The sequence below is a fragment of the Bufo bufo genome, chromosome 3, assembly GCF_905171765.1.
Source record: "Bufo bufo chromosome 3, aBufBuf1.1, whole genome shotgun sequence".
In the NCBI taxonomy this organism is placed as follows: Eukaryota; Metazoa; Chordata; class Amphibia; order Anura; family Bufonidae; genus Bufo; species Bufo bufo.
The window spans coordinates 44,450,124-44,579,128 of record NC_053391.1 but is presented as its reverse complement, the minus strand read 5'-3'; the positions used below and the strand labels follow the sequence as shown (position 1 = coordinate 44,579,128).

General features: G+C 47.8%; 2 protein-coding genes across 5 annotated transcripts; one reads left to right on the top strand and one right to left on the bottom strand.

Annotated features, from left to right (window-relative positions):
- Nucleotides 1-33,860: 33,860 nt before the first annotated feature.
- On the bottom strand, nt 33,861-73,525 carry USP16 (ubiquitin specific peptidase 16). Of its 2 annotated transcripts, XM_040423169.1 has the most exons (18): nt 73,316-73,525; nt 71,926-71,988; nt 71,654-71,826; nt 70,014-70,117; nt 62,819-62,928; nt 62,197-62,384; nt 60,699-60,791; nt 59,609-59,742; nt 58,227-58,314; nt 57,569-57,650; nt 55,532-55,623; nt 49,990-50,046; nt 49,491-49,649; nt 44,990-45,749; nt 44,194-44,288; nt 43,179-43,265; nt 36,080-36,236; nt 33,861-34,278 (listed from the first exon to the last, which is right to left on the bottom strand). In XM_040423169.1, exons 2-18 carry the CDS (start codon nt 71,975-71,977, stop codon nt 34,154-34,156), a joined length of 2,556 nt encoding a protein of 851 aa, XP_040279103.1. In that variant the 5' UTR covers nt 71,978-71,988; nt 73,316-73,525; the 3' UTR covers nt 33,861-34,153. The 2 variants fall into 2 exon arrangements, with proteins under 2 accessions (XP_040279103.1, XP_040279104.1); XM_040423170.1 differs by lacking the exons at nt 70,014-70,117; nt 71,654-71,826; nt 71,926-71,988; nt 73,316-73,525 and adding an exon at nt 66,595-66,991.
- Nucleotides 73,526-73,863: 338 nt separating this feature from the next.
- On the top strand, nt 73,864-94,063 carry RWDD2B (RWD domain containing 2B). Of its 3 annotated transcripts, XM_040423166.1 has the most exons (6): nt 73,864-74,220; nt 77,634-77,735; nt 84,166-84,375; nt 85,403-85,470; nt 91,987-92,346; nt 93,736-94,063. In XM_040423166.1, exons 2-6 carry the CDS (start codon nt 77,643-77,645, stop codon nt 93,980-93,982), a joined length of 978 nt encoding a protein of 325 aa, XP_040279100.1. In that variant the 5' UTR covers nt 73,864-74,220; nt 77,634-77,642; the 3' UTR covers nt 93,983-94,063. The 3 variants fall into 3 exon arrangements, with proteins under 3 accessions (XP_040279100.1, XP_040279102.1, XP_040279101.1); XM_040423168.1 differs by lacking the exon at nt 77,634-77,735 and having other exon boundaries at nt 93,736-94,052; XM_040423167.1 differs by lacking the exon at nt 77,634-77,735 and having other exon boundaries at nt 73,866-74,214; nt 84,165-84,375; nt 93,736-94,052.
- The last annotated feature ends 34,942 nt before the right edge of the window (nt 94,064-129,005 follow it).

Genomic DNA, 129,005 nt, shown 5'->3' with positions numbered 1-129,005 from the left:
TCGGACGAAGTCACGGAGCGGGAACCCCTGCCTAAGCTTTCCACCATGGTAACCGAGTTGGTGGCAGCTGTCCGTGACACTTTTAATATACAAGGGGATTCTCCTCCCTCCACTAGTCGGGAGTTCTCCCTTTTTCCACCCAAGAAACAGGAGTCCGCCGTGTTCCCTATTCACGAGGAATTCACTGCGGTCCTATCAAAAGCTTGGGATCGACCTAATCAAAAATTTTCGGCCACCAAGCGTATGGATACGCTTTATCCTTTTCCAGCTGACACAGTGGAAAAGTGGACTTCTTCCCCTAAGGTAGATCCTCCGGTGGCCAGGTTAGCCAAGAACACGGCCCTTCCCGTCCTAGACGGTTCCTCTCTGCAGGATGCGGTGGACAGACGTTTGGATTCACTTTCCAAGTCCATCTTCTCGCTGGCGGGCGCTTCCCTGCGACCGGCCTTTGCGTCGGCTTGGGTCGCCAGAGCCCTTACAACGTGGTTGCAGCGCCACCACCAGGATCTGTCAGAGCAGGACGCCTCTGCAGATACTCTGGATTTTATCATCCAGATGTCTCAAGCGTCTAAATATCTCTGTGAGGCTTCAATGGACATCGGCTCCCTCTTTGCCCGTATTTCGGCCCTCTCTGTCATTCAGCGCAGGGAGGTCTGGCTGAAGGTGTGGGATGCTGATGCCTCATCCAAGCGATCCCTCGCTAACCTTCCCTTTGAAGGGTCCAGGCTCTTTGGGGCTCAACTAGATGAATTCATTTCTGCCGCAACAGGGGGCAAGAGCACTCATCTACCCCAGCCCAGGACCAAGCGTCCCTTTCGGTCTCGGCCTTCAGGTTTCCGGGGCCAGTCCTTTCGTCGCTTCTCCACTGCCAGGACGCCGTCATCCTCATCGGCAGGGGGGTCCCAGGACTCCCGCAAGAAGCCTTTCTTCAAGCCCCAGCCTTCTTGGCGGCCTCGGGCGCAGTCAGCCCGTCCTCCTGCTCCCAAGCAACCCTCCGCATGAAGGGGTGCCCCCACCCCTCGTGGTGGGGGGCCGTCTGCTCTCCTTTCAACAGGTCTGGAGGGCTCACGTTCAGGACGCCTGGGCTCTGGAAGTGGTGACGTCCGGCTACAAGTTGGAGTTCGCGTCCAGCCCGCCGGAACGTTTTTTCCCTTCTCGCGTTCCGGGGGATCCAGCCAGGGCCTCGGACCTCTTTTTTGCGGTCTCCTCTCTTCTGGACCGTGGTGTCATTTCCCCCGTTCCCCCAGAAGAGCAAGGGACAGGTTTTTACTCAAACCTGTTCGTTGTTCCAAAGAAAGAGGGGTCAGTACGTCCAATCTTGGATCTAAAACTTCTCAACAAGTTTCTACGGGTGCGGAAGTTTTGCATGGAGTCCCTTCGCTCCGTTATTGCTTCTCTGAGTCCAGGAGAATTTCTCGCGTCTGTGGACATTCAAGACGCCTACTTGCACGTCCCTATTGCAGAGTCCCACCATCGCTTTCTGCGCTTTGCCATAGGGGGGCGTCATTACCAGTTCGTCGCCCTACCTTTTGGGTTGGCAACCGCCCCTCGAGTTTTTACGAAGATTCTGGCGCCTCTCATGGCGCTTCTTCGCACCAGGGGCATCTCTTTGTTACCATACCTAGACGACATCTTGATAAAAGCTCCGTCTCTTCCACAGGCCGAGGACAGCATCCGAATCACGGTTCAATCCCTGGAACGGTTCGGATGGCTGATCAATCTCCCCAAGTCCTCTCTGCACCCCTCCCAGAGACTTTCGTTCCTGGGGATGATCTTGGACACCTCGATTTCTCGGGTGTTTCTTCCAGATTCCAAGGCTTCCCAGATTCGTCTGGCAATGGTGCTCCTTCTACGCTCTCCACGTCCCACCATTCGGGAGTGCATGCGGGTGCTGGGCCTTATGGTCTCCTCTTTCGAGGCGATTCCGTACGCCCAATTTCACACTCGTCCGCTACAACAGATGATCCTTGCCCTCTGGAACAAGAACCCTCGGGGTCTAGACACTCCTGTTCGTCTGTCCCGGCAAGTTCGAGCGTCTCTCCCTTGGTGGCAGTCTCCCCTGAACCTATCGTCAGGAAAGTCCTTCCTTCCGTTCTCCTGGACGATAGTCACCACCGACGCCAGCCTCATCGGTTGGGGAGGTGTTCTCCGGAACCTCACAGTTCAGGGTGTCTGGTCGACGGAGGAATCCCGTCTCCCGATAAACGTTTTGGAATTGAGGGCGATTTTCCACTCCCTCTCCCATTGGACTCCTCTCCTGGCGACTCGCCCGGTGCGGGTTCAGTCGGACAATGCCACGGCTGTGGCTTATGTCAACCATCAGGGCGGGACTCGCAGTCGGGCAGTAATGCGGGAAGTAGCGAGGATCCTCTTATGGGCGGAGTCTCATGTTCCAGTATTGTCGGCAGTGTACATCCCGGGAGTCGACAATTGGACGGCGGATTTTCTGAGTCGCACCAAGGTGGATCCGGGAGAGTGGTCTCTCCATCCGGAGGTGTTCGAGGACATCTGCCACCGATGGGGCCGTCCGGACGTAGATTTGATGGCTTCCCGGCTCAACCACAAGGTGCCGGTGTATCTTGCCCGCGCTCGAGACCCACGGGCGGACGGGGTGGACGCGCTGGTATTTCCATGGCAGCGGTTCAGCCTCCTTTACGTCTTCCCTCCGATTCCTCTGTTGCCGAAGGTGCTGCGCAAGATCGAGGCGGAGGGGATACCAACCATTCTCGTCGCTCCGGATTGGCCTCGTCGCGCCTGGTTCTCCAGCGTCGCTCGTATGTTGGCGGACGTCCCGTGGCCTCTGCCCGACAGAGAGGATCTCTTGTCTCAGGGGCCGCTCTTCCACCAGAATTCACGGCAGCTGCGTTTAACGGCGTGGCTGTTGAGACCGCCATCCTGAGGAAGAGAGGCTTCTCTGATGCGGTGGTAAGAACCATGATCAGGGCTCGAAAGCCGGCTTCTTCACGAATCTATTATCGCACCTGGAAAGCCTTCCTGGTGTTTTGTGAGAAATCGGGCTACTCGCCCCTACGTTTCTCTGTCCCAGTGGTGCTGTCTTTTCTCCAGTCCGGCCTCGACATGGGTCTGTCGCTCAGTTCTTTAAAGGGTCAGGTTTCTGCTTTGGCTATCTTTTTTCAGAGGTCCATTGCCTTTTTGAGACCTGTAAAAACCTTCCTGCAGGGGGTGGCGCATTCGGTTCCTCCGTATGTGCCTCCCTTGCCCCCCTGGGATCTCAACTTGGTTCTGCGCGCCCTTCAGGCGGCGCCTTTTGAACCTCTGAGGGAGATCTCTCTGGTTTTACTCACCTGGAAGGTAGTTTTTCTGGTGGCCATAACCTCCATCAGGCGAGTTTCGGAGCTGGCCGCACTTTCCTGCCGGGAACCTTTTCTGGTCTTTCACCAGGATAAGGTGGTGCTCAGGCCGGTGCCTTCTTTTTTGCCCAAGGTGGTTTCTCCCTTCCACCTTAACGAGGATCTTGTCCTGCCCTCTTTTTGTCCTTCTCCGGTGAACCCCAAGGAATGTGCTCTCCACTCCCTGGACGTCGTCAGGGCCCTGAAGGTGTACCTGGGGGCTACCGCTTCCTTCCGGCGTTCAGACTCTCTCTTTGTGATTCCTGAAGGGTCCCGTAAGGGCCTGGCGGCTTCCAAGGTCACCGTGGCGCGGTGGATCCGTTCCGCTATTGCTGCGGCATATCGCGCTCGCGGCCACGTTCCGCCGTCGCGGATTACCGCTCACTCCACAAGGGCAGTGGGTGCTTCCTGGGCTAGACGCAATCGCGCATCCGTTTCCCAGTTGTGTAAGGCGGCCACTTGGTCGTCCTTACATACTTTCACAAAGTTTTATCAGTTACACTCTCTGGCCTCGGCTGATGCTGCTCTTGGGCGCAGGGTATTGCAGGCTGTGGTTCCGGTTTGACTACTGGACGTTTATTCCTGGCGGTGTTGGATTTGTTCTTTTTTCCCACCCCATGGACTGCTTTGGGACGTCCCATGGTCTGTGTCCCCCAATGGAATGAACGAGAAAAGGAGATTTTTGTGAAACTCACCTGTAAAATCTTTTTCTCGTAATTTCCATTGGGGGACACAGCTCCCGCCCCCTTTTTTGGTTTACGCCTTAGGGTGTGCTGTGTGATGGTTTCCATAATGTTTTGTTTCCGTTCTCCTTCTCCTACTGCTTTTGCAACGACTGAAGTTCTCCTGGAGGTGCCTGGGGGTATAGCCTGAGGAGGAGGAGCTTCTTTTTTTGCATAGTGTCCCTCCTAGTAATATCTCTAAGCTATACCATGGTCTGTGTCCCCCAATGGAAATTACGAGAAAAAGATTTTACAGGTGAGTTTCACAAAAATCTCCTTTTTCCGGGTTCATGAAATCGATGACCCGTCCTCAGGAAAGGTCATCAATATCACCTTGGAGAGCTGTCCTCCGACAAATCCAACACACGTTCCTTCTTTTCTCGCCCAGTTTCCTTGGGGGACACAGAAGACCTTGGGTATAGCTCATCTCCCTAGGAGGCGTGACACTAAGTGAAGACTGTTAAGCCCCTCCTCCACAGCTATACCCTCAGCCTGGAGAGAGAGAGACTGCCAGTTTTTGCTTAGTGTCCAAGGAGGCAAGACACTCCCTGCTCTGCAGGGCTGGTTTCTCCTTGTTTAAATTTTAGATTTTTACTTTTTTCTTTTCTTTTTGTTCCAGATCATCAGGGACAACAGAGACGCACTAGACCTCTCTGTTTCTCCCGGGGTTGAGCTGCGCCAGTGCCGGTCACCCGCACGGCTGCCTCCCCCACAGAAGGCAAGGTGGATCAGGGCAGCCCAGCTCCCCTGCATCCCGCCAGTGCAAGGGTCGCCCGCACGCCAAGTCCCCCTTCCAGCGTCCTGCCACTACGGTGCCAGTAGCTGAAGGGGCGACCCTGCTGGAACGGACCGAGGGTGAAGACGTCTATGGTGAGAGATTGGCTTCTCCAGCCCAACGTCCCCGTCCCCCCCGGTCTCCTGCGTGCCTGACCCTATACTGGGCCTATGGACCCTTCTGTCCCTGCTAGACCTAGGCTGGCCCCTGGGCTGCCGCAGGGCGACATTCTGCTCCCTCTCTCCTGGCCTCCATAGGTCATTGGCACCCTTCTCCCTACAAGAAGAATGCCTGGGGAGCTGCAGAGGTCCGCAACTAGCTGCCCCTGACGGAGGGGTTATGCAGGCGTCCCACCCTCACAGGCACCCGGTCTCAGGGTCCCCCTCCCTCTTACCGGCTACTGCTTCAGGGCCAGAGCCTTGCTGCTCCTGACCCTCCTCTGCCCTCACGGGCACCGGCCCAAGGGCAAGGTGGTTGTGGCTGTTGGCCACATGGTGCGCTGTTATAAGCCAGGGCCCGCTCCATGGGTAAAATGGCTGCCGAGCGCAGGGTCCTCGCTTCTGGGCAGCGGGGTGGGCACCCGCGGCCTGCAATATGAGCGCTATGCTTCAACAGCCCCAGGCCGACCGTCGGAACATTCCGGTCGGCCGGGCACCGCAGGCTTTACGGCCGCGATCCCGGCGCTCTATCCGGGTCCCCGGCTCTTCCGGCCCGCGGGGTGGGCACCCGCGGCCGGCATGTGCATGCGCCGCTTCGTTCCCCGGCCGGTACTTGAATACTGTGCGGCCCCGGTCAGCCGGGCGCCGCTAATAATTTAGGCCCCGGCTTCACGGCCTACAATTACTAGGCCGCAAAATTCCGGCCTCTGTTGGAGGGGGCTGGAACTTCTCCAGGCGGGAATTCTTCCCGCCGGGAGGTTCCCCCGCCCCCAGGGGATCGCAGCGCCACCCTCCAGGCCGGATCCCTGTTAACCCTTTGGGTACAGGCCGGCTTCAGATGGCCTGTATGGGTGCCCCCAGGGGATCGCAGCGCCGCGGTACAGGCCGGCTTCAGATGGGCCTGTATGGCTGCCCCCAGGGGATCGCAGCGCCGCCCTCCAGGCCGGATCCCTGTTTAACCCTTTGGGTACAGGCCGGCTTCAGATGGGCCTGTATGGCTGCCAACCCCCCAGTGCTCCTGTAGGTGTATATATATATATATATATATTAAAAAAAAAAAAAAAAAAAAAATTTATATATATAACTTGTGGGCTGCGCAGGACGCTGCAGCCTCATGTCAGTACATGCCCCCCTTCCCTAGGCGGCATGTCGCACTCCCCGGCTGCGGCGCTGCCAGGGTCATTTTACCCTCCTAGCCCTCTCTCACGATACGGCGCTGGTCAAGTGCATGCGGCCCTTTCTGTAGGCGGCATTCGTCACCCTCTTCAGTTATGGTACTGCCATGTGCGGGACCCCCCTCCTGGGCGGGATACTGTACTCTCCCTGGCTACGGTTTGGCCTTGTGCATGATCCCCCTTTCATTGGCGGACTACTGCAGTTTCACCGGATACGGTGCTGGCCATGTGCACGACCTCCTTCCATAGGCGGAACGCTACACTCTCACTAGATTCGTTGCGATCTGTGCATGACCCCTTTTTTCTTAGGCGGAATACTGCACTCTCACCAGATACGGTGCTGGCCATGTGCACGATCCCTTTCCATTGGTGGAACGCTGCACTCTCACTGGATTCGTTGCCGATCATGTGCGTGACCCCCTTCCATAGGCGGAATGCTGCACTCTCTGAATTCGCTGACGCCCATAGGCATGACTCCCTTCCGTGGACGGCATTCGGCACTCTCACTGGATTCACTGCCAGCCATGTGCATGACCACTTTCCATAGGTGGTATGATGCACTCTCATTGGATTTTCCCTGTGGCGGCATACATACACTCCCTCGGTCGGTGATGTTCTCTCGCCGGTACGTTGTTGGCCATGTGCATGAACCCCATACATGGCGGGGTGCTTGCACTCTCACTGGATCCGCTGCCGGCCATATGCATGACCCCTCTTCCGTGGGCAGTGTACGCACTCTCACTGGATTCGCTGCCGGCCATGGGCACGCCTCCTTCAGGTGACATGCACACATTCTCACCGACTGATCGCACTCTCCCTGGATGCGATGCTGACCGTGTGCATGACCCCCCCCCCCCCTCTTTTCTGGGCGGCATACTACACTCTCACCGGATACGTTGCTGGCCTTGAGCATGGCCCTCTAACATGGGTGGAACGCTTGCGCTCCCATTGGATACCGTGCTGGCCTTGTGCGTGACCACCCCTCATTCCATGGGCGGAATTTTGCACGCTCACGAGATCCAAGGCTGTCCTTGTATGTGCCGTATTGGACTTGCACATGTTCCCCTTCATTGGGAGTAGTTACACTCTCACGAAGTTTCGGTGTTGGGTGAGTTGTTGCACACTCACTTAATGCTAGGATAGCCCTGTGCATGTGCCCCTTTCACTAGGTGGACCTCCTGCATTCCTGCTGGATACTGTGTGGCTATGTGCATGGCGCCCTTCGGGGCGAAGTATGGTATGCCCTACTTCTCTGACGTAGGTACGGCCTTGGGCATTCCCCCCTTTTTTTTTTTTGGGGCGGGCTTTTGCACCCTTGCCGACTGCAATTTGCCAGGTACATTTCCCCCCTTTCGGGGCGGTCAGTTTTGCGTTCCATCGCATACCATACTAGTCTTGTGCATAACTCCTTTTCAGTTTGCACTTTGCACTTCCGTAGATACTGTGGCACTCTGGCTGGCCTTCGCTGAGTGATATTTTTGCAGTGAGTGGACGTTTTTGTGCGTTGTTTGGGCCGTGTATACCTTCTCGTCCCGTAGGTGGGTTGGCCTTCTCACTGCTTACGGGGCTACTCGTACGTATCCCTCCTTTCCTCCTGCGACATATTTTTTTTTTTCTCTTGGGAGACAGTGTTTGCAGCAAGCCTTGCACTATTCTCTAAAGAGATCATTCTGTCCACCTGTGTAAGCCTAAGGTGTTGTCCAACAAACAATAAATGAATGCCTTATATATAAGTAGACGGCCTCTACCTGCTCGCTACTGCTCCGAGCTGGGCGGTGCTCATTCATTTCGTTGGCCCTTCCGCCGGGGAGTGTTCGTGGTTCCTAGACACGTACCCATTCGTCTTCCCGCAGCATTGTTTCCCTGCGCTAGTGGTCACATGGTCGAGAGTGCTGTCTGCAGCGCCCTTCGCATTCTATGTTGGCTCTGGCGGGACTACGGTGCCCTCGCCTACTACTATTTCCTTCTACCAGGTTCGGGCCGCTCTTCTTGGGAAGGTCACCCAACTTCTCTTGGGTGCTCGCTTACCCAGGTCCGGAGGACATCCACCTTGAGTTCTTCAGGATATTCGCCTTCTGCGAAGCGGTGAACCGGGCGTCTCAGTGTAGCGGGGTTCTGCTTTTGAGCTGTCCTATGGCTTCTCTATGCCCACTCCTCCTTTCTTTTGGAGGGTGTTATCCCGGCCTCTGTCTCGACTGCCTTTTCTCGCCGGTTCTGTTTGGCTCCCACTCGGTACGGATCTCTCCGATGTGGCTTCTGTTCCGGCCACGCTTCAGAGGATGTTCCTTCTCTGCCCTCCCCTCTGGGAAGAGCATGGTTGTTCAGGTGGATGGTTCTGGTGTCTTGTCCACACTGACTGTACTAGCTGTGTACCTATCTAACGGGTCTACCGCGTTCTGTCCTCCCGCTGGGTGCAGATTGCGTTTTTTCCATTCTAGGCAATGTTTCTGCTATGGATTTACCTTCTCGGTAACTTGGGAGGACTACCATTTAGTCCGTCTTCCTGTGGTGGCTACATCGGCTTGGGCTTTAGCCTGTCTTGTCCTGGCATCGGGCGGTTGCTGGGCGGACCCTTCGGTTCCTGTCCGTCTGCTCCCCCACTCCGGGAGGATACGGGACAACATTGTTCGGGGCCGACGGGACCAGTTCTACCGACCGTTCTGCCCGTGTTACTGATCATTGGGTTTTCGCTCGCTTGCCCAGGCGACTCTAGTGAGCTCGCTAGTGTTCGCTTCTAGCCGAGTTTTCATCCAGGATCTGTGGTAGGACTTAGGGCTTTACCTGGGGTTCTGTGGGAAGCTGGGCGTTCCCCCACTCTGCCTTTCTCTCTCCATGGTTCTGTCTTTCTCCAGCCCGGCCTGGACCTGGGGCTGGGACTCCGTTGCTTGAGGTATCAAGTGTCGTTCCTGTCCTTCCTCTTTCAGCGTTCCCCGACCCTCTGGGCCTGTCAGGAACTTCTTCCATGGAGCGGCTCTTGGGTTCCTTTGTACTGCCCTCCGTTACCGTCCTGGGAACTACATACTGGGCTCTTGGCGCTCCAATTTTTCCTTGGAGCCGTTACAGAAGTCCTCTCTACTCCTTCTGTCCTGTACGGTTGGGTTTCTGTAGCCATCGTGTCTCTGACTGGTGCCTGAGTGGCGGCCCTTCTTGTTCCGAGCCTTCTGTCTTCCCCCAGGACAGGGCTGTTCTCCATTCCGTCTCTTCCTTCCTTCTGAAGGTGGTGTTTGTCCTTCATTTCATTGAGGCAGTCGTCCTCCCCTTCCCACCCCCGGGAACGGACACTTCACCGATTTGGACGTTGTTTGGGCCTTGCAGTTTTTTACTTGGAGATCTCCGACTCTTGTCGACGTTCGGTCTCTTGTGTTCCCAGGAGGTCCGCGCAAAGGGTTGAGGGCCTCCAGGGTGGCTTTCCTCCGCTTTCTCAGTGTGGCTCTTGCTGTGGTTGTCGCACCAAGGGCAGGGTTCTGCTTTTGGTGTCACCATTCATTTTGCCAGAGCTGTCGGTTTTTCCTGGGCCGGAGGCATTAGGCTTCGGCCATGCATTTGTAAGGTGGTCACTGGTCTTCCTTGCACACCTTACCGAGTTCTACAGGGTGCATACTCGGCCTTTGGCGTATGCTGCCTTGGGCCGCCTGGTCTGCAGGCGGCGGTTTTTTGTTGCCTTCGGGTGCTTCGCCTTGGTGCTGTGGTCCCTCCCCCTTTGGACTGCTTTTGAACGTCCCAAGGTCTTCTGTGTCCCCCAAGGAAACTGGGCGAGAAAACGAGATTTTTGTATAACTTACCAGTAAAATCTCTTTCTCGCTCTTTCCTTGGGGGACACAGCACCCACCCATTCTTTGTTCTTCTCTGACTGTTTCCGAGTTTGTTTTACCCTTTGGGTAGTTGGCTTGTTGGTTCCACTTTTTGGACTTTGCCTTTTCTCACTACTTGGACACGCAACTGGCAGTCTCTCTCTCCAGGCTGAGGGTATAGCTGTGGAGGAGGGGCTTAACAGTCTTCACTTAGTGTCACGCCTCCTAGGGAGATGAGCTATACCCAAGGTCTTCTGTGTCCCCCAAGGAAAGAGCGAGAAAGAGATTTTACTGGTAAGTTATACAAAAATCTCGTTTTTCCTTACATCGTTGGATTGTCAGGACACCCCATACACATTAGGGTACATTCACATGAGCCTATGTACTTAACGGTCTGTAAAATGCAGATGAAGTCCATGTAAGATTTTTTGCAGACCCATTGACTTGGATCCATGGTCTGCATTTGCGGTCCAGAATAGGACACATTCTATCTTTTGCAGAACAGACACGTGGATGCGGAATTCCACAAGTTCCATGTCTGTTCCACAAAAGGCAGAACATGTGTTTGTTTGTTTTTTGTTTTTTTCCCCTCAACATAATATATTAGAAAAAGAGACAAATACAAATTACCATACAAAAATTCATTAACATTATTACTTTTCCTTTTTTACCCAATTAACCCTTACCCCCCAACCCTCCCTCCCCATTGCGATGCGGCTAATATCCCCTCCATCAACAGACTGAGAAGGAATCTGGGTGAGGAGGAGGCAGGGAAGCTAAAAAATTCCAATTCCCCCATATCCTATTTCTCCTAAGCATTTCTTTGCTGATATACAAACCGGATTCCAAAAAAGTTGGGACACTTTACAAATCGTGAATAAAAACTGAATGCAATGATGTGGAGGTGCCAACTTCTAATATTTTATTCAGAATAGAACATAAATCACGGAACAAAAGTTTAAACTGAGAAAATGTACCATTTTAAGGGAAAAATATGTTGAATCAGAATTTCATGGTGTCAACAAATCCCCAAAAAGTTGGGACAAGGCCATTTTCACCACTGTGTGGCATCTCCCCTTCTTCTTACAACACTCAACAGACGTCTGGGGACCGAGGAGACCAGTTTCTCAAGTTTAGAAATAGGAATGCTCTCCCATTCTTGTCTAATACAGGCCTCTAACTGTTCAATCGTCTTGGGCCTTCTTTGTTGCACCTTCCTCTTTATGATGCGCCAAATGTTCTCTATAGGTGAAAGATCTGGACTGCAGACTGGCCATTTCAGTACCCGGATCCTTCTCCTACGCAGCCATGATGTTGTGATTGATGCAGAATGTGTTCTGGCATTATCTTGTTGAAAAATGCAGGGTCTTCCCTGAAAGAGATGACGTCTGGATGGGAGCATATGTTGTTCTAGAACCTGAATATATTTTTCTGCATTGATGGTGCCTTTCCAGACATGCAAGCTGCCCATGCCACACGCACTCATGCAACCCCATACCATCAGAGATGCAGGCTTCTGAACTGAGCGTTGATAACAACTTGGGTTGTCCTTGTCCTCTTTGGTCCGGATGACATGGCGTCCCAGATTTCCAAAAGGAACTTCGAATCGTAACTCGTCTGACCACAGAACAGTCTTCCATTTTGCCACACTCCATTTTAAATGATCCCTGGCCCAGTGAAAACGCCTGAGCTTGTGGATCTTGCTTAGAAATGGCTTCTTCTTTGCACTGTAGAGTTTCAGCTGGCAACGGCGGATGGCACGGTGGATTGTGTTCACTGACAATGGTTTCTGGAAGTATTCCTGAGCCCATTCTGTGATTTCCTTTACAGTAGCATTCCTGTTTGTGGTGCAGTGTCGTTTAAGGGCCCGGAGATCACGGGCATCCAGTATGGTTTTACGGCCTTGACCCTTACGCACAGAGATTGTTCCAGATTCTCTGAATCTTCGGATGATGCTATGCACAGTTGATGATGATAGATGCAAAGTCTTTGCAATTTTTCGCTGGGTAACACCTTTCTGATATTGCTCCACTATCTTTCTGCGCAACATTGTGGGAATTGGTGATCCTCTACCCATCTTGGCTTCTGAGAGACACTGCCACTCTGAGAAGCTCTTTTTATACCCAATCATGTTGCCAATTGACCTAATTAGTGTTAATTGGTCTTCCAGCTCTTCGTTATGCTCAAATTTACTTTTTCCAGCCTCTTATTGCTACTTGTCCCAACTTTTTGGGGATTTGTTGACACCGTGAAAATTGGAATCAACGTATTTTTCCTTTAAAATGATACATTTACTCGGATTAAACGTTTGATCTGTCATCTACGTTCTATTACAAATAAAATATTGACATTTGCCATCTCCACATCATTGCATTCAGTTTTTATTCACAATTTGTTTAGTGTCCCAACTTTTTTGGAATCCGGTTTGTAGAATATTTTCATATCTCTTGATTTTATTAACCAGATTTAACCATGCGTATATACTATGTGTATTTCGTGAAAAACAGACACTTGCAATCAGGATTTTATTTTAATTAAGAGTCTTTTTATACTTATGGCAATTAACCTGGGAAAGATCGCCGCGTATCCAACATTGTATCGTAAACGGAAGCACTACTTTCAGTTTTTGGGCAATATAGTTAATTGCCCTCCAGAATTCTATCAGTTCTCTACAGGACCAGAACATATGTACACAATCCGCTCCAGGTGAATCACACCGTGGATAATTAGAAGTACTTATTAACCCTTTAAGGACCCATGACATAGCTGTACATCATGGGTGCGATCCCTAAACACACCGCCCGCTCGCACGTGCAGCGGGTGCCTAAGCCGAGGGGTTTCTGCTATATTAAATAGAGACCCGCGGCACATGTATGCGATCAGCCATAAAGCTGATCGCATACATCTTACCCTTCAGATGCCTTGGTCAAATGTGACCACAGCAGCTGCACAGAGATCGGGGAATCGGTTACCTTGTGCTAATTGACCGAAGCCTCAAGCAGGCTTCAGAGTCATTTAGATGTATATATCAATACAGGCCACTAGGTGGCAGCCTTGTATTGATATAGTGCAAATAAAGTCTTCATTGATAGTTATTTAGCCATCACTGAATACTATGGGCAATCGAATGAGTGCCAGTTATTGTCACCCAAGGTGACTTAAAAAAAGGGAAAAAAAGTTTTTAACAAATATAAAAAAAAATATAAAAACATAAAAGTTCAAATCACCCCACTTTCCTTAAAATAAAAATACTTAACCAATAAAAAAAAATAAACATCATTGGCATCGCCGTGTGTGAAAATGTCCATACTATTAAAATATAACAATATTAATGGCAAATGGCGTAGAGAGAAAAATACTAAAAACAGCCAATTTGCAATTTTTTTGTCACTTCAACTACCCAATAATTTTTTAATAAAAAGTGATCAAAAAGTCGCACACACTTGAAATTGGTATCACTGAAAAGACCAGATCGTCCCGCAAAAAAATGAGCCCTCACACAGCCCCGTACACAACTACAAAAAGTTATAGGGGTCAGAATATGGTTATGAGAAAAAAGAAAAAGTTTTTCCTCAAAGGTTAAATTCTTTTTTTTTCAGTATTAAAACACAAGAAAAATTATACAAGTGTGGTATTGTTGTAACCGTACTGACCTGGAGAATGAAGATAACAGGTCAATTTTACCGCATAGTGTACAGTGTAAAAAAAATTAAAACCTTTCTCAGAATTGCGTTTTTTCCCAATTCTACCCAATTTGGAAAAAAAAAATTCCGCTCCCTACTACATGGTATGCAACCGGAAATGGTGCCATTAGAAAGTACAACTTGTCCAGCAAAAAATAAGGCTATGTGAAAGGAAAAATAAAAAAGTTAGCACTATGGGAAGGAGGGGAGTGAAAAACGCAAAAATGGAAAATCCCAGGGTCCTTAAGGGGTTAAACCACATTTGTTGAGCCCTACTGGCGTGACATATATTCTGTGTAAAATATTAAATTGAACCACCACGTGATTGAAATTGTGAGACACTAATCTTAAATTGCCCAATATATTTTCCCAATCGCCTAATTGAATCGTTGAACAATCCACTCCCCAAGCCCTTTGTCCGGAGGAGCATATATTATTTAGTGCTTCCAATAACAATTTAGAAGTTGGGAAATCTTGACCTTCCGACCCAAGTTTCCCATTAAATCATTTATTGTTGAATCTCTTTTTATTGTAAAGAAGGGCAAAGCAATTGAACAGAGCGTTAAAGACAATATAAACAGTAAGTGCCCCCTATTTCCATGCCCAAAAAGAAGTTTCAGTGATTAGACGGATATACATTACAACATAACCCTTTAGACCAGATACAATGAGGAATAAAGTAATCAAGAGACGACACCTAAGGCATCTGGGCTTGTAAGACTAAACCTCCTGTGCCCAGTGGATATACGAATAGGGTGAACCCTGACTTTGCGAACAAGAAGAAGTGAGTCATCTCAAGTACGACTTAGCACACTCACTCCGAGTGGCTTAGCAATAAGGGGAACATAGAGTGCAATTTATAGAGCCAAGTATGTGGAAGGAAAATGTAACAAGCACTCAGGTCAGGTTCCTAAAATGCACACTAATAGTAAGGCAAAAATAGAGCTACTAATATGCGGCTCATGGTAAGAAATACCAAAACGACAACTAACATAGACAGGGAAACAAACAAGGACACGACATAGACAGACAAAAGGCCAGGGAAGGAAAGGGAGGAGGGAGGGGGATGACTAGAAAACATATCAAGAAGTCTCAGGTGCATTCACCTGTACCAAGCCAGGTTTGGAAGCGAGGGGAGCTCCTAAACTGTAGCCAGGGCTCCCAGGTCAGCGCATACATTTGGGTTCGGTTATAGGCCTCGGCCTCTAGTTCCTCCATCCTGACTAAGGCGTCTAGGGCACGTACCCACGTGATTCTCTGTAAATCATCTGGAGATCTCCATTGGCGTGGAATAATCTGCCTCATAGACTGAACAAACGTTCTAAGCGCTCCTTTTTTGACATGTTGGAATCTGCCTGAGTAGATAGAGAGCAAAGCAATCAAAGGGGACGGAGGTATAGTAGACCGGTACAGAGCATTATACAGAGCAAAAACATCCTGCCATAGGGGGGCAACCCCAGGGCAGTCCCACCAAATGTGGAGCATAGATCCAACCGCTGTTTGGCAACGCCAGCAGCTATTGGGGACCGATGGGTAAAAATGGAGCAACTTGACCGGAGTCCTATACCAACGTGTAAGAATCTTATAATTCAACTCTTGCAGGCGACATGACGTAGAAGATTCATGAGTAAATAAGAGGGAACGACTCCATTGTTCGGCGGACAAGGAAAACGTCAGTTCGTTTTCCTATCCAGAGGCAAATCCAACACTCCTCATCTGTTCAATTAGAGACAAGTCCCCCATCCTAACGGCACCAAGCAGGCCATAAATCAGAGAGATACCATGATCTGGACCTGTGCTGGCAACACAAAGCTTTTCAAAATTTGTCAGAGGAGCAGACAATTGTGATCCGGGAGCCAGGGACCTCAAAAAGCTACGGAGTTGAAGGTAGTGAAACCAGCGACTCTGGGAATTTAGAAAGATATGTGATAGATCATTAAGGGGTAAAAGACCCGAACTTTGAAAAATATCTCTTATTAGAATCCGGGGAGGGGGGAAGGTCTGAAGTGATGGCAAGTTCCTAATCTGGGAAGGAAGGCCAGGGTGAGCCGCAATAAATGTCAAAGGACCTGGAGCGGAAATTAGATTTATTTTGGAGGCAAATCTACCCCACGATTTAGTCAGAGTTTGAAGTAGAGGAGAGCGAAGAGCATGGAGGAGGCTATTTTGTGCGGCCACAGGGAGCCAGAATATCCCTGGCACCAGATGTGGGTCAAGGGTATGTTCAATGTCTACCCATAGTTTCAGAGAATGCTTGTGGACAAGATCCAAAACACAATTTGAGATGGAGGCCCTATAGTATGCCTGAAAGTCAGGAAGGCCTGCTCCCCCCAAACTCTTCGCTCTAGACAATACCTTATAGCTCACTCTGGCCCTTGCGCCATTCCAGATAAACCTAGAGACTAATGACCGCAGTTGAACAAAGAATCTATTAGGTATATTACAGGGAGCGGTCTGGAACAGGTAAAGGAGTTTGGGTAAAATGTCCATCTTTAGGGCATTAATTCTACCGAACCAAGATATCTGAAGGGGAGACCATTTCTGGAGGGAGGCTTCCACCATCCTAATTAGTGGTTTGTAGTTCAACGGGAAGAGGTTTACAGGAAGGTTAATGCCTAGGTGGCGTATAGAGTCAGAGGCCACTTTAAACGAGAACGTTTCTTTGATGTGGGTGATTTCTCTATGTGCCAATGAGACATTCAGAATTTCAGATTTATGAATATTTACTTTGAAATTACTGAGTCTACCAAACCTCTCAAATTCCCGGAGGACCGAAGGTAAGCCTATTCTGGGTCTGAAAGGTAGAGAAGCAAGTCATCTGCAAAAAGGGACAATTTATGTTCACTTGTTCCAATTTCCACCCCTTTTATAGATTGGTTGCTACGCAATGCATTAGCCAATGATTCCATGGTCAGGATATATAAAAAAGGGGATAGGGGGCAACCCTGGCACATTCCGTTATTTATAGTAAAAAGGCGTAGAGAGGAGGCCATTGACTCGGACCTGGGCTGAGGGAGAAGAGTATAATGCCATAATGGGCTTAATCATCTTAGAGCCAAGGCCTAGGCATTCTAGAGTTTGGGCCAGGAAGCTCCAGTTGACTCTGTCGAAGGCCTTCTCTGCGTCTACTGAGAGCAGACACAGAGGAGACCTAGTAGATCTAGCTCTGGCTATAATGCCCAAGGTCTTCAGGGTACTGTCGCACGCTTCTCTGCCTGGGACAAAACCCACCTGTTCCTGATGTATACACTTCGGGATGAGGGGATGTAACCCCAGAGCTAATAATTTAGCATAGATTTTGAGGTCCACATTTAAAAGGGAAATAGGCCTATAATTGGCACAATAGGAGGGATCCTTATCAGGTTTGGGTATGACCGTTATGTGGGCCTGTAGAGCTTGGGGAGGGAAAGGGGTTTCCGACGCAATGGAGTTAAAAGACCTGAGTAGAAAGGGGGATAATTCCTCCATGAGGAGCTTATAAAAGCGCGGGGTAAGGCCATCAGGGCCTGGACTTTTCCCATTTTTGAGCTCTTTTATAACTCCTACGAGCTCTGGAGGTGAAAAATCATCCTCCAGTGCCAGGGAATCTTCGCTGGGTATCCGTTTGGGGCCGAATTGGTTTAAATAATCTTTAGTATCCTGTGTAAAGGAATCCGACGTTGGGTCTCTTTCTGTACTCAAGTCATAAAGTGAGTTATAATAAGTTCGGAATTCTGATGAAATTTCGGAAGGGGCATGTATTCCCTTATTTGGTGTATTAAGCGAGGTAATCTGGGTCTGTGGGAGCCTAGGGTGCAGGGCCCTAGCAAGCCATTTTTGGGAACCGAGGCATGCTTAAAGTGGGTCTCCTGGAACATGACAAGCATGACCCGCTTCCGGTGAAAGCGATATAAAATCTGGCTACGTTTTTCTGGTTTGTTTAGGCCCCTGGCATTATATGTGCAAAAAGAGAGGGGAGTCATCTCATCCACCACTGAAGAACAGGATAGACTTAAAGGGGAAGATGACAAGGGGACGGAAACAGGAGGAACGCGACAAGGACAGACAAAGAACAATCAGACAGAACAACAAAGAAAAATAAAAATAAAACCCTCCTATTGAAGAGAGCCAAAAACTGTGTCTCAGAGGTAAGCTATTATGTGACTGTAGTCACGTTCGACACTAGGTGCCGATATCCCTAGCGAGGGGAGGAGAGGTCAAGGGCAAGACAGCAGCCCTACTGGCCCCCGGCATGTAAATAAGAATATCAATAATGAAGAACACATAGCAAGTAACATTAGAACATGAACATTATACACTGAGCAAGCGTATAGGAATATGTGAAGTCCCGCGGTTGCCTATCAGGCTCAAACAGGCGGTCTGGGATGGCGTCTGGAGTGCCTCTGGGGCTTCGGTGTCGCCTCTTGCCATTCTTCTCGGTCGCTGACGGGTGGCACCAGGAGAGGTCTGGGCCATTCTGGGAGCTCCACCGAGGAAACTTGTAGCCAGGAATTTGGGCAGGTCAGCAAGAGATTTGAAGGTAGCAGACTTCCCATCTTTTCTAGCAGAAAGTTGAAAGGGGTAACCCCATCTATACAGGATCTCATTGTCCCTGAGCATGGATAGGAGAGGCTTCAGAGCTTTCCTAATTTGCAAGGTGTGACGCGCAAGATCTGGAAGAATCTGGATGGCGTTTGGGTCCGAGTTAGAGCCAGCTGTAGCCCGGGCTGCTTTTCCCATTAAATCATTTAAAGGTGTAGAAGTGTTTATCTCCAGCATAGACTTGCCCTTTACACTAAAAAGTGCCGAAAGTAACTGAAAATACCTAAACCAAGATAGAAAATTTGAACTTTTTTTTTTTTTTTTACTTTACCGGCAAGTCACCTTGGGTGATAATAACTGATTTCCCATTGTGTTCATTGATGGCTATATAGCCATCATTGAACACTTCATTTGGAATATAACAATACAATGCTGCCACCTAGTGGCCTATATTGGTATATTCCTGAAATAGACTCCGAAGCCTGCTTGAGGCTTCAGACTATTTCAGCAATGTAACAGGTTCCCTGATCTCAGTCGGGGGAACGCTGTTACCGGAGCGGAAGTGCGCGACTTCTGCTTTCGGACTTATCAGATGCTGTGGTCACATTTGACCACGGCATCTGAAGGGTAAAATGTATTATGGCTGATCCGCATACATGTGCTGCGGGTCTCTGCTATTTAAAATAGCAGAAACCCAGTGGCTACGGCACCCGCTGCACGTGGAAGCAGGCGCCATGTTTAGATACCGGACTTTAGGTCCTTAAGGGGTTAACCTTACCCGCTTTCTTCCCCAAAATAAATCATTGATAAGTTCTTCAAATTAATTGAGAGAATTATCCTCAATCCATATTGGAGAATTCTTAAGAATATAGAGGAGTTGGGGTAATATCACCATCTTCACCAGGGATATTCTGTCAGCTCTAGATAAAGGAAGTCGAAGCCATACCATAATTTTAGACCTTAATTTACTAGTCAAGGGAATCTAATTGAGCTGTATGAAATCTCCAATCCTGGGCGATATCATCATACCCAAGTATTCAAATGAATCTGCAACCTTTAACATACTCATAGGACCATTAATCAAATATTTAGGTCTATACAGGCATAAGAGTTGTCTTTGATCAGTTAATATCTAGGCCCAAGACTGCACCAAACGGGTTAACTATTCGGATAAGTTCTGTAAATACAGTATTAGGGTCCAGTCACACGTCCGTATGTGTTTTGCGGATCCGCAAAACACGGACACCGGCAATGTGCGTATCGCATTTTGCGGACCGCACATCGCCGGCACTCTCATAGAAAATAACTTTTCTTGTCCGTAATTGCAGACAAGAATAGGACATTTTCTATCTTTTTGCAGATCCAGAAGTGCGGATCCACAAATGCGGATAGCACAATCTGGCCCCAAAATTGCGGAAAGGATGGGGACCCATTTTGCGGATGTGTGAATGGACCCTTAGTATGATTTATGGTTCAATAAGATTTTATTATCTTTTATAATCATAAAAGAAACATCACAAATTGCAGTATAGAAACCACACATACTATTACAATGTGTCATACAATCGCAAACAGCAGTATAGTGTCAGATAGTGCATAACTACATCAAGGACATGGTATAAGCATGTAACTGTACTGCAAACAACCAACTGTCATGTAGACAGAGAAATCAAAACCCAGGAGGGCTTAATAAGGCCTCAAACATATGCTATATAGGCCAATAATTCTAGACAGTGACATAAAAAGGGGGGAGACAAGACGACACACACGAGGAGGGGAAGGGGGAGGGGAGAAAATCATAGGACATAGCAAGTGAGTAACTAGGCACTCTTATGGAGGGCAATCAGGGAGAACCCCAGAAGCCACCCAAACCGAGAACGAGGGAGAGGCTCTAAACCTGGACCATGGCTCCCAACCTTTAAGAAACGCCGGAATCTTGTTATGGTCAGAATCCTTCTCAAACACTCGGTCGACTTCCAATTGCGCAGTATAATTTGTCTAATGGCCAACATAAAAAGCCGCAATGAACCCTTTTTAATATGCGAGATCCGTCCTGGAAAAATTGATAGGAGAGCGATGGAAGGGGAGGCTGCTATGGTGGCCCGGAATAGAAAATGATAAAGCTTGAAGACATCTACCCACAGCGGGTTAAGCCTCGGGCATTCCCACCATATATGAGTCATGGTCCCCTTAGCTCCTAGGCACCGCCAACATAGCTCAGAAACCGAGGGATAGAAACGATGCAATTTCTCCGGTGTCCGATACCATCTGGTAAGTATTTTATAATTGAGTTCTTGCAAATTACACGATATATAAATCTTATGAGAAAGAAGCATGGATCGCCTCCATTGATCCCCAGTAAAGGTCTCACCCAATTCCGTCTCCCAATCCAACATAAACTTGAGTTTGGGGTAGGAATCTCCAGATTGGCTGTCCCCAGTCACCTCGGTGTTCAGCATGGCATAAAGTAGAGAAATTGCATGGCCGGGGGCCACCTGAGCAACACATAACTTTTCAAACTCTGTTAGAGATGTGCGGGACTGCAAACCAGGCATCAGAGAACTAACAAACCCCCTGAGCTGAAAATAGAGGAGCCATCTTCCGGGAGATGGCGGGAGTATGTGTGATAGGTCCTCGAGAGGGCGTATCCCAGTTGAAGAACAGACGTCTCTCAGTCTGACAGTAGATGTGTGAGTAACTCGAAAGGCGGGCACCTGTTTAAGTCCCACAGGTAAATCTGGATGGTCAGTAAGCATTGAGAGGGGACCTGGAATCTTGGCTAAATTTAATTTAGGTGCAAACTTAAATCGATGAGACGGCTAAAGTAGGGAGGAGCATATCAGATTGGGCATGCAAGAGATTACATAAGGAATTAGGGGGCAGCCAAAATATGCCTGTTACCCTTAGTATGATTTATAAAAAACAAGAAATCATCTGCATATAGGGAAATACGGTCCTCCACTCCTGATATCCCAAACCCTTCAATCCTAGAATCCTGCCTAACCCTAGCAGCTAGAGGTTCAATATAAATATCAAATAATAGTGGAGAAAGTGAACATCCTTGACGGGTTCCTCTAGTCAAGGAAAAATCAGTATTCAATAGGGAGATTGGCCTATATGACCCCATATCTAAGGGGTCCTTCCCCTTTTTCAATATTAATATTATTATAGCCTCTGTGATTGATTCTGGAAGACTATCCTCCTCCAGTGATCCGATGAACACTTTCAAAAGATGAGGAAAAATAACCTCTCTATATTTACGATAAAATTCATATGGGAATCAATCGGACCCAGGGGAGGAGTTTCCCGAACATGCCTTCAATTCTGACTTAAACTCCTCTAAGGAAAGATCTGCTTCGAGGAATTCTCTTTGGGTATCTGTTAGAGCTGGAAGAGAGATGGAATCAAATAAGAGTCTATCTCTTCATCTAGGATAACCCTATCTGAATTATATAATTCCGAAGAATGCTTAAAAAACATTTCCTTAATACAGTCTTGATCTTCAATGATTATCTTCTCTGGTGAACGAATACTGACAGTTTTTTTTTATTTTTTGCTCCTGATTCGATATCACTCATGCCAGGAGTTTCCCTGGTCTACCCGATTCCGATAAGTATTTTTGTCCCTTAGGGCTCTTTCACACCTGCGTTCTTTTCTTCCGGCATAGAGTTCCGTCGTCGGGGCTCTATGCCAGAAGAATCCTAATCAGTTTTATCCTAATGCATTCTGAATGGAGTGAAATCCGTTCAGGATGCATCAGGATGTCTTCAGTTCCGGAACGGAACGTTTTTTGGCCGGAGAAAATACCGCAGCATGCTGCGCTTTTTGCTCCGGCCAAAAATCCTGAAGACTTGCCGCAAGGCCGGATCCGGAATTAATGCCCATTGAAAGGCATTGATCTGGATCCGGCCTTAAGCTAAACGTCATTTCGGCGCATTGCCGGATCCGACGTTTAGCTTTTTCTGAATGGTTACCATGGCTGCCGGGACGCTAAAGTCCTGGCAGCCATGGTAAAGTGTAGTGGGGAGTGGGGGAGCAGTATACTTACCGTCCGTGCGGCTCCCGGGGCGCTCCAGAATGACGTCAGGGCGCCCCACGCGCATGGATGACGTGATCGCATGGCACGTCATCCATGCGCATGGGGCGCTCTGACGTCATTCTGGAGCGCCCCGGGAGCCGCGCGGACTGTTAGTATACCGCTCCCCCGCTCCCCGCTCCTACTATGGCAACCAGGACTTTAATAGCGTCCTGGCTGCCATAGTAACACTGAAAGCATTTTGAAGACGGATCCGTCTTCAAATGCTTTCAGTACACTTGCGTTTTTCCGGATCCGGCGTGTAATTCCGGCAAGTGGAGTACACGCCGGATCCGGACAACGCAAGTGTGAAAGAGGCCTTAAAGAAAAGTTTCTGCTGGGCCTTTTCCAGAAGAAAATCAGAATACTCCTGACTTGCGTTCTGCTTAATATCCCTATTTGCGGTTGTTTTATTCCTGGAAAATTCATTCATACCAACTAAAGCTGCTTCTTTTAAATCTCTCTCTTTCCTACCGTACCCCCTTCTTAAATAACAATATTACTAAAAAATACTCCTCATATAGGCCTTTAATGCATCCCATACCAGTTGGATTTTCACAGAGCTGTAATTGTTATCCCAGAAGCACACCATCTCCTGTTTCACCAATTCGTGATTATCCATTATAGAGATCCAATGGGGGTTTAACCTAAATGGGGCTCTTACCCTGTAGTTGTTATCCCTCATAATTAATTCTAGAGAAAAGGGTACATGGTCCGATAGAGACCTGGCCTCATATTTCATCCGTGTTATACCTGTATATTTCAAATAGTTTTTATTTATCAGGGCCAAGTCTATCCTGGACATGGAGTTTGCAGACTTACTTATACAAGAATATACGCTTTCCCCCCCGATTCCTGACAGAAACGTGCTAAAGGGGACCCTTGGGTGGGCGTATGTATATCTCCACCCATGGAGATCCTATCCATCTCTAGATTAATAATGCTGTTAAAGGAATATCAATAAAAGCCAAAATACATAGTCTTCCAAGAAGCTTTCCATAAAGAAAAACAAATCTCCCATGCTTATCGAAAGAGGATTCCTCGCAGACAAAATAAATCCCTTTATGGATTAGAACTGTAACTGTAACTAGTAAAGGTGGAGTGATAAGTCTGTGCAGCCCATCCCCTGCCGACTCCTCGGTGAAGTGAGTCTCCACCAAGCAAACAATCGCTGGTAAATATCTTATCACCAAGGCCCCGAACATTCCAAGTAAAAATTCTAGTTGTCATTCAACCGGCCAACGAGTTCCCATAATAAAGAGATCCTCACAATCCCAAACCCCCACCCCCCGTCCTAGGAGACGCATCACAGCCCATCCTACAAACCCTCCCCCCAAACTTCCTGATTTGCCACATTCCTGTAACAAATCTCTCAACTAAGACCAACCCTCCCCCTATCTCCCCCTCCACCAATATCGCCAGAAAAAAAAAGAAGCATGCGAAAAAGCTTATCAAATATTATTCTGATAAAGCCAGCCTGTCACAGACTGTGGAGTGTCAAAAAAATAATTTTCACCATTAAATATAATCCGCAGTTGTGCTGGATAGACAAACGAGTACTTAATGTCCTTTTCTTGCAACCGTTTTTTAACCATCCTTTCCTGGATCTCTTTAGAAAAGTCTAGAAAAAAGGACAATTTACTCCCATTATATAGAATGGGAGACACTCTCTCGCCCTCCTCAAAATCATGTCTCTGTCTCGTGAAGCAAGAATCTTGGCCAGAAGTATCTGTGGTTGCCTTCCAGGAATTGGTTTGCCCCCGGAACCCGGTGCGTCCTTTCCACCAAAAATAATGAAGAAAAATGTTCTTTTCCAAACTTCTCCAAAATTAAAGTCTGTATTATTTCCGCTGCATTTTTTTCCTCAGCGCCTTCAGGTAAGCCCAAAATTCTTACATTGCATCTCCTCGACCTGTCCTCCAAATCCACCACCTTTTAAAAAATTTTTTTTTACATCCATCTTCAACGTGGAGATTTCAGCTTTGGACGTTTTAGCTTCATTCTCCAGGGCCCCCACAGATTTTTCCCCTCACCCATGACGGCACCCATGCGACCAGGACCTCCCATCCAGGACAGGAAACCCTACCATAAAGGGACCCATCCCTGGCGGCATCAGTCTTCCTAGGGAGCTGCTGCCTGAGCCTGTTTCTTCCTCCTGCATCCCCCCTAGCCTCCCGGGGAGCCGATGTTGCCGTGTTCAGGCGGCTCCCGGTCCACTGCTGCGGGATGCCCGGCGTCCCGCTTCCAAGATGGCGGCGTGTTTTCCTCAGCGTTCTGCGCATGCGTGCGGGGACGGCCCCTTCCGGTGCTTAGATGTCATATCCGGGCGCCTGCCGTGTTCAGGCGGCTCCCGGTCCGTTGCTGCGGGATGCCCGGCGTCCCGCTTCCAAGATGGCGGAGCGTTTTCCTCAGCGTTCTGCGCATGCGTGCGGGGACGGCCTTTTCCGGCGCTTAGATGTCATATCCGGGCGCCTGCCGGAGAAGGTATGGGCATCCTTAAACGTGGATTAGGTGTTCTCTGGGAACCTATGGTTTTAAAGGAGCTAAGGCGCGGTATATAAGTCGGCAGCAGGAGAAGACAGCCAGCCTTGGATGCACACAGTGCTCTGCAGGATCTGGGTTTTCACCAGCATGTCGAAACCAGGTGATACAGGACGCGCCGACCCCCTGGAACCCTTGAGGCCCGCAAGCCCGGTATTGGTCCTGATGAGTGGGGAAACTTGACTCTGCTTTTGGTGAGATTTATCCTCTCCTAATTAATTTGGGTGTTGTTTTTGCTTTATTGTTATAGGCAGCAAAAACGCCTAGAAAATTGTATGGAAAGACTAAACTTAAAGAGTGTGGAGCATGTATAAGCCACTATGTCAAGCATGTATAGATAAGTTTATTATGGAAGAGTCTCTTAGCTTATCTAGAAATATGAGGGCTTTGATACGCTCAGAAGTTAAAGCGTCTATTAAATCACTTGGTCGGGGTAGTCCAGGGTCTCCAGACAAGTCTGCTTATATTAAGGACCCTGATTCAGATTTTTCTGATGAAGAAGAGGATAGAGAATCCGGCCAGGCCCTATCAGAGGATTCTTTCTCTTCAGAAGAGGACTCAGCGGGGAGGTCTTTTTTTCCACCGGCAGATACCGAGCCTTTATTGAAAGCCGTTAAAGCCATCATGCAATTAGAGGACATAAAACAACATAAATTTATTGCTGACCAAGTTTTCGAAGGTCTCGACCCTAAAAAGCATAGAGCTTTCCCCGTTCATAAAAATATGGAAGCCCTTATCAAAAAGGAATGGAAAAATCCTGACAGGAAATTTTTCATTCCTAATTCAGTAAAAAGGAAATATCTATTTGAAGAATCTGTAGCAGGAATATGGGATAAAGCTCCCACCATAGATGCTCCAGTAGCAAAAATAGCTAAAAGATTGGCTCTATCTTTTGATGATTTGGGCTGTTTAGCGGACCCTTTAGATAAGAAAGCAGACGTCTATCTTAGACGTGCTTGGGAGTCTGCTTCAACTTGTCTTAGGCCGGCAATTGCCGCCTCTTGGGTCTAGAGGTGCTTAAGACTATGGTTAGATCAACTCAGCCTCAGATAGGAAGAAGGGGTTTCCGGTTCCTCAAAAAATTTCTTTTTTTCGTAAACCCCAAGCCAAGAGGGGTAGACAGAGTGACAGGAGAGATAAGGATAGATTTCCTAAAAGATCTTTTTTTTTTTTGTTCAAGCCCCAGGACAGTCGTCCAAAGGACAAACAACAATGACGCCAGGTCTCAGGTGGGGGGAAGGCTGTCCCTTTTCCTCCCAGCCTGGAAAGCAGTCTCTCAAAACAAATGGGTCCTAGGTGTGATAGAAAATAGATTCCCACAACTTTTTTTTGATCAGACAGCCTGTCCCAAAAACCCGGACAAGAGAAAAGCCTTGGAATTGGAAGTGTTCTCCCTCTTAGACAAAGGGGTTGTCTGCCCGGTCCCCAAGACAGAAAGGGGCAAGGGGTTCTACTCCCCACTATTTTTGGTAAAAAAAAAACAAATGGGACATTCAGAGTGATTTTGAATCTAAAGAAACTAAACAGATCCCTGATTTACAAAAAGTTTCAGGTGGAGACAATAAAGTCCACTGTGGATCTCCTCTTCCAAGATTGCTGGATAGCGAGCTTGGATTTGGAGGATGCATATTATCATGTTCCTATTCATGCTTCCTCCCAAAAGTATTTGAGAACAGCAGTCTGGGTCCGTGGAGAGTTACTGAATCTCCAATACAAAGCACTACCCTTTGGGGTCTCGCAGGCTCCCAGAGTATTTACCAAAATAGCAGAAATAGCGGCCTTTCTCAGATTGTCTGGAATTACTCTAGTACCTTATCTAGAGGATTTTTTCAATAATCTCCCGATCAAAAGAAAAACTAGAAAAAGATATAAGATTCCTTTGCTCCCTTTTAGAAAATCTAGGATGGAGGATAAACTGGAAAAAATCATGTCTGACTCCTTCGCAAGTTTGTACTTTTCTGGGGATTCAGCTGGATTTTCTTCTGCAAAGAAGTTTTCTTCCGCTTTCAAGAAAAGAATCAATCAGGGAACACGTATGGTCAGTGTTCCTTTCCTACCAGTGTACTTTCAGGGAAGCGATGGCGGTACTCGGGCAGATGACAGCAGCAATCCCTGCAGTACCTTATGCACATATTCACTCAAGAGAGCTGCAAGCAAACAACCTAAGATCATGGGACAGCATCCCTTATTCCTTGGATCAGAGTTTCCATATTTTCTCAAAAACAAGACTCTCCCTTCTGTGGTGGATGATTCAGGAGAACCTGTCCACAAGGATGCCCTGGACATTTCTAAACTCAATCATAATTACTATAGACGCAAGCCCTTGGGGTTGGGGAGCCGACTCCCAGAACAGGTGCTGGCAGGGGAGATGGGATTTGAACATGAGACATCCTCCAGATAACAGAGGAAAGAAGGCTTTTTCTGTCAGCAGTGCATCTGAAGGGGAAGGAGAAGGTCATAGCGGACTTCTTAAGTCGAGTTTCTCTAAAACAAGGAGAATGGTGCCTAAACAAGGAATTTTCTTTTACAGATAGTCTAGAGGTACGGTCCTCCTACAGTGGACCTTTTTGCCTCAAGAGCCAACAGAAAGGTGGAGAGGTTTTACTCCCTCAACCATTTGGATGACCCGTTGGCAATAGACGGGCTAGAACAGGATTGGAGTCAGGAGCTAGTATATGCTTTCCTCCTTTTTTGCCTTATTCCCCAGGTGCTAAAGAAAAGAGAGAGAGGACCTCGGTTATCTTGATAGCCCCAAGGTGGCCAAAGAGATCTTGGTACACCAGTCTGCTAAGAATGTCAGTGGAAACACCGTGGACCCTTCCATTGAGGGGAGATCTGCTTTTTCAGGGCCCAATAGTTCATCCCAACCCGAAAATTCTCCATCTCTCGGTGTGTATTTTGAAAGGGGAGTCTGGTTGGGGAGAGGATTATCCGCTAAAGTAGTCTACTATGCTAAAGAGTAGGAAGGCAGTCACTGCAAGAAAATATAATAAAATTTGGAAGATCTTTTCAGCCTTCTTAGGGTTTAACCCAGATTCCTTCAAGCCTCCTGAAATTCCAAAGATTTTGGAGTTTTTACAAACAGGGATAGGCATCTACGTTAAAAGTCCAAGTAGCTGCTTTAAGTTATTTCTTTGATGCCAAATTAGCAGACCATCCTTGGATTAAACGTTTCTTGTCGGCAGCATCAAGAATGCATCCTTCTGTAAGACCTTTGTTTCTACCTGGGACTTAAATACTGTTCTTTCGGCACTATCGCAAAATCAGTTTGAACCATTAAAGGAAATTTACATTAAAATGCTTTCTTTCAAATTGGCCTTCCTCTTTGCAATAACATCTGCTAGATAGGTTGTGGAAATTCGGGCCTTCTCTGCCTTTCCTCCCTAACTACCATTTTAGAGGACAAGGTGATTATTAGACCACTTCCATCCTATCAGCCTAAAGTGTTCTCAGATTTTCATAGAAGTCAGGATTCTATCCTCCTTCTGTCCAAATCCAACCAATAGGTTGGAAGAGAAGTTCCACTGCCTCGAAGTCAGAAGGTGTTTACTTTTCTACCTAGAATCCACATCATCATGGAGGATAGTCGAGAATCTCCTTATTCAGTTTGTGGGTAAAGCAAGGGGGCACAAAGTCTCTACTAGTGTTATAGCTAGATGGGTAAAGAACGCTATTTCCCTGGCTTATTCCTCCCTTAGGCTGGGTTCACACGAGCGGATGCCGTGCGTGACATCCGCTCCGTGAATGACAGCCAAGACCCGATGCAGACTGCAGGGGCACGGAGCATTAACATGATTGATAATGCTCCGTGCCTCTCTGTGACCTCCTTACTACGAAATCACAGTGACAACTGTGATTTCGTAGTAAGGAGGTCACAGAGAGGCACAGAGAATTATCAGTCATGTTAATGCTCCGTGCCTCTGCAGTCTGCATCGGGTCTTGGCTGTCATTGACGGAGCGGATGTCACGCACGGCATCCGCTCGTGTGAACCCAGCCTTAGCCTGACTCCTCCTTCAGGATTCAGGGCTAATTCCACTAGGGCTCTGGTGGCCTCTTGAGCGGAGAAAGCGGATGCGTCTCTGGCCCAGATATGTAGAGCTGCTACCTGGAGCTCCCCCCATACTTTTTTTGGACATTACAGACTGCATCTTGACTCAGATGCAGCTTTTGGGAGAAAGGTGCTTCAGGCTGTAGTCCCTCCCTAAATTCTTTATCTTATAGTTTATGCTTGCATGGGTGCCGTCAAGGGTGAGGGGAAAACAATAATTGCTCTTACCGGTAATTGTTTTTCTTGAAACCCATGACGGCACCCCAAAGTTTTTTCCCTCCCTTAAAATTATTTTTTTATAAATAAAATAAATAAATATATATATAATTTTTTCATACTCAGTAACACAATTTGTTACCTTTCTAGTAGTTAGAAGGGAGATAATTTACCAGATTGGTTCCCTTCTTTTCCACTTTGGGTGTTTTTCTTTGTTTTTCAACTTTCCTTTTCTTGGTAGTTGGCATGCCTCCAGAGGTCTGTTTTATTAGAATCACTAAGGTGTGGTGGGGGTGTGAACTTTTTTATCTTCTTAGGTTTCCTGTCCTGGATGGGAGGTCCTGGTCGCATGGGTGCCGTCATGGGTTTCAAGAAAAACAATTACTGGCAAGAATAATTATTGTTTTCTATAATTATAACGTCTATCTGAATCGCCCCAAGCTGCATCGAGATATTCTGTATTGGTTCTCCATTATTGTTAACTGCAGCCAAGATTTATTTTAATGGGGTAGATTCCATAATAGGCAGATCATTTGAATCTTCCTTCTCCGCGATCTCATCCTGAGGACGATAATCCAGTACTTCTTCCACTCTAGATCCAGCATTTTTTGGGGTATTTAAATAAGACATTCCTTTTTGTCCTGCCCTTGTAGTTCCGTTTGGGGATTTTAAAAACTGATCAATTTTGGGCAATTCCAATAGCTTCTGCACCATTTTTGAGGACGAGTGGTCCGCAGAGTGCCTGTTACATATATATTTTTATTCAGGGAAGTTTCCCCCCTCACTTCAGTTATAGCCCACTCCTCTGAATGTAATTAAGGAGCAGAGAAGGGAGAAAAAATAAATAAATGAGAAAAACCAAAGAACCAAATAACAGAAGGAAAAAAAATAGTCCCAATGTATACACTTCTAAGCAGTCCTCTTATATTAGGGGAAAAAACAGCAGCAATTCATCCAGATCAACCCCAACACAATCTTTAATCCAATGGCAAAGTTTGGGACACCACAGCCAGGAAGCCTTGAGAAGCCTTGAGAAACCTTGGCGCGGTGCTCGGGCTCAGACATGTCCTCCTAGTAGGACATGTTAAAATTGAGAGATTAGCAAACATCAGTTTGAGGGCTTAGGAAGATCGCAGAGTGCACCTGTCCTTGTTATTAGACACCACAGCCAGGACAGTCTATAAAAATATGGGCATACATATGCCTTTAAAGGGTTTCTACCACCTCATTTTGACCTAATTAGCTCTCAGACACTAGCGATCTGCTAGTGTCCGCTCTACCTAACAATGCTATTCTCAGACCTGTGTGTGGATCCGTTTCACTAAAAAACGAACTTTTATTAATATGCTAATGAGCCTCTAAGTGCTATGGGGGCGTCTTCAGCACCTAGAGGCTCGCTCTACTTACATTGTATGCCGCCCCGCTCGTCCGTTAAGCCCGCCCATCTCCTCTTGAATGCCATCCTCCATCTGAGCCAGCAGACGAATTCTCGCGCCTGCGCCGTGCGCAGTGAATGTCTGACCGCTCCCTGCACAGACATCTCCACTGCGCCTGCGTCGATGCCCGAGATGTCTGTGCAGGCAGCGGTCAGACATTCACTGCGCCTGCGCCGAATACAGACGCGCACGGCGCAGGCGCGAGAATTCGTCCACTGGCTCAGATGGAGGATGGCATTCAAGAGGAGATGGGCAGGCTGGAGGGACGAGCGGGGCGGCATACAACGTGAGTAGACCGAGCCTCTAGGTGCTGAAAAGACGCCCCCATAGCACCTAGAGGCTCATTAGCATATTAATAAAAGTTAGTTTTTTAGTGAAACGGATCCACACACAGATCTGAGAATAGCATTGTTAGGTAGATCAGACACTAGCAGATCGCTAATGTCTGAGAGCTAATTAGGTCAAAATGAGGTGGCAGAAACCCTTTAACCAGCAGAGTGAGAAAAGGAGGGAGGCACAGATTTCATAAAAGAGGTGGATTAACCAGGAGGAGGCATGGAGGCAAACGTATGCAGAAGAGACAGCAGACCAAACCTTCAGGGCTTGCAGAGAGCAGGATAAGGAGGAACCCCGGGACGTCACTAGCCCAGGCAGCGCTAACCCAGAAGCAGAGCACCGCCACCGACCATTCGCTTGTCTGGACCAGGAACAGCACCTTCGGCACTCAGACCAAAGCAGCTCCATCACATAAGGACGCTGGAGCTCAGCATGGCAGGGTAGGAGGAGGCGCGACGTAGTAACTTGGAGCAGAAGGGTGCATCACACAGGGAAATGGCTGCAGTCATGTAATTAGATTGTGCAGCACAACGAGGAAACATCCCGCTCCCTCTAACAGCGCAGTCTCCTCTCATCCCCAGAGCGTTTGGATGCAGGAGTATGGTTTCCAGGGTGCCTTCACATGCTGCGAATTTTGTTGCAGAAATTTCATTTATATGAATGGGGGCGGCAAGCACAAGGATTTCTGCAAGTCTCATTTAGGTGGATGGAACTGATTTTTAAGTCGCAGAATTTTCTGCAATAAAATCTGAAGCGCGTGAACGCCCCCTTACACGACTGTGGCTCATGGTCAATTCCAACACTTCTTTGTTGAGAACAAAACCAAGTTGTTTCGTTTTATTACGGTATTTGCAATGGATGTACGGTGACTTTTTTCCACATGACTTACCCACAAGTTGCAATTTTACTGCCCTTCATAGAGAACTTCAGGTTTCTGCGAAGTTGCTGCCATAGTATCCAGCAAGCCGCATCTTTTGCAATATTTTCAGGGATTTTCTGATTTCAGCAAATTTTCACACCATTTATCAGTACACTTTTTTCCATCAATCTTCACTGTTTGCTAGACCTCTGCTTGACCCTTCAGTGCATTTGCAGATTTTTATATGACAAATCTGAAGGAATGGTACAGTACCAGCAAAGTGTGCGAGATTTTAAGAACTCATCTACACACTGCAGAGTAAAGGGATCTGAAATCTGCAGCATGTAGACTTAGGGCTCATGCACACGACGGTTGTTGTTTTGCGGTCCGTTTTTCACGGATCCGTTGTTCCGTATCTGAGGGGTGTTTTTTTTTTTTCTGTTTTGAGTCCACATCCGTTCCCGTTATGCCACAAAACTTACCCGTATGGTTTTCCGTATGTATTCTGTTTTTTTTTTGCGGATCGTATACGGACAAAAGAATGAGGCAATAAAGAGTTACAAAAGAGCACATGGCTATTGTGGGCCTGGCCTAAGGATCCACAGCATGGATCCGCAAAAAACGGATGAAATACAGTGGCGTTCCGTATTTTTTGCGGACCCATTGACTTTAATGAGGCCTCTGACCGAGATTTGCAGACAACAGGATATGCACTACTTTTTTGCGGAACGGCCATGCAGACATACAGAAACAGAATGCACAGGGAGTGGTTTCAGGTTTTTTTGCGGACCCATTGAAGTGAATGGTTCCGCATACGGACCGCAAAAAAACCGGAACGGACACGGAAAGAAAATACGTTTGTGTGCATGAGCCCTTATGTGGTGTAACTCCACGGTAAGGGTCAAATTCACAGCCAATTGCATATCAAAATCCACATGTATCTTGTATATTTTTTTGCAGTGAATTCTCTTTGTCCAGTGAAGATCACACGGCTCTGAAAACTGGACTGTATCAAACCGTACACCTCTGTGTGTCCACCTCTCGACCAGGAGAGGTTTTTATCCACTGGGAACGAACATTCCTATTGATTGACTGCAAGCAGAGATGTTAAAAAACATGACAACTTGATACAGATCTTCCTCTGCTAGGAGGGGGTATATATTAGCTACTTATCCCGCCCAACTTTGACCACCATTTCTTAGCCACAGACAACCTGTTCGAATACAGTGCAATTCCTACAATCCAGCATTCAATAATCCATCACAGCAATGATGTGAAAGTCCACAAAGTGAAAATCAGAAAACTGCATAGAGAACCAGTTCCGGCTCGCGCAGATTTTGCCAGTTCTGGGGCAGAAACGCCTCTGCTGCAGTTTCCGAAGTGGACCTGCTCGCGGTTTAGCCCAGTTGAATGGAGCTTAACCACAAGCAGACACCCGCCGCGGTTTTGTGTTGGCTTCCGTGCGCACACTGCTCCAAGAGAGCACAGCCTCCTATTGAAAACCATGGGAGGAGGTTACCATCCCCCAGTTTTTTGCGCAGGATTTGCACCAAATTCTGTGGACAAAAGGCAGGGAGAGAGGTACTATTACTAAAGAAATGTACGGTAAGTACTTTCCTACCACTATCCAGAATATCAGATAATTCCAGCATGTATTCGGCCCAAAATTACAGGGAGTCGGACCCCCACCAATCTGGTACTGATGATCTATACTGAGGAGAGGTCATCAGTATCTGGAGCCTGGACAACCCCTTTAGGGTATGGAAACATTTGTCAGGTATTTCATTGGTTTTGCAATGGGACATACTGTGACGGTCACATAAAATCCATCCAAGTAGGCTTTTATTGTGTGACTGTTACATTGCAGCATGTCACAATACACTGAAATACATTATATGAAATGTAGCCATACCCTTAAAAGAGGACTCGTCGTCTCTCGTCTGGTTTACTAAACAACTGTATTCCTAATGAAATAACTCTGCATGTGATGTCCCTCTATTATTCCTTTTGGAAATATTTGAGTAAGTTGACAGCTGGCTGTTACCATTGCCAACAGTAGGTGTCCCCGTCCAATCGGTGCTGACGGTATTGACAAGGCGAACGGTAACACCCATCATCTCATGTTCCTTCATGTGACCACACACACACAAAGAATTCCACACGTCAAGCAGAGTTGGTGTCAAGTACATACAAAATGGTTTATAGTAGCAACAGTATGACATTTATTGCATAAGTACTAATGTCCATACTGCCTCTAACCCCCCCCCCCCCCCCCATGTCAAAATAAAACTGCTATGGTTGTGCTTTTATATACATATTTAACACGTTATGCAAGAGAAGGACGCAGCAGCAGCCGTTTTCTGTTCTTGGTCCTTGACGAGTAGGCGACTGTTATCCTCCAAGAGTTTCATTAAAATAAATATTCCTTGGCATCTGAGTACATGAGCGATGAGCCCTGCGCACGGGTCACAGTGTCCTCTCGTAGAACAGGAGGTAGGCCTGGCAGTTTAGCACTTTGCTTAGTGGCACGGCTTGCACTTGGCTGTCGCTGATGTGGTACCAGTGGCCTTTACTGGGTTCTGTGTTGGAGGCTGCAAAGCCAAAAAAAATAAAAATATATTAAAAAAGGGAGTTGTCCCAAGAAAGATATTCTACAGTTTTTAAACCAGCACCTGGACCTGAATACTTTTGTAATTGCATGTAATTGAAAATGTACTACAGCCACTGAAATCTATCTGTATAGCTCCACTTATTTTCATAGTCCACCACACTGAGATGGCCGCACATGCTCAGTTTCATCCTTCAACTGCCTCCTGAGCTGTGATAGGCAGAGCTGAGACACGCCTCCTGAGCTGTAATAGGCAGAGCTGAGACACGCCCCCTGAGCTGCAGTAGAAAAGACACTCCCCTTGACCTGTCAGCTTGATATAAATCTAGCAGATGGATGGGGAGATCTCTGGATCCATGTGAGGTACAGGGCTGGTTCTAGCTTAGTTTGAATGAGACTGTCATGTCCTATAGGATGTCCGATTTTCATTTTTTTTACATTAGGCTACTTTCACACTTGCGTTGTTAATTTCCGGTATGGAGATCCGGCAGAGAATTTCAATACCGGAATTAAACGGATTTGTTTTGATTTTGCACATTAGGAGGCACGCATCCCATTAGGATGCGGTTGTGTGAAATCAAATTGTATTAAAAAAAAATTATCCATCACTTAATTATACACTGAAAATCAATGGGTGACGGATCTGGCTTTTTAGACTCTTAAAAAAAACGAAAAAAAAAAACAAATACAAACACTGTCTGTCACTATTGACTTACATTGTTTTCAGTGCCGGATTCGTTTTTTCCCCGTTTTTATGACGAAACACAAAACCAGAGCTTGCAGCAGTTTTGTGTCCGGTCACAGAACGGAATGCTGCCGGAAACTCCATGATCAATAGTGACTGATGCTCAACTCTGAACCCTGGTGTTTTCCTGATTATACAGGTAGCCCACATCCTATCAGAAGACCCCCGGGGCTGCCCTAAAGAAAAAACCTAAAGATACTAAAGAAGACCTATTATGGGGTATGACTAGTGCATTTTAAAAATAATTTAAAAAAAAATAAAAAAAAATGTAAAAAATAAATGTGTAAAATCTATTCATTGCCAGTGATGGTCAGTTCGCAGTGAACACATGCGGGCTGCCATCTTGACTTATCCGTCCGGCGATGCACAGGTAAGCTCTTACCTGTGCCGGGAGCTGGTCTGAAATCAAATGCGGTCTCCGGGAGCAGGCAGTTCAGAGAACAGCCCGATGAAGGCCCCCGGCGGCTGTTCTCGGAACTGCCTGCTCCCGGTGACCGCATTTGATTTTAGCCCGGCCCCCAGCACAGGTAAGGCCTACCTTTGCATCGCCGGACGGGTGAGTCAAGATGGCAGCCCGCATGTGTTCGCTGGCGAACAATGCGAACTGACCCTCACTGTTCATTGCACAGACAGGAGTCAGGTCCAAACTCCCATCCAGCCCTGTGGCATACATTACATGCATTTTCAGTAGTATGTGATCTGTTCAATGCCACTCAATAGTCTAGCAGCGCATGCACAGCATCAGAGCCTCCGCGCTTGCTCCACTACTTAGAGCGGTTACAGAGTGACAGGGCCAGGCAAGATGTCCGCCCCTGTCAACCAAGTGGCAGGGGACAGCTGCTCAAGAACTCTGATGTGAGTCGCTCACCTCTAGTCAGAAGGAATAGAGGTGTCTAGGGTGTATGGGCACCCGAACACGGACCCAACATCTAATTACAAGCATCAGCACAGTATCAGACGACCACTTCCCCAATACTGTCCCTGCAGGACGGCAGGAGTCTGAAGTCTCGAGGAAAGGATACCAGCAGATAGATCTTACCTTCAGGAAGTACTCCCCGAACTACCAGCTCAGACAGGTTAGGATTTGGGCTTCGAGACTTCACGTAGGCAGTGTAGTGTCCCGACCGCATGGTGCCGCTGTGCTCGATCACCCCATACAAAGCGTACAGTACTCTGCAGTCTCCATCATGAATATTCTACAAGGAAAAATCAATCAGCATTAGCACTTCCTATCATTATGGACCAGCATATTCGGCAGCTTAGGAGAATTGTGTGATCTCTTCGGTTTGTGCTTTGGTCCCATTTCTGGGGTTTGGCTGACCAATAACGTTTATTTCCCATCTACCATCAGCGGCGGTCTAACCGCAGGCTTGTTTCCATATTTCTGAGTTGTATGGAGCAGCAATGCATAGTCTCAGAGGCCAAATATGGAAAAATAAAAAAGGTTTGCAAATAGTCTACTGTTTTGGTGTATACAGTGCCTCTGCAGTCCTATGTGTTTCCATGGTTACAGACTACAAACAACCCCTGGGTTGTCTGATCCTGCAGTACCTCCTGTTGCTAAATTGTAGAAGAAAACGAGATTTTTGTATAACTTACCAGTAAAATCTCTTTCTCGCTCTTTCCTTGGGGGACACAGAAGACCTTGGGTATAGCTCATCTCCATAGGAGGCGTGACACTAAGTGAAGACTGTTAAGCCCCTCCTCCACAGCTATACCCTCAGCCTGGAGAGAGAGACTGCCAGTTGCGTGTCCAAGCAGTGAGAAAAGGCAAAGTCCAACAAGGAACCAACAAGCCAACTACCCAACGGGTAACACAAACTCGGAAACCGTGTAGAGAAAAACAACGAATGGGTGGGTGCTGTGTCCCCCAAGGAAAGAGCGAGAAAGAGATTTTACTGGTAAGTTATACAAAAATCTCGTTTTCTCGCCCAGTTTCCTTGGGGGACACAGAAGACCTTGGGACGTTCAAAAGCAGTCCAAAAGGGGAGGGACCACAGCTCCAAGGCGAAGCACCCGAAGGCATCAAGGAACCGCCGCCTGCAGACCCAGGCGGACCAAGGCAGCATACGCCGAAGCCAGAGTATGCACCCTGTAGAACTCTGTAAAGCGTGCAAGGAAGACCTGTGGCCGCCTTGCTCAAATGCATGGCCGAAGCCCAATGCCTCCGGCCCAGGAGGCACCGACCGCTCTGGTGAAATGAACGGTGACAGCAAAGGCAGAATCCTGCCCACGGTGCGGTAACCTCAGCAATAGCCAATCTGATAAAGCGGAGGAAAACCACCCTGGAGTCCGTCAACTCTAAGCGCGGACCTCCAGGAAACCCAAGAGACCGAACGTCGACAAGAGTCGGAGATCTCCAAGTAAAAACTGCAAGGCCCAAACAACGTCCAAATCGGTGAAGTGTTGAAGCGAAAGGCAAACACCACCTTCAGAAGGAAGGAACGGGATGTAGAACAGCCCTGTCCTGGGAAAAGACAGAAGGCTCAGAACAAAAAGGGGCCATTCAGGCACCCGTCAGAGACACGACTGATACGGAAACACAACCGTACAGGACAGGCGGGGTAGAGAGAACTTCTGTAACGGCTCCAAAGGACAAGATTGGAGCGCCGAGAACTCAGTATGTAGTTCCCAGGGCGGTACCGAAGGACAGTACAGAGGAACCAAAGAGCCATTTCGAGTAAGAAGGTCTTGACAGGCCCAGAGGGCCGGGGAACGCTGGAAGAGGAAGAACAGCGCTGACACTTGATACCTCAAGTAAAGGAATCCCAGTCCCAGGTCCAGGCCGGACTGGAAAAAAGACAGAACCATGGGGAGAGAAAAAGTCAGAGTGGGGAATGCACAGCTTCCCACAGAACCCCAGATAAAAAAATCATAAGTCTTACGACAGATCCTGGCCGAAATACAGCCAGGAGCGGACAGTAGCGAACCCGCTGGAGTCGCCTGGCAAGCGGGCTAAAAACCAAATGTGATCAGGCGCAGACCAGTAACACGGGCAGAAGTCGACAAAACTGGTCCCGTCGGCCCCCGAGCAACGTTGTCCCGTATCCACCCAAGTGGGGGAGCAGAAGGACAGACGGAAAGGAACCAAAGGGTCCGCCCAGCATCCGCCAGATGCCAGGACAAGACAGGCTAAAGTTCATGCTGATGTAGCCATGTTCTACAGTCCCGGTGTAGGAGATCAAAGGACAATCTGGACCGAAAGGTAGTCCTCCCCAAGTTACCGAGAAGGTAAGTCTACAGCAGGACCATTGTCTTAGAATGGACCACGCAATCTGCACTCAGCGGGAAGACAGAACGCGGTAGACTCGGTAAATAGGCACAGCTAATACAGTCAGTGTGAACAAGGGAGACAGTACGAGGCCAAAAGGAACACCGGAACCATCCACATGAACAACCATGCTCTCCCCAGAGGGGAGGACAGTGAAGGAACAACCTCTGAAGTCTGGCGGGACAGAAGCCACATCGGAGTGATCTGTACCGAGCGGGAGCCAAACAGAGCCGGCGAGATAAGGTAGTCGAGACAGAGGCCGGCGTAACACCCTCCAACCGAACGGAGGAGTGGCAACAGGGAAGCCATAGGACAGCTCAAAAGCAGAACCCTGCTACACTGTGAGATGCCCGGTTCACCGCCTCGCAAAAGGCGAATACCCTGAAGAACCCAAGGCGGAGGTCCTCCGGACCTGGGTAATCGAGCACCCAAGAGAATTTGGGTGACCTTCCCGAGAAAGCGGCCCGCACCTGGTAGCAGATCAGACTGAAGCGTAGAGGCGCCAAGAGGAAGGACTCATACCACACTACATCCGAAGAGGAGGAAATTGCAGCAGGCAAGGGAACCGCAGTCCTGCCAGAGCCAACGAAGAATCCGAGGGGCGCTCCAGACAACCGCACTCTCGACCATGTGACCACTAGCGCAGGGAAGCAATACCGCGGAAGGACGAATGGGCACGCATCTAGGACCCATGAACACTCCCTGGGATGAAGGGCCAACTAAATGAATGAGTACCACACAGCTCCGTGCAGCAGAGAGCAAGTAGAGCCCGTCCGGGTCAGGTGGACAGAATGAACTCCTTAGAGACGAGTGCAAGGTTTGCGGCAAGCATCGTTTCCCAAGAAAACAAAAGTATGCCGCAGGAAGTAGATGAGGCATACGTACGAGCAGCCCGTAAGCAGTGAGAAGGCCAACCCACCTACAGGAGGAGAAGGCATACACGGCCCAAACAACGCACAAGAACGTCCGCTCACTGCAAAAAGGTTAATTCAGCGAAAAAGGGGGCTCGCCACAGAGTGCCACAGCATGTACGGAATTGCAAAGTGCAACCTGAAAGGGAGTTATGCACAAGCCTAGTATAGCATGCGATGGAACGCAAGCAGTCCGCCCCGAAAGGGGGGAATTGTATCAGGCAAACTGCAGTCGGCAAGAGTGCAAAGGCCGGTCCCAAAGGGGAGTGATGCTTAAAGCCGTACCTACTTCAGAGAAGCAGGACATACCCTATAATCCAGCAGGAACGCAGGAGGTCCACCTAGTGAAAGGGGAACATGCACAGGGTTATCCTAGCATTCAGTGAGTGTGCAATAATACACCCAACACTGAACTCAGCGAGAGTGCAACTACTCTGCCAATGAAGGGGGACATGTACAAGTCCAGCACAGCCATCAAGGACAGCTGTGAATCTCATGAGCGTGCCAAATTCTGCCCATGGAATGAGGGGTGGCCACGCCCAAGGCCAGCACCGTATCCAATGGGAGTGCAAGCGTTCCACCCATGTTAGAGGGCAATGCTCATGGCCAGCAAGGTATCCGGTGAGAGTGTAGCATGCCGCCCAGAAAAAAAGGGGGGTAATGCACATGGCCAGCATCTCATCCAGGGAGAGTGCGAGCACCCCGCCATGTATGGGAGTCATACACATGGCCAGCATCGTACTGGTGAGAGACAAACACAGTCAGTGAGAATGTGTGTATGTCACCTGAGGAAGGAAGGAAGGCATGCCCATGGCAGGCAGCGAATCCAGCGAGAGTGCGTACACAGCCCACGGAAGAGGGGTCATGCATATGGCCGACAGCGGATCCAGCGAGAGTGCAAGCACCCCGCCATGTATGGGGTACATGCACATGGCCAGCAACGTACCTGCGAGAAAACAACCACAGACGGAGGGATGTATGTATGTATGCTGCCTATGGCCGGCAGCGAAACCAGTGAGAGTGCAGCATAGCAACATAGTACATAAGTACATCATAGCACATCAGAGAGAGTGCAGCGTTCCGCCTATGGAAGGGGGTCGTGCACATAGCCAGTACCGTATCCGGTGAGAGTGCAGTATTCCGCCTAAAAAGGGGGGTCATGCACATGATCGGCAACAGATCCAGTGAGAGTGTAGCGTTCCGCCTAAGAAGGGGGTCACGCACATGGCCGAGAGCGAATCCAGTGAGAGCGCTGCGTTCCGCCCATGGAAGGGGGTCACGCACATGGCCGGCAGTGAAACCAGTGAGAGTGCAGCGTTCCGCCTAGAGAAGGGGGTCACGCACATGGCCGACAGCGAATCCAGTGAGAACGCTGCGTTCCGCCCATGGAAGGGGGTCACGCACATGGCCGGCAGTGAATCCAGTGAGAGTGCAGCGTTCCGCCTAGAGAAGGGGGTCACGCACATGGCCGGCAGCAAATCCATAGAGAGTGCAGCATTCCGCCTATGGAAGGGGGTCATGCACATGGCCAGCACCGTATCCGGTGAAGGTGCAGTATTCCGCCTAAAAGGGGGTCATGCACATGGCCAGCCGGCAGCCAGGGAGAGTGCAGTATCCCGCCTAGGAGGGGGGGGGATGCACATGGCAGGCACCATAACTGGAGAGATGATGAATGCTGCCTACGGAAGGGCCGCATGCACTTGGCCAGCGCCATATCCTGGAAGAGGGCAGGAAAACCACCTAAAAGGGGAAATGCCCTAGCACCGACGCAGGTTGGGAGCGCAACACTATGCCACCTGTGGAAAGAGGGCATGCAGACATGCAGCACTACTGATGAGGCTGCAGCGTCCTGCGCAGTCCAATAGAAATCTGTTATTATTATTTCTCTTTTTTTTTTATTTTTTTTTTTTTATTAAAAACACAGCTTCTCTGAGGCTAAAGGGGGGCCACCTATAGGGGCACAGATAGTCAGGAAAAGTGGGGCCAGCCATACAGGCCCATTGGGAGCCGGCCTGTACCCAAAGGGTTAACATGGATCCGGCCTGGAGGGCGGCACTGCGATCCCCTGGGGGCGGAGGAACCTCCCGGCGGGAAGAATTCGCGCCTGGAGAAGTTCCCGCCCCCTCCACCAGAGGCCGGAATTTTGCGGCCTAGTAGGCCGTGAAGCCGGGGTCTAAATTTGCGGCGCCCGGTATGTACCGCCGGGACCTGAGGGGAGTGACGCATCAAAACCGGCCGCGGGTGCCCACCCCGCGGGCCGGTCGGAATTGCGGCCCAGCAGGCCGCGAAGCCTGGGCCAAAATTTGCGGAGCCCCACCGACCGGCACCAACGGTCGGCCGGGGCCTGCTGCATAGAAGTCAAGCCCAAAGCCGGCCGCGGGAGCCCACCCCGCCGGCCGGAAGAGTCAGGGGCTCGAATGGCGGCTTGCCGGCCGCGGGAGCCCACCCCGCCGGCCGGAAGAGTCAGGGGCTCGAATGGCGGCTTGCCGGCCGCGGGAGCCCACCCCGCGGCCGGAAGAGTCAGGGACCCGGAATGGCGGCCTAGCAGGCCGCGAAGCCTGGGCTAAGATTTTTGCGGCGCCCGGCCGCACCAGGATACCAATGTCGGCCGGAGGTGAGGCCTTACTCTACAGCCGTCAGGAGCCTCAGGCTTTGAGCAACACTCCGGTAGGAGATGGGGGGGGGGGACCCAGAGAAATAAACTATGTCGCCGCTTCTGTAGCTGGCTGTGGGGACAGCCACTGGCTGCATGTCTATGGGGGCCAGGCAGGGAGCAGAAGGAGATTGCCGCTCTGCGGCACCCCAGGGGCCAGCATAGATCCAGCAGGGGACTAGAGGCCCAGTATGGGGGTCAGGCACGCAGGAGACCAGGGTGGGGGGGTGTGGGACGTAGGGCTGGAGAAGCCTCTCTCTTACCACAGCCGTCTTCACCCTCGGTCCATTCCAGCAGGGTCGCCCCTTCAGCTACTGGCACCGTAGTGGCAGGACGCTGGGAGAGGGACTTGGCGTGCGGGCGACCCTTGCGCTGGCGGGATGTAGGGGAGCTGGGCTGCCCTGATCCACCTTGCCTTCTGTGGGGGAGGCAGCAGTGCGGGTGACCGGCACTGGCGCAGCTCAACCCCGGGAGAACAGAGAGGTCTAGTGCGACTCTGTTATCCCTGATGATCTGGAACAAAAAGAAAAAAGTAAAAATCTAAAATTGAAACAAGGAGAAACCAGCCCTGCAGAGCAGGGAGTGTCTTGCCTCCTTGGACACTAAGCAATAACTGGCAGTCTCTCTCTCTCCAGGCTGAGGGTATAGCTGTGGAGGAGGGGCTTAACAGTCTTCACTTAGTGTCACGCCTCCTAGGGAGATGAGCTATACCCAAGGTCTTCTGTGTCCCCCAAGGAAACTGGGCGAGAAATGTTTTTTGGAAGGGACAGGGCAGCAGTTCCCTCTTTGGTTACAATCACATAGTAGATTTTTGCCGCGGATTTCGGGATGAAAACCATTCGCCATTCGTGCTCAAACTGCCTTCCAATATAGTCAAAGGGAATCCGCACCAGCATTCATGCGGACGCAGATTATTTTTACGTGTGGGTTTCCAGACAGCGTCAAAAATGGTGCGGTTTATTTTGTGTGAACACAGCCTTAGCGTATTGTACTGGCGCACTGCAGAGCAAATAAAGACATTGGGGCACATTTATTAAGACCAGCGTTTTAGACGCCGCTCTTAATAAGGCCCTGCGCTGGTGGCGGATCCTCCGCAGGTTATGTAGAGGCGCCGGCTTCAACACAACTTCAGCGGATCCACTAACTATTCTAAATGTAAGACCGCTAAGAAAATGGTGTAGAAAATGGTAAATGAGGCCCGTCCCCTTCCCCGCTCACTTTTTTAGATCTGACGTGAGCGGGAAAAAGTCGCAGATTTCTGTATAATAAACGACCCCCATTATTTCTATAACCCATTCCTTACCTTACACTTGGCGGTACAGAATGGGGCCAGATCAATCACCTCCGGAAACTTGATATGTTTATTCAACTTATGGAGACTAAAACCGTTCTAGGGAAAGAAAACAACACATTCACCTGCACTACAGCCCAACAGGTGGGTATTCGGTTTATGACAAACTGCATGACTAAGACATGATCAGGGCAAGTATTAAGCCCCTTTGAAGGTAAACAATGCATCAATTCACTGACAGCTGATGTTTAAACTGGTAAAGAACTTACTATTGTTTGTCCAGGATCTATTTATCGATGACCCAATCCTTAGGACAGGTCATCAATATTACATCAGTGGGTGGCCGGCTCCCAGGCCCCGCCAATCAGCTGTTTTTTACTAGTTGTGGTGCGATAGGAGCAGCAATAGGACACGGTCACTACACAGTGTATGCCGGGCTGTAGTTCTGGTGCCAGCACCAGAGAATGTCAAAACAAAGACTGGCGGGGGTTCTGTGAGTTGGACCCCCTGCATCTCATATTGATTACCTATCCGAAGGTTAATTATCAGGAAAGCCCCTTTAGGGCTCATGCACACAGCCGTATCCATGCTGCCGTCTGCAAAACACGGTTCTGCAAAATGCAAATACCGGCCATGTGCATCCCGCACTTTCTGCAGGCCACACTGTCTGTAAAACTGATTTTTTTTTAAAGTGTTCTAAAATTTGCGACACGGCTGCAAGGATACGGACATCACACAGATGACATCTGCATTTTTTTTCTAGCCCCATATAAATTAATGTGATCTGCAAAAAATGCGGATTTGACACGGACCGAAAATAGTCGTGAGAATGAGGCCTTAAAGGAATATTCCAAAATTAAGCACTTGCGGCATTTCCACAGGACGTTATACATGACTGATAGGTGAGGATCTCAGAGGCAGGACACAGACATCCGAAGTATCAGGGTCTGGTTCTTTGTTTTGCCATTCACCCAAATTATTATTTTTTTTAATCCATCCTATAAGCCAAGGACATGTTTGTACCTACCTGCTGAAATCTCTTTAGGTGTAGTGTCAGGATCGGAGGAGGAGCGGACACCAGCATCTGCTTCTTGGCATTGGTGTATACAAACTTTTTATCTCCTGAAAATGAAAATCCATAAATTCCTGTAAACTTCCTTGAAATAATAAAAAAATTAAAAACCCTGATGTGATATATTGTGGTAGTTGTAGCGAGAGTGCCTGGCATAAACACTACGGTGGTCTTTTATTAAGACCGGCGTTTAAGACGCTGGTCTTAATACCCCTTTGCTCCAGCAGTGGATCCGGCGAAGTTTCGTAGAGGCTCCGGCCTCTACATAACTTTGGCGGATCTACGGCCACTTCGCTTGCTGGCGTCGATTTAGACCATTTTCTACACCTAAAACAGGCGCAGAAAATGATGAATGAGACAGGCCCTTTCCCCGTCCGCACCACACCCACTTTTGTAGACCTGGCAGACCGGACAAAAATCGCAGATCACGGCACATAGAAGCCTTGCGCCGCAATCTGCGCCAGAAATAGGCCTAATATAGACGCATTTCTGTTAGTAAATAACCACCTACGTCTCCAACAATGCAAGACAGCAGGGCAGATGCTGAACTAAGAGCAAACATGGGGCCAGTATCAATGTGAAGGAACCACTGCATGCAGTTTAATCTGGCATTAATGAGGACGGGCAGGTGCTGGAATATCAAATGCCGGATTAAAGGAATTTCACTGTAATGTATTCAGCGGTATATGTAAGTGCTGTCTAGCTGTGGGGTGATCTTCTATCTTACAATATGCCTTGTCGCATTTCTTACCTTTCGTATTATTTTTCACAACCTTGGCCTGCTTCTGGGTACAAGTGTTACACAACAGCTGGTTACTGCCCACCAAGCTCTCCTTGCGGGTGAACTGCTCGAGGCACCCGAGGACAGACCAGTTGTCCGGCTGCGTCTCCCTCCTGTCCGAAAGTGTGCAAAACGCCGCTCTGGGGTCCACGTTCACCACTTCGTAGAGCGGTGGGCTTGACGCGTCATCTATTATTTCAATCTCTATGTCATTAGGTTCAAGGACCGAGCTCAGATTTAACCTGTTTATGCTTTCTGTTAGTTGACTGGTGGGGTCTTCAGTTTGGGGGCTCTCGGTCACCTCTAGGGTCTTGTACTGAACCTCATTGTGATCCATGTTCACGTCACCAATTTCTCCATTAACCTTGGTGTTTTCACTGCAATTTTCTTCCGGATTTCCAGGACCTGACTGGGTGTCATCTAGATTTGTCCCCCGCTCGTGCCCGTTCTGATGCTCCGCACCTTCATCCAGGGTCTCAGAGTTTACATTCACATTATTCATGCTGGTTTCATTCTGCTCTTCTGAAGGGTCCTCGGCCTTCTCCACCTCAGTTTCATCCTTCACACTTACAGAGACGTCATCTGCTGTGGGCTCCACTGGCGGCCCGGCGTTATTATCCAATGTGTTGTTTTCAGAGACGGCCTCCTCCTCCTCATCGTCCTGCTGGCTGGCATTGAGATCAGTGAATAGCACGGTCTTCCCCTGTATCTTCTGTTGTCGCCGCTGATTCTGCAGAATTGTAATTCAAGTCTATGGTCAACCACAGAAAATAGGAATACTGCGAGGTAAACTGAGTGCAAGGCCCAAATCTCAAGTACAGGTGGGTATTAGGGGTGCACCGAAATGAAAATTCTGGTCCGAAACCGAAAATTCAGGATGCCCTTGACCGAAAACCGAAACTGCCTTTTTGCCCAAATACTTTTAAAATACTTTTTTTTAATGATTTTATTAATAATTCTTTTTCATGAATTTAATAAATCATATTATATATGGAGAGGGGGATCTGTGGGTGGCTCTGTTATGGAGAGGGGGATCTGTGGGTGGCTCTGTTATGGAGAGGGGGATCTGTGGGTGGCTCTGTTATGGAGAGGGGGATCTGTGGGTGGCACTGTTATGGAGAGGGGGATCTGTGGGTGGCTCTGTTATGGAGAGGGGGATCTGTGGGTGGCTCTGTTATGGAGAGGGGGATCTGTGGGTGGCTCTGTTATGGAGAGGGGGATCTGTGGGTGGCTCTGTTATGGAGAGGGGGATCTGTGGGTGGCTCTGTTATGGAGAGGGGGATCTGTGGGTGGCTCTGTTATGGAGAGGGGGATCTGTGGGTGGCTCTGTTATGGAGGGGGGGATCTGTGGGTGGCTCTGTTATGGAGAGGGGGATCTGTGGGTGGCTCTGTTATGGAGAGGGGGATCTGTGGGTGGCTCTGTTATGGAGGGGGGGGATCTGTGGGTGGCTCTGTTATGGAGGGGGGGATCTGTGGGTGGCGCTGTTATGGAGAGGGGGATCTGTGGGTGGCTCTGTTATGGAGAGGGGGATCTGTGGGTGGCTCTGTTATGGAGAGGGGGATCTGTGGGTGGCTCTGTTATGGAGAGGGGGATCTGTGGGTGGCTCTGTTATGGAGAGGGGGATCTGTGGGTGGCTCTGTTATGGAGAGGGGGATCTGTGGGTGGCTCTGTTATGGAGAGGGGGATCTGTGGGTGGCTCTGTTATGGAGGGGGGGATCTGTGGGTGGCTCTGTTATGGAGAGGGGGATCTGTGGGTGGCTCTGTTATGGAGAGGGGGATCTGTGGGTGGCTCTGTTATGGAGGGGGGGGATCTGTGGGTGGCTCTGTTATGGAGGGGGGGATCTGTGGGTGGCGCTGTTATGGAGAGGGGGATCTGTGGGTGGCGCTGTTATGGAGAGGGGGATCTGTGGGTGGCTCTGTTATGGAGAGGGGGATCTGTGGGTGGCTCTGTTATGGAGAGGGGGATCTGTGGGTGGCGCTGTTATGGAGAGGGGGATCTGTGGGTGGCGCTGTTATGGAGAGGGGGATCTGTGGGTGGCGCTGTTATGGAGAGGGGGATCTGTGGGTGGCGCTGTTATGGAGAGGGGGATCTGTGGGTGGCGCTGTTATGGAGAGGGGGATCTGTGGGTGGCTCTGTTATGGAGAGGGGGATCTGTGGGTGGCGCTGTTATGGAGAGGGGGATCTGTGGGTGGCGCTGTTATGGAGAGGGGGATCTGTGGGTGGCGCTGTTATGGAGAGGGGGATCTGTGGGTGGCGCTGTTATGGAGAGGGGGATCTGTGGGTGGCGCTGTTATGGAGGGGGGGGGATCTGTGGGTGGCTCTGTTATGGAGAGGGGGATCTGTGGGTGGCTCTGTTATGGAGAGGGGGATCTGTGGGTGGCTCTGTTATGGAGAGGGGGATCTGTGGGTGGCGCTGTTATGGAGAGGGGGATCTGTGGGTGGCGCTGTTATGGAGAGGGGGATCTGTGGGTGGCGCTGTTATGGAGAGGGGGATCTGTGGGTGGCGCTGTTATGGAGAGGGGGATCTGTGGGTGGCGCTGTTATGGAGAGGGGGATCTGTGGGTGGCGCTGTTATGGAGGGGGGGATATGTGCACTGTTATGGGCATAACAGTGCACAGATCTCCCCTCCCCATAGCAGTGCCATAGACCGATCCCCCTACCCATAACAGCCCCAGCCCTGCTGCTCACAGCAGACTAATCACTCACTGCATCTTTATTTTACCTTACAATCGTGACGCTCCAGTAACAACTCTGCAGGCAGAGCGGAGGGCGGCGTAACGTCACTTACTCACGTGACGCACCTGCTCCGCCCACTTTATGAATGAAGGAGGAGGAGCAGGCGCGTCACGTGAGTAAGTGACGTTCCGCCGCCCTCCGCTCTGCCTGCAGAGTTGTTACTGGAGCGTCACGATTGTAAGGTAAAATAAAGATGCAGTGACTTAAAGTAAACCGCCCGCAGATGGTGAGCTACTTGGTGGGTGACAAATCCCACACCCCATATTTTCGGCCGATATGTAACTATCGGCCGAAATGGATTAGGTACATTTTCGGCCGATATTTTCGGCTGCCGGAATTTCGGTGCACCCCTAGTGGGTATGTTGCCATATCAGATTGACGCCCTGCACCTTCTACATGGGGTTAAAGGGCAATCAGACAGATGTCCAAATAATTAAAAGGCTTCTTCGGGACTACTTATTCTTAGAATAGGCCTTCAATATCAGATTAGTGGGGGACGGACTCCACACCACCGCCGATCGGATAACTAAAGGGGCTGTACTTGGTATTGCGGCTAAGTTCCATTCAAATGAATAGCAGTGAACTGCAATACCAGGCACAGCCACTACCAACTGCATAGCGCTAGAGCAGTGATGGCTAACCTCCGGACCTCCTGCTATGGTGAAACTACGACTCCCAGCATGCTCTCTTCATTTCTATTGAGTTCTGAGAACAGCCAAGCAAGTGTACATCCTCGGAGTTGTATTTTTACCACAGCCGAAATGCCGGAGGTTAGCCATCACAGCGCTAGACTGTCACAGCCCCTTTAATCATATGATTTATGGTTGTGCAGAGTCAAACCCCTTAGGTCCCTTTCACACGAGCGAGTTTTCCGCGCGGATGCAATGCGCGACGTGAACGCATAGCACCCGCACTGAATCCTGACCCATTCATTTCAATGGTTCTGTGTATATGAGCGTTGTTTTTCATGCATCAGTTCTGCGTTGCGGGAAAATCGCAGCATGTTCTGTATTCTGCGTTTTTCACGCAGCCCTGGCCCCATAGAAGTGATGGGTGCTGCGTGAAAAACGCATTGAATCCGCAAGCAAGTGCGGGTGCGATGCGTTTTTCAGTGATGGTTGCTAAGAGATGTTGTTTGTAAACATTCAGTTTTTTATCACGCGCGTGAAAAACGCATCAATACGCATTGCACCCGCGCGGAAAAAAACTGAACAACTGAACGCAACCGCAGACAAAAATGACTGAACTTGCTTGCAAAATAGTGCGAGTTTCACTGAACGCACCCTGAACACATCCGGCCCCAATCCGCAACGCCCATGTGAAACCAGCCTTAGGATCAGGGGTGCACCTAGCCTTTCTGCTGCCAGAGTCGAAAACTGAAACGGCGCCCCTCCCCCCAATGCCAATTTCTTAACTTAACCCCTTCCCTTCAGCCCATAGCCCTTCGGATGCCCCCCCCCCCCCCCCCCCTTGCCCCTACCTGGTGCTGCCTGAGGCGATTGCCACACCTGCGCTTAGGATAGGCCATCAATTTACTAATGCTGGACAACCTTTCAAGCCATATTCTCAAGATGTTGGTTTCCTATACGCACGATTCCACGGATCCCAACTTTGAAACCTCCGCTCTGTCTGGCGATTTTGGATGAGGGGAGTCTGGGACCATTCCCACCATGCAGGATTTTCAGACCACTCGGGGCTATAGACATTTGTATCACACATAAAGACCACTCACCTTTGCTTGCTTTTTGGCTTGCTTTTTTGCTTTCTTTTGAAGGTGTTTGCTTGTCCCAGAAGACGAGTCATTTCTTTCCTTCACATAACTATCGTCCTCCTCCTCAACCTTCGGTTCGCAGACATTCTTCAATGCTTTGGGGGAATTTTTCTTTGTAAGCTGAAATGCACATTCAAAACAATTAAAAAGATACATTTCAGAAAAAAAATAAAAAATAAAGTCACCTTTAAGCAGCGCCCAGAACTACCGAAAAGCCTCTCAGTCAGTGGCGACACTTTACCATTGGCCTACAGAGCTGTGTGTGTCATGCCCATGACTAGATTATTCCCACAGCTCACCCCCTGGTGCCAGGTCACACTTCTTGTGTCCTGCACTGACAGTACTTGCATCCCCCCCCTGCCACTCAGGTTGGATTAGCCAATCATAATGTAACTGGCACCTCGACCATGCCACAAGTATCTGCGTGGTACCTACTATCCCAAAGTAAAATACTTCTCACCGTATCATCCAGGACAGGAAGAGAAAGGTCGAGAAAAGACTCATGGACAAGGGATACCTGAAAATGATGAAAAAAAAAAAATACTTGTTTTATTATTACATAGAAATAATCTGACATCTGTAAATTTACTGAGAAAAAAATAAAAATCGAATAAATCAAGTTTTTTGGGAATATTAAAGTTTAAAGGCTATGTACACCTCTGGAGATGAACCAATTTCTTCTTTGCGCCTCGTAAAAAAAGCAGATTAAATCAGTCTCTGGCTGTAAAGCGACTAACTGCAGCAGGAGCCCTCCCCACTCCCTGCCCCCTTTTACGAAGGGATACTATGGATTCTTATAGGATATCCCAGCGCTACGACTGGAATATTGGTTTGTACAGGTCTATGGGGGGTCATTTACTAAACAGAAATACGCCTATATTAGGTGAATTTCTGGCGCAGATTGCAGAGCAAAAGGTTGTGCCGCAAACCGCGACTTTTCTCTGCTCATGCCAGGTCTAAAAAAAAAAAAAAAAAGTAGGCATGGCGTGGGCAGGGACGGGCTGGCAGAGCCGGTGTCATTCATAATTTTCTGCGCCTGTTTTAGGCATAGAAAATGGTCTAAAACTAAGCCAGCAAGGAAGCTATCTTACATTTAGACCGGCGCTGGATACGCAAAGTTATGTAGAGGCCGGCGCCTCTACATAACTTCAACGGATCCACCTCCAGCGCAAGGGCTTATTAAGACCAGCTTCTAAAACGCTGGTCTTAATAAATGACCCCCTAGGTGTGTAAACTGTATGTACAAAATATACATTTCATAAAACTGGGAATAAAAAAAAAAAAAAAAAAAAGATTTTTCTCATCCGTCTCATTGGGGGACACAGGCTTTGACCATGGGTATAGCTGTTGCCGCTAGGAGGCGGACACTAAGCACACACTTAATTTGTGGCCTACTACTGGGGGCACCCGTTTCCACGGCAGTATCCTCCTGAACCCACCTGGGACAGGAGGAAGGGACCGGACAGAGAACAGCCTTATCGGAAGACCAGAAGGGGCTCAGCACAAGAAAGCGCCGCCATTTCAGACACCCGTCGGAGAGACGTGATGGCCACAAGGAAAATGACTTTGCAGGACAAAAGGCGAATAGAGACCTTTCGTAACGGCTCGAAGGGGGAGGCTTGGAGCGCCGAGAGCACAACATTAAGGTCCCAGGGTGGAATGGGAGAGCGATACGGAGGAACAGAGTGAGCGACTCCCTGGATGAAGGTTTTGACAGGCCCGAGAGGGGCCAAAGGACGCTGGAAGAGGATGGACAGCGCCGAGACCTGACCCTTTAAAAAGGAGCTGAGGCCCAGACCCAGGTCAGACTGTAAAAAGGACAGGACCGTGGGGAGGGAAAAATGAAGAGGATGAACATCTAGATTCTCACAGAATCCTAGGTAAGACCGCCAAGTCCGGTAAAAAATCCTGGTCGAGGCCGACTTCAGTGCGCTGATCATGGTGCGAACCACATCCGCCGAAAAACCCAGTTGCGTCAAAACTGCGGTCTCAACGGCCACGCCGTTAAACGTAGCGACCCTAAATGCTGGTGGAAGATCAGCCCTTGAGAGAGAAGGTCTTCTTTTAGAGGCAGTGGCCAAGGCGCGTCTCCCAGGAGCAGCATCAGGTCGGCGTACCAAGGTCGGCAAGGCCAATCTGGAGCTACCAGGAACGTAGGAACGCCTTCTGTCGCGATCTTCCGGAGAACCCGAGGCAGAAGGGGGAGAGGCAGAAACACATACAGGAGGGAAAATTCAGTCAACGGAAGAACGAGAGCGTTAGCGCCGTACGCCCTCGGGTCCTTGGACCTGGACAGGAGGGTGGGGAGCTTGTGGTTGAACCTGGAGGCCATGAGATCCACATCCGGACGACCCCAACGGAGGCAAATGGACTCGAACACGTCGGGGTGTAGAGACCACTCGCCTGGGTCGATTGTGGTCCGGCTGAGGAAGTCCGCCGCCCAGTTCTCCACCCCTGGGATGTAAATCGCTGACAGGGCCGGAACATGAGCTTCCGCCCAGAGGAGAATGTGGGACAGTTCCTGCATAGCCGCAGCTCTGCGAGTGCCCCCTGGTGATTTACGTACGCCACGGCCGTGGCGTTGTCCGATTGGGCTCGGACGGGATGGCCCCGAAGCAGGGGAGTCCAGTGCCGGAGCGATAGGAGAATCGCCCTCAACTCCAGGATGTTTATCAGCAACTTGGACTCCGATGGAGACCAAGTGCCCTGGACGGACCGGGGAGGAAACACCCCTCCCCAACCCTGCAGACTGGCGTCGGTGGTGACCACTAAACAGGTCATCGGGAGAAAGGATTTTCCTTGGAGAGGGGTCGTAACCACCAGAGGAGGGAGGTCCGAACGTGGGGAGATAGAAGAAAGGGCCGGTCCAGACTCTCCTGGGACTTGTCCCAGGCAGACAGGATCACCGCCTGGAGGATGCGGGAGTGATATTGCGCGAACGGAATCGCTTCGAAGCAGGACACCATCTGTCCCAATACCCACATGCTGGACCGGAAGGACAGACGGCGGTGGAGAAGAAGGGTCCGAACCGAACGGTGAAGGGTCAGACGCTTTTCCGGTGGGAGAAGGAGGGCGCCTTGATGAGGAGGTCGTCCAAATAAGAAAGCAGAAAAACACCCCTGGAGCGGAGCAAGGCCAGGACAGGGGCTAGGATCTTGGTGAACACCCGAGGAGCCGTTGCCAGGCCGAAGAGGAGGGCGAAAAATTGATAGTGATCGTTCCCCACCACAAAGCGAAGGAAACGCTGGCGACGCCGAGCGATCGGGACGTGGAGGTAAGCATCCTAGATGTCGATTGACGACAAACTCCCCTTTCTCCAGAGAAGCTACCACGGATCGGAGGGACTCCATCCTGAACCAGCGAAGACGGAGAAAACGGTTTAACCGCTTGAGGTCCAAGATCGGTCTCACCGAGCCTTCCTTTTTGGGAACCACAAAGAGGTTCGAGTAGAACCCCTTGAATCTGTCTCTTGGAGGAACGGGAGTAATAACTCCCTTGTCCAGAAGGGCGCGAATGGCTTCGGAGAAGGCGGCCGCGGAGAACGGGACCAAAAGAAACGATCCGGAGGGAGGGACGCGAACTCTATTTTGCATCCGGATGACACGATCTCGAGTGCCCAGGCGTCGGAGACGTGTGCCTGCCAGATGTCCCTGAAAAGGAGGCGGCGGCCCCCCACCTGGGTGGGTGGGGGTGCATCTTCAGGCGGAGGTCTGCTTGGCCGAGGAGGGGCGAGCAGGTTGGGACTTACGCCAGGAGGGCCGAGTCCGAAAAAAGGGCTCCTTACGCCTATCCTGGGAGGAACTAGAGGAGGGACCGGTCGCGGCCCGAGGGCCAGAGGACCTGCGGGAGGCCCGAAAACGAGAGAACCCAGGGTGCCCTTGGTCCTGGACTGGGGAAGATGGGTGCTCTTTCCCCCCATGGCTTCAGAAATGATCTCGTCCAAGCGGGTCCCGAATAAACGGGAACCCGCGAAGGGGAAGTCCAGCAAGAGACCATTTGGAAGCGGCATCCGCCGTCCAAACTTTCAGCCAAAGTTCTCTCCTGACAGACAGCCAGAGCAGAGGAACGGGCTATCAGGGCATCCGCATCAAGGGAGGCCTCACAAATGAATTTCCCTGCCTGAACAACGAGCTGGGCTAAAGAACGGAGGTCCTGAAGAGAGACGTCCGAATTTAAGTTCCTGGTCAAGTTGGGATACCCATGCTGAGACCGTCTTCCCGGCCCAGGCGGAAGCAAAGACCGGTCTGAGGGCTGATCCGGAGGCGGCAAATATGGCTTTCGTAAGGGATTCCATGCGACGGTCTTCAGTGGACTGAAGAGAGGAGCCGTCCGCCACAGGCATGGCCGTGCTTTTAGACAGGCGGGCCACGGGAGGGTCGACCGTAGGTGGAGACGCCCAAGTGGAGATGCAATCCGCTGGGAAGGGATAACAGATATCCAACTTCTTTGGGGAAGGGGGGTAAAACGGGCATCAGGGCGAGCCCAAGCCTTAGGGACCACCGAAGAGAAGTCAGCGTGGAGAGGGAAAACCGTGGATGCCTGTTTGGGGCGGAAAAAGGACACATCGGCCTTGTCAGTGCTGGGAGGGTCGTCGTGAATTTTAAAGGTGTCGTGAATATTAGCGATGAGATGACCCACAGCAGAGTCTAGCTTGGATGGCAATGCAGAATCCATGTCCCAATCTGAATCCACCAATTCTCCCTCAGAGGGCATGTCCTGTGAGGAGGAGTGACCCGACTGAGTCCGCACACGCGGAGGAGATAGGGACGCATTCGAGGAAGATGCACACTCCGCCCTGGAGCGCTTCTGGAGGTGCCGGGCCCTGGAGGCGTCACTGGGAGCGAGGGACCCCGACGGGTCGGCAGAAGCAGCGGACCCAGAGGGTACGACAGGGGGTGTAGCAGGCTGCGTGTCTACAAGGCGGCCCACAACATGAGTAAGGCTTTCCACGGCCTGGGACAGGGATCTTGCCCAGTCAGGTGGATCCGAGGAAACAGGGGGCGGCACAGCAAGTGGCGGACCCTGTATTGGGGCCTGGCCTGCAGAGCAATGCGGGTCAGATTGCCCCTGTGGAAAGGGTGCTTCACAGGCGGTGCAGGCGTGGTACCAGGGTCTAGGGGCCCCTGAGGGGTCAGACATGTTGGTGATGAGAAAAATAGGCAGGAAGAGGGGGCTGTCCAGGCTAGGGGCCGCTGGTGCTAGGAAGGGGTTAACAGTCCTACCAGACCCGGAGACCTCAGGGAGCGAGGAAGGTAACGGCAGCAGTGCAGCAGCAGCAACAGTGGCAGGAGGGGCGTCCAGAAGTCCAGATCCAGAGCGGCAGGGAGAAAAGACAGCAGCGGTGGCAACAGGCTCTTGCGGTGGCTTGGAAGGCGGGAGGAATGTGAGGGGAGCGGGAAGGGAAGCAAAGGCCCCCCCCTCTTGTGAGTAGAGACTTAGAAACTAATTTGGCGGCCATGTCTCTTGCTGTACATATTGATAGACGCCTGAGGGAGAGATCTAAGGTTCCTCACACTCAGGACGTACTATCATATGGGGTAGTGGCCTCCGACACTATGGGTAGAGAGACACTTGAGCACATGTCTGGTGATGAGCCAAGGCAGCTGAGGGGAGATACCCCTGGACCTGGGGATAAGAACTTTAGGCTTCAGAAGAGACTCTTTTTCTGTGGAAAAGGGGGACATTTTGTTAACGTACGTCCATATGTTAAGCGTCAAGGTGAAAAATAAAATGTGTTTAGTCCTCAACTCACTCATTAATCTGAGAATTTACTTTTGTCATTTGCCGGTAGTACACGATTTCTCCTGCCTGCCAAGGTGGCGCTAGACTCCAAAACTGTGGGAATTGAAGTATTTATTGGCAGTGAGGCAGGGGTTAACCTGTGTCCCCCAATGATACGAACGAGAAAGAAGACTACTCGGGTTGCTCCCCCTCCCTACAGAGAAAAGCCAATTTCACCATGCATTTTGTGGGTGAAGCACAAGGCGTCACACTGAACATACCGTGCAGCAGGTCTCACACATTATCGTACTTGTTAGTTCGCCTCCGAATAAACGGTCCACAAAATTGGGGATGGATCTTCTTTTCTCACACTCTAAATGATCCAAGAAGTAAGAAATTTTCATCAGTAAAACTGAAACTACAAAACAGATCCAGCACCTTGTCATTTTAGATACATCTGTTTCTGGGTGAAAAGCTAGCTACCATTAAACCTTACAATGGGGAAGTCATCCAGCTTCTTAGACCCCCTAATGGTACCTGTGCCCAGTGTTACGACAGCAGTGATAGACATTTATCCATACGGGTAAACTCACATGTGGCAGATTTGTTGCAGACAACTGACCATTTATGTGGTGCTTGCAGAAATCCAGGCAAATTCTGCACAAAACACCATTCAGGCGCACAGAGCTGACATTGCTGCTGTGTATGTGAATTCACACCACTTAAAGGGCATCTGTCAGCAGTTTTGTTCCTATGACACTGGCTGACCTGTGACATGTGCGCTTGGCAGCTGAAGGCATCTGTGTTGGTCCCATCTTCATATGTGCCCGCCTCTGCACTTTGATTTACAGGGCCAGGCATGATGATGTTTTCACTGCCTGGTCCTGTCAATCAAGGTGCAGAGGGCGCTGCAGTTGCAGAGAGCAGAGCCTCTAGGTGTAATGGTAACGCCCCCGTTGCTCTTAGAGGCTAATTTGCATATATTAAGAAAAAAATGTGGGGGGTTCAGTCAGCACAACCCTGTATGCAGGTGCACATCGCTATGGCTCATTTGCATATATTAAAAGGTCATTTTCCTCAGCAATGCGGGCACATATGAACATGGGACCAACACAGATGCCTTCAGCTGCCAAGCGCACATGCAACATACAGGAATCTAGAAAAGCTGGGTGCAATCTTACCTTGATCCAAGAAACAAGAGCGACCAGTACAGAAAAAAAAATAAAAAAAATAAAAAAAATAAAAGTGTTGATCTAAAAGGTGTGACTTTACAGGGACGACCTGAAAACTTAAAGTGGCCCAGAAAGAAAGAAAAAAAAAAACATGACCTAAACGTGCCCCCCCATTTGTAGGCAGGGCCAAATCAACAGAAGGCGGGGGAACAGAAGTAGGCAGGGCCAAGACAAATAGGCAGGGTCAGCAATACCACAGTGCGGCACAAACTAGGGGGCCTTAGGAGGTGAAATACAGACCACAGCACCAAGCTGCCTGGACTTCCCTAGCAAGGAACCCTATAGTGCGCCAGTGGCTGCTCCCCAAATGGCGGTGTAGGTCACAGGTGTCTTCCAACCTGCAGCCCGAGAGGCCTATGTCCCATGCCCCGCTGCAGCATTCAGCTGTACAGCCATACAATTGAATTCCGGAGGGCACCTGCAGCCGCTGACTGGGGACACAAGTACATGATGCCCCCAGTGTTATTAATGCTGAGAACATCAGACCACTATGCACCCGGCCAGCGACAGTGAGGAGGGCCCTGTAGGTTCCATGACCTGTCCGCCCCTGCACTTAAAGAGGACCTTTCACTAGAATAAAAAATGTAAACTAAGTATACAGACATGGAGAGCGGCGCCCAGGGATCCCCCTGCACTTACTATTATCCCTGGGCGCCGCTCCGTTCTCCCGGTATAGGCTCCGGTATCTTCATATGTTCGGCTCAACTGAGTGGAGCCTTCCGGCGTCTCCTTCTCGCAGGCTGTAGCGCTGGCCAATCGCAGCGCTCAGCTCATAGCCTGAGAGGTTTTTTTTCTCTCTCAGGCTATGAGCTGAGCGCTTTGATTGGCCAGCGCTACAGCCGGCAGGCTCCTCCCAGTGGAGCCGAACATATGAAGATACCGGAGCCTATACCGGGAGAACGGAGCGGCGCCCAGGGATAATAGTAAGTGCAGGGAGATCCCTGGGCGCCGCTCTCCATGTCTGTATAGTTTACATTTTTTATTCTAGTGAAAGGTCCTCTTTAAAGCGTTCACTACTGCAGCTACATTATACACATCATAACAGCAAGACAAAGCGATTCTGTGCACATAAAACGTGGGCTGTACCTTTAACAAGCTTTTTAACCTCCTCCTCATCCATCGTGTCTGAATCATCCTGTAAGGTCTTGGAAAGTGCCAAAGAGACTCTCTGCCAAAAAATAAATAGGGAACCATGTGAGGACATAGAGTCTCCTCCAAGCTGTCCTCTCTGGATACAAATAATAACCCACACAATGATAAACTATAAGCTACACGGAACACTAACAACTAGTTCACACAGCGGCAAATTCTGCAGCGGTTTTTCAATTTGAATGCTGCAGACCCAGCAAAATTAAGCTAAAGTATGAGCAGACCATTCATGTAAAGGAGGTGAAAAAAAATCCCATTCACTTGCATTCAGTGTGAGCCGTTTGTGTTGCAGATTTCAGCAAGGAATCCACGTCTAACCCAGACTATGTGACTGGGCCCTCAGAAGAGTATTACAGAGGGGAAACATGCAATCTACCATCAGAATGCAAATATACACAGCAGAGCAGGGATGGCCAACCTATAGTTGTAAAACTAAAACTCCCACCATGCCCTGCTGTAAGCAGTCTGGGCATGCTGGGAGTTGTAGTTTTGCAACAGCTGGAGAGCCGCAGGTTGCCATCCCTGCAGCAAAGGTAGGCATTACCAGTCTTACTCTGCCCCAAGACCAGTCTAGTAACCGAAGGCTGATGCATACCTGGATCTCCTCTCCTCTAATCCCATCAAGCAGATAGCGGAGCAGTTCCTGGCTGTCCTGCTGCTGGTAGCCTCTGAACCGTAGTGCCCTAGAAGTGAACACAATGCACACACCACTGCTCATACAGGGCAATATACAGGGAGCGAATATAAAAAAGTCCAGCTCTACATTTGTTTTCTTAGTCCATGCAAAAGACAAGCTCAGAAGATCTGCCTAACTTCCTTTCCTTACTGCTGGCATCTTAAAAGCGATATACCGTATTTTTCGCCCTATAAGACGCACTTTTTTTCCCCCAAAGTAGAAGGAAAATATCAGTGTGTCTTAGGCTGTGCTGTGACTGTGCACAGTGCGAGGAAGTCGGTGCTCTGTGACCTCACGCTGTGCGCATCAGGCCACAGCATAGCGCTCGGCAGGCTGAACTGGATGTGAGGGGCGGTGTCTGGAGCAGGAGAGGTAAGGTAAATGTTAATAGTTTTTTAATGTCTGCTCTGAGCCTGGGGGTCTGATCAGAGGTCTGATCTGAGGTCTTCTTGGGAGTCATTCACATTGGGTGTCTAAATGGAGGGGGTCCTATTCACATTGGGGCAGTGGTCTGAGGTCTGATTGGGGGTCTTATGATCATTGGGGGGGGAGAAAGGGGGTTTGAGCTGAGGTCTGATGAAAATATTTTTCTTGTTTTCCTCCTCTAAAACCTAGGTGTGTCTTATGGACAGGTGCGTCTTAAAGGGTGTAAAGGGTGAAAAATATGGTACTCATTTGCAAACTTATTAACTCCATTATATCTAACCTCGCAATAGGTTGTCATTAAAAATTCGAAGAAAAAGAAAATGCTAGGGGAAAAACACTATACAGAATGCGTTTGCTGTCCATCACAGTCTGCATAAAAGCTGTTAGCAGTAAAAAATGCAAAGTTGCTTTATTTTTCATTTCAGATTTATTGTGACAATTATAGAATGTGTGTGAACACTCAGATGCTGGGGCGGGCAGAGATCCAGAGAACGCGGTCAGTAGTGCGCATGGATGATCACTGCTCCTTTCTACGGGACTGACAGATATAGCCAAGTACTGCACTTGGCAGTCCCAAGAAGTGAATGGGGCGATGGACACCCATGTGCACTACTGCTCCTTTTACACAGGCCACTCGGGAACCCAAGTTCTCATGAACAAGGCATTAGAATGCGAAGTGTAACACAGATGTCTGTGCTATTCGGTGTCTCTGAAAAGCCTGCTTCCGATTTCTTCGGGCACTGTAATTACAGGTTTTCATGCACCATAATAACTCAGTTGGACAGACGACTAAACCCGATGACTGCTCAGACATTTCTTTCTCCAGGTCATTCATTATTTTAGCTGGACAAATACCATTCCTGGTACATACTCACTTTTTACAGACCTGAGAGAAGAGCTCTTTAGGGGTCACAACCCCCTTTTTAGTCTCCTGCATCTCAGTGAGAAATTGCCACATGGCCAAAGTCAGGGGTCCCGGCTGCTGCTCCAGCTTCACTTCTCGGGACGACTGAAAGCACAAGATTTTCACATCAGAGACACAAACACATTAGGTCTCATGGACTGTATGCAATAACTGAAGGGGAGTCTGTGTTCATGGTTGCCCCTTATGGCTCTTGCACACATACGTTGGATGTTTTGCAGTCCGCAAATTGCAGATCCGCAGAACACAGACACCGGCCAGGTGCATTCCGGATTTTGCGGAACGAAACAGCAGGCCCCTAATAGAACGGTCTTATGCTTGTCCGTAATGAGGACAATAATAGGACATGCTCTATTTATTTGTGGAACGGCCATAGGGACGTGGAATGCACACGGAGCGATTTCTGTGTTTTTAGCGGAATGGACAAGGAAAAAATATACATTCGTGTGCATTGTCACTTTTCCATTGTGTTAGGGAAAGTGACAGCAGCACAGGCATAAGAGGCATTCTAATCAGTTTGTTTGTAACCCCTGTCCCCAAAAAGTGACTTTCCTGCACAACAGACTGGAATCAGGGCCATAAAAAACGCCCTTGGTATGGGTTAGCTGGACTCCCAAGTGTTTGCCAGAATGACGGGGCCACGGTGCTTAGTACAGTACCCAAATCTATTTAGTGCGAGTCCGAAGGCCCCATTAGACGGCCTAATCTTTGAGCCAATTATCGGAGACAAGGGTTCATACAAATGCTCGTTACTGATAATTGGCTCATATAATCGAGCAGACAATCAGCCTATGAATGAGAAAACATTCATTCATCGGGTGATGGGAATCTTTCATCAGGGTGAAAGATGCCCAATTATCAGCAGCACATCCCTAGGTGTGCTGCCAATAATGAATGGGACTGAATAAGGAAGGAACGAATCCTTCCTCCCGCATTCAGCGAGCGTCGGCATGTGTAATCATACATCGGGCAGTGTAACAAAGCCTTGACTCAGGGCTTCTTGATAAAAACTCTGACTGGAGTAGATGAACGGATACACTTACCGGCTGCGTGTCAGGCACGTGTACTGTTACGGTTCTTCCTGGGTGTTTCACTTCATTTAGAAGCTCTCGTAATGCAGGCGTCTGGGACAGGTTCTTCAATAAGAAATAAAAGACAAAATCAATCTCATTCTTTCTGATGTAAATATTAAAGGAGCACTAAAGTCAAATCTAATACAATGTGTTACGCATATGGGACAGAGCTTACTGAATACTGTCTTACTGTATGCAGTGATCGCCACCTAGTGGTGGCTTCAGACAGTCAGAACTTTATCATTTAACTCTACGTCTATGCAGGCGATTTGAATCTTTGGCAATGTATTTACATCTTTATAGCACGTGTGCAACTTTTTGCACACAAAACGTCTTCCTAAAGCCGTACAAAGATGGAGATAGAACTTCGAAATCTTCAACTGAAGCGCTGCTGATGTTTCTATCGTATTTGTGGATTCAAAGCTTGGTATCAGAAAAACACAACTCCGTCCTATATATCCAGACATATCTTAAAGCTCAGCCCCTCACTGATCACTGAAATGTGCTCAGATAAGCGGTGTGGCCCCTCAGTTCACACTGTCTCTGCTTAGCTCTATATAGAGAGGTGGGGTTTGCGATGTACGGGCTCACAAAAAGCCTACAAGTCTGTACAGCGCATTAAGCTTTTTAAGGCTGCAGAGTAGAATCAAAGGGGCAAAAAAAATATAATAAAATGCAGCACGGACGCTGACTGCGGCACACATAGCGCAAGAAATCAGCCATGAATTTCACTGCCGCAAAATTCACATTTCTTACTTTGTTTTTCCGCTACATGCCGATGTATCTACACACTGCAGTAAATGACAAGACAATGCATATGGGTGGAGTATTGAAAACACCATCCACATCTGGTGGAGAAAATCCTGAATAAGTATGCTGAGGTTTGTCAGAAATAGAGCAAGTCAATTACCGTATTTTTCGCCCCATAAGACGCACTTTTTTTCCTCCAAAGTGTGGGGGGGGGGGGGGGGGTGGCACTGCGTCTTTTGGGGCACATACTAATGAGCGCTTCAATTATGGAAGCGTTCATCAGTACCGGAGGACCGGAAAGCGGTGAAGGCTCTGTACTCACCGCTTCCTGGTCCTCTGCCGTCGGCTGTGCTGCGGTTGACGGCAGGAAGAAGAATAGCACTGGAGGTGAGGAGTGGCGGCGTCCGGAACAAGAGAGGCAAGTTGATTTTTTTATTTTTTTTTTATTTGCGCTGTGGCATGGGGGCTGATTTGAGGTCTGAATGTGGGGTCATTCACATTCGGGTCTGAGCTGAGGTCTAATTAACATTGGGGGTCTGATCTGAGGTCTAATGAAAAATACTTTTTTCTTATGGTCCTCCTCTAAAACCTAGGTGCGTCTTCTAGGGTGAAAAATATGGTATGTCATAGGTTTTACCCCTTGAATGAGTAGGGGTGAATCTGCAGCCCAGTCCACAGCTAGAGGTACAAGAAATGTTAAAGTTCAATAGATTCCTACCTGCATGACAGCGTTAAAGAAGCAGGTGTTCCCCAAATTACTGAGCCCTTTTACGGTGACTTCCTTGCCGTCATTGAGCGCGCTGACCAATTTGTCCACCTTAGTCGTTGACTTTATTGAGTCTTCGGTTTGATGCGTTTCCTTCTCTGGAGCGTTTTCAAAGATGCATATAACTTGATTTGCTTGCCCTTTAATAAACAAAAAAATACAAAATACTTGAAAATGCAAAAATTGCTCTAATAAAACCCTTTGCAGAATGATTTCCCAGTTCAAGGACTGATCCCGTTACACCTCCTACCCCTGGACCCACAGCTGAGAGTTTGGGGGTTCTTCATACTAAGAGCACCTACCTTTACAACCCCATAAAAAAGGGGAGATGTTTTTTTTTCGAATATACTTTCACGAGAATTTATGGAAAAGCTTTCACGCCAGTCTGAGATCCATTTATAAATTTGGATGTTATTCAGCAATCTCTAACCTGTAGCTACTTTAAAACTACCACTCCTAGCATGCCTGGAGAGTAGTTGTAGTCATGAAACTGCCATAATCCAGTAACAATTGTACAGACTGCAACCTACCAGAGAGAAATTACATCTGATGACCTCATAAGGGATCGACCAACCTTTGTCTGCACTTCTGACATTTGACTTGGACTTCTTCTGGATGTAGTCCACCAGCTGTCGGAGCCGCCCAGAGCTGTTGTGGTCGACTTCATTGTCGCACAGGTAGCACCTTCAAGTGGGAAACAAAATATAAAAATGGTGGAACTATCTGGAAAATTAAGGTACATGCATATAAATCCTACTCCAACCCTATCCAGCATCTTGGGTTCTTCATCCAGTCGTGTGACTGCACATAATTCATTACTATTTGTGTCGCTTTGTAGTTCTGAATAGTTCTAAGAGAGTGCAAAACCGGTCCTAAAGGCTCAGGCTGCTGCGCTATTCTTCCTCTATGCTTTACACTGCCTGATCATATTGATTATGATCAGGCAGACACTCTACACATTCTACCATCTGCATAACTTATGGGTAATACCTAAAAATAAAGGCTGCAGTTATTTTGCCACTCAGCACCAGTCACCAGTCATTTATCATGTACAGAAGGTTAATACAAGACACTTACTAATGTATTGTGATTGTCCATCTTGCCTCCTTTGCTGGCTGGATTCATTTTTCTATCACATTATACACTGCTCGTTTCCATGGTTACGACCACCCGTCAATCCAGAAGTGGTGGTCGTGCTTGCACAATATAGGAAAAAGCACTAGCCTGTGTGCGCTCCCATGGTCCCAGCACTTTTTCCTATAGTGTGCTGGCACGACCACCACTGATGGACTGCAGGGTGGTCGTAACCATGAAAAGGAGCAGTGTATCATGTGATGGAAAAATTAATAGGAAATGAAGCAATATTAGGATTTTTTGTACTTACCTGTAAAATCCTGTTCTCGCTGAGTTCATTGGGGGGACACAGAAGACCATGGGTAAAGCTGCTGCCATTAGGAGGCTACACTAAGCAAAAAGTGTTAGCTCCTCCTCTCAGTTATACCCCTCCTGCAGACACTGAGCTAATCAGTTTGTACTAAAGCAGTAGGAGCAGCCAGGAGAAGACAACAGAAAAGTAATAAAAAGGAAGAAAGCCGGAGATGGGTCAGAATCAAGAACCGGAGGGACCCATCAAGGAGAGCCAGCAATGTACTTACGGGGTGGGGGCTGTGTCCCCCCAATGAACTCAGCGAGAAAAGGATTTTACAGGTAAGCACAAAAAAATAAAAACTAATGTTCTCGCTCGTATCATTGGGGGACACAGAAGACCAGTACCATGGGGAGGGAACAAGAACAGCATGAATCAAAGACCGGTCATGAGGCCCCGTACAGAAATGCGGGGGGGACAACCCAAGAACCCTGAAAAGGGACAGGAAGAACCATGCCCAGGAAATGGCCTTTCCTGGGCATGGTTCTTCCTATCCCTTTTCAGGGTTCTTGGGTTGTCCTTCCCCCTGCATTTTCTGTCTGTCAGAGCGGCTGAATACGCAGAGGCTCCGGCTGGGCAGAAGAAGAAACAGCCCAAGGAAGATAAGTCACGGCTTAGGAGACTTCAGAAGAAGTGTAGAGCACACGACATATCCACAAGATAGACAAGAAAGAGGACAAGTCAGTCACCAGAACAAAACGGAGCGGCTCCGAAAAGGTACAGGACACAGAAACATAGCCCAGATCAAGAAGACTTCTGAGGAAGTGATAAAAAAAAAAAAAACTAAACAAAACACAACAACAACAACATCCTAGAGTCATCAACAACATGGCCTGAGAAGAAAAAAGGGGGTAATTCTACGAAAGCTGGTAATAGGCAGCGTGCAAAAGAGCGGTGCAAAAAAAAGAACCCACTCAGAGGAATACGGATTGGAAGAAGATGAACTGAAAATGACGTCTGGATATCAAGGGCCAGAGAACTGCAGATGTGACAAAGCTTTCCCCCCATGGTGGAAGAAGTAGGGGTGCCAGGCAAAAAACCCCGAACACCATACCAGGTTGCCAGAAGAGAAGAACACTCCAGCGAGACCATGACAAACAAGTCAGGGCTAGAGCACCTGGATGTCAGGCATGACAATGGCCCACAAGAAAAAAGTATTGAGGGAGTGAAGAAACTCAATGGGAACAAGGCAACGGAACTGACCCAAAACCCCCCAAAAAATGGCGAATAACCTGGTAGGAAAAGAGTGTCCTCTGGGATGCAAAACATCCCCTTCAGACCTACGGCCAAGGGGTGTGCTTCATAAGAGTATTCCCCAAGGAGAACGCCAATGTGGTAAGCAGAGGCATGTAGAGGAGGACCCTAAAATCCCTAACAAGAGAGGAGAGAAGCCGTCTGATACACCATGGAAGGCTGCTTGAACTGGCAGACCTAACTGGAAGCTGAAGGAAAAAAAAACACCCTAGGCCAAAGGGACAAAAATATAAAGATTGTGTAAACCCATCAGACACTATCGACCGCCACTGCGAAACAACTCTGCCTAAAGAAGAGGAGAATGGGTTATCAGAGGAATGGACAAAACGGCCAGGCAGGAACCAGAGATGGCATAAATACTGCGCCAGGAAGGGAGTGTGTACGCCAAACACCACAAGGTACCAGAAAAAATAAAAATGGTAACAGAACCAATACCACCCACACAGGAACTCCACAGAAGAAAGGGGGCATACGAGAACCCAATAGTCATGGAAACCGGCCGAGCGGGCAGTGTCTGGGGGAAGTGCAACTACTCGCCCTGCGGAAGGGAAGAAGGAGAAGAGGCTGATGCTGCGGATCAGTAGAGAACCAGCACTGAGTGGTGACAACAAGGACAGTACGAACGCTCTACCCAGTGAGGGGAGCAATGCAGACAACTCACATATGCAAACCAAATAAGTGCATACCCAAACTCCACAAGGAGGAAACGCTGATGCAGTCACCGGAGCAGATTGTAGAGGCAATGCCCTACATGTGAAGGGAACAAGGCGCTAAGCCAGTGCCATAGAAATCAGTAGGTTATACCAGGTACAGAAAACCATACTAGTGCCCACCAGAAGGGAGCAAACCCATCAGCTGCAGAATGCCATGGTATGGACAGTTGATTTAAAATACTAACACATCACGTATTGCGGAGCACTGACAGGGCATAGGGAGGACTCGAATCTGTGAACACAACCCAACGGAAAAGGGAGCCTCCATAGAGTCTGGGACCCATACATACAATGCCTGGTGGATCTACCGCACCCAGTGATGGCAGAATAAGAGCCCAGTGTCACTTGTGGGAGCAGGAACTGTATGCACAATCATAACTGCAACCAGCGAGAAGGTTTCACCCCTAAAAGAAGGAATGCTTTGTAGATACTACACGAAATGCAAGGGCCGATACTCTCCATGGAGGAAGGGAATGCGATAAAAACCATAGATGCAGTGCCCCCCGCCAATGTGTGAAGAAGCCAGAACGCAGTGACTGACGCCATTTGAAGGATGAACGCAAATACTCTCCCTGGGAAGGAGTCACACAGTAGTAGTGTCACGGTGGGGAGTGGGGGACACTCCCCACCGTATAGTGGGAACTGCTACTAGGCCAGACTACAGTAAAGGGAGAAGGCCACAACCTACAGCCGCCCTAATCCTGACCCTGATCTCCTGACCGCATGAGCGAACCCTGAAGGTGGGAGGGCTCATGCACTGGAACCTGGATCCTGCTGACCCCGACGGTCCCTGGCATAGGGGTCAGGAATAGGAGACAACCGGTTCCTCAAGGAATCAGACGAACCGGAGTCTCCAGCTGCCTAGTAACGGGTGGAGGGAAAAGACCATATGCAGCAACTGAACGGCAGGTAAGTACACAGTGTAACAACAGAACACTAGCAACAAGCAACACTTACCTGCCGCAGCAGAGATGGAAAGACGACACTAAACATCTAACCGGATCTCCATGCGAACACCAGATGCACGGAAGCTCAAGGCAGTGCTGCATACAGGCTTATGGTTCACCCCTCCGGGAAACCAGCCCCCTCGCGGAGGTAACACACACAAAGGGAAACGTCTTGCACACATGCAGGGACAAACACCAACAACATCCCAGACATGCAACAACAAACAAGACGTACAACAAACCTCCAACTCAAACCCACACCATAAACAATACACCAGGAGGGAAAAGAAGACAAGGAGGAACACACAGGAACTGGGAAGACCTTGATAACAACAAGGGTGGCCCTCACTGGACAGATGGTAAAGCCAGGAGCAGTGAACCACCAGCACACACCAAGCCTGGAGGAACACTGAGCTACAGGCTTCCAGCAGAAGCTAAATAGCCCAAAGCGACAACACTCAATCAAGGGGTTAACCCTTACAGCACCAGACAGGGGAAGGCTACAACTTAAAGGGTAAGTGCACACACCAGCCACCACGTTGCCACCGGCAACAGCATGCTTGGCAACCATGTCACGGCGCACACAGCCAAAGCAGAGACACTGCCACCACATGCCATAACAAACACGTTGCCACCGGCAACCTCAAGCATGGCACCACTGTCACGGCGCACATAGCAAAAAAAGTGACAAGTAGCCACGGAACAGGAGTAGTTAATATCTATGGCCAGTGCAAATACTGCCTCATAGGGGGAGGCCATTCCAGCAACTATTGCCTCTAGGGTCAGAGGAGAGCCTCCACCTGAAAATGCGGTCAAACAGCAGTTGTCACCCCGAACTGGTGCCATCGCAATATTCCACCTGAGAAGGAAGAAAGCTGGCAAACAGCGCAGACATTCCCCCTACTGAAGGAGTGTGCCAATGACAATCAACAAAATTAGAATGCTCTTTACAGGGACTCAAGGCACGAAGAAAGGTTATGTGGCGTGTCAACACCCTGCTAAAAAATTCCAAGGTCTTATATTTTTTGTCCATTAGTGGATTCTGAACCCTAGGATACTGCATGCGAGTCAGACAAGCCACCAGTGAGCTACAGGCCGACCTAGAAGACAGAGGCTGCCATATAGGCGCCCGACACCAATCCATACAATGAGGAAGGGGATAGTGTGAAGTAGTCACAGTATCATAAGGTGAGGGTAGGTAGGTACTGTGTCTAGCAAATAGGCCACCAATGGAACGGGATGCCATGCAACAAGGAACAAATTAGAGTTGTCGCGGTAGTTAATGCTCAAGCGATTACTCCACCTAAGAAAGACGGATAAACAGTTTCCAGTGGTAGTGGAATTACTTCGTCTACAGAAAAGAGGGGGGGCCAGACAAGATGTACCGGGTCCACTGGAAGTGTAAGCACTACTGGTTGTGCAACTATTCCGCCAATGGAAGGAGGGTAATGCTACAGGAGCTTCCGTATGCAATTGTGGTGCAAATAATCCACCTATAGAAGGGGGTAATGTGACAGGACGGATGCGATCCAGTATTAGTGCAATTACTCTGCCTGCGGAGGGGGTAATGTGACAGGACATATGGTCTCCGGTGGAAATGCAATTACTCCGCCTAAGGAAGGTAATGCAATAGTCTGTATAGGATCCAGTGGTAGTGTAATTACTCCATGGAAAGAGGGTAATGCTACAGAATGTACAGTACTCAGTGTAAGTGTGAATATTCCTACAACGGAAGGAGGACAACGCTACTGGAAGTATAGGATCCAGTGGTAGTGCAACTACTCCGCAAATGGAAGGGGGTAATGCTACAGGATGTACAGGGTCCAGTGGTAAGCGCACATATTCCGCCTATAAATGACATACAGCCCTAATCCTATCAAAACAGACCCAGGGGATCTGAACCCACAGCCGTTTGCACTAATGGCCGGTACTCTAAACCCTCAGCAGAGAGCCCAGTAATTATTTGTCCCCAGCAACAGTAGTTCTGAAGGCAAGGAAAAGGTTAAGTGGTAGGTAGGGGCAGAGCTTATTGGGCAGTTCCCGCCCCCAAACCCTCTGGAAGATGCAGCCTAGTAGGCCGCAGAGCCGGGGCCTCGAGTACAGGCAGGGCCGACGGGAAGAACTTCCGGTTAGGACGGCAATGCAGGGAGGGAGCGGGAGTGCCATTTGGGAACAAACGAGGCCGGGAACAGGCGTACCAATGCGCAGAGGAAAACAGCAGCGGCTACCCAAGGAGACATGCGACCACTGGGAATGCCCGCAGGGCCTGGCAGAAGGTGATGGGGACCGGAGGTGGGACTGAGGGCCGGAGAGTCACCAGGGACAGGGAAAAGGCCAAGGTCTGGGAGAAGAAACTTATATTCCTGTGTTCACTTAGAGAACACAGGAGAAGGGGGCGCAGGCACAGGGGGCCAGCAGGGGGAGGTAGGTAATATACTTACCTAGACGGTTTCTGCCCACCCTTATTCCAGCAGTGTTACCTTCCTCAGTGTGCTGCTCCTTGGGGACGGCGGCTACACCGGTAACAGGGGGGACTTCCAGCATAAGTAGATAAGCCTAAGGTGACACTGTAGCTGACGGGTAACAGTGGATTTTAGATCCACTGGTCTCCCCCCTCAAGGGTGGGAAAACAGGTGGTTAGAGCCCACCTGTAGCCCGAACCTAAAAAAGAAAAAAAGATATGTCTACCTCCTACGGACACTAAGCTAAAACTGATTAGCTCAGTGTCTGCAGAAGGGGTATAGCTGAGGGGAGGAGCTAACACTTTTTGCTTCGTGTCGCCTCCTAGTGGCAGCAGCTATACCCATGGTCTTCTGTGTCCCCCCAATGATACGAGCGAGAAATGGACAATCACAACACATTAGTAAGTGGCTTGTATTAACTTTCTCTACAGAATAAATGCTATTTGCTGAAGTGAGAGGACCCCTTTAAATACCAGAATTAAAAGGCCCCAAATAGGAGCGTGTTGGGACCATCAAGTGACCATCACAACACTCATGCTCTTTTCTTCCAAACACTTAAAGGAATTTTCCAGGATTAGAAAAACATGCCTGCTTTCTTTCAAAAACAGCGCCATACTGGGCCACAGGTAGTGTTTGGTATTGTAACTCATCAAGTGATTTATAAAGGGATTTTCCGAAATTTTTAATACTGATGACCCATCCTCTGCATAATGTCATCAGTATCTGATCGGCGGGGATCAGACACCTGGAAACCCCGCCGATCAGCTGTTTGAGACGGCACTGGTGCACCGCGGCCTTCGCGCAGCTTTTCGTAGGCCAGTGACGGGGAGCAGCTCCGCCCCATAGAAGTGATGGGGGCTAAGAGCGATAACAAGCACAGCGGCCATACAGTGTGCGGCGCTGTGGAAATAACCCCTTGTGATGGTCCCAGAAAAAAATAAAATAAAATTAAGTTTGGGAATCCTACCACACATTCCAGTCTCCAACGCTGAGCACCAGGCAGTGCGGTTCTGATCTCGGGGTGTTATAATGGTTTTGGGCATGCTTCTGCTCTGAATATCTGCCGCAGCCCTGCAAGGAGCAAAAAAGAGGAAATGAAAATCCAAATGTGGCCACAGCACAAGCCATAGGAAACGTATCGTCCATGACAGTAACAGAATCCAGTGTTATGTAGGTCATCCTCCCCTATGTAGTTGAAGGGGCGTCCCATCTCATACATTTATGGCGTAGAGCTAGAATATACCACAAATGGCAGATAGGTGGGACCTGCTTCTATACCCTGAAGTGAAGGAGAGGATATTCACTGCTATAGGTCTTCAGAAAATGGTCCGCTATTTTTGGAAGACCCATAGCAGCGAATGGGGGAAGGGGGTGTGATCGCACATACGTGGCTGCTCTCTGGAGATAAGAGCGTGTATTTGCGGTATATCCTAGCCATGTACCATAAGTGTCGATATGGGACAACCCTTTCTACATTTTGGAGCTGTGCTGGCCTCTTCATCAGCATGACCACCAACACACTGAAGTTAAAGGGGTTTTACCATCACATACAATGGAGCATATCGCTAGGATATGCCCCCACTGTCTGATCGGTGCGGGTCCCACACCTACAACAAGAACAGAGGGGGGAAATGAATGGAGGGCACACTGCGCATGTACAGCCGCCCTCCATTCATTTCAATGGAGCTGCCGAAAATAGAAATGAATGGGAGCAGGGGCCACGCGTGCGCGGTGCGCTCCAATTCACTTGTATGGGAGCAGCGCTTGGTAGGAAACTTGGGTTCCTCCAGCCACAGCTCTCCCCGCTCCGTTTTCCTTGTAGGTGCGGGTCCCAGAGGTGGGATCTGCACCTATCAGACAACGGGGGCATATCCTAGCGATATGCCCCCATTGTATGTGATGGGAATACCCCCTTCAAAGGGGTTGGCCACTTTCTGGCTCCTGTTGACCAGTGCGTTTGTGAGATGACTATATGGCAATTACTTATATAGGCTTTGCAATATCCTGTGCCATTTTTTATATTGCCCCTTGTTTGCGAAGACTTGTGCTGTCCATAAAATGGCCGCTGAAGGAGGGTCAGGTGACCAGCAAACCACCCCCCATGTAATGTCTCCTCCATTCAAATACTCTGCAGGTCACATGACCCTCCATCAGCGGCCATCTTATAGACAGAACTGACAATTTGCCCAACAAGAGGACATGGCATGGGAATACTGCAAACGGGCACAGAATATCAACAGTAAGTGCCATCGAGTCATCATAAATACACAGTAGCCGGAAAGTGGCTCCCCCACAAAGGGTTCCAGTTATTAGTATAGTCCAGGGGTAGACAACCTCCGGCACGCCAGCGGTTTCACAACAGCTGGAGGTTGATGACCCCCCTGGTATAGTAGTGTAACACCTTTAACCCCTTCAGGACCAGGCCATTTTTGGCATTCAGGGCGTCCCAAAACTTTTTGAAGAATTTTTTTTATCTCGCCGTTCCAGAAACAAATAAAAAGCAGCAACACGGGGTCCTGAATTTCGGTAAAACAAGTTGCATGGGACCTACTGGTCATACAAGCGAAAGGCCGGACACCGCCTGTAAGGCAGACGGCAGAATCTTACCCTGTGACCACATTTCAGGCAGATCCAGACCACATCTGCCTCCTCGTCCTCGGAGCTTGCCTTCTCCTTGCCCTCAGTGTGGCAGTCCTGACACACGTTCCACTCCACGTTGACCAGGGCCTTCTTCACCGCTCCTTCCTCCACTCCCTTTCGGATGTGTTTGCATGCTGGTTCTGAAAGACGATTCTTCGGTGAGTACCCGCAGAGCGGGCAGCTTCAGGGTATGTTCACACCTGGCCCCAGCCATTAGCTTAGGACCACTTTAACCCTACCTGTCTCCACAGACTCCTGGACGGGCAGGTTCTTTCCTCTCTTCTTTGCCATTTTTCTGCTTTCTAGAAAACAAATCAATGAAATTACAGAAATAAAACAGCCGCAACCTGCTATTAAAGGGGTCGTCTACTCTTAGGTTATGCTTTGACCGGTGAGGGTCCAACCTCCAAGACGCCAACAAAATGAAGGGACAGCAGAGCTCCTGCACTGTATAGACTGGTCTCCTCTTTGAGGGCACTGTGCCTGGTACTGCAGTCAATGGGAGAAGCTTCAGTACCAGGCAGAGCTGCCCACCCTGTGTTCACAGAAGTACCACGGCCCTTCATTGTGGCAGTTTAAATGGAGGACGCAAGCTTTACGGCCCTCAAGCCCACTAGACTAAACCACCATTCTGACCATGGAATACATGTATGGAGAGCTCCCGACAGATGATAGTGGGGGCGCTCTGCCAGCTCCATCCTCGGCCAAACCAAGTAGCATGTGGGGGGGGGGGGGTCAGGAATGATTTGGCTTATTGAAAGTGTATGGGTTCCTGGCAGCAGGAACAACCCTATATTCTTGGACCTGCTCTGATATAAATGTCGTCTTACCTATGGGTTCTACCTGTCGCGGTTCCTGAAACATTTACATTAATATTCAAATGAGGTCATTGGAGCACCAAGGCGCTAGCCTGAGCCCTCGGAGCACCATAGTGCTGGATAGTGACAGACACTTCCCCTTACTCCTGTCTTCGTGCGCCTGCACACTTGTTCCAAGGGATCTGCTGCCTCTTCCTAAGCATGGCAGATATCTACTGCGTATGCGCCCACCATGTCGGAGCCGAGTTGAGCAGATCCTCCCAGCTCAGGGAGCAGCAGTGGATCCTCTGTGCATACGGCAATACCCAGAACAACAGCGCAGGCGCAAAAATCCAGGGCCAGCCGAGATGTATTCCCTGCCAGTCAAGGCACGCTTTGGGGTTTGTCTAGTGGCTGGAGTCGCAGGAGGGTGATGATATGGCGCACACAAACCTATTTTTTTTCCGGACCTTATGTGGAACCGTTCATTTCAATGGGTCTGGAAAAAATAAAATAAACGGAAGTTACTCAGTGTGCATTCCATTTCCGTTCCGCAAAAAAATCAAACATGTCCTATTATTGTCCGCATTACGGACAAAGGATAGGACTGTTCCATTAGGGGCTAGCGGAACGTTCCGCAAAATACGGAACGCACACGGATGTCAACCGTATTTTTTGCTGATCCGTTTTTGACAGACCGCAAAATACATACGGTCGTGTGCATGAGGCCTTACGGTAATGTCCAGAAATCTGCCCCCCCCCCCCTTTACGATTGTAATATATACGTAAATCCTGCTGTACTGATGGCTCCAGGAGGATTGTGACCACCTACCTCAGCACATAGGTCCGAACATATGGCAGTCCTAGCAAAACAGGAGCCACAGCTTCCACATGGAACCTCCAGCACTGACAGTATAAACTACAAGCGCATGCGCAGTGTGGAGGCGCCCTGTCAGCTCTACGTGTCCCCCGGTGGGTCGTCTCCTGTCCTCCCTTCTACACGTTACCGGCTTTCTCTCTCAGCCTAGCTTAGCAGTTCAGCGTGAAATCCAGAGAAAAATGAGTGGAAAATGGGTTACAATAAATGTCTCCGTTTAAACGGTGAGAAATAAGCGTGTCGGCCATTTATCCGAAGACCACAGTGATAGAAACTCTATGCGCTCATCGGCAACAAAATGGCGAGACGATTTTTCTTGCTACACGTCGCTCTCTTCGGATCCAATGTCAAGACGCGTCATCCTACGTCATACGAGGAACTGCTTAGTGATTGGTTAGACATTTGACGGGCAGGTAAAAGCACCAAATTGGAATAAAGAAGCTGGAGCCAAGCCCCTCCTGTTCATCTGCAAGTGTCAAAGTGCCATGTACGTCCTGGTGTCAGCCTGGCCTAGTCAAATCACGGCGCGTATGTACTTTTTGTGTGAAAGGACGTCAGTTCACCGCAGCGCCATTTTAGATGTGGTCAACTTTCCAGGTTATACTCCCCCCCCCCCCCCAGGTCCTGTACGCTCAGTGTGCGGCTTGCCCCTAACAAAAATGGCTGCCGCGCCGCGTACGTAAAGGGGAATGTTTTCTTACAATAACTTTATTGTTTATTACCTGTGCCATTCTCCGGATGATTGCTGTCCACGCCAGTGCCTGGTCACGTGCTCATGACATCACCCGACCTTTCAGTCCAATGGGAAGTCGCTCTGACAGACACATGGACCCCTAGGATCTGGTAGATTGGCTGTGCTGGTAAGATTGCCCATAAGTGACAGCTGCCATATAATAGCAGCATGGTCTGAATGCATTTCTGCTGGGACTTGTAGTACTGGCAGCTCAGTATACTGCTGGCTGGGACTGTCTATACGTGAACTGAATTAAAGGGTGCATAGATTTCATGGATGGGGCTACTCTTCCCGTCCTGTCCGGGCTCGTTTGTACGACTGTGTCCGATTTTCTGCAAAGAAGGGATAGCTTCCATCGGCATAGTGTTTTTTGTTTTTGTTTTCTTGCTCCCATCAATAGAAATATCGATTCTAATCCTTAGAAACGGACAATAGGACATGCAACGAGTTTCTTGGATCAGGCAAAGGGATCCATAAAAAAAAAACAACGGATGTGTGAAGAGCCCCTTTAATAACGCATAGAACACGTCCTTAATTTAATGTGCTTTCCGCGCACTGAGGGCTCATGCACACGATCGTATGTATTTTGAGGTCCGCAAAACACGGATCCACACAAAAATACGGATGACGTCCGTGTGCATTCCGTATTTTGTGGAACGGAACAGCTGGCCCCTAATAGAACAGTCCTATCCTTGTCCGTAATGCGGACAGTAATAGGACATGCAAACATATGGAAACGGAATGTACACGGAGTAACTTGAAATCAATGGTTCCGCCAAAAAAATAAAAATAAACGGAACGGACACAGAAAGAAAATATGTTCGTGTGCATGAGCCTTGACCCATACATTTCTATGGAGCCATGCTCACATCCGTATTTTTTTTCGCATCCACGTGGACATTCCGCAGGTTAAGCCTCGTTCACACGTCTATGTCCATGACGACACATAGATTACAATGCGTGTGAGGGATCCGCCATCGCAGACAATATAGGGCAGCTATAGTAGCTTCCGTGGTGTCGCCACAGTCCCTGGAAAGTCAGTGCGGTCTCCGTGATGTGTGAATGAGGCCTTACAGAGCAGGTCCTATTCTTGTCCACATTGCAGTCAGGAATAGCCCTTTGTATTGCTGATAGTGAGAAAAATGCGGTGTGCAGACGGAAGGTGTCCCTATTTTGCAGATAATCTTTTTTTGTGGACCGAGGTACAGACACACCCGTGGGCATGAGCCCTTTTAGGCAGGTTTCACACGAGCGAGTGTCATGCTCTGGACTCGCAACGTGAGTATGCGGCAGCCAGGGGTGCACTACCAATGAGGCCAGGTGAGGCGATCGCCTCACGCAGCACCAGGTAGGGGCAAACGAAGGGTCTGAAAGGGAAGGGGTTAGGTTAAGAAATTGGCATGGGGGGGCGTGGTCTGAGCATGGACGTGTGAGCAGCCTGTGTTCTGAGCTCCCGGACCCTGGGCCCGATTACCTGCCTTTTCCGACCCAGCTGAGGACTTCTTCTTCTCCCAGGGCCATGGTGAGACGTTCTGGACGCCGAGGGACCCGCTTTGTCCCGGCGGAACCGCAGATATCGCGGTATTTCTCACAACAGCAGTCCCCTGCTTCACTCTCCGGCGCTTCCAAGATGGCGCCGATGGAGGAGACGGGACCGGCCGCGGCAGAGTAGGCGCAGCGTCAACAGGTACAAACCCCAGCATACCTGCTCCCGGGATCTCCTGCCTCTCCAGGCTTGCGCTTTGGTGGGGTTCTGACGGCGCCCACATCTGCCTCGTTCTCCTTCACGCCAGGCACTTGGACCACGCAGCATCCAGCCTCCTCACCGTCTGCTGCAGTTCCTGGGAGCGCGGGAATCGTGGTGATATCGCCGCCGTACTCTCCCTGCCATACAATGCAGAGTACACTGATGCCCTCATCACCGTCTTCTAACACAGATATGCTGGGGGATAGCCTCCATAAGGCACTTATCTCTGCTGCAGAGGGCCCCCAGTCGCCGCTTCTCTGATGAAATACCCCCCATGGCCCTAATGGAAGCCTTGCCATCCACTGCCCTGGAGGTTGTAACAAACCCAGCAGGGGAGACCACAATTGGGCAGCTGTTGCCGCAGGATATGCCAGCTACCCCTGCCATCTTCCGTACTCAAACGGCTACAGAAGCCTCTGATTCATCGTCCTCTACCTCCTCTTCTCCTAGCAAACGCTCTAAAAGGCATGAATGGAGAGACATCTGGTCGCTGCTCAGCTCTCTTCCTACTAAAACTGACTTAGAGTCAATGCTATTGAAGCTTGAATCTAAACAGGACAAAGCCAATGCGTCCGTCAAAGCTGATATTAGCGTAATTTCCACTAAATTGACCTCCCAGGAACATGTTTCTAATTCTCTGGACTTACGTCTTACGCAGGTTGAGGCAAGCATGTCCTCTCATCAAGCCCTAAACAGACACCTGTTGCTTCAACTTGATGACCAGGAGAATAGAGGGCGACGTAACAATATTAAACTGCGGGGGATTCCAGAAGACCTTCAGGATTGCGTAAATCAGTGATGGCTATTTTTAACACCCTCCTCGACAGTCCGGAAGAGTCCAAGATTGAATTAGACAAGGTCTACCGAGTCAGGGGACCCCGACGAGTAGGTGCCTCCAACCCGCGGGATGTGCTTTGCCACGTTCATTTTTTCAGAGAAAAGAGGACCTGCTACTAGGCCCGGTACCTTTTGCAAATTCGCAGATCCACATTTTACCGGACGTGTCCAGGAGAACCTTGTTGATGGAGTGCACTCTGAAGCCGATCCTCCAAGTTATCACTGAGGCTGGGGCCTCGTATCGATGGGGACATCCCTTCCACTTGATTGTTCGCAAGAACGGAACCACGTTTGCTCTTCACACGCCGGACCAGGTGGAGGACCTGTCCCGCTTTTTGGATTTACCTGTTCTGTCCCCGCCAAACTGGTTGGACGTCCCGATTCTAACATCCTCGGCTGTGGCCTCAACTACCATCCAGGATTATGGTGATGGTCGGGCTCTGCCTCGTGAGGTGCCAGTGAGGAGGCAAGAGCGTACTCCCCGGTCTGCTCCGGATTAGTGGACATGTGATAGGTCTTGAAGGCCTGCCTTGACTTGGCTAATATTAGGCTCTCCTAGGGCCTCGGTGTTGGTTTACCGTGCTCCCGCTCTCTCACTCCTGTTGCGAGGGCATGACGTCATTGTTTTACAATAGTAATGTTGCATTTGATGGCCACGCAGATTTCTATGACCTGGGTCCAGGGTCGGGGACGCATTTCCTGGATTGCTCTCCCTCTCTCCAACTAGGTCAGCGAATCTTGGTCGACTCCTTTTGAGTTTCCCAAGACTCGCACAGTGGGGGTTTTTCCCACCTTTTTCTGTGGAGGTTGACTCCGCAGGTTTTGTTTTACCCTCTCTGGAGTAGCCGGTTTGGGTTAGACTGTAAAGTCTTTCTTGTTTGTCCTGTTTTTTCCCCCTTCCCCTTTGTTTCTCCCGCTTGTTAGTTTGTGTCTTTCTCCCTCTCTTTTCTTTGCAGATTGAATCCATGACTACTATCCAGTTTGCATCTATCAACGCCAATGGGCTGAACACCCCTGAGAAGCGCTCCTTCATTCTCCGGCTCCTATGGAGTAAGAAGGTACAGGTAGCTTTTATCCAAGAGACCCACTTCCGTAGGGATGCTATGCCTTCGTTTAAATCCCCTAGATTTCCTGATACCTATCACAGATGCTTTTCAGGGTCCAAGTCGAGGCGAGTGAGCATACTCATAGCCAGGTCAGTTCCTTGGGAATTTCTGGATGCTCGTACAGACGACAATGGTCGTTTTCTGTTTCTTAAGGGACGGCTAGCTGGACAGTTGTACACCCTTGCAAATGTATACCTACCCAATACCAAACAACTCAAGGCCCTAACTGGGATTCTGTCTCGCTTGGATGACTTTGCGGAGGGCACCCTGTTGGTTGGGGGAGATCTGAATGTGGCGTTAGATCCTGTTGTTGATGTATCTAGGGGGACCTCTCATCTTGCACACTCCTACCTCCGGGGCATCAAAAATCTTCTCCATACCCATCAGCTAGTAGACATGTCACGGGTAATTAACCCTGAGGTCAAAGACTTCACGTTTTTTTTTCAGCAGCGAGGGACACATACTCTTCTAGACTAGACTATTTTTTACTCAGACATTCAGCGGTATCTCTCTTGAATTCATCAGCAATAGAACCGCTGACCTTTTCAGACCACGCAATGCTCCATGTTTCCTTGAAGTCCCCTCTCCACACTCCGAAATCTTGGCAACTGAATGAGTCCTTACTGCAGGATTTTGAAGTAGCTCAAGAGGTTCACACGGCGATTTCTCAGTACTTTGAAATCAATCAAAGTGATGATATGTCGCCTATCACGGTGTGGGCAGCTCACAAATGTGTAATCCGTGGGGAGTTCATCAAGCATAGAGCGAGACGGAAAAAAGAAAGGGCAGCTGAAATCTCTCAGCTTCTTAGCGGAAATTGTTAACCTCGAGCAGGCTCATAAAAAGTCCCATGCGACGGCTGCGTGCACTTCCCTCCTCCTGGCCAGAAGTAAGCTCAAGGAGAAATTGGATGTACGTATGAAAGCCATTTTAGCGAAGGGCCGCAGAAATTTTTTTGAGTTCGGAAACAAAAGTGGTAAATTGCTAGCCAGATTACTCAGAGATCAGAGAGCAAGGAATTATGTTCCTCGTATAGCCATTGCCCGAGGTTCCCTTCTTAATGACCCCACTGCTATTACAGAAGCCTTTGCTCAGTATTACCAATCTCTATACAACCTTCCACAATCCAGCGTCGCCAGTGGGTCTTTGCGGTCAGCGATGGACAAGTATCTTGCGGACTCAGGTATGCCGAAGATACCTGCAGACACCCTCCAAGATTTAGACAGGCCGATCTCGGTCGAGGAATTAGCGGAGGCATTAAAAACCATGCAGCCCAGTAAGGCCCCAGGCCCGGACGGCCTCCTACTATAAAATATTTTTACCTCTTCTACAGGCCCCACTAGCAAAAGCACTAAATGTCCTCAGTACAGGGCATTCACTCCCTGCAGATATGTCTAATGCGCATATCACGGTCATACATAAGGAAAGGACCCCACCCTCTGTGGTAACTACCGTCCAATTTCACTTCTAAACGTGGACCTCAAATTGTTCGCTAAAATTCTGGCCACACGTCTGGTCCCGCTACTATCTGTGCTCATACACAATGACCAGGTGGGTTTTATTACGTCGCAAGAGGCGAGGGATAACACCACTAAGGTACTCAATCTGATTCATCACGCCGGAACCCGAGGCACCCCGCTTTGTCTTTTATCTACAGATGCTGAAAAAGCTTTTGACAGGGTGGGGTGGCCTTGGTTGTTCGCGGTGCTGCGCTATGTAGGCATTACAGACCCTATGGCGACATGGATCCGAGCTCTATATGAGTCTCCGTCCGCGGCCACGAAGGTGAATGATGTGCTCTCTTCGTCTTTCGCGATCCGGAATGGGACCCGCCAGGGATGCCCTCTCTCCCCACTCATATTCATGCTTACTCTGGAACCACTCTTGAGGTCAATACGACAGAACCCAAATATTTCGGGACTCTCGGTTGAGGGCAGGGAATTTAAGATAGCGGCATATGCGGATGATTTAATGTTCACGCTTACTAACCCCAGGGTTTCTTTCCCGAACTTGATGTCGGAATTCCACACATTTCATGACCTTTCTAACTTGAAAAAATCAACCTTCAGAAATCAGAGGCCTTGAATATATCGCTACCAGATACTCTCCTATCCGATCTGGTCGCATCCTTTCCGTTCAAGTGGTCTACCGGTGCAGTGAAATATCTGGGCACTTATATCCCCTCAGATCTGAAGGAGGTGTTCCAGAGGAATTACAGGGAGTGCAGAATTATTAGGCAAGTTGTATTTTTGAGGATTAATTTTATTATTGAACAACAACCATGTTCTTAATGAACCCAAAAAACTCATTAATATCAAAGCTGAATATTTTTGGAAGTAGTTTTTAGTTTGTTTTTAGTTTTAGCTATTTTAGGGGGATATCTGTGTGTGCAGGTGACTATTACTGTGCATAATTATTAGGCAACTTAACAAAAAACAAATATATACCCATTTCAATTATTTATTTTTACCAGTGAAACCAATATAACATCTCAACATTCACAAATATACATTTCTGACATTCAAAAACAAAACAAAAACAAATCAGTGACCAATATAGCCACCTTTCTTTGCAAGGACACTCAAAAGCCTGCCATCCATGGATTCTGTCAGTGTTTTGATCTGTTCACCATCAACATTGCGTGCAGCAGCAACCACAGCCTCCCAGACACTGTTCAGAGAGGTGTACTGTTTTCCCTCCTTGTAAATCTCACATTTGATGATGGACCACAGGTTCTCAATGGGGTTCAGATCAGGTGAACAAGGAGGACATGTCATTAGATTTTCTTCTTTTATACCCTTTCTTGCCAGCCACGCTGTGGAGTACTTGGACGCGTGTGATGGAGCATTGTCCTGCATGAAAATCATGTTTTTCTTGAAGGATGCAGACTTCTTCCTGTACCACTGCTTGAAGAAGGTTTCTTCCAGAAACTGGCAGTAGGACTGGGAGTTGAGCTTGACTCCATCCTCAACCCGAAAAGGCCCCACAAGCTCATCTTTGATGATACCAGCCCAAACCAGTACTCCACCTCCACCTTGCTGGCGTCTGAGTCGGACTGGAGCTCTCTGCCCTTTACCAATCCAGCCACGGGCCCATCCATCTGGCCCATTAAGACTCACTCTCATTTCATCAGTCCATAAAACCTTAGAAAAATCAGTCTTGAGATATTTCTTGGCCCAGTCTTGACGTTTCAGCTTGTGTGTCTTGTTCAGTGGTGGTCGTCTTTCAGCCTTTCTTACCTTGGCCATGTCTCTGAGTATTGCACACCTTGTGCTTTTGGGCACTCCAGTGATGTTGCAGCTCTGAAATATGGCCAAACTGGTGGCAAGTGGCATCTTGGCAGCTGCACGCTTGACTTTTCTCAGTTCATGGGCAGTTATTTTGCGCCTTGGTTTTTCCACACGCTTCTTGCGACCCTGTTGACTATTTTGAATGAAACGCTTGATTGTTCGATGATCACGCTTCAGAAGCTTTGCAATTTTAAGAGTGCTGCATCCCTCTGCAAGATATCTCACTATTTTTGACTTTTCTGAGCCTGTCAAGTCCTTCTTTTGACCCATTTTGCCAAAGGAAAGGAAGTTGCCTAATAATTATGCACACCTAATATAGGGTGTTGATGTCATTAGACCACACCCCTTCTCATTACAGAGATGCACATCACCTAATATGCTTAATTGGTAGTAGGCTTTCGAGCCTATACAGCTTGGAGTAAGACAACATGCATAAAGAGGATGATGTGGTCAAAATACTCATTTGCCTAATAATTCTGCACGCCGTGTATATCCCTCTCCGAGATCGGATAAGGGATGATCTTAAGCGGTGGTCGAAGGGCCTTCACACATGGTTTGGAAGGTGTGCTATTTTTAAAATGAACATCCTTCCGCGTGTGTTATACCTCTTTCAGACCCTTCCCATTAGACTCCCAGCTAGCTTTTTCGATAGGATCCACGGGGACTTATTCAGATTTATCTGGGCGAAGGGCAGTCCGAGATTAGCTAGATCTCTCTTACACATCCCAAGGGACAAAGGAGGGTTAGGCGTACCTGATTTACGTAAATATTACTCTGCCTCCCTGCTTCAAAGGATTGTAGACTGGTGTCGACACGCACAGTACAAACAGTGGGTATCTATCGAACAACTGTACTCAAGATTTCCTCTGGCCTCCTTGCCCTGGGTAGATTGGAAACTCACGTCAGCTCTCTCTAATCATCCCACAATCGGTCCCACCATTGCACAATTTCATAAGGTCAAAGAATGTCCCTTGATCTCACCCTCTCCCTCCCCGCTGTTCCCAGATCTAGGAAACCCCAGTTTCCCGGCAAGTTGTCAGGGTGGACCGTTTTTGCAATGGTGCGTTAGTGGTAGGTCTCGCGCCCCCTTTTTTAGAACCTCCGGCAGATGGCTTACGTATGTCGAGTTACTGAAATTGACAGATCCTTGTTCCCCTGGGATCTTGGAGATCCAGACAACTGGCACATTTCCTTTCCTCAATTCTTGCTTCCGCAGGGTATGACAGGTCACTTACCGTATTTGAGAAAGCATGTGTTGGCTCGGGCGCATATAGACATTCCCTATCTGAGTGTTATCAGACATTGGTGGCTCCTCGACAGGACTATCTGCCCCCATATGTGACAAAGTGGTCGCAAGACCTGGGAGTGGACGTCCCCCCTGACCATTGGCCCAAACTATTCTGCCTGCTCTACAAGTCATCCATTGCGAGTAGGTTCCAGGAAGCGGGGTATAAGATAAGGTCCAGATGGTATTATGTCCCGGTCAGATTACAGAAAATGTTTCCATCCACGTCCCCAGTTTGCTGGCGCTGTGACTCAGCCCTGTGTTCGATGTTACATATTTTTTGGGATTGCCCCAAACTCAGTCCCTTCTGGCAGTCGATCCATAAAGCGCTGTCTTCAATTTTTCAGTTTTCAATCCCGAACACGCCTGTTTTTTTCCTATTATTTTTATCGGATCTACCAATGAGAGTGCTTCGTAAGTCTTGTCTGTGCTCTCTGGTGATAGCGGCTAGGTCGTGCATCCCTGCGAGGTGGAAGTCCTCTTCGTATCCAACAACTGGCTGCTGGATTCAAAAGGTGGAGGAGATCCGGAGAATGGAGAAACTTACTTTGCAGCTACGATCTAAACATAAAGCTTTTCTGGATGCTTGGGCCTCTTGGTTTGCTTTCCAGGTCTCCCAGGGTTTTCAGAGCCTATTGTCGTGAGAAACTAGACGATTCACTCTTTGTACTCTTTTGTGCTTCCCCCCCTACACCTGTGGTCCTTGTTCGTCAGTGTCTTATTTTTGTATAAGTGTTTGTTTGCCTTCAACTCTCATGTGCAATCTATTTCAGTTTCCATAGGTACCTGATGTTTGCACTTTTCCATATGGGTACGAGTTTGGAAAATATGTTCTTCCTGGTCATTTTCGTTAATGACACCAGGACTGCCTTTTTATCAGTGTTTTCTTGCAGTGTACATGCTTAGACAAATATGTTGTATTTCAAGGGTGTATATCACCCCATACTGCAATTACCCTTTTATTATGTAAGTTCAATGTATTATGTTGACCTTCTCATTGTAGTGTTATGTTTTTGAATTATGCAAAGTACTTGGGCTACTTTCCCGATGCACTTTGTTATTCATATACATTTAAATAAAGAATAAAAAAAAGAAATTGGCATTGGGGAAGGGGGCACTGTTTCAGGTTTCGCCTTAGGCAGCAGAAAGGCTAAGTGCACCCCTGGTGGCAGCTCCCGTCCTGACCTCCCAGCACTGACGGGTTCACATAGCATTGTATTGATTTATGATGCTATGTAACCCTAACAGTTCTGGAATGTATTGAATAACACATAGCATTATGTCAGTGTTATCCAATACATTCCAGAACTGTAAGGGTTACATAGCATCATAAATCAATATAATGCTATACGACCCCGGCAGTGCTGGGAGGTCAGGAGGGGAGCTGCCGCATACTCGTGTTGCGATTCCGGAGCGTGACACTCGCTCGTGTGAAACCGGCCTTAGGCTGCTATCACACGGCCGTGTGCGATCCACTTGGCGGCTGCATTTTCCAGACCAACCACAGTTCATGTGAGCTGAACTCACAGCATCATAGATCGCTGTGAGTGAGTGCACCCTAAGTCAGTGAAGAGCTGTTCCTACTTTGGCAGGCTCAGTAGCACCTTGTATTAAATGGTCATCCATGGTTGTGCCCTTCCCAGGAAGTTGCCTCCGCAGTGACCAGTGCAGGAATGGGACGTGACCGCTTAGTCTCAGAGCCTGGATTAGTTTATCTAATCCAGTCCTGTTTATGGACCTTACATGTCCAGCTTTAGGTGGCAGGTGCCAATGAACACAGACCGATTAACTGGGTGTTTTCCCTCAGAGAATGACAAGCTATGAGGAGGCAGAGGCGCAGATTTCAGAGCTGGACCTTCTGTCCAGCATGTTCCCTAATGAGGAGGAGTTCAGCATCACAGATCAGCTGGCGCTGGCCGAGCTGAGGGATTACACAGAGACGCGGACCACCGTCCCCCCATCATTCCAGATCCAGTTCACCCTGACCATGAAGCTGGGTGATACTGACAGTGTCCAGGTAAGATCGCCTCGGTTTATGGGTTCTCCAGAGCTAGCACAAGCCTTCAGTCTTTTATCCACCTCATCGATAAAGCCCTATTCACATCCAGCTGATTCCAAGGGGTTTTCTGTTGATTCAAACATTTTAGGAAATTTGTAGCAGTAAGCGCAGTCTGTGAGATCTGAGGGGAACAGTAGTGGTTCATGAAGAAAGGAACCCGTCAGACCCCGTTCTTAGTCAGTGTGGAACTTCGGTGGTGGTCATTTTACAACTCCTCTTGCTGTGCCTCGTGGTTTCTGCATCTACATCACCACAGGGGTTTTCCAAGGATGAAAATTATGTTCAGTAGTGTAGCCTGTGGAAAAAAAGACCAGAGATGAAGTGGCATGGCCCATTCCTAGTGCCCCTACCATCGGCAAGAGTCACAGAGGTAAAAAAAACAAAACACGAGTGGTCATCCCTTAACGCCAGGAAATCCTCATGTGCACAGATGACATGAAGAATCCAGAGAAAAAGTCAACTCCTCATATTAATCTATTGACTTCACCTCCGTGGCGTGGATGGGGCAGCTCACGCATTTCAGACAGGTGTCCTCAGTCTTGACGGTTCCCCATTTCAGACATTGGGGGCATATCTCTAGCATCTATACTGAGAACGGAGCCTACAAAATCCTGGAGGGCGCACCTCACATGCTCGGTTGCCCTCTACTCATTCCTGTGGGAGCGCCGAAAATAGCCGAGAGCTAGTTTGGCTATTTCTATAAGCCCTATAGAAGTGAATGGAGCAATGATCGTACTTGTGCGGTGTGCTTCCCATTCATGTTGATGGGACTTCCAAAAGTAGCCGAGCGTGACGCTCAGCTATTTTCGGCGCTCCAATAGGAATGTATGGAGGGTGGCTGTGCTTGTGTGGGGCACCCTCCCGGACTTTGCGGGCTCCGTTCTCAGTAGAGGTGGGACCTGCGCCTATTCTAGTGATATGCTGCCAATGTCTGAGATGGGAATAACTCTTTTATGCTTTAACGCTGCTCTTCTCTGTCTTGCAGCACACGCTGACATTACACTGTTCGTACCCCCCGCACTATCCAAATGTGCCACCAGAAATAGTCGTCAGGTAAAGTTTATACATTAATATTTCATTTTTATTGCTACAGTTTCAACAAATTGAAAAAAATAGTGTTGCTGTAGGTAAACTGTAATATGTTAATAAATGTAGTACTATAGTGCTGTTTTATGAAGCGGATCCGCTGTGTCACTTGGAACAGATTTGGCTTGGGGCTACTCCTAAGGGCGTTCTGTAAGTGGCACACGGAGAAATACAGAACACATGCACAGCTCACCCAGAGAGTCCAGCTTGAATGTAACCACTCCCGGTCTGCCGGCGGCAGGCTACTCAGAGATTTCCCCGCAACTCTCCAATATAATCCAGCACCTCCATTAAGTAAAACGTAACTTATAATAAAAAATAAAAAAAAGATTTTTGCCATCACAGACAATGGGGATATATCGCTGGGATATGCTCCCATTGTCTGATAGGTGCGAGTCCCACCTCTGGGACCCACACCTACACACTGAGAATGGAGCGGGGAAAGTAGTGGAGGGCACACTGCGCATGCGCAGCCGCCCTCCATTCATTAATTTCTATGGGCCCGCCGAAAATAGCGAACCTACCCCCCCATCGCGCAATGCCCTAAGCTAACGGGCCACAATGCAGGGAAAAGGGAGCTGGTCACCTCTTAAAGCTTCCCTCAACAGGCCCTAGTCTCCTAGCTGTATGAGCCCCCTTCAAAGGTAAGAGGACATACCCACGTGCCTAGAGGTCTAGGAATCCCTGCATTGCCCTACAGATGGTGACAGGGCAGAGAATACCTGTACATCCACGACACGGGTGACAGGCGTCTCCAGAGGCCCAGTAACTGACAGGGTGCAAGACTATAGGTGAAACAGTGCGGCAGGTAACACAGCAACATAACAAATGCTATCCACACTTAACTGCTGCAGCCGTGATGGAAGGACGGCTCCAGGCTGGGAAGCCCACAGTCTTGCTTTTGCTTAAACCCCTCCGAGAAAGCAAGCCCCTTTCGGAGCAGGCACACCACAACACAAACCTCCAAACAAGGACCACACCAAAACAACATACACCAGGTGAAGAAGGGATAACAGAAACACACCGGAGGGGACACACAGACAGAGCAAGGGAAACAATATAACAAATAAGGATGGCTCACACAGACAGGAACATTCAGCCAGGGAGCAAAGCTCCTACACAGACTGACAAGCAAACTCTGACCTCAGGCGCCAACACACCAACATATAAGGAGGCCAGAGGTCACACCCACCACACCACTAATCATTAACCCTGTGTAAACCAAAATGGGGAAACACCACAACCAAGGAAAAATGCCTCACATGCAAACCACGTTGGCAACCGCACGTGCAGACATAGAGTCACGACCTTACCAAGGGTCGTGACACTCCCACCCCTCAAACCCCCCCCAACCGAAAAGGGGAAGCTGGTGGGGCCCAACAACAGGGAGGGGGAGGGGCAATGCCTGATAACCGCCAGTGACTCCCTCCGGAACTTCCGCCAACAAACCTGGACTGAACAAAGGTCCCAGGTCGCCAGCCACCAAAGCAGACTGGAGGAAAGAACAACTGGAGGCACTGCCAGAAAGGTGCTCGTATATCCCTCCAGAACTGCCGCCAACCTACCTGGACCGACACCGAGGTCCGAGGCAGCCAGCCACCAAAGCAGTCCGGAGAAGGAACACTGGACACCGCGTCCCACTCAGGAGAACGTTCCTACTCCAGGTCGCTGCCAGCAGACATTCCCAAACTGGCACCGAGCAGGTATACAAATGAATGCTGCCAGCAGCCGACCAGAGCAAGGAACCCTGAGAGGGACGAGGGGTCACCAACATGGACACGGTTAGCAAGGTGGCGGGGAATGAGCCACCAACCGCGCCGTTAACGGTGAACCCCATGACGCTCTCCCTCCGGAGAACGCGCATGTATGCTGAAAATGGCAGGCAATACATGCTGCACCCTCTTTCGAACGCTCGCGACTGCGGAGCCCTTATTTGTTATAATGTCACGATGGGGAGTGGGGGAACCCCCCCATCGCGCAATGCCCTAAGCTAACGGGCCACAATGCAGGGAAAAGGGAGCTGGTCACCTCCTAAAGCTTCCCTCAACAGGCCCTAGTCTCCTAGCTGTATGAGCCCCCTTCAAATGTAAGTGGACTCATACCCACGTGCCTAGAGGTCTAGGAATTCCTGCATTGCCCTACAGATGGTGACAGGGCAGAGAATACCTGTACATCCACGACACAGATGACAGGCGTCTCCAGAGGCCCAGTAGCCTACAGGGTGCAAGACTATGGGTAAAACAGTGCGGCAGGTAAGTAACACAGGAAAGCAAGCCCCTTTCGGAGCAGGCACACCACAACACAAACCTCCAAACAAGGACCACACCAAAACAACATACACCAGGTGAAGGAGGGATAACAGAAACACACCGGAGGGGACTCACAGACAGAGCAAGGGAAACAATATAACAAATAAGAATGGCTCACACAGACAGGAACATTCAGCCACGGAGCAAAGCTCCTACACAGACTGACAAGCAAACTCTGACCTCAGGCTCCAACACACCAACATATAAGGAGGCCAGAGGTCACACCCACCACACCACTAATCATTAACCCTGTGTAAACCAAAATGGGACAACACCACAACCAAGGAAAAATGCCTCACATGCAAACCACGTTGCCAACGGCAACCGCACGTGCAGACATAGAGTCACGACCTTACCAAGGGTCGTGACAGGCATATCCTAGCGATATGCCCCCATTGTATGTGATGGGAATACCCCTTTAAGGGGGTTTTCCAGGCTTTTAATATTGATGACCTATCCTCAGTATAGGTCATCAATATCAATTTGACACCCGACATCCACGCCGATCAGCTGTATGAAGAGGAGGCACATGCCGTGTGCACGTGCCGTCTCCTGTCTCTCTTCCTGCTCACCGCTGCTATATCAACAGCAAGCAGGAAGAGAGACCGGGGACAGCACGTGCACACATTGCGTGTCTTCTCCTCATACAATTGATTGGCAGGGTGCCGGGTGTCAGACCCCCGCCGATCTGATATTGATGACCTATCCTGAGGATAGGTCATCAATATTAAAATCCCGGAAAAGCCCTTTAAAAATCTAATGGCGTCCTCGGTGATGCGTTTCACGCTTATTGCGCTTTATCAAAGCCCTAATGAGGACACGGGCAACAAGACATAGATTAAAATACAACCAATGAAGCAAAAGATGAAAGAAATGTAATCAGAGCCCACGAGGGCTTCATTGGTTGTATTTTATTTTATATGCCTTGTTGCCTGTGTTCTTGTTAGGGCTTTGATAAAGCCCGAAACGCGCTGCCAAGGACGCTGTAAGGGTTTTTAACTTTTTTTAATTAAAAGTTATATTTTACTGAATGGAGGCGCTGGATTATATCAAGATCTTTTTCTGGAATTCACTCTTTAGTCTTACACTGGTGTGGAGCACCGAGGGATCAGACAAAACCGTGGTCAGGGAGAGGCAGAGGTCAGGCAGAGTATGTGCAATTAGATAAACAGCTTAAAGTCAGGGCAGGCATCTTATGGTCAAATCCGGAAACCAGGCAGAAGTTGGTACACAGGCAGACGAATGTAGAAACCGCAAACCTTTGCAGGACACTAGCAGACTAGAACCTATTGCTCAGACACCTTCTCACAGTGCCTTAAGTACCCTTAGGTCGCATCCATTGGCTGGTGAAGATTAGGGTGTGCACGCTGGCCCTATAAGAGCCTGAGGTAGCGTGCATTCCCTAAGGGCTGAGAGAAAGGCTTAGCTGGTCAGAAGCTGCCCGCAGCCTGCGTGGAGGGACAGAGCTACTCCGGTGGGTGTGAGCAGAGCAGTGGCACCCATGGGCAGCTTCTGTAAAACTCCAGTTTAGGGGGCTGTCATGTCTTTTAAAGGGAAGCGATTTATCTGGACAGAGTATGCACTATCTACCTGGACACTGTTTATCTGGATGCTGTGTGTACTATCTACCAGGACATTGTATACTCTATCTCTACACTTTGGACACTGTGGAGGAGATTTATCCAGCGGCCTTACCACTTTCCACATTTATAATCTTCTATCCCAGTTTTCTGGCATAGATTTCAGTTCAGGCGCACGGACTGCCGGATGCTGCGCCTTATTTAAGACGAGGCTAGTTACAGCCGCTGGGCTCACTCTATCTACTGTTGCGGGCTGCTTCTTAGCAAGGTTCTTCCCCTAGTGCCCTTAGAGCGTCTGCGCTGCCCCTGGCGCTCAAAGAGCCAGGGCGCCCCAATCTTCACAGCCAATACCTGGCAACCTGTGGATATTTTAGGTAACTTCCCCAGTGGGAAGGTGCCTGAGCAGTAGATCAGGCAGCTTGCCTAGATCCCACTAAGGTGTATTGTTCTGTTGTCTGCTCATGTACCGATCTCTGCCCGTTTCCTGACTCTGACCCTCCCCTGCCTGACCTGTTTAACCGTGAGACCCTCTGGTGCTAGCCGTGACCTCAGACTTGTTTCACGGATTCGCAAGAACTGTGCTCTCCTTACCTTTGCCTGTTGTCTCGATGCTACGCACCAGTGTACATACCACCTCCAGATTAGAGTTGTTGCGATATCAAATTTTTTATTCGATTTCGATACCATAAAAAAGTATTGCGATAGTCGATACCACGTGAAAAGAATAAAACGCCAAAAAAGCCACGTGCATTCCGCATTTTAAAAAATGGCGAATCGCGCAGTTTTTATTTTTTACTTTTTCTGTTACGGCGTTCACCGTATAGATTTTTTAAAAATATTTTAATAGTTTGGACTTTTTGGACGTGGTGATATGTTTACTTATTGTTTATATATTTTATGTATAAAATTGGGTAAGGGGGTGATTTATACTTTGGTGTTTTTTTAACCTTTTATTTAATAATTATTTCCCCCCCTTAGGGGCTAGAACCTGGAATTTTTTTGACCTGCTACTTAACCCTATTCACCCTAATAGAGCTCTATCAGGGTGAATAGGACATCACATTGTCCCTGCTGCCCTGTGCATAGTACACACAGCAGCAGGGAGATTACCATGGCAGCCAGGGCTTCAGTAGCGTCCTGGCTGCCATTGTAACCGATCGGAGCCCCAGAATTACACTGCTGGGGCTCCGATCGGAACTGCCACTGCCAACAATAAGGGGGAGGGGACCCTGTAGCCACTGCCACCAATGATTTTTATACTTGGGGGGGGGGGGGGGGGGGTTGAGAGGGACAGGTGCCGGCAGCAGATCAGCAGCAGTTAACCCCTCAGGTACCGCACCTGAGGGGTTTTCTGCCACTGATCGCAGCTCCCTGTCAGAGGCAGGGTGCCGGCTATGTGATTTTGCTGCTGACAACCTTTCATGGGTACGGACTTTGTTAAGTAGCAGGCTACATAGAGCGGCGCCCAGGGATCTCCCTGCACTTACTATTATTCCTGGGCGCCACTCTGTTCGCCCGCTGTGGCCCAGTTACCGTCTCCCGCTCTGTATGCTAATTACTACTATCAGAACAATGGGCAGGAGACATCAGCACCTCCTGGGTGTTCCTTCTCAGGGCAGAACGTCACAGCCAGGGAGAAGGAACGCCCAGGAGAGAAGCTGATGTCTCCTCCCCATCGCTCCAATAGTAGTAATTAAAATACAGAGCGGGAGACAGTAACTAGGCCACAGCGGGCGAACGGAGCGGCGCCCAGGAATAATAGTAAGTGCAGGGTGATCCCTGGGCGCCGCTTTATGTAGCCTGCTACTTAACAAAGTCCGGACCCATGAAAGGTCCTCCTATCATTGGTGGCGCAGTGCGCCCGCCCCTCTATCTTTATTGGCAGCGCGGCACGGGGGGGGGGGGAGGGAGACACTGCTTCCTTCTCCCCTGTGCTGCTGAGGGAACATGAGCGCGCTGACAGCAGCGCGCTCATGTTCTGTGATACTAGACTGCGCAGCAGCGCAGCCCAGTATTGAAAAAATGGAAATCCTGGTATCATATCGATACCGGAACAAAAGTATCGATTGGGTATCGAAATTTCGATACCCGCAACAACCCTACTCCAAACCAATGTCCAGGTAGATAGTACATACTGCCTCCAGATAAGTGTCATAAAATTACAAAAAAAATCAGAGACTTTAGATCAGTATCGGATACTTTCAGCTGTTTAAGAAGGCAGCGCCACGGCCTTCTCCAGCTTTTCCTAGGCCGAGTGATGACATGTTTTTATCGGTCACATGGCCTAGGTGCAGATCAATGTACAGCGCTGTGTTTGGTTAGTACGGAGAAGGCCGCAGCGCTTACAGGAGAGCCGGTGCCTTCTGAAATAGCTGATCGCCAGGGGTGTCGTGTGTCGGACCCCCACCGATCAGATACTGATGGCCTCTCCAGAGGATAGGTCATCAATATTAAAGTCTCAGAAAATCCCTTTAATGTAATACAGCATCCAGATCAGTAGTCTATACAACATGCAGATTAATAGTTGCTCTGCCGACTGCTTGCATATTAGATGCATGACCTCCGTCTAACAATCTAACCAATCCCTTTCTCAGGTCGCCATCCCTGGTTCGGTCACATCAGACACAGCTGAATTCAGACCTAACTGCCTACTTGAGAAGCAACTGCAATGGAGACGTCTGCATCTTAAGTGCCACTGAGTGGCTGCAAGACAATGCGGAGACCTACCTGCACTCAGTGACCCCTACAGATAACGTACAAGGGGCAGCGCCATCAGAAGACGCCATGTTTACTAGATTGTGGATTTACAGTCACCATATATACAATAAGCAGAAGAGGAAATATATATTAGAGTGGTCGAAGGAATTGGGACTGTCTGGCTTCAGCATGCCGGGGAAACCTGGGATTGTGTGTGTGGAAGGAGCACAGGAGTCCTGTGAAGAGTTTTGGTCCAGGTGTGTACAGGCTTCTCTGTTGGCTGGATGGAATGCTTTTTTTTTTTTAAAGGGGTTATCCGAGCCTGGAAATGTCCCCCCCTCCTCCATATGCCCGGGCCACCCTCACACTGATTCTACTTACCTGGCTCCTCGCGCTGCTCCTAGTCCCCGCGCGGCCACCGCTGCTTCTCCCCGTGCGCAGATGAAAACATCCGATGTCGGGGGGTGGCAGCCAATGTCAGGCGGTGACAGGGAGGAGCGTCACCCGCGATGCTAGGGAGGCTCATCCCCGTCACCTCCTACCATTGGTAAGTAGAATCAGTGTGAGGGTCCCATATGGGAAGGGGGGAATTTCCAGGCTCGGATAACCCCTTTAATTATGGATCTTTTTAAAAATATAAGCAACTTACTAAATGTATGGAGTGCAGTAGGTACAAGGAATGAGCTTTTTCTTTAAAGGCTATGTACACTTTTGGGGGCATTTTTTTTTATTATTATTTTAAGTTGGTCTTTATTAAAAAAATATGTGGTCCTTTTGTCTGTACAGGGCTGAGATGCTCTAGTAGCAGCCTTTAGATTTTCTGTCTTTTCCGTCAGTAGGGGAGCTGACAGGCTCCTTATCTCTGCTCTCTGACATTATAAACACTCATTATAGCTCAGTTCTTATCTTGCTGATGAGAAAGTGGCTTAAATAAGTGTTTATGACCTCTCAGTAGTTTAGAGATAAGATTAGATGACCGGAACAAAGTGAAAAAAAACACAGTTAACCCTTTGTAACAGAATAGCTCAATATTTTTAACAAAGGCCAATTGGAAAAATGATTTTTAGCCAAAAATGAGTAAAATGCACATAAAAAAAAATTGCTTCCGAAGGTGTACATAGCCTTTAAGTTAAAGGGGTTTTCCCATCTCAGACAATGGGGCCATATCGCTAGGATATGCACCCATTGTCTGATAGGTGCGGGTCCCACCACCCTCCATCCATTTATATGGGGCTGCTGAAAATAGCCGAGCCCTGGCACGACTATTTCCATCGCCCCCCACAGAAATGAATGGGAGCGGTGGCCGCGCAATCGCAGTGCTCTCCCATTCAATACTATGGGGGGAACGCTCGGTGGTGGCAGGACCACCACCTTCCCAACTTCTTCATGCCTGACTTAAATTTGATATGACTGAAAAGAGGAAACAGGCCACTGACCAAAGCTAGTAGATGGCTATTGGCCAACTGCTGAGGATTTGTGACACGTGGCGCCATACTGACAGGTACAACCCCAACGTGATGGAAACCTGGAGATTGCCTGGATGCCCCGGTGGATAGGAAGATTTCAGTGAATCATCTGGATCCACCAAGTGATTGCTAGTGGTTTTCTTCTGCTTCGTACTATGTGATGTTTATTATCTCTTTCAGGATTAGGAAACTGACCTGGAAACGCATTTTAATTAGACATAGAGAAGATGTCCAGCTGTCCTCCTCAGCCTCAGCGGCTCAGACGGAAATACAGGTTCTGAGAAAATTCCCCGCTCTAGAGGAGAAGGCATTTGATGTACATGGATCGCGAGGAAACCACATGGATCTGGGCCAACTCTACCAGTTCCTCCAGGGAAAAGGATGTGCGGAGGTCTTTCCTATGTACTTTGGGATTGAGGGCCGATAGATCGTGGGAAGTAGTCTGGAGATGTGGACACTTTTAATAAATTGTTCCCTTTTTATTTGTTTTGTTCAGTGTCTCTCCTTGCTGTAGGAGATGATCTCAATAGAAAGTTTATGTGAGTGCTTCTCTCCCTGCGATTGGTGGGGATCTGGGCGCTTGGACCCTCCAATCAAACATTTTCATATATAGCTATGACAAAGTATTTACAAACTACAGGGACACTTTAAAGGGGTATTCCAGTAACATCAGGTTATGCCCTATACGCAGGATAGATTGGTGGAGGTTTGAACACTGGGACCCCCACTGATCATAGAAACACTGGTTCGATGTCCACCATTGGAATGGTGTCTTACACAGCAATGAGACCCTAAGAGGACTTGGCAGTCATCAAATATACAAGAGGAATCAACGGCACTCCAGTTATATTTGCTGAATGAACCATGAACTTGAAGATATATCCAGGTCAGAGAAATCCAGAATATGAGAGGGAGTATTATTTTATTAACCACGTGTCAGTAGAACCCAACATTTTGGTCCAGCCAGTACCTTCTTCAGAGGAAATTCTGTGGCGACAATAGCTCACTCAGTCTGGAACGGGGTGATAGTAGCTCATGCGGGCTGGAGCTCCAGTCAAACTCTATGGGACTGAGAGAGCTAGCGGAGATGTGTAATATCCACTATTTGCATCACTCACTGTTAGATTGTAGTGGACATAGTGGAAATAAGGGGGGGCGTGGCTTGCTCATGGCGGAGTAGGACGCAGGACGGTGAAGCTCTCCCGCCATCTCCGTTTGAAAAGCTATTTTTACCTACATTCCTGCTTACTCACGTCTCCTGATGGGTCGTAGGACTGCCAAGGGGTTACAGGAGCCTGCACAACAACCGGAGGGGTCCGGAATTGAGAAGTTTTTTGGATCCCAGTCGAGTGGCACAGGGCCGGCAGAGGCGCCCAAGATGGCGACCGGTAAGAATGTGCCTGCGACCGCTGGTAACTCGAGCCCGCCACATGAGGACAGAGAGCCGGAAAGCCCGGTGACCTTTACTAAGGACGGCGAATGGGATATCCGCACGTTTTTGCAGGCTCTCCCTACCAAAGATGATTTAGCCCACTCGGTGCAGAGGCTAGAGCAGACATATCGCTCAGAAATGGAGACCCTGAAAGGGGAAATCAAACACTTGGGCACCAGAGTCGAGGCTGCTGAAAAGACACAGGAGTCCTTTCAAGACCAGCTGGATGACCAGCACAAGGTACTATCGGCGCATACGCAGCAGATCAGCCACCTTCTTTCACATGTGGATGATCTAGAGAACCGCCATCGCAGGAATAACCTGCGGATCCGTGGAGTGGCGGAATCAATATCCACGTCTGAATTAGAGGCAACAATCCAGACCTTTTTTAGCAAACTGCTGGGGGAATCGGCGCAGCTACCGGTGGAGTTGGATCGCCTGCACAGGGCCTTGGGGCCTAAATCTATGGATGTTTCCAGACCAAGGGACATTGTGTGCCGTGTGCATTTTTTTAAAGTAAAAGAGGAGATATTAAAAGCAGCTAGGCAAGCGGACACTCTGGAACTCGGAGGCTCTGTGGTACAGATCTTGCCGGACCTCTCTAGACGAACTCTTCAACTTAGAAGGGCGGTGAAGCCCCTACTCGCCTTACTCAAAGAGAGAGAGATACCATATAGATGGGGCTTCCCCTTCCAACTGCATGTTAGGAGAGATGGAAGATCAGCGATTTTCAGAGATCCGGAGGACCTTCCCAAGTTTCTGGAGACTTTGTCGCTCCCACGTGTTTCATTACCGGATTGGCCGATGGTTATGGAGCCTGCGCCTAGGCCACAAAGAGAAAGATGGTCGGAGGTCTCTCCAAGGGCTTCTAGGCAAAGAAAGTCACCATGAAGATAGTCTGATTAACCTTGGGGTCACCTATCTTTTTACAGTGGTCATATAGTGGACCACTTATGTGAATCATAACCTGCCCCATACTATTGTGGTTATAGCCGATAGGCTTCCCTGTTAAGTTAGCACATATTCTGTGCAGATGGTTCAGGATAGTATGGGGGATGAACGTTATTATGTTATGGTATACGATGTTTTCCAGAGAGTTCCAGCAAGGAATTGGATGGGCTGTAAGGGCCTTTATAGTTCATATAATGCAGGTTGTATTTTAGCATTATTACTATGTTTAGCTTTTCTTTAAATTGTCAGATGATAATATCAGATGGAGATGGGGGGGAGGGCCTGCTCTGTCATCTTGGGCTTCCTCTTCTCCCTTAGAGGTGTGGGTGGTGGATGGTTGTTTCATTCCACTACCTAATGTTATCTACAAGAAATGTCATTTTTGTCGCTCCATATTGTAGGGGCTTATTTGTTATATGTAATGTTTGTATGTCCCCCCTGTTGTGTCTTGTCTCCCTTAGGGCAGTGGTTCTGCCTTTACATGTTAGGTATCCAGTAACTTTCATAAGCATATCATACAATAGCTATGGCATCCATTAAAGTATGCTCCTATAATGTCAACGGGCTAAACGAACCGGTCAAGAGGAACCAAGTACTATATAATCTACATAAACAGAAAGTGGGTATAGCCCTCCTGCAAGAGACCCATTTTAAAGAAGGTCACATCCCCTCATGTAAAAACAGGTACTTCACCACATGGGCTCATAGTACATATGCTGAATCTAAATCAAGGGGGGTTGCCATAGCTATACATAAAAATGTACCATGCACTGTGCTGGATACCCGTCGAGACGATCAAGGTCGTTACTTGTTCCTGAAAGTTAATATTGCCTCTAGAGTATTGATTATTGCTAATATATATTGTCCCAACACAGGTCAGAGTGGCTTTGCGAATTTGGCCTTTGCCGCATTGGAGGACTTTGCGGATGGTGTAAAGATTATCCTAGGTGGTGACATTAATCTCCCTCTTGAGGCTAAATTGGATACGTCCTCAGGTGAGTCCTCTACTTCTCCTGGGGCATCCCGTGGTTTCCAGAGACACTTACATGCACTGCGTTTAGTTGATGTGTGGAGAATACTGCACCCGTCAGGGAAGGACTTCACTTTTTTTTCTGTGACACATAACTCATATCACCGCCTGGACTACGTGTTCATTTCACATGAACTATTAGATCTACATCCGACTGCGGCGATAGAACCTATCCTCTTCTCTGACCATTCAATGACCTGGGTAGCTTTAGACCTAGGGGATCCCACTCGTTCAAGGAGTTCTTGGAAATTGAATGATAACGTATTGAAAGACAGTGTGTGTGTGGCTGACATTAAAAAAGTAATTGAGGAATTCGTGGAGGTTCACAAGGAGGACTCCTCCAGGTCCACTATTAAATGGGAGGCGCTTAAGTGTGTGATCAGAGGTCGTCTGATTTCCCACGCGTCCCGACTCAAGAGAATGAGGGCCGCTAAGATTATTGATCTTTTAAGGAAGGTAGCGGATCTGGAGAAGTCCCATAAGAGCAGTCTGGATCTTGAAGTGTTTCAGGAGCTCTGCGACACTAGAAGTGCGTTGCGGAAACTCATTGACCAGAAATATTTGGGGGCCAGGGACAAATTGAAGAGTTTGTTCTACAGTTTAGGTGATAAGAGTGGTAGGCTCCTGGCGAGGGCGTTGAGACCACGCACGGCTTCTGGGTACATTCCCTCTCTCAACTGTAGAGTAGGGGGGAAGGTCCATGCTACGGAGGACATTCTGAAGGAGTTTCGGGCCTATTATGAGGAGCTTTATAGCTTAAAAGGGAAATATGCTGATTTAGCCTCTGAACTTAAAGCCCAAAAAATAAGACAGTACCTGAATGAGCTAAAGGGACCTAAACTCTCATCTATAGATAGTTTGGACTTAGAAAGGGAGGTGACGGATCAGGAGATAAAGGGGGTGGTGAAGTCATTGGAAGTAGGCAAGTGCCCAGGCCCTGACGGGTTCACACCTCGTTTTTATAAAAAATTTCTGACGGAGATATTAGGGCCTCTGAAGGATATGTGCAATTCCCTAGATCAGGGGGATGTGTTTCCGGCGCAGGCAGTTACAGCACACATATGTGTCATCCCTAAGCCGGGGAGGGACCCCCTGGCCTGTTGTAATTACAGGCCGATTTCTTTAATCAACGTGGATGTGAAAATCTATGCGAAAATACTGGCAAATAGGCTAAGGGGGCATATTCCTTCCCTGGTTTCAGCAGATCAAGTGGGGTTTGTGCCCGGCAGGGAAGCTAGGGACAATACCATCAGATCCTTGGCTCATATCGCAAAGGCTAGAGCTGACGGATCGCCTTTGTGCCTTCTCTCAGTCGACGCGGAAAAAGCATTTGACCGCGTCGACTGGGATTTCCTCAGGGAGACCTTGTTGGCGTTTGGGCTGGGTCCTAATATGTTGCTCAGAATAATGGCGCTCTACAATAAACCACGAGCTCAGGTGAGAGTAAATGGCGCATTGTCTTCCTCTTTTGAGATACACAATGGGACTCGCCAGGGGTGTCCGCTATCGCCTTTACTATATATTCTGGTCATGGAGTTTCTGGCAAGGGCACTGAGAGCTAATGCTTCAATTAGAGGTCTGGGTTTTGGTGCACTAGAATCTAAAATCGCAATTTATGCAGACGACTTACTGATATACTGTACAGATCCAGTTGTTAGCTTACCAAATATTACTAAAGAATTCTCTATATTTGGAGACTTGAGTAATTTTAAGGTGAACTTCCACAAATCTGAGATATTGAATGTCACGGTTCCACACACCACAATGGAGGCTTTGAAACAAGCCTTTCCATTTCAATGGAAGACAGATCACATTTCATACCTGGGGGTGTCCATCCCTACCCGTTTAGAGGACTTATATCAGCTAAATTTCTCTACATTAATAGAGGAGATTAGGAAGGATCTGGCGGTCTGGAAGAGATTACCCCTGTCATGGTTTGGCAGAATACACGCGTTAAAAATGAATGTACTCCCTAGGATTCTTTATGTTCTCAGGACTATTCCCATCCCGTTGCCAGGCGTGTTCTTCAGGACCATAAGATCCCTGTTTATAAACTTTATTTGGGCCGGTTCTACTCCTAGGTTGGGGATCAAGTTCCTCTTTAGGACTAAGGATAGGGGCGGAGTTGGGGTCCCTGATATTAAATTATACCATAGAGCGGCAGTTCTGGCATACATATTAGACTGGTTTCACAACAGCTCCAGCAAAAGATGGGTTGGATTTGAGAGGAGCGAGATGGAAGTCCCCCCGCAAAATCTTTTGTGGATACCAAAAGGTTTACGTGGCAGGGTAATCCCGACCATTACAGCTGGGGTACTACAGGTGTGGGACAGTTGTGCGGCTACACTCGGTTGCTCATCTCTCCCGAGCCCTATGACATCGATATTTGATAATCCAGCTTTTCCGCTGTGTAAGGGTAGGAGAGAAATACTGGGTTATCGTAGAGAGGATGGACTTAGGGTTCGACAATTGATCTCGGGAACCTCTATCCGTACTTTAGATGACTTGCCGGGGAGTAGGAATAGAGGGGCGTGGATTTTATATAGAGGACTGAGAAACTACATACTGTCCTTAGGTCCGACGGAAGTCCTGGCTAGGGATCTGACCCCCTTTGAAGCAGTGTGTTCACAGTCATCTCCTCCTGCGCATTTGGTGTCTCTGGTGTACGGGCTGCTACAGGAGAATGCTGGGCCGGCCTCTTCCTTGCCTTATGTTCGGGCTTGGGAGAAGGAAATGGGAAAAGTGTTCTCTAAGGAACAGTGGGAGAAATCATTTGTATTATCTCACAAGTCCTCCATATGCTGTGGGGTGCAAGAAAAGAATTTTAAAATACTTTCTAGGTGGTATAGGACCCCTGCTATTTTGCATTCCTTTTTCCCGGAGTGCTCTGACCTATGTTGGAGATGTTTGGAGGAGGTGGGTACAATGTCCCATATCTGGTGGCGGTGTAAGAAAATTGTTCCCTTTTGGTCGGCCCTGAATGAATTGTACAACAGAGTGGTGGATACGACTTCTGTTTGGACTCCGGAGGAAGCTTTGTTATCAATGTTTGCCAGTCCCACCCTGGTAGTCAAAAAAGGCCTCCTGAGATTTTTCATGCAGGCGGCTCGTTTGGTTTTGCCTAGACATTGGAAGTCACAGGACGCGCCGAAGATGTCAGAATGGCTAGAGACGTTTGAGAACTTACGTAGAATGGAGGAATTGATAGCAGAGGATGCGGGACTAGACCAGAAATACTTGAAAGTGTGGATGCCATGGATTTTGTTTAAAGGGTCTCAGGGATTTTCTGAATGGATGAATCGGTACAGTGTGTCTCCGGTTGTATAAGACTGTTGTTGCTTGCTCTTATGGAAGATACCTAGTAGTTTGTCTTTTTCCTTTTGTGTCTATCTGTGTTGTCTATGTTTGTCTCCCCCGTTTGTCTCGTTTCATGTTTATGCATAGGCTTTTGGAAACACTCTTTGTTGTGAATCCTACAGATGCAAGGTTTACTTGCTTAAGTTTTGTAACCTACTGATGTCACTATAAATATGATGTGTTTCTCGCATTGTACTGATTCATGTTGTTACATGTTTTTTTTATGCCTAAATAAAATAATTGAACAACATAGTGGAAATAAGACTGGCAAACGGAAAACACCAATGCCACATAATCTGCAAGTGAGAATGTAGGTGGCTGTAGTGCAAGCAGCGGGCCACAGCACCCTCCCTGGTGGACCTCCAGTCTCCTGGAGATAAGACAGGGGAGTAATTGTTTCTCAGGAGAGGTAATTATTGTAGCCACTAGGTGGCATTATCGCACAGTGATGCAGCCTCCTACTGGTGTAAATTGTACAGGAGGCCCCGCAGTATATTCTAAACATCCCGGCTGCTGGCATTGAAGGAGGAAAGAACATGTCTGTCCATCGTCCTGCCCTCCCTGTTGTCAGAAAACTGGCTGCTGGAGAGAAGGACTCCTCTGAGATGCTGGGCTGATTTCTCAGGTGTGTGACAGTAGTGAGCTGTAGGAGACTGTAAGGGGGAAATAGGGGATTTGTTTATAGCAGAGTTCAGAGTGGCATTAGGGGGACTCTCCACTAGGTCCCCTCAATGCCTCTGCTTTAGGTGCACCCCCATTAGTGCCACAGCTCCAGATGCCCCCACTCTAAATGCACTGCTAATATTGCCTCTTCTCCAGTTACCGCTGCTCCAGGATCCCCACTATTACCCTGCCTCAGGCGACCCTAATGCCTCTGCTTCAGTTATGACCCTCCGTTTGTGCCCTTTGCTCACGTTGCTCCCCTAGCGCCTTTGCTTGGGCTTTGTTAAAGGTTGTGACCTGCAAAGGGGGTTGGACTTATGACTGAAAAATTCTGCACAGTGCGTCATATTCTCCAGTATTGACACGTATGGTTTACATGGCGGCAGTAATGATATTCCGTATTTACAGGCATTACTGCTGCCGTTTAAAGACATACTAGTGGTGGAGGATTTAAAGGAGTTGTCCAGGCTTTCAAGTTATCCTATCCACACCTTAGGGCATAATCATATGATTAGTGGAGACCAATTCTGCGACCCCCCCCCCCCCCCCCACTGATCCCAGGAACGGGTCCTGTTCCCCCTTTTTGATGGTGTGGCAGGCCACACATATGCCCTGCTGCTCCATTTATTCTCTTTGGGACCACTGAAATTAGCCAGCGCTGTACTCTGCCATCTACAGCGACCCCCTAGAGCAGTGATGGTGAACCTTTTACAGACTGAGTGCCCAAACTGTAACCCAAAACCTACATATTTACCGCAAAGTCCCAACACAGCAATTCAACCTGAATACTACAGTCCAATATAGTATATCTTCCGTGTACTTTATCATTTAGCTATAATAGCCTGCCTACATTCAATGCACTGCCTGCTGTTCATAGTGCGCCCTGCGCTGATGAATGGCAGAAAAAGTCTAAGGCATATTGGTACACCTTCGACTCTTTCCAGGGCGTGGGTGCCCACAGAGAGGGCTCTGAGTGCCACCTCTGGCTCCAGTGGCATAGGTTCGCCACTACTGCCCTAGAGAATGGATGGAGAGGCAGGGCATGGAGAGGCTCGACCTGCCACTCAATCAAGAAGGGGGATCAGTGGGGGCTCCAGCGTTCAGATCCCAACGGATAGAGGATAACTAGAAAAGTGGACACAGACCCTTTAACAGGCGAACATTTCTATTTTAGTTTGACACATACAGTACAGACCAAAAGTTTGGACACACCTTCTCATTCAAAGAGTTTTCTTTATTTTCATGACTATGAAAATTGTAGATTCACACTGAAGGCATCAAAACTATGAATTAACACATGTGGAATTATATACATAACAAACAAGTGTGAAACAACTGAAAATATGTCATATTCTAGGTTCTTCAAAGTAGCCACCTTTTGCTTTGATTACTGCTTTGCACACTCTTGGCATTCTCTTGATGAGCTTCAAGAGGTAGTCCCCTGAAATGGTTTTCACTTCACAGGTGTGCCCTGTCAGGTTTAATAAGTGGGATTTCTTGCCTTATAAATGGGGTTGGGACCATCAGTTGCGTTGAGGAGAAGTCAGGTGGATACACAGCTGATAGTCCTACTGAATAGACTGTTAGAATTTGTATTATGGCAAGAAAAAAGCAGCTAAGTAAAGAAAAACGAGTGGCCATCATTACTTTAAGAAATGAAGGTCAGTCAGTCAGCCGAAAAATTTGGAAAACTTTGAAAGTAAGGGCTATTTGACCATGAAGGAGAGTGATGGGGTGCTGCGCCAGATGACCTGGCCTCCACAGTCACCGGACCTGAACCCAATCGAGATGGTTTGGGATGAGCTGGACCGCAGAGTGAAGGCAAAAGGGCCAACAAGTGCTAAGCATCTCTGGGAACTCCTTCAAGACTGTTGGAAGACCATTTCAGGGGACTACCTCTTGAAGCTCATCAAGAGAATGCCAAGAGTGTGCACAGCAGTAATCAAAGCAAAAGGTGGCTACTTTGAAGAACCTAGAATATGACATATTTTCAGTTGTTTCACACTTGTTTGTTATGTATATAATTCCACATGTGTTAATTCAAAGTTTTGATGCCTTCATAGTCATGAAAATAAAGAAAACTCTTTGAATGAGAAGGTGTGTCCAAACTTTTGGTCTGTACTGTATTTTGGGCCAGATTTTTTAATTTTTGTTTTATTTTTTTTACACCCAAAGAAAACCTTTAAGGATAGGGAATGTGAAAAGGTCCAACAACTATGACATGACAGGTGATAAGTGTCTGATTGATAGGGGGTCTGACTGTTGGGACCCCCATGATCAAGGGAACGTGGTCTTAAGACCCTTGTGTACATAGATTGGTAATAACGTAATTGAATGTCTCAGGACCCCTTTTTTCATAATCAGTGGGTGTTCCAGCAGTCAGAGCCCAGCAATTTGATATTTATCATCTATCCTGTAGATAGGCAATAAAATGGGAGGGGATGGGACCACACTATCGGCGCAACTGAACGAGTCGGTCAGTATTTGATACACACTTTTCTTTATTTCAAGGTAGACAACACTTATTTATTTATTTATCTCCTCTCACGCATCTATACAACTTAATTCATATTAATATCTGTATACCCTCAGTCCTTCCTTCCATTATTAGCTACAAGCAATGATCAACTATTGTGAATTGTTTTAGGGTAACTATGACCAAGCATCATGTCACGATCATTCATCGTGTTAACTGTTTTTATTAATTTTTTTATATTAACCTTGTCAGTTACTTTTAATGCTCTGTATCTAAATTTTTTCAAATGTTTGTCTACGCACATATTTGTCCTTTTAGACTTGAAAAAGGAGCACTGTCTGCTCCGAAACGCATTGTCTACCTTGAAATAAAGAAAAGTGTGTATCAAATACTGACCGGGTCGTTCAGTTGCGCCGATAGTGTCTCTACCAAGGGTGTGGACCCTCTCATTGGTCCCATCCCCTCCCATTTTATTGTTCACCTCACAAGGGCTGGCAACCCATCCAAGTGAGGACCAGACGACACTGGCAGCACCGACCTCCCACTATCACCGACGTACACTAGTGCTGTGCCTACGATAGCACCACCACACAAGATGAGCCTGAACTTCTCCAAAACGACCCTCTCCATCACGTACATACCACCCTATGAGCGCCTTTTACCCTCTTCTTGCCTTTCTTGCTGTATACTCCTGCCAGTTCAGGACTTAGAACTGTAATTAGGTCTGGGAATACGGCCGCTCTAGGTACTCCAGATCCGAACAGTTGGTTCCAATGGATTACAGTCTCCACAGACTCCAGCAATGGACCAAATTGGTCTCCACGTGGTCCAATCAACAAGCAATTAATGAAGCGGCACCCTCAGTCAACACAGATCCACACATTGAAACAAAGGACTTACTCCATATGTTCTTCGATCTTGAGAAGTCCTTGAGAGGAAATTCAACATCACTTGGACGGGCTATTACTGGATGTTTACCTGAACGAGTCATTGATTCCTCGAGGTCTACGACTAAGGTTCGAAAGTTCCTTCAAGAATGACCCCATGTTCTCTAAAGAATGGGACAATTATATGTTAATCTGTGCCAAGGGCATGCTAGAACTCTTACGGGCTAAACGTAAAGCCCTGTGCAATACGCTGAAAACTCAAATTGATGAACAACTACTTTTCTTTTCTACATTTGTCACACATGGTGACTTCACCAGATACAATCGCCGCATTACAAGTAGACTATTGCAATTTGAAAAGGAAGTAGTAGATAAAAAAACTGGCAAACTTAGACGTGACAGGTTAGATTTCCATATGGGCAATATCAAATAGTGGCTTAAGATTTCCGTTAATCCGCATACACCTCATGTTGTCCCTACCCAGCCCCATTCTCCTCACCAAAAAGATACCATTACTCATAACTACTCTACCCGCATCAAACTAGAGCCCCCAATCGCCCTGTTCCTAACAACAGAACCAATCATCCACGTCACAAGCCCTTTCACAAAGCTCATACTCCGTATCGCCATTTCCAGAGGAACGTGTTTCACAACAGCAGTAGACAATCAGTCCCAAAAGACAGACCACGATCACCATCCCCAAAAGTGCAGCATGCTAACACTCCCACCCAGTCTCTCTCTAAAAACAACCTAGGCACCCAGGTTATTCCCAAGACCTGTGGTACAAGTCTTTCGGCTATCTGGTTCATACCACCCACTTAACCATGTCACAGTAATACCCCTAGAGATCGGCCAAACACAACCAATATGGGGACCCAACAAAGAGATTGTTCTGTTTTCCACCCACAACATTTGGCTCTGCAGTTACAGCACCTACGTGCTAACAATCCCCACCTGGTGGTTCCGGAATTATTTTCAAACCCTCAGTTCAAAACCCCTGTATTGAATACTCCCCTTTATCAGATGACTCTCTCATCACCATCCATAACACCAGCAGCTACGATAACATTGACAAAAATACTACACAATCTGTCTTTTTTACCACTCCCCGGGGCCCTAACCCCGGAAGCAACATATGCCCTCAGGCAGTCATCAGGGACCACAATGATCACAGACTACTTCAAAACGGCACCACCAAGGGGCCTCAAACAAAGAAAAAATCCCGTAGAGGAAGAAGAGGCGGAAAACAGCAGCAACAAAAAACTGGAAATCCTGCAGTAACGGAAACAAACGAGAAAAACAACACCAGTCCGTTGAGCCCAAAAAGGAACAAGAAGGATCATTAGTTAGGATTTTCAACCTCTCCACACATACACTAGATAAAGCGAAAACTAGCCTCCTACAGAAAGGCCTCTCTTTGTCCTACAGGAAAATTTGACAAATTTGAATTATTCGTTGACCTTAATAATTTCATTCCTAAAATTACTCTCCACAGACACTTTGAGATCAAATCGCTCAAGGCGGAAAACAAAGTTGAAGCCGCCACGACCAGTAGCCACGTTTCACCCACTGTGGAGATTCCCACTGAACCAGGTCAGGTACCCACAGCAATCAATACAGGTCTAAAACCTAAATCACCCTTCAATCCTACCCACCATTGGGGCAACCACATAGAGACATTTCTTTCTTTAGTAGCCAAAGACCTGAGAAATATAAATAAAGGTCTAAAGATTCCGAATAACCTCAACCCACTTGAAAAAGATGCTCTAAAAAATCTATTGCTGGACGAATTTATAGTTATCAGAAATGCCGACAAAGGCGGTGGCATCGTTATTTAAGATAGAGAGGAGTACCTTACAGAAGCTTACAGAATCTTAATGGATAAGGAATAGTATGAAATCCTAACGGAAAACCCACTGAAGAAGTACTCTAAGGAAATACTAACCTTGTTGAAGGATGTTTAGGAGAAACAGGTCATAACGAAAAAAGAAAAGGATTACATTATAGTGGACCATCCTAATCTGGCACTTTTCTACCATCTGCCAAAAATACACAAAGCCCTTCAAAACCCCCCGGGTAGACCGATTATTTCCGGTATTTCGTCACTCACATGCAACTTGTCCCATTATGTGGACATCCTACTCCAGAAATATGTCCTGTTACCATCATATCTGAAGGATTCATCAAGTCTCCTCTCTTCACTGAAGGAACTCGAATGGCGTGACTCATACAGCTGAGTCACTCTAGACATTGCGCCGCTGTATTCCAACATACCGCACACAGCTGGAATAAAAGCAATAAGCCATTATCTCTTATCAGATAATACCATGCCTCCAGCACAAAGTACATTTATACTTGAAGCAATTAACTTCATATTAAACCACAATGTCTTCACCTTTGAGAACAAGATCTATCAACAGATAAAGGGTACCGCAATGGGCACGCGTTTCGTGCCCAGATTCACCAATTTGTATATGGGGTGGTTTGAAGAACAATACATATATGGTAAACACCCCTGGTCATCGAATATCATTTTCAACAGACGGTATATAGACGACCTGCTAATCATATGGAACGGAAGGGCCAAAGAAGCAACGGAGTTCACTGGACATCTTAATAACAATTCATTCGGTCTGTCTTTTACAGCAAACCACTCTGATAGGAGCATTGAATATCTAGACCTTAAGCTGTCTTCCAGAAATGGTTCAGTAGAAACTAAAACGTTTTTTAAGAAAGTCGATGGGAATAGTTATCTTGACTATAAGAGCTCACACCACAAAAAGTGGCGAAACAACATTCCCTTCAGCCAATTCAAACGTATCCGAAGGAACTGCACCAACCATAAAGACTTCATAACCCAAAGCCAAATTCTAACTCGCCGGTTCAAGAACAAGGGTTATCCTGTCAACACCGTCAATGCAGCATTCGAAAGGGCGAACAAACTCACCCAACAAGAATGCCTAATACCAAAAAGAAAAAAAACAGAGGCCACACAAAAAATGAAGGGCTTCAGATCAACTTTCATCACCACTTAGAACACAAATCAAAAACCTTTATGTGACATTCTGACCAAACATTGGCCGCTCTTGTTGGCAGATCCTTTTCTGAAGGGCCACATAAAGGTTTAGGCCCCAATTGACATTCAGAAGGGCCCGAACACTTAAGAATATTTTAGCGCCTAGCAAACTGCGCAGAAAGAAGAAACCAATTCCATCTATGTCTCTCTTTCCGAAACTCTGTGGCAGCTATAAATGTGGCCACCGTTTGTGCAAATGCTGCCTGAATATATCAAGTGAACATGCGTGCAGACTTCAATACATAGGCCGCACCACCCTCACCCTCAGCCTGAGAGAAAGAACTAACAAACACCATTGGAACATCTCAAATGGCTATACTAAACATGGTGTCTCCAGACACTTTCTTCAATATCACAACAAAGACTCCACCCAGTTCACCATAACACCCATTAACCACATAACTGACACTGTTCCATCCCGTTTCCAATGTCTCCGTAAAAAAGAAATGTACTGGATTTACAAAATGCAGACCCTGGAACCACTGGGTCTGAACGAGTACCTAGAAAGCAACTGCTTTTGAGTCTCCCATCGATCCACCCGTTCTCCCCCCCCCCCCCCCATCTCCCTTCCCTTTCAACATGCTGTCATTTTATATAATATCCTTTTCCAATTTTTATTTTTATATATTTTTTTATATTTTTATATTTTTTATCTTTGTCATATTGCTCCCTCAGCTTAATCATCTCGCTTACTGTTTGCCCATTCGAATATTTTAACTAATCAATCATTCTATTTCCGCCCCTTTCCCTCCTCCATTTTCCTCCCCTCCCTCCAGCCTACAGGGAGTGCAGAATTATTAGGCAAGTTGTATTTTTGAGGATTAATTTTATTATTGAACAACAACCATGTTCTCAATGAACCCAACAAACTCATTAATATCAAAGCTGAATATTTTTGGAAGTAGTTTTTAGTTTGTTTTTAATTTTAGCTATTTTAGGGGGATATCTGTGTGTGCAGGTGAATATTACTGTGCATAATTATTAGGCAACTTAACAAAAAACAAATATATACCCATTTCAATTATTTATTTTTACCAGTGAAACCAATATAACATCTCAACATTCACAAATATACATTTCTGACATTCAAAAACAAAACAAAAACAAATCAGTGACCAATATAGCCACCTTTCTTTGCAAGGACACTCAAAAGCCTGCCATCCATGGATTCTGTCAGTGTTTTGATCTGTTCACCATCAACATTGCGTGCAGAAGCAACCACAGCCTCCCAGACACTGTTCAGAGAGGTGTACTGTTTTCCCTCCTTGTAAATCTCACATTTAATGATGGACCACAGGTTCTCAATGGGGTTCAGATCAGGTGAACAAGGAGGCCATGTCATAAGATTTTCTTCTTTTTTTACCCTTTCTTGCCAGCCACGCTGTGGAGTACTTGGACGCGTGTGATGGAGCATTGTCCTGCATGAAAATCATGTTTTTCTTGAAGGATGCAGACTTCTTCCTGTACCATTGCTTGAAGAAGGTGTCTTCCAGAAACTGGCAGTAGGACTGGGAGTTGAGCTTGACTCCATCCTCAACCCGAAAAGGCCCCACAAGCTCATCTTTGATGATACCAGCCCAAACCAGTACTCCACCTCCACCTTGCTGGTGTCTGAGTCGGACTGGAGCTCTCTGCCCTTTACCAATCCAGCCACGGGCCCATCCATCAGGCCCATCAAGACTCACTCTCATTTCATCAGTCCATAAAACCTTAGAAAAATCAGTCTTGAGATATTTCTTGGCCCAGTCTTGACGTTTCAGCTTGTGTGTCTTGTTCAGTGGTGGTCGTCTTTCAGCCTTTCTTACCTTGGCCATGTCTCTGAGTATTGCACACCTTGTGCTTTTGGGCACTCCAGTGATGTTGCAGCTCTGAAATATGGCCAAACTGGTGGCAAGTGGCATCTTGGCAGCTGCACGCTTGACTTTTCTCAGTTCATGGGCAGTTATTTTGCGCCTTGGTTTTTCCACACGCTTCTTGCGACCCTGTTGACTATTTTGAATGAAACGCTTGATTGTTCGATGATCACGCTTCAGAAGCTTTGCAATTTTAAGAGTGCTGCATCCCTCTGCAAGATATCTCACTATTTTTGACTTTTCTGAGCCTGTCAAGTCCTTCTTTTGACCCATTTTGCCTAATAATTATGCACACTGATATAGGGTGTTGATGTCATTAGACCACACCCCTTCTCATTACAGAGATGCACATCACCTAATATGCTTAATTGGTAGTAGGCTTTCGAGCCTATACAGCTTGGAGTAAGACAACATGTATAAAGAGGATGATGTGGTCAAAATACTCATTTGCCTAATAATTCTGCACTCCCTGTACAACCACAGCTGTTTGCCATTCGCTATGTCAAACGCTTCTAACATCATCCCTCAGCTTAGTTATCTCGTTCATAACTTGTTCATTCAAACACCTGTTACTCACCATCCCCCTCTCCCCACCACATAGCACTCCCCCTGTCTTGTATCCACCAATCATGGTATTCGTCCCCTCCCCTTCCACCATCACACCTCCCAAGTCCCCTCCCCCCCTTCCAGTTTAAAAACCAGTGCACATTACCCTGCCAGTTATCATGCCCGACACCGCGCCAAGCAGGACGCACCAGCCATCATCAGCCGCCGGCACACCAGGTAAACCACACAGGCGCTGATCCTACAGCCTGTGCTCCCATTCTTTCCGTTTACACCCGCAGTGCAACTGTCACATCTGTGACAGGTCTCAGAAGGTCTGAAAGATTATCTACGCATTAGTGATCTGCGAGCCTCTTTTGGTTTCACCTTGTCTGTGTGTTGCTGGTATGTCCACACCTCCTGTTCAGGTGTGAATCATGTGACCTTTACCTCGCCCTATTTAGTCTGACTTTTCCCATCACTCCTTGCTTGGGATAGCTTCATTTGGTCTTGGAAGTGCTGGAGTGTGGTTCATGTTGAAGTCCTGTTCATCCTTCATCCTCTGAAGTTAAGTGTTACGCTTGTCGTGTTTTGTATCCCCCCCCTGGTTGTATACTAGGCCTCAGTGAAACGCTAGTTCCTTCACCAGGGAAGGAACAGGTGGTCTCTGCCCTGTCATTAGCTTTAGGGCATCTGAGGGTCACCAGGGTTTTCTAGGTTCCCGTGTATGGGTATCTCTACCATCGAGAGGTGCCCATACGGATAGGAGTTAGGGCCAGGAGCAGGGTTTTACAGGTGGTGACCCTTTTCCTTCCCTAGCGGTGAGGCCTCGTGTCTTTCCTCTTCCTTCTTGATTGTCTTTTGGTGTTCTCCCCTACTACATCCGTGACATTATCCCAAGCCCATACCGCCATTTTTGTTCTGATCTGTGCAGCTATGGATACTATGTCTGCACTGGTCGAACAGATGCAGAATCTGACTTTGGAGGTAGCAGACCTCTGCGCAACTGTCTTGCAGATTCAGAGTCCACAGGCTGCTGGTTCCGGTGGTGGGTCCCAGGCCTGTCCTGAACCGAAGGTGGCTCTCCCGGACAGGTTTTCCGGGAGTAGTGACAATTTCATCCGGTTCAGGGAGTCATGTAAATTATACTTTAAGCTGCGTCCATACTCTTCTGGGGATGAGTGTCAACAAGTGGGTATTATTATTTCATTGCTTAAAGAGGACGCCCAATCTTGGGCTTTTTCTCTGCTGACCGGATCACCCTCCCTCCGGTCGATAGATGAATTCTTCAGAGCCTTAAGTCTCATCTACGATGACCCGGATCGGATCTCTCAGGCCGAGACCAAGTTACGGAGTTTGCGGCAGGGAGATCGTTCCGCGGAGACCTATTGCTCTGAATTTAGGAGATGGGCTACCGATACTGAGTGGAACGATCCGGCTCTCCGCAGCCAATTCTGTCAGGGTCTCTCTGACAGACTGCAGGACGCGTTAGCCTTTCATGAGAATCCTGTGTCATTGGAGGCAGCTATGTCCCTTGCTGTACGTCTAGATAGATTCCTGAGGGAGAGATCAAGGGGTCCTCACCTTCAGAACGTACTGTCCAATAAGGGTACTGCTTCCTTTGACACTTATGGTGGAGAGACACTGGTAGTTGCGCCTTGTGATGAGTCTATGCAGTTAGGAGGAGCTACTCCTGGAACTATTGGCAAAAGCTTGGGTCATGTGAAAGGAGTCTGCTTTTATTGTGGCAAGAAGGAACCTTTTGTGAATATTTGTTCATACTTGCAGCATCAAGGTGTAAACAAAAATAAAAAACCTTTTAATCCTCAAATTACTATTGGTGGTGTGGACGGGGAGCAAGAAAACCTACTTTTGTCTTTTACTGGTAGTACCCGTTTTCTCCTGTCTGCCGAGGTGGCACTAGAGTCCAAAACTGTGAAAATCGAAGCATTTATCGACAGTGAGGCAGGAGTTAACTTGATTGATGGAGAGTTTGTACGCATTCATGGGTTGACTACTAATGCATTAGAGAAAAGTATTTCTGTCTTTGCAATTGACACAGCACCTCTCACCCAAAAATGCCTGTTGCAGGTAGTGAATGACATTAATTTAAGAGTGGGTGATTTGCATCAGGAATTTATCTCCTGTTATGTATTGGAGGGTCTGCCTGCTCCGTTGGTGTTGGGCTTACCATGGTTAAGCAAACATAACCCTAACATCGACTGGCAAGCGAGACAGATTCTCGATTGGAGTGATTTTTGCATGGACAACTGTCTTAATGCATCATTCTCTATGGTGACCACTAAAACTGTACATTCATTCATTTCAGAATTTTCTGATGTTTTCTCTGAGAGTGGTAATCAGGAGTTGCCTCCGCACTGGGAGTATGACTGTCCCATCAATCTTATTCCCGGAGCTAAATTGACCAAATCTCGGTTGTATAATCTTTCGGAACCCGAAAGAAAGGCCATGCGAGAGTATAGGACCGAGAGTTTGGCAAAGGGACATATTAGACCATCCAAGTCCCCAGTGGCTGCTGGGTTTTTCTTTGTAAAGAAAAAAGATGGTATCCTGAGACCATGCCTGGACTTCCGTGAGCTCAATCGTATTACCGTCCGTGATCCTTACCCCCTTCCTTTGATTCCGGATTTGTTTAGTCAGATTGTCGGTGCCAAGGTGTTCTCTAAGTTGGATCTGATGGGGGCATATAATCTGGTAAGGATCAAGGAGGGGGATGAGTGGAAGACCGCATTTAATACCCCTGAGGGTCATTTTGAAAACCTGGTCATGCCCTTTGGGTTAACCAATGCTCCTGCGGTTTTTCAACACTTTGTCAATGACATCTTTCATCATCTGGTGGGGAGGTTTTTCGTTGTATACCTTGATGACATACTAATTTATTCGCCTATTATGGAGACTCATCAGGATCATGTGAGACAGGTGTTACAGATCCTAAGAGAGAATAAGTTGTATGCTAAGATGGAAAAGTGTGTATTTGCTGTACAAAATGTGCAATTTCTGGGTTACCTGCTCTCATCCTCAGGTTTTCGTATGGATCCCGAGAAGGTCCGTGCCGTGTTGGACTGGGATCGACCCGAAAATCTGAAAGCGCTTATGCGGTTTTTGGGGTTTACCAACTACTACTGTAAATGTATCTTGAACTATTCATCGGTGGTTAAACCTTTAACAGACATGACTAGGAAGGGTGCGGATATTTCTGTCTGGTCTGATGCGGCATTACAGGCCTTTTCTGCTGTGAAAGAATGTTTTGCTTCGGCCCCTATTCTGAAGCAACCGGACGTGACTCAGCCATTTATTGTTGAGGCTGACGCGTCCGAGGTAGGGGTAGGAGCAATCTTGTCGCAAGGTCCTTCACCTAGTAAATGGCGCCCATGTGCATTTTTCTCTAAAAAACTCTCTACTGCTGAAAGGAATTATGATGTGGGGAATAGGGAATTGCTGGTCATTAAGTTGGCGTTCGAGCAATGGCGGCATTGGTTGGAAGGAGCAATTCACCCTATTACGGATCACAGGAATCTAGCCTTGTTCCCTTCGAATTACATCACAAGGTGTTTGAAGAACATCACTGTACGGTGCTTGCTGGGCACCCTGGGAGCAGATCGACTGTCGATCTCATCTCTCGCAGATTTTGGTGGCCGGGGTTGCGTAGGTGTGTTGAGGACTATGTGTCAGCCTGTGGTACCTGTGCACGTGCTAAGGTGACACATACTTGGCCTTCCGGATCTCTGCTTCCATTGCCCATCCCGTCCAGACCTTGGACCCATTTGTCCATGGATTTTATCACGGATTTACCGAATTCTTCGGGAAAAACTGTGATTCTGGTGGTTGTAGATTGTTTTTAGTAAAATGGCACACTTTATTGCATTACCTAGTCTACCCAATGCTAAAACTCTTGCACAGGTGTTTGTCGACAACATTGTGAAACTACATGGCAACAGAAACTACAGTCGAACAGACAGACGGAGCGCACTAATCAGAATCTGGAGACTTACTTGAGATGTTTTGTTTCAGAGAATCAGGAAGAGTGGTCTTCATTTTTGTCGTTAGCTGAGTTTGCTATAAATAACCGTAGACAGGAATCCACTGATAAGTCGACGTTTTTTGGGGCATATGGGTTCCATCCACAGTTTGGTACATTTGCTCAAAATTCCGGCATTCCTGAGGAGGAACGATTTTCCTTTTCTTTGTCTTCTATTTGGCGGAAAATCCAAAATAACCTGAAAAAGATGGGCAACAGGTATAAGCGTGTGACTGACAGGAGACGTATGAGTGGTCCGGACCTGAGAGTGGGTGATTCTGTGTGGTTGTCTACAAGAAACATTAAACTTAAGGTACCTTCTTGGAAGTTGGGCCCAAGATTTATTGGTCCATATAAGATCACTGCCATTGTTAACCCTGTAGCCTTCCGTCTTAAACTTCATCAGGCATTGAAAATCCATAACGTATTTCATAAATAGTTGCTAAAGAAATGTGTCGAACCTGTTGAGCTGTCCTCCTTGCCTCCCGCTCCTGTCATGGTGGACGGCAATTTAGAATTTCAGATCAGCAGGATTATGGACTTCCGAGTTCTCTGGAGATCCCTCCAGTATCTCGTTCATTGGAAAGGGTACAGACCAGAGGAGAGGATGTGGGTTCCAGCGACCAATGTTAATGCTAGTCGTCTGGTGAGAGCATTCCACAGAGCTCATCCTGATAAGGTCGGTCCTGGGTGCCCGGAGGTCACCCGTAGAAGGGGGGGTACTGTGACATCTGTGACAGGTCTCAGAGGGTCTGAAAGATTATCTACGCATTAGTGATCTGACAGCCTCTTTTGGTTTCACTTTGTCTGTGTGTTGCTGGTATGTCCACACCTCCTGTTCAGGTGTGGATCATGTGACCTTTACCTCGCCCTATTTAGTCTGACTTTTCCCATCACTCCTTGTTTGGGATAGCTTCATTTGGTCTTGGAAGAGCTGGAGTGTGGTTCGTGTTGAAGTCCTGTTCATCCTTCATCCTCTGAAGTTAAGTGTTCCGCTTGTCGTGTTTTGTATCCCCCCCCCCCCCCCCCCCGGTTGTTTACTAGGCCTCAGTGAGACGCTAGTTCCTTCACCAGGGAAGGAACAGGTGGTCTCTGCCCTGTCATTATCTTTAGGGCATCTGAGGGTCACCAGGGTTTTCTAGGTTCCCGTGTATGGGTATCTCTACCATCGAGAGGTGCCCATACGGATAGGAGTTAGGGCCAGGAGCAGGGCTTTACAGGTGGTGACCCTTTTCCTTCCCTAGCGATGAAACCTCGTGTCTTTCCCCTTTCTTCTTGATTGTCTTTTGGTGTTCTCCCCTACTACATCCTTGACAGCAACGATCTGCCATGGCGGCATGGCCGCCACTGCGTGCCTTGGGCCGCTCAAGCAAACAGTTTTAGTCACCATTTATCTTCCCACACTAGCCCTGTTCCTAGTGTCCATGTTTTCATATTTCCCCCCTGCACACCCACATCGTCACCCCCTCCTACGGCAGCACGGCCATCACCACTTCAATCCTTCCATGTCCACTCCCCCATCCCCATGCAGTTCAAAATCAGCTACCTGTGACAGCATTGCCACCAGTTGAGAGACCCTGCAGTCTCTCCTTCTGCGCTCATTCCCCGCCGATCACAACTGGCCCTCTGCACCACTCTCCTTCTCCCCGCACCTCTCTCCCCCCCCCTCCTCCTCCTCCTTTCCCCAGTATGCATGGTGTTGTGCAAATTCAATCATTATTCCAATATAAATTTTTCACTCTCAAATGTGTATCCCATCCAGCTGATTTATCAGACATTAAATAATTTACTTTTGGAACCAAAACATTAAATAATAAATGTACGACCTTTGTAAAAATGTATTTATTTATTTATTTTCTATTCTATTTCATTCGTTCACTTATTCGTGGTTTTAACAGCCAGCCAGTTTCCCATGGGTAGCCCTCACACTGACACAAATGCACAACCACACAAGGTGAGCCTGAATTTCTCCAAAATGACCCTCTCCATCACGTACATACCACTCTATGAGCGCCTTTTCCCCTCTTCTTGCCTTTCTTGCTGTAGATAGGCAATAGGTCATTATGGTAGGACAACCCTTTTAAATATACTGTAGATTATGTACAATATGAGGAGGTTAAGATTTGGTAAATTTCATGCCAGACATTTATGCTTAAAGGGGTTAAAGGATTTGTCTCACTTCAGTAAATAGCATTTATCATGCAGTTAATGCAAGGCACTTACTAATGTATTGTTATTATCCATGTTGCCTCCTTTCCATCACATTATACACAGCACGTATCCGTGGTTATTACCACCGTGTAATCCAGCAGCGGTGGCCGTGCTTACACACTATAGGGAAAGGCTGGAAGTGCTCATAGGCCGACACCTTTACCAATAGTGTGCAAGCACGGCCACCGCTGCTGTATTACATGGTGGTAATAACCTCGGATACGTGCTGTGTATAATGTGATGGAAAGGAGGCAACATGGATAATAACAATACATTAGTAAGTGCCTTGTAGTAACTTTCTCTACATGATAAATGCCAATTACTGAAGTGAGACGACCCCTTTAATTGTGCTACATAAGGCATAAATGTCTTGATGTGTACATTGCGTGTTTCCTATGCGTGATTGGTGTGTGCTATATATGTTCTATGTATCAGTGTTGTATGTGCAGTATGTGACATATGCATCAGTGGCATGTGAGCCATGTATAAGTGTCTGGTGTGCCACATGTGTCCAATGAGTGATTGGTGTTGCGCTGCACGTGTGTTGTTTCTGACTGAAGTGCAGGATATCCATATTGTATGTGTAAATTCTGCCACATGTATGTTTGTGCATTGTGCTGTGAATGTCCGCCATCATACTTCATCTTTAATATTTCTGTTATCACTGTAAGGGCTCATGAACACGACCGTTGGATGTTTTGCAGTCCGCAAATTGCGGATCCGCAAAACATGGATAACGGGTATGTGCATTCCACATTATGCGGAACAGAATGGCCTGTAATAGAACAGTCCTGTCCTGGTCTGTAATGTGGACAATAATAGGACACGTTCTATCATTTTGCGGACATACAGACACGGAATGCACACAGAGTCATTTTTTTTTGCGGCCTCATTGAAGTGAAGGGAACGGTACAGACGTGTAATAAAAACAAGTTTGTGTGCAGGAGCCATGAGGTGGGCCCCCAGAACCAGTTACACTGGTGGGCCCTAAGTACCCCAGTCTGACACTGGGCCACAGTTCTCTTTAGACTGGTTATCATTGCAGATCATCATCTCATTCACAGCATTATGATGTTAAAGGGTTCTCTGGGCTTTTAATATTGATGACCCATCCTCAGGATAGGTCATGAGTATCAGACCGGCGGGGCTCCGACACCCGGCACCCAGGCTGATCAGCTGTATGAGGAGACTGCGCGTGCCGTCTCCCATCTCTCTACCTGCTGATCTGGTATTGATGACCTATCTTGAGGATAGGTCATCAATAATAAAAGAACCCAGAGAGCTCCTTTGAGTCTGACATTGGGCCTTCAAGCCAGGATTTGGCTAATTCCACCAACTCCTTGTGGTCCAAGACAAGCCTTTCATTTCCATCACCTCAGTCTTCACTTCTGGTGGGACAATCTCTGGGTTCTATGGAAGATTTTCAAGATAGTCTTTCTGTTGATGAGTTGTGCGAGAAGAGTCAGTGTATAGACTGCCTAGAGGAGAAGGTTCAGGCAGAGGACCAGATGACTAAAATGCATAACTGTGTAAGGGTACTTTCACACTAGCGTTTTTGTTTTCCTGTATTGAGTTCCGTCACAGGAGCTCAATACCGGAAAAAACTCAGTTTTATCCTAATGCATTCTGAATGGAGAGCAATCCGTTCAGGATGCATCAGTTCAGTCCCTCTAACGTTTTTTGGCCAGAGAAAATACCGCGGCATGCTGCAGTTTTCTCTCCGGCCAAAATTACTGATCACTTGCCGAAATGCCGGATACAGCATTAATTTACATTGAAATGTATTAGCGCTGGATCCGGCCTTAAGTGTTCCAGGAAAACGGATCTGGCTTTCCGGTTTGTGCATGCGCAGACCTTTAAAAATGCAAAAAAAATAATTAAATACTGGATCCATTTTTCCGGATGACACCTGAGAGACGGATCTGGTATTTCAATGCATTTGTCCGACGGATCCGCATCTGGATCCGTTTGACAAATGCCATCAGTTTGCGTCCGGATTTCCGGATCCGGCAGGCAGTTCCAGCGACGGAACTGCCTGCCGGAATCCTCTGCCGCAAGTGTGAAAGTATCCTAAGTGGTAGTAGTGACACTTGTAGCCGTGGAGATGATGGGGACATTCTGGGCAAATATAGAGGTGTGAATCATCATAACATATCACGAAAAGCTGCAGGGATAATGATTATGTATTGGACAGGATCAGCAATAAAGCGCACAGACAACATACAGCCGAAACATCCAGGGGCAGCTCAGGAGCTAAGGAATCCGCTACTGCTGTTGGTGCAGGATCATAAGCAGGATATCTAGAGCAAACTTGGCTGCTGGTAGGGGTGGTGGCGGCTCTGTGAGGGCATCTCCTGTGTAAGAATTTTTCTTGACCATGCCAGCCAACAAAACCCTTTCAGTGTGCAATCCCTGCAGGCAAAAAATAAGACATAGCCATTCAAGCACAAACGTAGAAACTACAACTCTCCCTCTCCCCATCATCATTCTAGTAGCCAGGCCACATCCACAAGCAGTAGAGCTACGTTGTCATCATCAGCTACTACTTCTGCTGAGACTACTCCTCCTCCTCCTCCATAGTCAGTCATACATAACAGAATGTATAGGCAGGAAACAATACCCTGCCACTACTACTACCCCTACACAGCAGCACATCTCCTGCCTTGTCCATCCTGTACCACAGCGGCTACTCCCAAGAAAAAGGGAGACTTTTTTCACAGATTTTGTAAAAACAAAAAACGTTGCTTCTTCTCTTTCCCAGGAATCAGGGACACTGTTACCAGCTCATGTATCTGTGGCAGATAGAATATATACACTCCACAGGAAGGACAAGCCATAAGGTTATGCAAGCTGAAGAAGCAGCAGGTGTCACTATGATCTGCAGATGATGACATTTTCAGCACCTAGCTCCAATCTGGTATGTGGGAGGGGCATACATGCAAAATTGAAAGCAAAGCTTTTTAGCCACATGGAACCTCAAAAATCGAATCGAGTAGTGTGGATTGTACGATGCCTTCTGTTCATTGACCTGACGGCTATCATCACTTGTCACACACTGAGAGGGACAGAATCCTTGAAGTCTGAGGCCTTGGTTTATCACTCCTGCAGATCACTACACGTCTAGGCCAAGAAGTCAGCACCGGTCAATGTTGTGTGTCCCGGTGGTCGGGAGAACAACGACAAACTAAACTGAGGAGCAGAGAGGAGAACCTCTGCATGGAGGGATCCCCCTGGTGAGAAGAATGGAGTGTAGAGATCCACTCTGTACTGCCAGTGAAATTGGAAGTCATGTGTTAGAGCAGGGCTCCTCAACTCCGGTCCTGAGGGCCCACCTGCCGGTCCTGTGCTCAGGATTTCCTTAGTATTCAGCAGGTGATATAATTAGTGTCAGTGCATCAGGACTTACCTCAGGTATTCATTCTGTGGGATATTATTAAATCATGGGTAGAACGTGGGCCCTGAGGACTGGAGTGGAGGAACACTGTGTTAGAGGGCCTAATAGGCTTCCGTACATGGCAGATGCAGAGGCAGCCATAGCAACCTACCTGCACCCCCAGTCAGGTTGGTAGTGTAAAGCCAGGATCACACATGACAGAAAATCTGCCGAGGACTTTGCTGCGTTTCCGCAGTAAAAATCTGCATGTATCACATGTGGTTCTTGTTGTGGAAAAGCCAGTAGATTTGACCCTCTCCATTGACAATGGTAAAATCTGCTGGATAAATTGACATGCTGCGGCTGTCAAACCCACAATACCGCAGCTTTCCTGTCGCGTTTTATTTTACTCCGTGTGTAAATGAGAATTCTGAAATTCTCACCCGCTTTACCGCCACTGTACAAAACTGCGGATTTGCCGAGCAAAAATCCACGAGGGCAAATCGGCAGCTAATCAGTCACGTGCGACCTCGGCCTTAGAGGGCCCGCAGTGAAGGGAGACTCTATAGACGGTTATTCTTGGAAAGGAGGTTACGTGTTTATTGAGACAAGCGGCAGAGCAGGTTACAGAGTATGGCGAGAGGTATAGGCGGTAAAGCTCACACCATGGACGTGGGGAAGGTGTTAAGAAGAAAGTCTGATGGAAAATGTTAGAGCGTCTCACAAACAGTGGGTTTTATACCCGATTACAGAACCACATCATGACCTATGAATGCCGCAGCGTATACATATCCATAGTTCACATATAGGACGACGCTAGGGTTGTCACGATGCCAGAATTTGAACTTCAATTATTGTTTAACCCTTTGGGGTCGGGGCCTATTTTCCTTTTTGCATTTTAGATTTTTCCTCCCCATGTTCCAATAACCATAACTTTTTTATTTTTCCGTTCACATAGCTATATCAGAGCCTATTTTGTCTGCGGGACACAATGCATTTTTTAATGACACAATTTAATTTACCATGTCTTGTATTGAAAAACGGTAAAAAAAAAAAAATTTGTGTGCCAAAATTGAAAAAATTTAAATTTAATAATTCTGCCAAGGTTTTGGGGTTTTTGACATCGCAGCGTTCACTGTGCGCTAAAAATGACCTGACATCCTCAGCTCTTTCTGCAACTGCCGCGCCCTCTCCACTTTCATTGACTGGGCCAGGTGTGATGACATTTTCACCGCCCAGTCCTATCAATTAAAGTGCAAGGGGCACGGCCGTTGCAGAGAGCAGAGCCTCTAGGTGTAACGGTAACGCCCCCGTTGCTCCTAGAGGCTCATTTGCATATAGTAAAACATCATGTTTCCCAGCAATGCGGGCACATATGAACGTGGGACCAACACAGACACCTTCAGCTGCCAAGAGTAACAGGTCAGCCAGTGTCATAGGTACAAAGCTGCCCCTTACCCATAAAATATTTATAGAATTAACAAAATGTACTGATCCCCTAGGGCAGGGGTGCACAACCTTTTCTGGTTGGGGGCCACATTATCAGACAGAAGCAATCCCAAGGGCTGAAAATAAAAGTTAAAGGGGTATTACCAACTGAAATACTGTATTTATGGCGTATTGTACATACAGTATATGCTATAAATTTGAAGGAAAAGAAAATCCAGCACCTCGTATCTTTGCTTGACGGTGTTTATTCCACAAACCAAAGTGTAAGCGGTATCGGAACCCTCAAAGTGCAAGCCCCAATGCGGTCTACATGTTTCGAACCAGGTCATGATTAAGAACCATCTGGTTCGAAACATGTAGACCGCATTGGGGCTTGCACTTTGAGGGTTCCGATACCGCTTACACTTTGGTTTGTGGAATAAACATCGTCAAGCAAAGATACGAGGTGCTGGATTTTCTTTTCCTTCAAGTTTGTCAGTTGGGGTCTCATCCCATCCGTGCACCTTCTAAACTGCAGATGCAGGTGAGCTGGACTTTTACCATTATATATAGTATATGCTATAAATCTCTGGTTACAACTACAGGATTCCCATCTAATGGGAGAATACATGAAAAAAGCATGTGAGCAACCTCTGGGACTCCCACCCATCCTGAGAAGGTAGGTGACACTATGCTGATTTAGTGTTGTGTCTTGGGACGACCGAATCGACTTCGGATGAGACATCCGAAGTCGATTCGCATAAAACTTTGTTTCAATAATGTACGGAGCAAGCGCTGCATACAGTATTAGAATGTATTGGCTCCGATGAGTCGAAGTTATTACTTTGCGAAGTCTCGCGGGACTTCGCATAATAACTTCAGAAATTGATTTATACTGTAAAAAACATTTCCTGAACTCGGGTTCGGTTCCAAGGTACCACTTGGAACCGAACCAGAGTTCGGGAATAACAGTATTGAAACGAAGTTTTATGCGAAGTCGATTCGCTCATCCCTAGTTGAGTCCCCTAAATTTTATTGGTCGGGCACAGCCTTGCAGGGCTCATGCACACAGCTGTAGGTCGTGTGAGTTCCGTATTTTGCGGAAGGGAACGTCCTGCCGTCTATAGAACTGTCCTATGCTTGTCTGCAAAACAGACAATAGGACATGTTCTGTTTTTCGTTTTCATGCCTCCCATCCACACACACGAGGACTGGTGGTTGCATGGCGCGCTTTCTGCTAGGTTGTATGTGAGTGTATGGGGCTCAGCTCTGTCCCCCCGCAGCCTTCTCGGCTGCTGTGCTTTCCCGCGGCTCCATTGCCAGAGACGTGCGGCCGCTGATGAGAACCAGTGCCATGTGCTGTAATCGGAACCCATACTAAACTGCGGAATAGAAAAGCTTAGTATCGGAAAAATGAAAACTGAACCAGGCATCAAAATGTCTAAAAAGTATGTCCGATACCCGGTAAATATTGTGGAACATCTGACATTTGTGGTCACCTTTGATTCAATGAATGTTTGCACCAGGTCCGGTACGTGCACAGATGGGAAATTCCCACAGGAATCAGAATAATAACCTTTAGACCTACCTCTCACTTTACTCAAGTCCCATAAAGGAATGTACAGTTGTGTTCAAAATAATAGCAGTGTGTTTAAAAAAGTGAATAAAGCTCAAAATCCTTCTAATAGCTTTTATTTCCATACACACAAATCAGGGGCATACATAGAAATCTTTGGGCCCCATAGCAAGACTAAATTGGGCCCCCACTGCTGTATATACTATATATCTGTACACACTACATCTTTTATACCTCATACCTCACATATCAGTACACTGCTGTATATACTATATATCTGTACACACTACATCTGCTATACCTCGTACCTCACCTATCAGTACACTGCTGTATATACTATATATCTGTACACACTACATCTTTTATACCTCGTACCTCACCTATCAGTACACTGCTGTATATACTATACATCTGTACACACTGCATCTATTATACCTCGTACCTCACCTATCAGTACACTGCTGTATATACTATATATCTGTACACATGGCATCTATTATACCTCGTACCTCACGTATCAGTACACCGCTGTATATACTATATATCTGTACACACTACATCTATTATACCTCGTACCTCACGTATCAGTACACCGCTGTATATACTATATATCTGTACACATTGCATCTATTATACCTCGTACCTCACGTATCAGTACACTGCTGTATATACTATACATCTGTACACACTACATCTATTATACCTCGTACCTCACCTATCAGTACACTGCTGTATATACTATACATCTGTACACACTACATCTATTATACCTCGTACCTCACCTATCAGTACACTGCTGTATATACTATACATCTGTACACACTACATCTATTATACTATCAGTGGGGAGTGGGGGAAACTCCCCACCGTACAATGTCACTAGGTACTAGGCCGTAGGCAGGGAAAAGGGAGCTGGTCACCTCCTAAAGCTTCCCTGAAATTGCCCTAGACTCCTGGCTGTATGAGCCGCCTTCAATGGTAAGGGGGGCTCATACCCACAAACCTAAAGGTCTAGGAATCCCTGCATTGCCCTCAACATAGTGACAGGGAAGAGACCTCCTGTTCATCCATCACCACAGATGAAAGGCGTCTCCAGCGGCCCAGTAGCAGACAGGGAGAAAGACAACGCAGCAACTGCACAGCAGGTAAGAACACAATGTAACAACGGAACATCGAACACTTACCTGCCGCAGCAAAGATGGAATAACCACACAACGACAACCTGGACCCCCATGCGGACACCGAAGCAAGGTGGCTCCAGGCAAGGCTGCTAATGTCTTTAGGTTCAGAAGACTAAGGCTACTTTCACACTAGCGTTCGGGTGTCCGCTCGTGAGCTCCGTTTGAAGGGTCTCGCAAGCGGCCCCAAACGCATCCGTACTGCCCTAATGCATTCTGAGTGGACGCGGATCCGCTGAGAATGCATCAGTCTGGCGGCGTTCAGCCTCCGCTCCGCTCAGCAAGCGGACCCCTGGCCGTGCAGAGGCAAGCGGATCCGTCCAGACTTACAATGTAAGTCAATGGGGACGGATCCGTTCGAAGATGACACCATATGGCTCAATCTTCAAACAGATCCGTCACCCATTGACTTTCAATGTAAAGTCTGGACGGATCCGTCTGAAGCTACTTTCACACTTAGAATTTTTTCTAAGTTATAATGCAGACGGATCCGTTCTGAACGGATACAAACGTCTGCATTATAGGAGCGGATCCGTCTGTGCAGACATCAGACGGACCCGCTCTGAACGGCAGTGTGAAAGTAGCCTAACAGGGGAAATGTCTAGCAGACATGCTGGACACAATATCAACAAACCAGACATGTAAACGCACAAAACATAACAACCAAATCCCAAATCAAACAGACACATAAGGATGGGTGGAGACATGGAGAAGACATAGGGAGAACATTGCTAAAAGACCTTGATGTCCAACAAGGTGGCCCTCAATGACTGGGCAGATGGACTAGCCACAGAAAGGAGCATAGCTTCCAGCCCAAAGCAAAGCTAGAGCACAACTAACCTCCAAGCAACAAGCCTAGGCTAAATAGCTCCAAGAGACCACACCCTGATCCACACCTAGTCAGGAAATGAACCCCACGCTCACCAAACAGCAGGAAGACTCACCTCAGCCGTGTTAGCCCCCCCATATCAAAATTTTTGAACAAAACATATGCAATTGGTTAGATCTTTGTTAGATCAATTGTTGTTTGCGTTAGATCTCATACAGAAGTAGAGATATTAACAGTTATTTGCAGGGGGGGCTAACCCGTCATCAGCCCCCCCCTTATCAAAAAATTGACCAAAAAATTAGCTATTTTGGAAGATATTTGTTAGATCAGGTATGATCAACTAGTTGTTTTGTTAGATCTCACATAATTACAGACTTATTAAGTGATTAATGAGGGGGGGCTAGCCCCCCCACATGCAATTTTCAGGTAAAATTTGATGCAGAGTAATAGGCCTTCGTTAGATCCGGTAAGATCAAGTGGTTTCAACGTTAGATCTCATTTAATTACAGAGATATTTCACATAAAAACACAGATATTAGGTAGTATTAAATAGGGGGGTTAGCCCCCCCACATGCAATTTTCTGGTAAAATTTGATGCAGACTAATAGGCCTTAGTTACATCCGGTAAGATCAAGTGGTTTCAACGTTAGATCTCATATAATTACAGAGATATTATGGATATTTGGTATTACGTCAGGGGGGGCTAGCCCCCCCACATGCAATTTTCTGGTAAAATTTGATGCAGACTAATAGGCCTTCGTTAGATCTGGTAAGATCAAGTGGTTTCAACGTTAGATCTCATTTAATTACAGAGATATTTCACCTAAAAACACAGATATTAGGTAGTATTAAATAGGGGGGCTAGCCCCCCCACATGCAATTCTCTGGTAAAATTTGATTCAGACTAATAGGCCTTCATTAGATCCGGTAAGATCAAGTGGCTTCAACGTTATATCTCATATAATTACAGAGATATTATGGATATTTGGTATTACGTCAGGGGGGGCTAGCCCCCCCACATGCAATTTTCTGGTAAAATTTGATGCAGACTAATAGGCCTTCGTTAGATCCGGTAAGATCAAGTGGTTTCAATGTTAGGTCTCATTTAATTACAGAGATATTTCACATAAAAATACAGATATTAGGTAGTATTAAATAGGGGGGCTAACCCCCCCCCCCCCCACATGCAATTTTCTGGTAAAATTTGATGCAGACTAATAGGCCTTCGTTAGATCCAGTAAGATCAAGTGTTTACAATGTTAGATCTCATATAATTACAGAGATATTATGGATATTTGGTATTACGTCGGGGGGGCTAGCCCCCCCACATGCAATTTTCAGGTAAAATTTGATGCAGAGTAATAGGCCTTCGTTAGATCCGGTAAGATCAAGTGGTTTCAACGTTAGATCTCATATAATTACAGAGATATGTCACATAAAAACACAGATATTAGGTAGTATTAAATAGGGGGGTTAGCCCCCCCACATGCAATTTTCTGGTAAAATTTGATGCAGACTAATAGGCCTTAGTTAGATCCGGTAAGATCAAGTGGTTTCAACGTTAGATCTCATATAATTACAGAGATATTATGGATATTTGGTATTACGTCAGGGGGGGCTAGCCCCCCCCACATGCAATTTTCTGGTAAAATTTGATGCAGACTAATAGGCCTTCGTTAGATCTGGTAAGATCAAGTGGTTTCAACGTTAGATCTCATTTAATTACAGAGATATTTCACCTAAAAACACAGATATTAGGTAGTATTAAATAGGGGGGCTAGCCCCCCCACATGCAATTCTCTGGTAAAATTTGATTCAGACTAATAGACCTTCATTAGATCCGGTAAGATCAAGTGGCTTCAACGTTAGATCTCATATAATTACAGAGATATTATGGATATTTGGTATTACGTCAGGGGGGGCTAGCCCCCCCACATGCAATTTTCTGGTAAAATTTGATGCAGACTAATAGGCCTTCGTTAGATCCAGTAAGATCAAGTGTTTACAATGTTAGATCTCATATAATTACAGAGATATTATGGATATTTGGTATTACTTCAGGGGGGGCTAGCCCCCCCACATGCAATTTTCAGGTAAAATTTGATGCAGAGTAATAGGCCTTCGTTAGATCCGGTAAGATCAAGTGGTTTCAACGTTAGATCTCATTTAATTACAGAGATATGTCACATAAAAACACAGATATTAGGTAGTATTAAATAGGGGGGTTAGCCCCCCCACATGCAATTTTCTGGTAAAATTTGATGCAGACTAATAGGCCTTCGTTAGATCCGGTAAGATCAAGTGGTTTCAACGTTAGATCTCATATAATTACAGAGATATTATGGATATTTGGTATTACGTCAGGGGGGGCTAGCCCCCCCCACATGCAATTTTCTGGTAAAATTTGATGCAGACTAATAGGCCTTCGTTAGATCTGGTAAGATCAAGTGGTTTCAACGTTAGATCTCATTTAATTACAGAGATATTTCACCTAAAAACACAGATATTAGGTAGTATTAAATAGGGGGGCTAGCCCCCCCACATGCAATTCTCTGGTAAAATTTGATGCAGACTAATAGGCCTTCGTTAGATCCGGTAAGATCAAGTGGTTTCAACGTTAGATCTCATTTGATTACAGAGATATTTTACATAAAAACGCAGATATTAGGTAGTATAAAATAGGGGGGTTAGCCCCCCCCACATGCAATTTTCTGGTAAAATTTGATGCAGACTAATAGGCCTTAGTTAGATCCGGTAAGATCAAGTGGTTTCAACGTTAGATCTCATATAATTACAGAGATATTATGGATATTTGGTATTACGTCAGGGGGGGCCAGCCCCCCCACATGCAATTTTCTGGTAAAATTTGATGCAGACTAATAGGCCTTCGTTAGATCTGGTAAGATCAAGTGGTTTCAACGTTAGATCTCATTTAATTACAGAGATATTTCACCTAAAAACACAGATATTAGGTAGTATTAAATAGGGGGGCTAGCCCCCCCACATGCAATTCTCTGGTAAAATTTGATGCAGACTAATAGGCCTTCGTTAGATCCGGTAAGATCAAGTGGTTACAATGTTAGATCTCATATAATTACAGAGATATTATGGATATTTGGTATTACGTCAGGGGGGGCTAGCCCCCCCACATGCAATTTTCTGGTAAAATTTGATGCAGACTAATAGACCTTTGTTAGATCCGGTAAGATCAAGTGGTTACAACGTTAGATCTCATATAATTACAGAGATATTATGGATATTTGGTATTACGTCGGTGGGGGCCAGCCCCCCCACATGTGATTTTCAGGTAAAATTTGATGCAGACTAATAGGCCTTCGTTAGATCCGGTAAGATCAAGTGGTTTCAACGTTAGATCTCATTTGATTACAGAGATATTTTACATAAAAACGCAGATATTAGGTAGTATAAAATAGGGGGGCTAGCCCCCCCACATGCAATTTTCTGATAAAATTTGATGCAGACTAATAGGCCTTCGTTAGATCCGGTAAGATCAAGTGGTTTCAACGTTAGATCTCATATAATTACAGAGATAATTCACATAAAAACACAGATATTAGGTAGTATTAAATAGGGGGCTAGCCCCCCCCCCACATGCAATTTTCTGGTAAAATTTGATTCAGGCTAATAGGCCTTCGTTAGATCTGGTAAGATCAAGTGGTTTCAACGTTAGATCTCATATAATTACAGAGATATTATGGATATTTGATATTACGTCAGGGGGGGATAGCGCCCCCCACATGCAATTTTCTAATAAAATTTGATGCAAACTAATAGGCCTTCGTTAGATCCGGTAAGATCAAGTGGTTACAACTTTAGATCTCATATAATTACAGAGATATTATGGATATTTGATATTACGTCGGGGGGGGGGGGGGGTTAGCCCCCGAACATGCGATTTTCAGGTAAAATTTGATGCAGACTAATAGGCCTTCATTAGATCCGGTAAGATCAAGTGGTTTCAACGTTAGATCTCATAGAATTACAGAGATATTATGGATATTTGGAATTTCGTCAGGGGGGGGGGGGGGCTAGCCCCACCACATGCAATTTTCAAGTAAAATTTGATGCAGACTAATAGGACTTTGTTAGATCCGGTAAGATCAAGTGGTTTCAACGTTAGATCTCATAGAATTACAGAGATATTATGGATATTTGGAATTTTGTCAGGGGGGGGGGGGGCTAGCCCCACCACATGCAATTTTCAAGTAAAATTTGATGCAGACTAATAGGACTTTGTTAGATCCGGTAAGATCAAGTGGTTTCAATGTTAGATCTCATTTAATTACAGAGATATTTCACATAAAAACGCAGATATTAGGTAGTATTAAATAGGGGGGCTAGCCCCCCCACATGCAATTTTCTGGTAAAATTTGATTCTGGCTAATAGGCCTTCGTTAGATCCGGTAAGAAAAGTGGTTTCAACGTTAGAGCTCATATAATTACAGAGATATTATGGATATTTGGAATTACGTCAGGGGGGGCTAGCCCCCCCCCCACATGCAATTTTCAGGTAAAATTTGATGCAGA

Excerpts from the sequence above, each read along its gene's own strand:
- RWDD2B (XM_040423166.1), top strand. The coding sequence starts at position 77,643 with ATGACTACTATCCAGTTTGCATCTATCAACGCCAATGGGCTGAACACC. Across the intron at positions 85,471-91,986 it reads CCACCAGAAATAGTCGTCAG|GTCGCCATCCCTGGTTCGGT; the intron begins GTAAAGTTTATA and ends TCCCTTTCTCAG. Across the intron at positions 92,347-93,735 it reads TGTGAAGAGTTTTGGTCCAG|GATTAGGAAACTGACCTGGA; the intron begins GTGTGTACAGGC and ends TATCTCTTTCAG.
- USP16 (XM_040423169.1), bottom strand. The coding sequence starts at position 71,977 with ATGGCAAAGAAGAGAGGAAAGAACCTGCCCGTCCAGGAGTCTGTGGAG. Across the intron at positions 49,650-49,989 it reads TTCCTGTCCTGGATGATACG|CTTACAAAGAAAAATTCCCC; the intron begins GTGAGAAGTATT and ends TGTGCATTTCAG. Across the intron at positions 36,237-43,178 it reads TCTGTACCGCCAAGTGTAAG|AATATTCATGATGGAGACTG; the intron begins GTAAGGAATGGG and ends TTTTCCTTGTAG.